This window comes from Ailuropoda melanoleuca, chromosome 10 (assembly GCF_002007445.2).
Source record: "Ailuropoda melanoleuca isolate Jingjing chromosome 10, ASM200744v2, whole genome shotgun sequence".
In the NCBI taxonomy this organism is placed as follows: Eukaryota; Metazoa; Chordata; class Mammalia; order Carnivora; family Ursidae; genus Ailuropoda; species Ailuropoda melanoleuca.
Window position 1 is genome coordinate 95,047,985 of NC_048227.1, and position 108,597 is coordinate 95,156,581.

General features: G+C 41.7%; 3 protein-coding genes across 22 annotated transcripts; 1 reads left to right on the top strand and 2 right to left on the bottom strand.

Moving 5' to 3' along the window:
* Positions 1–1,474: 1,474 nt before the first annotated feature.
* On the bottom strand, positions 1,475–23,859 carry ZBTB2 (zinc finger and BTB domain containing 2). 4 transcript variants are annotated; one of them, XM_019800768.2, is made up of 4 exons: positions 23,630–23,859; positions 12,940–13,015; positions 9,557–9,741; positions 1,475–4,250 (listed from the first exon to the last, which is right to left on the bottom strand). In XM_019800768.2, exons 3-4 carry the CDS (start codon positions 9,727–9,729, stop codon positions 2,879–2,881), a joined length of 1,545 nt encoding a protein of 514 aa, XP_019656327.1. In that variant the 5' UTR covers positions 9,730–9,741; positions 12,940–13,015; positions 23,630–23,859; the 3' UTR covers positions 1,475–2,878. The 4 variants fall into 4 exon arrangements, with proteins under 4 accessions (XP_019656327.1, XP_034525190.1, XP_002920317.1 ...); XM_034669299.1 differs by lacking the exon at positions 23,630–23,859 and adding an exon at positions 23,090–23,108; XM_002920271.4 differs by lacking the exon at positions 12,940–13,015 and having other exon boundaries at positions 23,630–23,857.
* An 11,333-nt stretch (positions 23,860–35,192) lies between these two features.
* On the bottom strand, positions 35,193–73,837 carry RMND1 (required for meiotic nuclear division 1 homolog). 14 transcript variants are annotated; one of them, XR_002142916.2, is made up of 14 exons: positions 73,665–73,837; positions 68,866–69,374; positions 62,520–62,628; positions 60,051–60,126; positions 56,048–56,087; positions 55,136–55,236; positions 52,858–52,964; positions 51,896–51,960; positions 51,099–51,175; positions 48,818–48,938; positions 39,582–40,329; positions 39,350–39,401; positions 35,892–36,008; positions 35,389–35,406 (listed from the first exon to the last, which is right to left on the bottom strand). XR_002142916.2 is itself a non-coding variant. In XM_019800762.2 (13 exons), the coding sequence occupies exons 3-13, from the start codon at positions 69,358–69,360 to the stop codon at positions 35,365–35,367; spliced, it is 1,350 nt and encodes a 449-aa protein (XP_019656321.1). In that variant the 5' UTR covers positions 69,361–69,374; positions 72,749–72,869; positions 73,665–73,837; the 3' UTR covers positions 35,193–35,364. The 14 variants fall into 14 exon arrangements, 6 of the variants coding, with proteins under 6 accessions (XP_019656321.1, XP_019656322.1, XP_019656324.1 ...); XM_019800762.2 differs by lacking the exons at positions 39,350–39,401; positions 39,582–40,329 and adding an exon at positions 72,749–72,869 and having other exon boundaries at positions 35,193–35,406; XM_019800763.2 differs by lacking the exons at positions 39,350–39,401; positions 39,582–40,329 and adding an exon at positions 72,735–72,869 and having other exon boundaries at positions 35,193–35,406.
* ARMT1 (acidic residue methyltransferase 1) lies at positions 73,461–87,888 on the top strand. Of its 4 annotated transcripts, none has more exons than XM_034669300.1 (6): positions 73,461–73,725; positions 74,117–74,231; positions 76,440–76,545; positions 76,945–77,189; positions 82,285–82,450; positions 85,753–87,511. In XM_034669300.1, the coding sequence occupies exons 2-6, from the start codon at positions 74,191–74,193 to the stop codon at positions 86,518–86,520; spliced, it is 1,326 nt and encodes a 441-aa protein (XP_034525191.1). In that variant the 5' UTR covers positions 73,461–73,725; positions 74,117–74,190; the 3' UTR covers positions 86,521–87,511. The 4 variants fall into 4 exon arrangements, with proteins under 4 accessions (XP_034525191.1, XP_002920315.2, XP_034525193.1 ...); XM_034669302.1 differs by lacking the exon at positions 73,461–73,725 and adding an exon at positions 87,534–87,888 and having other exon boundaries at positions 73,976–74,231; positions 85,753–85,821; XM_002920269.4 differs by lacking the exon at positions 73,461–73,725 and having other exon boundaries at positions 73,973–74,231.
* Positions 87,889–108,597: the final 20,709 nt, after the last annotated feature.

A 108,597-nucleotide genomic window follows, 5' to 3' on the forward strand; every position in this document is an offset into this window, starting at 1 on the left:
ATTAGGGAGCACTTTGCTTCAAAGAAAGCAGAATGCTAGAAATGTCACAGGTCCCTGTCTGGCCCTTTATTAGCTCCTCTGGTTATTGCAATCGTGAGAAGCAAGTAGAATCAGGGAAGGACAGTGATATAGCAGAAATGATAGAGTAATGCTGTGGTTCTCAAAATGTGGCTCCTGGGGGCATCTGGGTGGCTCAGTTGGTTAACCGTCTGCCTTTGGCTCAGGTCGTGATCCCACGGTCGTGGGATGATGTCCAGGGTCAGGCTCCCTGCTCTGCAGGGAGTCTGCTTCTTCCTCTCCCCCTGCTGTGCCATCTCTCTCTCTCTCAAATAAAAATCTTTTTTTTTTTTTTAAATGTGGCTCCCCGTATCATCATCATCATCATCTGGGAACCTATTAGACAAGCACATTCTTGGGCCTGACCCTAGAAGGCACGAATCAGATACTCTGCCAGGCTGAAAGTCTGTTTTATTAAGCCCTCCAGGAGATTCTGATGTGCTTGTTTTAGGACCACTGCAGTCATATAAGGCTTTAGAATGGATTTAAGTTAATTACCTCAATAGCAGAACAAATAGGTTAACAGGTGAAAAAGCTTTCCCTTCCCTGCACCTGGCACCTCTCCCCCAGCAATTGCTTCTAGCCCGTAGAAATGTTTGCACGTTTGGGAAAATATCTTTTTCCCCTCTTCTTAATATAATTTGGACAAACCTAGGTCTGAAACCAAATACAAAAAAGTAGGTCAGATGAGCAAGGAAAGCTATGCCTTGTACTTCTTGCTTTTGCTGAATCAAAGGCTTGTCAATTACAACAATACGGGACTTGTCGATTGCCAAGGGCTGGTCAAAGGTGCCTGCTAGGTGTGGAACATCCCTGGGGGAGTAGAAAGAGCATTGCTTTTTGAGGGAGCCACATGGGGTTTTAAATCCTGGCTGTCTCTATTTGGCTGAATAACCTCAGAGGTGTTGTTTAATTTCTTTGGGCCTCAATTTCCTCACACAAATGGGACAGATGCCTGCCAGGATGACTGGGAGTAAATGAAAGCACCTAGCACACAGACACCCAGTTGAGTTTTAAAAAAAGATGAAATCAGTGAAAACCTCTCACTGTTTAAGAGTCTAGGTTTATATAGCATGACTTTGTGTCATTTTTAGGTAAACACCTCTTGGAGTCTTTCTTTTTTCTTCCTTGTAAAAACAAAGTAGGGTAGGATGACCTTCAGATCCCTTCCCGGCCAAGCTTGGACTGTCCATAGCACCTTCATAGGGTTTACTCATTGATTCCCACAATCTGACAATCCAGCGGTTATCACTGTCTTCGTTTTACAGATGTGGAACATGCCACTCAAGTTAGGGGACCCATCCGCCCAATTTTCTGCAGACAGAAGGAGAGGTGCACCAAGGAGATCCCTCCTCAGGCCACATCCCCCTCCCTGCATCTTTCTGGGTAGACAAAGTAATACACAGATACAATAAAATACCCATTTAATTAAATGTTTATTCAATGAAAGTATGTATAAAAACTTACAAATCTGAGAACTCAACTATACATGAAACAGGATGATGGGATATTCAGTTTTAAACATATACGTACAGCACAGCTATGAACTGTTCTTCCCTTTTCCCTTCGGTCCTTATTTCTGGCTCCTGTTTTGTCCTGTCAGACCATTCTGTTATTGGCCCAAGGAAAGATTAATGGACACATTTTACTGCTTTCAGGCCAACGGAGGAAATTTCAGGTGTTCAAAGAAAAAAAAAGTGGAGACGAAACATCAAAATCAAGTTTTTTCCCAAACAGCAATTAGGTTTTTTCATCCTGATTTTTCTTTGCCATTTTTGATGCATCAATGAATGTTGCCAGTAAACTATTAGCATTAACGTTTAAAGTCATTAAAGTTCCTACATGCTTTGCTTACAACCTCCCCTCTGAGATACAATTTCCCGCATACATACACTGATTTAAAGCAGCTGGTCGGTGCTAAAACAGATTTAACACTGGCAGCTGTTGGAATGGCATGTCGTTTTCTATTCAGAAAGACAATCTACAGTACTTTCAAATCTGATTTTTAAAACAACCAACAGATTTATCAGAAACTAAAAGAGAATTTTGTTCTTGTTCAACTTTGAAAGAAGCTAGCAATTTGATAAGGCATGTGCATTAATACACCTGTTTATCGCAAATATCCACACATTTTCTCTTACAAACACACAAACTCACAGCTTTGTCATGTTTTATCCAAAAATTAAGATTGCCATCACATTATTACTTTTTCTCTTTTGTGTTTTGTTCAAGTAGATTTCTTAACGAATGATTTTTCTCGACTGGACATAATCTCAAAGGATGCATTCTGAAATAAGATCCCTGGAGGATAAACACTAAGAACATTTTCTTGGGTTTAAAGTTTCCCCACACCTTCTAGATTTTGCATAGTACAGAGCCCAGCGGTATCTCTAAGAAGCATGCTGTATTTTCTGCCATTTTTCCGAGAAGGAAGACTTATTACCCAGGGAAAGTCATAATTTGAGCTTACCAAATTGCATTCCAGTTGTTTGTTTTGTTTTGTTATATACCCTTCATTAGTTCCAAGTATGCTTTTAAATAATCTAAAACGTCTCAAAATCTATTTGAGTTTATAAGTACTACTGACCATTATCTTTCCAATATCCCTTGACTCGAAGTAAATATGTTCCAGGTTTATAATGCACAAAGCCTTTACGGAGGAAGGGGTGGGGACAGGGAGGGGGTGGGGAGGACAGAGGGACCGGGGACCTGTTTGTATCATGCCATGGAGAACTACAGTTCTGAACTGGGCGGGGGGAGAGGGGAAGAGAGAGGAGACAGTCTCTGTAAAAATGACAGTTTTTAAAAAGATAAGTAACATTCAGTCTAACAACACTGTTTCCTGTTCCTTTTTGATGGAAGCTAACACTGGGTGGTCAGGTTCTGTGACTTCTGAGTCCCCGCTGCCCAGGAGAATGGACCGCCCCTCGTCCAGGGCAAAAACGTCCGAGTTCTGGTTTTGGCACGAATGTTTAACCACCTCATTGGGAGTCGAGAATGTTTTGTCACACAAGTTGCATTTGTAGGGTTTGTTGGTCTGGACCAACATGTTGTCCATCTGACTGCCTTCCTCAAACGTGCAGAGCTCCAGAGTCTGTTTGTCCACCATGGTGTAGGTGTCAATGCTCTGATTGAGGCACACGTGCCGGGCAGCCTGGTTGGCCCTGCAAAAGCTCTTGTCACAAGTGCTGCACTTGAAAGGCTTGCCGGTGTGTATGTACATGTGCTCCCGCCAGTGGCTCTTCTGGATGAACTTGCGGCCGCATATCGTGCACTCGTACTTGCGCCTCTTGACCTCGCGCTCTTGGTCCGCCTGCTCCAGGTTGTCAATGTCCGCGATGTCCGAGGGCGGCGGCGTCTCCGAGTGCTGCTGCCCGTCGATGATGGGAGAGTCGGAGATGTGCTGCAGCTCACTGTCACTTATCATCCCAGCCTCCGGCACCTCCATGGTGTCTTTCCCCAGGTCGGCGGCGTTGCTACAGAGAGACAGGGGCACCCGGCTTTCTCCCGGCTGGCTGGACGTGAACGGCACTCCCGTGTGGATCTGCAGGTGTTCCCGCAAACTGCTCCGCAGGGTGAAGCGCCGGCCGCACAGGTGGCAGGCGTAGTACTTTGGGAAGCTCCCGTTCCTCTTCATGATGCTCGGCTTGACGTGGGCTATGGTGAGGGATGCCGGCTGTTCGTCTGAGGAAGAGGCCTCCAGATTGGTCTCCTCCCCGGGAGGAGGGGGAGGCACCGGAGTGGAAACGAGTTCTGGAGACAGCGAGGTCTGCAGTGGGTCCGAGGGAGTCAGATGCGTCCGATTCACCTGGGCCAGATTGGAAGTCAGCTGAGACAGCTGGGAGGCCTCAGGCACCTGTTCCTGGCTCATCCTGGACGTCGGCGGCCGGGGTTCCCGACCGAGTTTCTCCGGGGCAGAGGCAATCTTGGTGGCTTGTCTCAACTGGTGGTCTGCAATCTGAATGCCATACAGGGAAGAGGCCAGTGGGAAAACTTGGTCGGGATGAGAAAAGGCTCCTTGGCTGGCCAGGCTGGCTTCCTGGATCAGCGGGTAAGCGTGCAGAAACTTGATCCCCTGTTCTAATCGAACAGGGTCAATCAGCTGAGGCGCCATCTTTCCAGTGTACATCAAATGTAAGAGATAGCTGAAAATATCTGGCTGTATGTCAGTTGGTTTCAAACGGACACACTCACTGGAAGAAACAAGTGAACAATCTGTAAGTAAATGTCAACCCATGTCTCCAATGAGAGCATGATCTCTGAAGGAAAAAGGGGGGACTTTTAAAGGCAAATGAAACAAGAGCATTTCCCATTTCTTATTGTTAGTGTTTAATGAAATGGAATACTCAGGGGAGATAACTGGAACCTATGTAATTTAACTGTATTAAGAACAGAGAGATACAATAAATATATTTTCAAGGACCGAGAAAGAAAAAGTTCATGTTAAGCAAATATGACATCTTAACTCCTAGCCTCTTGAAGCAGTTTTTCTCCTCATACTCTGTGAAATTCTATCATATTGTATTTTTAGACAGAACTCCAAGAGTTTTATATAAAAAAAATTTGTGTTTTGTGCAGAGGAGCTGTTGCTTATCAGTCAGAAAGTGCCCTGTGACCCAGTCGTGGTTAAGAACCGCTGACCTGGCAGATCTTTGGCTAAAAGTCTATGATTTTCTATTGATCCAATATCATCCGGAGCTCCGCAGGACATCTCTGAAGGCAAATCAAACAATCTACCTGATGAGAAAGCTTCTTCATTTGTAAAATGACACAGGGGAGCTGGGCTAGTATGAACAAGCACTAAGAGCCACACGACAAAAGGGAGAGAAAAATAAAACCTAATTCTGTTGGTGCTCTGAACTCTCTGATCTCTCTCCCACAGGAAGGTATGGAGGAACATTCTAGCTCTAATGGGGTCAGATCAGCTTCCCAGTATGGCTAGATTGCATTAAAAAAAGTGGTTCCAGGGCACCTCCCTTCCTTAAGAAATGTAAATACCACCACCATCAACAGAACTACAGCTGGGCTTTAAAGTCACTATCTCATTAAACTGCCACTAATTCTCACTTTACAGATAAGGGATCAAGGCTCAAGGAGAGTCAAGCCTTGCTCAATATCAGAGCTGGTCAGAGGGACTTAAATCTCGGTCTCATTCCAAACCCATGACACCAGAATGGTTTAGAGCATGAAAACAATCCTGTGTAGTAGTTAAGGCCGATCTGATTATTCCCATTTGGCAGATCTCAACACTGAGACCCCAAAGAGTTACGTGATTTATCTGAGGCACCTAAAGCAGCTGATTTTCTAACTTTTAGATGCTAGTTTGCCTCATTCCAGAAACATCATTCTGGCCAAGCAGCTTTAATCAAGAAGTCCCAAAGAACTCTTCCTAAACCATGACTAATGGCAGAAATGCTAAAGCATCTTTAGAAAGCAATGATTATATCTATACAGTATGAGATATGTGCTATTGTGACTGAGTGAATATATTCTCAGACAATAAATTGTCAATTTCAAAGACAGCTTCCTTGAATGCCTTTAGAATGGATCATCATTTTTGATTACACCACTTCTTACTATTATAACTCTTTTTGTCTCCTTTAGCTGTTTATCTTATCAATAAATATTTTTTCCGATATGCTAAAATACTCTTCCAAATTTAACATTTTATTCTATTTTTTCAGAGTGACTTTAATAGCAATTTGTGACAGAACAGATTTGAATAATTCCTGTCTTGCTATCAATGTGTGTATATTTCAAGATGACTGCATTCAAATAATCATGTGAAAAATGTCTGCCTACCAAGTATGGAAGTCAAAGAATAAAGATTACTCATAAAAACTAGCAACACTTTGATGGCAGAAAGAACAGAACTTCTGTGACTCTGTTTTTTAAAAAGACAGATCACTCATCTTCCTTTGGAGTCTGTATAGTCCTCTAGTGATATTCCTTTAAACAGGAATGCAATTACAGGTGGTCTTCCCTTCAGCACAGGGTGAGTGCCAACAATACTCTGGACACTAGAATACATTTAAGGGGCTCTAGGGAAGTTCAACATTCAAAACAAAGCTTCAGAGATCATGTGTGGTGAAGAATACTTTAATCACGTAAACAATCATCTCGAGAGAACTGGGAAACCATAGGCCTTTAGAGATACAAAGTCCTCCCAGGAGATCACCTTTGTTCTGCTGGGAGGGAATGTTCCTCCAGGCAGAAGGGACAGCAACCCCGCCCCCCTGCCTCCCAGAAAGAGAAGGGCCGAAATCCCAAGGAGGGCTATGTTTTTTAGCATCCGTGAGCGGTAACCCCCAAGCAGGGCCCCTTTGCATCAAAATTTTGTCATCAGTTTTATGATTTTCCCTCATTTGTTATTGTATATAGGTTGTCCTCTGTCTACTGCCAATGACGGGTGGTGACTGAGCAGAGCTTGGGTTTTAAAGAACTGCGTGCAATCTCTGAAGGCAAAGAAGAAACGGGGTTGGGAGACCCCGCCAGGCTGTGGGGAGGATTCTGAAGGGGCCCATGGGGCTGGTGAGAAACCACCAGGGAGAGGGAGGCCGTGAGCGTCTGGGATTTAATGCCAGCGCCTAGGGCCCCAGGAGGTTCCCAGAAACCAATTATCTTGATTTCTTGATTTTAATTTTTTTTTCTTAAAGCAGAAGAACACATGCACACATATACACAGAGAAACACTTTAGAAAAAAGTTATTTTAAAAAGTTCTTTAGGTCACATTCCAGCAATTTCCATCCTTGACTGCTTTCCCTCTCAGGCAGCTAGACCTCTCCGCTCGCTATGGGACAGACTTTGGTCATGTCCAAGTCCTTCTGGAAGGACATAGCTCTCCACAAGATATTTAATTACACCCACATGGTTTGATTTGTAGGCGTCTGCTTGAGACAACACTTTAACAGGAAAAATACGGTTTTAGCACAGGCACAAGCCCTTCGTACAAACTTTCACAGTAATTTGCATTTTTAATCCTTCCTTCACTAGAACCTTAAAGTAAAAGATGGGCTTAAAGAGCCTGGGAAAGAATTTTTAAGTGATGTTCGACCTCAGCAGGAGGGTGTGCTTAAGAAAACCTGCCTCTCTCCAGTTTTGGGAGCCCCATGTTTGCAGTCCTACAAGATTTGAAACTTAACCACTTGGAGGGCTGCCCCAAGACAGAGACATCTAGTGGTACTACAGACAATAAAACATTCTTAAACCAAGTGTGAAAAAATGGTATTCTCAGTTCACCTTTTGCGTAGTCAGGTGGCAGCTCGCAGCGCCTTGCAAAAAAAAGGCGCCCGTTTAAAAGCCTGCCTCTGGCCTTTGGCCCACATTGGCTCTGTCTCAGAGAGACGGCATGAGCCGCCTTCGCCCAGGAACATTTGGGATTCCGGATCTACACAGATACCAGTTCTCCTTTTTACAAAGGCATTTAACTGCTCTCCACTTAAGTTTCTTGCATCTATTTAAAACTCATTAAAGTGTATTCTTTTCTTCCTCAAAATGAAAATCCTCCCCCTTTCAAGACAAGTTAATTCATTGTGTTGAAACTTCTAAGTAAGTCTCGGACAATGAGGTAAAAGGGAACATCCTTAGTGTGGCAAGACAAAGCAACCCCTGCTTGCCAGAATTCCTCTTCTTTACCCATTCTGCTCCTCCGGACACCGGGAAGTGGCTCTTCCATACAAGTACCTGACCTACACGCTGGGGTGCCCACAAAGCTCGGGCACCCACAAAGCTCGGACAAAGCCGGTCTCTGCCCTCAGGAAACTTACAAAGGAGGAGGGGAGAGAAGTCCATGGAGAACCACACAGGGAAAACATGCTGATCTTGTTAAGGGGCAGAAAGTGCTGTTAAACGTGAGAGAGGAAGAGACGGCTTTGGATCACTGTAGGGAGGGGTCACAGAAGAGGTGATGGGGGAGCTGGGCTCAGGAACTGGGCCAGTGGGAGGGGCTGCTGGCCCAAAGGGGCTCGGGGGCCAAGGAGGGTGGAGGTCAGGCTGCCAGCCTGTGGGACCCAGAAAGAGAAGCAGGAATCTGCGTGCTGTTTTGATGTTCAACGATACCCTCTAGGTTTCTGATCAGAGGAGTAATACCATGCAGTAGTTTCTGATCAAAGCTGTCCTACAATCAGAGCGCTGTTTAGGAATAGTAATCTGACAGGAATGATTAGGAAATGGGAGGAAGGAAGAAGGGGAAGGAAAGGGCTAATACAAAAGGCACTGTGAGGGAAACATGATTTGGGGACCGAGAGTATGGGGTTTTAGAGCGATTTTAAGTGCGGGTTACTTGGAGATAAACAGGGCAGTAAGGGAAGGACCCACGAAGGCCTGACTCAGCTTTAGACACACTGATACTCAATTCTACCCCTGGAGAAGCCAGCCTCGAAGCCTTGGGAAGCAGAGGTCTGGACGACACAGAGAAAGGTCAAGGCCAGAGCTGTACACTTGTGTTTCCAGGGGAAGCCAAATCCAGGAGAAAAAGCAGCTCCCCTCAGGAGAGCGCATGTGGAAGGAAGCGTGGAGAGCTCAAGACTAAAACTCTCCGAAGGCTCCTGCCCAGAGGGCAGGGAAACGGGGAACATTCTGCATTATCAAAGTGCAGAGGACGGCCTTTAAAGAGAGGAAGCAAGAGGTAGCAAGAGCTGCCAGGACAAGAAGGCTTCAGAAGAGCTGCGGTTTCGATGAAGAGGTGACCTTTGAGAAATGATTTTGGTAGAGATGGAGCACAGACCACGGTACCACCAGAGAGGAGGGGTGGGGGGGGCACCAGCAAGGCCGCAGCTCGCCCTCTGAACACCTTCACTGAACACCTTCACGGTGAGATAAAGGAGGAGCTGCCCAGGGTGTCAAGGGAGCGTGGAGCCTTCAGAGACTCAGGCGCAGGGGGAGTGCACAGTGAAAAGTACAGAAGGAAGAGTAAGAGGTAGGATCTGCAGCCCCCGAGTTGGAGTTGGAGGAAGATCACTTTTCCATAGACGTCGAGGATCCTTTTCTCCCAGATGGGAGACATGGGAAGGAAAGATGAAGCAAAGATACTGGGATTGAGATGTTTTAAGAGAGAAAAAGAAGGAAACTGGGGAATTCATGCCCTCAAGCTTCTCATTAGATCAGCAGATAAGGATAAAAATAGGGAAAGGGGTGGGAGGGAGTCTGGGCAGCCAGGGCTGGAGGAGTGGGAGAAAGGGATTCGGGAGGCCGCTGCCCACCCTACTGTGCAGGGGACACCGGGCCAGGGTACTGGGCGTGGCGGGGCTGCTGGGGGCTCAAAGGTCCGTGGAAGCGTGAGTAACCAATGGAAGCGTGAGTAACCAAGATAGGCAAGGGGGCAAGTGAGGTCACGAGGGAAAACTGGGAGCCCAGGGGCCTAGGATTCCAGGGAGAGGAGGTGAGCCCCCACGGTCTGGATGGGTAAGAGCCCCCACGGTCTGGATGGGTTCAGAGGGGAAGAGGGCCATGAAGTTCAGTGTCTGCAGTCATTCGATTATTATCAACCACGTTAGTTACCTGGTCTGATGGACAAACAACATCTTAAAGTAATTGGAGAATGAAGCAAGAACTGATTTGTGTGCCTTGAAGTACACATCGCCGATGGCAACCGTGCAGTCACACAGGAAACCAAACTCTCGCTGAGCGTTTAACTGTTGCAGGAGAATAAGTCCATGGTTGGCCAAATCCATTTTTTTAAAAATCTGCAAAGCAAACAATTTTTTTTTTAAGAAAGGTGGTTCACAAGGAAGTATGTGTCCGTTACAGTCACCGATACTAATGACCACAGCTAACATGTCATGCTAACAACGTGACACAATTCACTCATTTAATCTCCACAGCAGCCCTGTGAGGCAGCTGCTCTGTCTTCACTCCCATTTCACAGATGATGGCATTTACAGTGAACTGGGGGATCACATGGTCTGCCCAAGTTTACACAGATGGTGAGTGGAGGAGCCGAGCCGGGAAGTGAACTCGGTTGTCTTGTGCTCCAGACGGCAAACATCCCCAGATCAGTTAAGTCTTTCAGTTTATGATTCCAAATGCAAATTCTAATAATCCATCAACCAAAAGTTGTCAACTCTTACATATATAGCAGTAAATTGAGGTGCTGGGGTGGGGCCACAGCAAGGTAGGGCAAAGAGCTCACCAAACTGGGGCAGTGTTCCAGCTCCTGCTGTGTGGACAGGGCAGTCCCTGGCAGGGATATAACAACACGCCCATTATTCCCCCCGGACACCTGCACCCACGGAGGGAGGAAAGAGGATGATGCTCTTCTCCCTTTTTTGTGGAGGAGGAACTGGGCTTTGAGAGGTGTACATAATTTGCCCAGGCCATCTAGCTCGAAGGTAGGGGAGCCAAAATTTAAATCAGAATGTTCTGACTCCAAATTCTAAGGTCTTCATTCTCACACTTCACCCTAGCAAACCACTCGTTCTGAATCATCTACATAGTAGGGGAACTGCCCCTAAAGGAGATGTTTCATCACATCAGCAGACAGCTCCTCTCCCACAAAGAGCGTTTGTAACAGCCCTCTCCATATAAATCAGCATTATACATACAGATCAGCCCTGTACGTACAGGTCAGCATACTTAATGGCAGACTCAATGTCATCAAGAGCGAATGCTTTCTAAGCTTGTGAAGGCAAGGACGCCCACGCTCACTACTGGACATAGTACGGGGGTTTGAGTTAGTGCAATAAAGCAAGAGAGGAAATAAAAGTCATACAGACAGGAAAGAAAGAACTAAAACTGCCCCTATTTCCAGATGACATGCTTGTTACCACCTAGAAAATCCCAAGGAATCTACAAAAAACTCCTAGAACTAACAAATGAATTTGGCAACAACACAGAGAAGCTGTAAGATAAACATGTAAAAGTCAACTGGTATTCCGTATGCTAACTTCAAACTTGTGGACACTGGAATTAGAAATATAATACCATTTACAAGCACTCAAAATATGGAAATACATATGTTGTCAATCTAACAAAGCACGCATAGGACTTGTATGCTGAAGACTCTTAATAAAATGCTGAAGAAAGCAATCAAGGAATACCTAAAGAAATGGAAAGACATACTGTATTTATGGTTAGGAAAACTCAACAGAGTAAAAACATAAATTTTTCCCAAGTCAATATGTAGGTTTGACAAAATTCTTATCGAAATTCTTGCAAGATTTTTTTTTGTAAATTTAGATAGGAATATTCCAAAATGTATAATGTAAAGCCAAAGAAACCAGAATAGCTAAAATGATTTTTAAGAAGAATATTAGAGTGGGACGAATCTGTCTGATTTCAAGATGCATCAAATAGCTACAGTATGCAAGACAGTGGGGTCTTGTCAAAGGGACAAACATGCAGACCGGTGCAACAGAACAACAGCCCAGAAGTAAAGCCACATAAATGTGCACAACCGATGGTCGACAAGGGCACAAAAGCAATTCAGTGGAGGAAGAACCTTTCCAACAAATGATGCTAGATCAACTGGATTCCCCAGGCACAAAAGAAAAAAAGAAAAGAAAAGCGCTCACCAAAGTTTCATACCTTATATAAAAATTAACTCAAAAAGAATCATAGACTCAAAGGTAAACACCAAACTAAGTTTTGGGGAGAAAAATCTTAGGGATCTAGGGTTAGATATAGAGCTTTTACATTGAACATCGGAAAGTATAATCCATAAAAGGAGAAAGTGATTAAGTCGGATTTCATCAAAATTAAAAATTTTTGTTCTGTGAAAGAGCCTGTTAAGAGGATGAGAAGACAAGCTAAAGACCAGGAGAAAATATCTGCAAACCTTTGAACACCTTTGACAGAGGACAGGTATATAGAACATATAAAGAATTCTCAAAATTCAACAGGGAAAAAAAATATAATTTGACAACAGGCAATAGACTTGAAGACACATTTCACCAAAGGGGCTATGCAGATGGTGGATGAAGACTTGAAAAGACCTTCGACCTTGCTGGCGACTGGGAAAAAGCAAATTAAAACCCCCATGAGATTTCATTATATATTTATCAAGATTGCCAAAGTAAAAAATAATGGCAACAACAAATGCTTGCAAGGACGCCAAGGAACTGGATTGCTCGAACACGGCTGGGGAGAAGGTGAAGCGGTGTAGCCACTTCGGAAGATCAGGTTCTTAAAAAACTCAATATGCAATGACTGTACCACTCGGCAACAGCGCTTGTGGACATTCATCCCAGAGAATGAAAGCTTAAGTTCACACTGAGACCTACGCGTGGATATCCACAGCGGCTTTATTCCTAAGAGTCAAAACCCAGAAACAACCCGGATGTCCTTCAGGGGGTAAAGAACAGTTAAGCAGTGTGGTATGCCCACACCACAGGAAACCACACAACCGGTAAGGAGAAATGAACTACTGATACGTGTATACAGCAAGGTCGGTGCTTTATGCGCAGTGAAAAAAGCCAATCCCCAAAGGTCACGTCCTGTATGATTCTATGTCTGTAACAGTCTTGAAACTCAGAGGAGCAGAGAACAGATTAGTAGTACAGGGTGAGGGGAGCAGGAGGGAAATGGGTTTGGCGATAGAAAGGTAACACGAGGGATCCTTGTGATAGGAATGTTCTGTAACTCAACTGTATCAACGTCAGCACCCTGGTTGTGATATGAACTACAGTTCAGCGAGAAGTTTCCATCAGAGGAAACTCGGAAAAGGGCTTATGGGATCTCTAGTATTTCTTGCAACTGCATGTATATTTATAGTTATCTTAAAATAAAAAGTAAAAAAAAGACAATCCCACCACACATTAATTAGCCAGATTTAAAAAGAAATGGGTAACCATGCTGCTTAACTGCAGAACCGGGCAAGCTACCGTGGGGAACGCATTATCAATAAACTCCCAAAACAAAACAAAACAGACCCAAGGCAATCTTACTCAGCTGGTACTGAACTCCCCACTCTCCTTCCTCTTCTAGGCATGATCTGTCAGATTCAGATTTAACAAGTGTGACCTAAAAGAAAAGAATGAAACGGAGTAATACTTCGAGAGACCAGTCAGGTCACCGAGCAAGGATCGAGGATGTCCAGTCTCATGTTTTCCATCAAGAGCTATCTCCAAGTAGGAAAGGCAGGAGGGTCACCTAAGTTAGCAGTGACCTGGGTACAGAGACCTGGACCACAGGCTCATTTACAGGTCCACATCCATGGAACGGAGCAGGGCCTTAGTCCCCTCAGTATTTTCTGTGCAGGTCAGAAAGGTGAAAGCACTACGATTAGGAAGGGGAGACAGAAACAAGGCCTGGGGTTCATGAAGAAAACAGAGTGGTGCCAGGTAGCAGGGTAACAGGGATTACTACATGGAAACATCACTCTAAGTTGACCTCCCCAGAATATAACGTTGAAAGCTTGTTGGCTGAAAAATGCCAGAATACTTCCATTCCATCTTACTAACCTGCCTTTCTTTACACAACAGAGAGAGCGTCAGAGAGCACCCTGCTGTGAGCCGGGCGGGTCCCCCATAGGCCACCACAGCTCTGGGTGTCACTTCGCGGACAGCAGCTTCAAGTATGGTAACACATCACTATTTATTCCTTGATGATAATGACAAGAGTGGCTATTATTTACGGAGTGTTTACCACTGACCATTCATTTCCATATGGTATTCATTCAAGTGCACACTAACTTATCTGAGGGATCGTTATGCAGATTTCATAAATGAACAAAGGGCTGAGAGGTCAGCTCCGTTTGCCCAGGATGACAGAATCTGTAAGTGTAAGAAGTGAGATTTAAACAGTGTCGGGGCGCCTGGGTGGCATAGCGGTTAAGCGTCTGCCTTCGGCTCAGGGCGTGATCCCGGCGTTGTGGGATCGAGCCCCACATCAGGCTCCTCTGCTATGAGCCTGCTTCTTCCTCCCCCTGCTTGTGTTCCCTCTCTCGCTGGCTGTCTCTATCTCTGTCAAATAAATAAATAAAATCTTTAAAAAAAAAATAAACAGGGTCGTTTGATTTGTTGGAATGTGCTGTGCGTGTGTTTAAAATCAATCGGAAACATTATTTTTATTGCTGCTTTTAAGCATCTACACTTGTGATAAGAGATTCCACTATCAGGGACATGCAGTCGTGAGCTGTCCGTCCACCCCTGCCCCGGCCAGTTTCTCCACACTCTGCCCCCACTGGGTATTACTACTTCTTAAAGAATCTTTGCCAAATCCATTCTCATTTTCTTCCTTCTATGGATTTAGTGATGAGAGGAAGTATATTTTTATGTTTATTGATCATTTACATTTCCTCTTGTATCTCTTCATGAGCTCTGCCCGGTTTTCTATCAGGCTGTCTTTTTCTTATCGATCTGTAAAACCCTTGGTATATAATAAAAATGAGCCCTTTAATCACGTAAGTCGCTACCATTTTTCACACTTTCTTTTTGTTTAGAGATTTTTGAGATATAATTTTATGTTGCAATGTCATCAAACTTATCAAGATCTTATAGGATTTTGAAGTTTTTGGTCGTACAGTGAAAATCTCCTTCGATATAGCAAAAGGTAGAGCTCCTTCTCATTCCACAAACAGACCAAGGTAAGTATTTTTTTTCAGCCCATAGGAATGGAGCCATGAACAAAACTGAAGTGCTTCTTTTTTAAGGGGGTCTACCAGTTATTTTAGAATCTCGATTTAGAGATTTCCTATTCGATCTAGAATAGGAAACAAATTGAACATGTCTTTCACACAGAGAGGGAAGAACACATGCATAGGAGTCCCAAGGATGTGAAAAAAGCCAAACAAGAGGAGGAAACATGGAAAGAATGAGTCTACGTTCACAATTCACACAGGGAAGACAAAACTGTGCAGATAAATTTTTAAAAATTTTACTTTGGATACCCAAAAACCTTTCTCAGGGAGAAAAATCAGAACAACACCCCCTAGAGTCTGACACATGTGAATGAGTCTGAGAAAATGGGGTGGGGGGTCCCCAGCCTGGATTCCACGAGCAGGGAACTTAGGGGCAGTGCCCCCGGCCCCCACCAGCTGACAGCACCCCCTATTCCTAAATCTCTTTTCCTCATAGGGCCCCTTCAGAGCCGCTTCCACTCGGCCTGTGCTGCAAGGTTGAGGCAACAGCATCTTCACGGGGGGCTCTGCTCGAGGCCACCCCCCCCTCTGTTGTGGAAATGGAAGTCTGCTCTTTGCTTCTCACCTCCATCCACAGCTCCCAAGCCGCATCGCTCCTGCCCTGTTCACTGAGATGGCTCAGCCAAGGTCACCGAGGACCTCTGCTCCCTCAGCCCCCCAGACTGAGCTCACTCGACCTCTCGGCGGCATTTAATACCCTTCCTCCTGCTCCATAAATACTGTCTCGGGCTCGGAGGCCGCTGTGCTCTGGTTTTCTCTCACCTCTCCCTGTTCTGCTTTTATCTCCATCAAGGACTCCTCTTTTGCTGACGCTCCTCTCTGCCTTCGGTCCACAGCCTACTTCTCATTCTGCGGACTCGCTGTGGGGATCCAGTCCACTCCCACTGGGCCATCCCACGCGACCCCTCACTTCAGAATAGGCAAAACAACTCAAATCCCCCTTCCCCTCACCCCCATTTCCTCCAAAGGACACTAAAAGCCACGGACACAAACCCCTTCCTTCCGTATCCCCAGCTGAGTGCAGGGCGCCACCATCCATCTCTTGACCAAGCCAGGAATCTCAGTTCCTCCTTTCAGGGCCCCACTTCCCTCATTCCTCAGTCAGTCCCTCACCGCCCACCAACTCCACCTCCTTCTCCCAATGCCACACCTGAGCTCTGCCTCCCTACTCATCTCTCCAGTTTCCAGCCCCAGCTCTTGAATCCGTCCACACGGGAACAGCCAAAATGATCTTTCCAAAGGGCAAATCTGATGTTACTATCTTGCTTAAAATCCTCCTGTGATTCCCTACTTCCTTTAGTATGAAACCCCAATTTTTCAGCACAGCTTACCCAGTCCTGCACGACCCAACCCCTGCCTAACTCTGCACAACGTGCTCTCCTGCTGACTGAAACTAATGATTCCAGAATATCGGATTTCACAGACCTACTAAACACCAACCAACCAACCTTGAAACTAGGGGTCCAAAAGAGTATCAGTCCCTCTTTACTTTTCAAGAAAAGACAAAAAATATTCACATACCCAGTAGAGGTGGGGGACTTCTAAATGTAAATGGGCAGAAAGGACCAAATCAGAACTTTTCTAAAGGAAGGACTGTTGGCACTATATTCATTATATGGAAGAAAAATTTTATAATGCAAAAAATATTATAACATAAAATTTTACTTTATGACATTAAGTTGTACCTAATTTTTTTGATATAAGATTATCCATTCGACGATCTTCACGAAGTGATCAAGTAACCAACTTGTTCTGAAATCCAAGCATCACCAAAAACCCAGTTTCATCTGAGTATGTTGATGATAATGGAGACAAAATGATGTTATTTCACTCACTTTGGAAATGCTGGAGGAACTGAGATAAGCTGAAGAAGGGCATTTTTCTTTATAACTAGAAGGTCCTGAAGCCCAGACCACTCTTAGGCTCCTAGCCGTCTGCAACACTCACTGCTCAGGGGCCGCATTCTCAAAGCTGAGCCCAGAACCAGATTTCTACTCGCACTGTCAGGACTGGGGGCCTGTTTGAATGGGGCCTTAAAGCCTCTGTGCCAGACCTTCAAACATGCCACTACCAGAGTGACCCACCCCTTACTGTCTCCCCTTTCCCCCCAGCCCCAGCCCTACTTGTCCTCTGCAGAATTTCCCTGTCAAGATTAGGAGGCTCTCCTTGCAACTGGAGCATCTATGAATATTCCAGTTTCTACGCGTCTGCCTGACGCTTCCAGAAAGTCAGCACTGACTCTTACTTATCATGTATTACTTTGTTCCATGTACCTAGCATATTGTCTGGTGTTCAATATTTGTTAAAAAAAAAATTAAAAACTCTATGTTCAGAGAGAACGTTGAGTTCTTGGCACCTGACTAGCTGGGTGATATGGGGTAAGAGTTCAATTTCTCTTTATCCTAGATTAACCTAAAAAATTCAGATCAATTTAAAGGAAGCTGTATTTTGGAAAAAGCTGTTGATTTTTAAATGTCACTTTGTGTTTCTTCAGGCTAACAATTAAGTTCTGAATAGTGCTTTATATTTTACAGTAACGCTTTACACTCATCATTTAATCCTCAATAATACCATGGTATATCATTTTGTCACTCTTCAGCATTAATTATAATATTAATCACCACAGCATTAATAATAAATCACCACTTATTATGTGCCAAGGACCAACCACCCTCTTTCCAGAAGAAATCTACGAGACTTAGGAAGTAACTTGCCCACATGCAGTCCAGCTCTTAAGAAGCAGATCTGGGAAGTAGTCATGCATTTGTTGAGAGAATTCTGAGGTCCCAGGCACAGTGTTTACAATGGTATACAGAGTACAGAGTTCGAGGGTAGAATCAAACAAATACACAAATGTACAATGTGAAGAAAAATACAAGGAACTATGAGGTCATGAAGCTGGGGTCTAATTTTGGGGTTGGAAGTCAGGGAAGGGTTTTGTGAGGAAATGCCAGTTAAGCAGATATTTGAAGAATGAGAAGAGTTAACTGGGCAAGATGGACCGAGGGGACAGCATCTGCAAAGGCCCTAAGATAGGCGGGAGTAAGCAGCAGCTGAGGAACTGGGAGAAGGTCCATGTGACTGAAGGTCAAAGAGCCCGCAAAGAAACGAGGTGAGGCAAAGCCGGAGACTCAGGTCTTCTTAAGGATTTTGGTCCATATCTGAAAAGCAATGGGAGCCACTGGAGGGGATTTTGCAGGGTGAGCGATCCCATGGCTGTACTGCAGAGCTCATCGAATTTGATCAGGGAGTGAAGAGGAGGTGAGGGGAAACCTGCTGGAAGTCGTGAGAGGGGAGACCTTTCTGTGGTCTAGAAGAGAGATGACAAGAGTGGGTGGTGGCCATCAGAATGCAGCAAGAGGGATGGGATTTGAAAGGCAGTTAGGAGATAAAAACTCAACAGAGCTGGTTGGTGAATTAGATGGAGGAGGGTGGGGGAAATTGAGGTGTCCAAGATAACTCCTACTAGATTTCTTGCTTGTGTAACTAGAAAGATCATGGGGATTCCCGCCAGGAGAGGGAACACAGGCAAAAAGCCAGCTTTGTGGGGAAGATCATGAGGTTATGTTCGGACGTGCTGGGGTGGGGATACTTTTGAGAGAACCAAGTAGAGGTGTGCAATACATGTTGGTTATATTGGTCTGGAGCTCCTGAGTCCCCACTGGGATTTATGTCTGAGAGTCTTTGGAGAAGCCCGGTGTATCTAACTCCAACCTTAAATCACTACATGATAGTTCAGAGAAGTTACAACTGTAAACAGGAGTGAACTGAACTCTCGTCTCTGGGGTGTAAATTTCGCAGGCTTTCCTCTGCACTACCTAGCTCTTCAGCTCAGTCCCCAAAGTTCTTAGTAATCTTAGTCACGGGGCGGGGGGGCCAACATGAAATCTTCCCAGAAACTGAAGACCTATATAAAGCCCCCAACCATTTAAAACAATAAATGGAATTTAAGAAAAACCCAAAAAGCTGAACTAAATTTAAAAAAAATTTTTCTTAAATCAGAATAGTGAGCAGAAAGGAACTGAAGAAAAACAGAGATGGGAGAGGGGAGGCGATTCTTTTCTTTTTTATTTTTAAGTAACCTCTACTCCCAACATGGGGCTAGAATTCACAACCCCAAGATCAAGAGTCCAATGCTCTATGGAATGAGCCAGCCAGGTACCCCGAGGGGAGGCAATTCTTAAAAGTGGGTTTTCATAGAATACCTTCTTTATGCATGTATATGTGTACAAAGTTAGTTGTTTTTTTTTTTTAATTTAAGCAAATTCAGAGACTGTGAGACACATGTTGAAATACGTAAAAAAAAAACAAAAAACACTTTGCGGAGCTAAATATTTTAAATGACCGTTTGTATTATTTAACGCTGCACCACTGTTTCCCACACTGATAACGCGATGCTGCCTGGATGTCAAGTGCTTTCACTTCCAGCTTGCAGCACAGGTGGCGCTGATCCTTACGTGTAAGTTACTCATCTTTTGAAGGTGCAGCTGAATGGGACAAATATCATCACATTATATTTTGACAACCCACTTTCCTTCTACATTTTCAGTATAAGAAGAGGAGACCCAAACAGCTTTTGGAAATTGATGACTCACTTTTTAAAGACAATAGCTCTCCTAAGATACTAAATACCACTTAGATTACCCATTTCGAGGGCACTAAAAGGGTCCTCTAAAGTCCTTAATTTTATTTAAGTGAAGCATAAATGAATACTGTAATGCACAGGACACATCAGTAACAGAAAAAGCACTACCCACAAGTAAGATTGATCCTTTCAAGTAGTTCAGACCACTTACCAGGACGAAACAACTCTTTTTCAATTAGTATTATTAATAATTAATATTTAGGGCCTATAAAGTAAACCTGAATGAGGCTGGTCATTTGAATTTTAATGTTTTTAAATTGTATCTCAAAGCTAGGACATGTGTCTTAATTAGTTGTGGTGACAGGTTGGTGTACTGTTCTTAACATTAGTCAATCCTCTTCCATAGTAATTAGAAAAAGGTGGGGCATAAACTAATCAATAGCTCGTATTTTGACTTTGAAAACCATTGGATTTGTAAGAGATTGTCTTTTCAATTACAGGTTGCTGACATTAAGTTTGGAATTAGTTTTTAATTTCTAAGTGAAGGTCAGAAGGAGGCAGTTCCGGGACAGTTTGTGTCAAGAACCAAGTCAGAGATTTATGGCTAATGGAGTTGATATTAAAGTGATAATTCTAAAGGCATTATGCTGTAATCAACTTTAAGGAAACCTACATATGACCACACAGCAAAATTTAAAACCTAATCTAATTTGCTATTTTTACAAATCTCTTTAATAGAAGACAATGGGATTCTGCACTTACTCTTCTCCATTGAACTTTGTTGTGATAACTGTTTTGGTTGAGTATTGAAGAAAATCCAACCTCACCCACATATGTAGTTGGAAAAAGAAATATATTAATAGCTTTTCCGGGTAATTGTGGATATTTTTCTTTGATATTATACCAAAACTTGACAAGTCGTAGTTTCTTAAAGGCTAGCAGTATGATCTAAAAATACATAACGAATGAAATTTTCCTACTTACAGTAAAATTCATTGTTCTACCTTGCACTTTGAACGGATCTTTTACCCATGCATGGTTTTTTTGAACATCACCTATTGGTCACTGGAAAATGTCAGCTCAGTGAGTTACGCAGCAGATCTTTTCAATGTTGACACATTTTGTCAAGAGCTAAAAAGTCCAAGAACATCTCACTATTATTATGAAAATTGTTTTGACCTCATGGAACCCTGAGGGGGTCCTGGAGATTCAGAAGAGTCTGTAGACCACACTTAGACAAGCCCTGTTCAGAATCACTTTGGGGCTCAGAGAATCTAAGCAGATAGGCAGGAGGCAGAACACCAACACACTCTGAAACTGCTCTCAGATGCTTCTGACAGTTCATCCTTGCCTGATGCAGAACTCAGGTGGGTACACAATTTAAAGGATCTGTACCTCCTGTAAAGTAAAAAGAGCTGTTTTGTACGTACTTAATACCTAAAAATGCTTTACCAATTCCCATCTTTGCACACTGAGCTTTCCTGAAGTGAGAAAGTCATATGATGCGTACCTCAACGGTGAACTGGGAATTATGTGTTTGAGCATAAATACAGCCTCTAACTTGGCCTTCTAGCATAGAATAAAACAGTCCTAAACTGTCTTGGACTGCCAACTTCTGGTAAGTATTCTGTGGCTATGGACTTCATGTCTTAATGGTGTACTAGCATTGTAAAACACTGACTCTTATTTACTATTGACTCACAGTAATATTTTAATTATGTAAGTTTAATTTGCTGATAAAATTATGACTTCCTTGGGCACAAAAAAGATTTAGAGAATGTTCTAATGCTTAGAATGTTTACAATTTTTTTTCTTCAGGAAAATAAAAATTCTCAATTCCCTTTTAGATTTTTAGAGTCATGCTTTGCAACCATAAGGAAGTAGGAAAAGTGATAAATTCCCATTTCTACCATGTGCATTCTGAAATTTATGGTGGTCTACAGCAGACCAGCAGCTCTTCTTTTACTGTGACAGGCTGGAACCACACCACTTGCTCAGCGTTTCAAAGTTACTTCAGGGAAAGTGCAGTGGGTCTAGGGATGAAACACCAAGACAGTTCAGAAGAGATGGCTGAAGAGTCTCCAACTCCAAAGCCTTTCCCAACCCAATGCCACATATCAGCCTTGAAGGCTTCCTTCCCTTTCTACGTCCATGTCAGTTCTCACACTGGGGAAAGCGTATCCCCATACACAAGACGTGCAGTGTTGACAAGCAGCATCTTCTCAGAGGTTAAGGTGAATAAAATTTTATATTTTATATAATTTTTATAAGTGCAGATCTTTGAGGACAGTGCAAAGTTCATATTAATCATTACAATAAAAAAGAAAATGTCATCATGGTAGCTTTTATTCTGTGGCCTAAAACATGTTTCGTGTTTACTCTGCTGCTGGACTATTTGAATGGAAGTTTGCAGAGCACCATTTATTTACACCTTCTTTGAGAGAAGCTTTAAGACTGGCAAATGATTGGACTATACATTACAACAAAGCTTCAAGGGGGTTTATCTGCCACGCTTTAATGGATTCCTCCACTACTGTTTGTGGTACTACCACTGGTATAAATTATACCTTGAGATCTTACCATGGTGTCAATAACAGGTCAACTCTTTGGTTAGAAAATAAACTTCTATAAACCACCAATTTATTCAGTGAGAAAGGCCCAGCTTAAAGAAATGTGGAACTTTTTTTCTTAAAAACTGCCTTTTAACGGTGTGAAAACACCCTGGATATACATCAAGCTTATTTAGAATGCAAAATAAAATCTACTTCAACAGTTAATGTTGGTTTGTAATAAATCACAGAAATGAGCATTTAAAATGTCTTAATTCTGATTTTCTATTAAAGTTTCAGGCCTCTCCAACTAAAATGCTAGTGCAGGGTTCTGTCAGCAACTACACGAAGGTCTATCCTAAAAAGGACAGGGCAGACCATTTAAGGGAACCCTGAGCACCCCTAAGTTCTGGGTGAGCCCGTAATTCTGACCTTTTTTTATGCTCTATTTTACTGAAACAATAACCTGCGAAAATGAATAGACTTGAGACTCATACACTAAGTGGGCCCATTGTATTTGATGAAGAGCAAATGAACATTGCAGCCGGTGGGGGGGGGAGGGGTTAATTCCCTAAGGCATCATTAGTTCAGCAGTTGGAAGTTCTTGCGGTAAATGGCCTAGCAATAACTATCTGCATTTTCACCAGAGCCACTTTCTTGCCTGCTCAGCTACCCTTGCCTTCTTATCGCCCCCCTTCACCACCAGGTAAAAGGACAAAAACCCTCCTAAGCACGTCTGTATTATCAGTTCTCTTTGCAGCCTGTTTAAAAATCAATGGTTTGGGGAGGTCCGTTAAACCGGAAAAACGCCTCGGGCCCGGGAAGCAGCCTCCGCGCCCCCAGCCTCTCCTTCTTGGAGGCCTCCGGGGTGTGAGGGCCGCGCCGCCCCGGGGCGCGGCACGGACGCCGGCCCACGCCCCAAGGCAAAGCAGCCAGAAACCACAGCGCAGCTCCGAGCTAACCTCGGCCTCAGCGGAGGCGCAGATCGGCAGCGGAGCGGAAGCCGGAGGCTGCCGGCCCAGCGTGCCCACACCCACCGCCCGAGCCGCAGCGGTCCACCCGGGCGGCACCCAGGGAGGCCTACGTCTCCCCAGCCCGCAGGCGAGCGGCCCAACGGCCGCCCCATCCCGCCCCGCCCCGTCCCGTCCCGGAGGGCGTGGGCCCGGCCGGGGGTGGGGCCGACCAGACCGGCAGGGGCCCGGGGGGCCCGCGCCGCGCCGCCCGGCCCCGCCTCCATCCCCGNCAGCTCGCGGCCTTGCCGCCGAAGAAGCAGCAGCGGCAGCAGCAGGAGGCGGCGGCGAGGCGTCGGAAGGATTACGCACCTGACGGGCCCTCCTCTTAGGGCTCCAGCGCGGGACGCTCACCGGCCGCCGGCGCTCGGGACGCGCTTCGCGGTGGCGGCGAGAAGGGAGGGACCGGCAACGGGGAACGGAACGCGAATCGCCCCCCTCCCCTTCCTCCCTCCCTCCCTCCCTCCGATCCGCCGCCCGCCCTCTCGGCTTCCGTCCCCTCCCCCTCCCGCAAAGCCCCGGATGGAACCGCCGCCGACTCGCCGCCGCCTGGCTCCGGGGGATGGTTTTGTCAGGCGGCCAGAGCCCCGGCGCCAGGCGCAGCCGCCACCGCCCCCGCGGGGCGCCCCTGCCCTCGCTTCCCAGAACTGGGTCCCCGTGTGGTCCGGGCCCTCCGCCTGCCTTCACCCGGAGTCCCGGGACGGGGGTCATTCGTCTTCTTTGTTGCCACCGTTGGTGCCGGAACCGTTTGCGAGCTCCGGTGGCCCCCGCCCCCCCTCCGCCTTCCCGGAGCCCGGGTCGGGGGCGGCACGTGGGCACCGGCCCCGGGAGGTGGAGGCGTTGCGCGCTTACCTGTCGCCGGTGCTGCTGCGGCGGGGGGTGTGGAGGAGGCACCACTGGGCAGCCTTGGCCGTGCTCTCCCCGCCGCCGCCGCCTCTAACTCTCGCTGCTGCTGCTGCTGCCGCCGCGGTCGGTGTCTCCGGCGCGGCGGCGGCGGCGGCGGCGGGGCTTTTCCTGTCCGGTTACGTTAAGGTCACATGACCGAGAGAGCGGAGCGACTAGTGCAAAGAGGCTGAGAGCGGCTCCCGCCGGGGGGGAGAGGCGGCGAGAGAGCAGTGGCGGCAAGAGCCCCCTCCGCCCCCCCAGCCGCTTTCCCCTCCCCCCGCCCGCCTCCGCCTCCTGCTGCTCTGCCGCCGCCGCCGCCGCCTGCAGCACTAACTACACTGCCGCTCCCACCCAGGCTCCGCTCTGCTCCAGCCAAACTTCTGCAAACCATGTGCAGCCGAGGCAAGGAAACTTCTCTCCACCTATTGGGGCTGGAGGCTTGAGTCACAAGCCCCATGTTTACATAAAGTGTTTAGGTAGGACAATCCTGGAGATGCTCGGGGAAGGGATGCAGAACTGCTCGGATTCTTCTGCTAGCTTCTGCTTGACATCTCTTGGCCATTACCTTTGTCCCTTTATTTCCCGTGTGTCATATAAGTTTTCATCGTAAGACTTGAAATGAGTGGACTTGAGAGCCAGGGAGAAACTTGTAAATCACTGATAACCTTTCTATCACCAGTGGAGTTGAAAAGTCATACCGAAGTAATGTCAGTTTGTGCTGTGTATAAAGAGGTACAAGTGCTTCCTTACAGACTAGTGTGATGTCAGACGTTCGTTAGGATTGAATTTGATGCTTATTTCAGTAACTGTGTTTTACTTTATGAGGTGTTGGTCCAAAAAAAAAATTTGCAAAGTATGTTTGTTATTTAAGAACAATTTACTTTCCTGTTAAGTTTTGGTCTCTGAGGTACTGTTAGAGTGGATTTAGAGTGGCCATTCTGTTAAAATTGGAGGTCCTGAAACAGGTTACACGGCAGGCAGGGGAGTTAGATTCTCTGGTGGTCATTATTAACATTTTAAAGTTTATTTTGTGTTTCCATTTTGCTAGAATTTTTTATCTTTGGAAGTGCAACTTAATTTTTTGAGGACTGGATTTAGTGATTTCTGTATTTTACATATCTAGGATTTTGGAGACTTAAAAAGACTATGGCGTGGTTATTAAGGAAATGGAGGTCGCAGTTTCCAGGATTCTCTTTGGCTTTAAAGTATGCAGTTCAGTTATAAGTTCCCTAATTTGATGTTGAACTCATTTTGGTTTATAGGGCCAGACTTTTAGCACAGAGTGCTGGCACATATTTTCCAAAATATTTAAGGCAAGATTAATAAGACAGTTAATTTAACATACGTAAGTGTCCCCTCCTAAAAATCTGATTTTGATTTAGTAATCCAGTTATACCCAGGACTACTGATGACTAATTCCTTCTTCTTTGAAGACAAAATAAGCAGCTGTGTAACTTTAGTGGTCCAGAAGTGAATAATAGATTTCATACATACCTGCCTTGAACTTTCTTATTCTTTGATCAGCTAGATAAATGATTTGAGTGGTTAAATGTCTGCCTGCAAAACTAAATTCTGACCCTGATCTGTAAGTATTTCTAGTGAACTATTGCTAACACATCAAAGTTGGCCTTCAGATGCGCATGCCACGTTCCTAGGATTGGCTCTGCAGTTGAAGTCTGTTTCATCTTACTGGGAAGCTAAAGTGATTCTGATTGGTAGACAGTGGTAGTTAGAGATCTTTGGGTTCTTAATTCTTTTAGACCTTGACTGTGAACTTTCAAGTTTATGGTCCGGATGGAGTGCTTACCTGGAGAGTGAACTGACTTGAGGGAAACTAAAGGAACCGAAGATAAGGTTTTGGATTAGTCTTAGCCATTGTGTCTATAGAGTATTGGCCTTGAGTCGTCAAAGTAACTGCTTATCTTAAGACCAGTGAGTAGTTTCCCAGTACTATACTCTTATATAGTTGTACAGAAATAAACCAGTTTTATTCCTGAAACTCTGGATCTCATTCCTAGAGAAAGTGCTCTCAGGAGCGTCGTAGTTTTCTGTTCAGGAGCTGCTGCTCTCGACTTTAGAACTGGGCTGCTTTGCTGCCAGCTTTCTTAAGGCATAGGCATGGGTACTTGAATTTTGCCAAGTATGCTAATTATTTTGATTTTTAGTCACCATCATAAAGTAACAGCATTATAAGGAGTTCTGTACAAATTATATCTGCTTTCTACAATTTGCTGAATTGGAAATCTTTAGGTGGATGTATGCAAAGGTTGGGGAGAAAATAGTCATTGCAAAGAAAAACTAGTGGTATATCTCAGGATTTGGACAAGGAAAGCTGTCAGTCTGGTTGTGGGAGAGCCACAAATGCCCTGAGTTCAGTAATAAGAAAAATAAGAAGTTAAATCATCTGTTAGTGCTTATGTACTGATTTATTTTGGTATTTTGAAAATAAATTTGGTAAATTAGGAGTTCAAAAATAGTTTCACACATTTACTTTGAAGAAAATCACAGAGTAAGCAAATAATCTGAGTGGATTCATCAGAAGTTGAATTATGCATATTCTACAGTCACGTGCTGCTGAAAGTTTTGATGCATGTTATGCTGAAATACAGTTGGAAAAGTATGCACTTGCTTGTGTTCTGAAGAGAGTAATTTCAGCGAGACTTGGACAGTGGGCAGAAAGCAGTTTAGTAGTACTGTACTTAGCTTTTTTTTTTTTTTTGGTTAAAAATTTGTGCATGTGTGCTGAGGTGGAAGATGAAATTTCCTTTAACACTGATAAAAGTAATAGAGGAAATAATAGATGTGGGTAGATCTCAGAGCAGCTTTTTCACTACATAATTTTATAAGGATGTCCTCCTGGGTAACCTTGAATTAGGAAAATGACATGTTTTTACATGTGCAAGTCTACCATGCCTTCTGTGTTTTATATGAAGTTTAAAATACAAGCCAGAAAAGGTGTATTTTGAGAGTGTCTTATATTTCATTGGTTTGGTTATAAAGTTTATAGGAAATGCTTATTTTATAGTTGGTTGTTACTGAGTCCATATTCCCTCAAGGGTTCCTTATACTTTAGGGAACTTTTTGTTTTAATCCTATTAGTGTTGGCTTTTGGGTTTCATACCTTTTTGGTTATAATTGTAAGATATACGTTCTATTAAATGCTACCTGGTATACACATGTATGTAAAATTTAAACAGTTTTCAGGAACTCTAGTATTTGTTAGTTTGAGTTAATATTATTTTTTTCTAACTTAAAAACCTGATTGTGGTTGTTTAAATGGATTTCATTAGTCACAAATGAATCAAGATCCACTTTTTGAAAAACACTGGTAGATTAGTTTTCTTGCTATTACAAATTACCCCAAAGCTTAATAGCTTAAAATAATAAACCTTTGCTTATTTCATACAGTTTCTGTGGGTCAGGAATCTGGACTAGGTTAGCTTGGTGGTTCTGGGTCAGGGTCTTTCATGGGGTTACAGTCAAGATGTTGGCTAGAGGATTTGCTTCCAAAGGTGGGTCATACTCTGACAGGTTAATACTGACAGCCTGCTGGTCTCAGTTCTCCAACACACTGCTTGAGTGTTCTCACAACATGGTGGTAGTTTGTTTCCCTCAGGGCAAGTGATCCAAGCTAGAGGAAGGAGGAAGCCACACCACTGCCACATGCTGTTAGTTAAAAGAAAGTCACATAAGTCCAGCCTATAGCCAAGGGCATAGGAATTAAGCTCCATGTCTTGAAGGGTGAAGTATCAAAGAATTTATGACATATTTTAGTAACTGCCACAGTTCTGTATTTTTGCTGTTTATGGATGAATTAGGATTGAACCAGAAGCCTTGTTGAAGTCAATCTGTAAGTAATTATCTTAGTTAATTAAGTCAGTGTTTTCCTCTGAGGGCATCTAGTCTCACGCCCTCAATCTTAAATTTGAGAAGGGAGGCTCGAAGAAGTTAAGTAATTAACCAGCCCATGGCCATTCAGTCTAGAAAACTAAACTGAATTTTCCCTGATTTTTGTCATGAATAATCTACTGATTAAGATGAGAAAACTTGCTGGTGATTTTTAAAAATTGAAGAAGTTAGAGTTTAGAACTGTTGTTTCCTAATCTAGTTACCAAACTTCTACATGATAGTAATACTTTCAGCTTATTTGGCCTACAGGTAATGCCTTGATGTCTGTGAATTTGCAGACTCCTCATACCAGAACCCCCTCCTTATTGATTATAAGAGGAAACAAAATATACTTATGAAATTAATTCAAATTGCTTTACTGTTAGCTCCAGATGCTGCTTATATACAGACCTCGAGATTGTACTATGTAAATATTCCAAATAGCACATTTTTAGGACCTAAAAGAAGATGTTATAGCAAAGATAATCAGGGTTCGTGTATGAAAGAAAACAATACCACTTTCTGCTGTGAGATTGTCATGGAAATTTGGATCTAGTAAGATTTGTTCTAAGACTAGTTTTGGCTTTGTGCTAGAAGTAGGATGGGACCCTGACATGGGTACTATGAGTGGAGCTAGGATAAATTTCAAGGCTTTTCTTGATTTTTTTCTTTTAAATCCGGTAGACTTTCCTGAGTAATAGATTGGGGATACAGTGAATTATCTTACACCTTTGCTATTGCAGAATTGATAATGGCTGCTTTATTCTCAAACTGCTTTCCAGTTTTTCTGACCATCAGGACTCCTCTGACAGTTGCTGGTCTGCCCTAAAGCGCATACTTACGTGATTGCCCTTCTTGTTGTCTTCCTATATCTTGTATCTCCCATCCCCACTGTAAATTCTTTCCAGGGACTTTCCTTTTCTGTATATTGCTGGTACTCAAATGCTTGCAGAATTGAGTAAGTTGAAGGACCTAAGAAGGTAATTTTTCCCACTAGAACTGAATGAAAAAATGTTTATTGTTGTGGAAAGCCTCCGGATATAGGTGGGAGGTGCTGGTGCTGTATATGTTAATATCTGTTCTTAAGATGCTACAGTCCAGTGGGGGAGAACACAATCATATATTTAATATACATTTCTAAAACTACACATATTCAAAGTGTAGGGGTAGTATAAATGACGTTAGTATTTAAGCTGAATCTTGAAGGGTGAATAGATGTTTGAAAAATAGTTTTGTGACATGTTTGGTGGTTGTGCATTTCATTTCCTTTTTTTTTTTTTTTTTGAAGATTTTATTTATTTGAGAGAGAGAGAGAGAGCAAGAGTGAGCATAGGGAGGAGCAGAGGGAGAGGGACAAGCAGACTTTGGGCTGAGTACACAGCCCGACGTGGGGCTCCATCTTATGATCCTGAGATCATGACCTTAGTTGAAATCAAAGAGTCGGACACTTAACCAACTGAGCCACCCAGGTGCCCCAAGTGGTTCTGCATTTCTCAGCTTTACTCCTTCATTATACATCTGCCTTGAATTGTTTTATTGTTGAGTTGCCATTGTATTTTGGTAAGTTGCTTTTTTCCTGTGGCATGCACGCTCTTTTTATATTATTTCTCTAGAAGTGTCCTAATTCAGTAGCTACTAGCCACATGGGTATAGGTGGGGTATAGGCGACCATATTGGACAGCACAGATATAGAACATTTCTATCGTTGCAGAAGGTTCTGTTGGACCGTTCTGTTCTAGAATCATGTTTTGCTTATCTGACATTTTCACGTTAGGGTAATGTATTGAGTTAGGAGTATAATGAATAAACTTAATAGCTTTCTGAGATCATTGAAGAGTCTGAGTGGTTGGTATTTATGAACAGAGGGGAGAGAGTATAGGATATTTACATTGGTGAAGAATATAGGTGTTGGAGTCAAATATAGGTTGGAATCATGCTCTCTGTACCTTAAGTTGTTTGGCTTTGGGCATGTACTTCACTTCTGAGCCTCAGTTTTTCGTTTTACTTAAAGCTACTCTTAAGATGCCCACAGTCCACTGGGGGAGGACACAATCATATATATTATTTTATATAGTATATAAAGTATGTATTATATAAATATTTATCTCAGGTTTGTGTGCGTATAAAATAAGAATGTGTGTAAGGGAGCTTAGCACACTTAAGTACATGAGATCATTGATATATTTTTGAAATAATCACTGATTAAAGAAATTAGAAAAATATTTGCTTATAGAGTTGTGTTTGACTTGGGGTTTTTATGTTCGAAAGTTAAATCACTGATGAAATTTATAGGGAAAAACGACTTCCCCTTATAACTGTGTGTCTATGATATTGACTTGTTTTTCTTTATGAAAATGATTGATCATTGATAGGGGAGATTGCCATTTTTGGTAGTTTGTCCATTAAAGATCTGTGGAGTGGCAGGAGTGTCCTTCTTTGAAAAAGTTATCTGTTAAACATTACTTTCTAAAATGTGATCTGAAGATAGGATAACCAGCTGGCTTCTTTGCCCAGGCCTTTCCCAGCCTAGCATTGGAAGTCTGGCTGCTCCAGGAAACCCCTCAGTGCCAGGAAGTCCAGGATCTGAAAGGGCCACATAAAATTCAAGGATTCCAGTTTATCAGATTTCATTAGGGAACCACAGGACAAGTATTCAAACTAATCTTACTTGCCATCAGAGTGCTTAGAGTCAAAAATCTCTAAGGTAACCAGAACCCAAACCACATGAGGCTTTTTAGATTAAGATAATACTCTGCATTTAAAGACTAGTGTCTGGTGGTTTAGATTTGACTGGAATTACATCATTTTTGTTAGTTTGTTGCCTTCCGTAAGTCTTCATGTGATGAGTTCAAGAAGCAGTCTAGTACATATTTTTATATTAGCAGTATTTAAAAAAAATTGTTGTGGTAAGCAAGTTTCTACGACTCATGTATAGAAGCTAGGTTAAAAGTCAAGTTAATAACCAGAATCTCTCTTGTTTTGGGCTTTTCAATTTAAATAGTGTTGTCTAAATCTCACATAAATTTTAGGTTTTTTAGTTTATTGTGTTCACTTTTCTGATTTTTCATTCCACCCCTCTACCAGTTCTCTAGCTTTCTTTGTAGAGCATCTCTGTTTTTAAGCAGATTACTTAGTTGTTGTTTTCCTGCTGCCTTCATTTGATTGTAAGCTTCATGAAAGTAGGAGCCTTTTCTGTCACTGTGTCTTGGAGCCCAGAGTAGCACATCCTAACTTCTGAGTAAGTACTTGTTGTGTTACTTGAAAGAGTGAGTGTCTCTGTGAGTAGGTTTTACAGTTCTACATGCTTTCCAGCCTATTTTATCATAACAGTCTAGGACATGTTGAAACATTTTATTTTTAAATTTTTATATTTTTTTTATTTTTTAGGATTTTATTTATTTATTTGTCAGAGACAGAGAGAGGGCGTGCGAACATGTGAGCACAAGCCAGGGGGAGCAGCAGGCAGAAGGAGAGGGAGAGGGAGAAGCAGGCTCTCCGCTGAGCAGGAAGCCCAGTGTGGCACTCCATCGCAGGACCCTGGGAGCATGACCTGAGCTGAAGGCAGATGCTTAACCGACTGAGCCACCCAGGCGTCCCTATTTTTACATTTTTTTAAAAGAGTTACTTATTTGGGGGCGCCTGGGTGGTGCAGTCGTGAAGTCTGCCTTCGGTTCAGGGCGTGATCCTGGCGTTCTGGGATCGAGCCCTGCATCGGGCTCCTCTGCTGGGAGCCTGCTTCTTCCTTTCCCACTCCCCCTGCTTGTGTTCCCTCTCTCACTGGCTGTCTCAAATAAATAAAATCTCAAAAAAAAAAAAAAAAGTTACGTTTTTGAGAAAGAGCACACAAACACAAGCCAGGTAAAGGGCAGAGGGAGAGAATAAATATCCAAGCGGACTCCCGCTGAGCACGGAGTCTGACACAGGGCTCTGCTCCACAACCCATGAGGTTAGGTCCTGAGCAGAAACCAAAAGTTGGACGCTTAACCTACTTGAGCCACCCAGGTACCCTGAAACATTTTGTTTTTAAAAAAACATTTAAATCTTTGTTTCAAATTGTGCAGAAGGAGTTAAAAGATTTGGCCTTTAAAAAATCCTGTTTTGGGGCGCCTGGGTGGCACAGCGGTTAAGCGTCTGCCTTCAGCTCAGGGCGTGATCCTGGCGTTCCGGGATCGAGCCCCACATCGGGCTCCTCTGCTGTGAGCCTGCTTCTTCCTCTCCCACTACCCCTGCTTGTGTTCCCTCTCTCGCTGGCTGTCTCTATCTCTGTCCAATAAATAAAAAAATCTTTATAAAAAAAAAAAATAAATAAAAAATCCTGTTTTGTTAAACCCTTGAGGAAAGCTCCCATGAGGAAAGGGAATTTGGAATAGTGATCTTAAAATTTCCTTTAAAAAATGGCAATTCATAACCAGTGGAGAGAATTGGAAGTTAATAGATTTGGCATGGAAGTATTTGGAAAAACTTCCTCTGCTCATCTTCTTCACCTCACAGCACCGGCCCCACACATTCAGTTTGTAAAGGCAGGAAGGGGAGAGCATGAGGAGATTGGGTTGGGGAAAGAAAGAATTGAATCACCTGAGGTGATTTAGTACTTAGTACATTAAATGGAGCAAGAGGTTGCTAATAAATTTTATTGAAAATCTGTATCCATGAAGTGAGGACAAATCAGTAAATAGTTTCTTAGTTAGTGGTACTCAGAATTTAGTGAGCATGGGAATCTCTTGGAGAGTTGTAAAAAACATTCCTTAGTTGCAGCCTCAGAAATCCTGACTGCAAAACACAGGAATCTATATAAATTCATGGACACCCAGGTGTTTGCTGATGGAGTTGGTCTGAGCACCACACTTTGGAAAAACTGTTAAGTGATAGACCGGAGAATAATTAAAAATAGGTGAATATGATTAAGTTTTGGCAAAAAAAGTTTCTGATACTAGAAACATATTTATATTGATTTTGTATGTAAAAAACAGTCCTGCTTCTCACAGCTGTAGTGATGTGAGAAGGCACCCCAGAATGCGTATTGGCAGCTGCCTGGTACGTGCAAAATGTGTTGAATTTAAAAGTCTTTTTGGGGCTTGCACTGAATAGCCAACTCATTTCAAACAGTGGAAATATTGCTTTATATTTAAGTGAACTCCATCCATTTAGGTGCAGGATTCTCTGATGTCGGTCTTTAAGTCTCATGATGTTTCTCAATTGGATTCAAAGGTGGGGGGGCTCCTGGTGATTTGATTCAACCTCCATTTAATCTCAGAATCCTATGGATTTTTACTCAGAGGGATTGTAGTAACAGTAAACTCATAGCTTCACATGTTAATTCCATTAATCCTCACAGCCACTCTATGAGGTAGTGGTACTGTTAAACCCATTTTACAGATGAAGAAACTGAGACCCAGAGAGGTTCAATGATTGGCCCAAGGTGATAAAACTAAATAGGTGGTGGTGAGGAATTCAAATCCAGGTTGGTCTTAATCACTGTACTCTCATGAGTGATAGAAATTTGATACCACTTTGAGGAGTGCTTCCAAGGCCACTGGTGAATGTACTTAACTTTAGGCTCTCATCTGTCTTCTGGTAGGATTTCTTGGTCATTTTGATGTTACAGAAATTGTGATCATGAAAATCTTTCTTCTGTTACATAACCTAAAATAATTAAAAAAAAAAAAACCCTCTTTCCTATGACTTAAGTTGGAGCTTTTATCATAAATTTAAGTTGTTGGAAAAGATGAAATTTCTGATGAATCATAAGTATTGATACTTAAAAATAAAGGTATTATATCAGTCTTTAATATATCTAGTGGAATGTAATACTGTAATGATCTGGTGTCTGATTGCTTTAACATAAGTAAATTCAAATTTAATACTGTTCCTTTTTTCTTCTTGAAAAACTGTTACATTTCCCCCACAAAGTGTTTACCTAATAAATTTTTATGCTTGAAGGTCTTAGTGATTATCCTTTTGTTCTTTGCAGCATGTTTGTATATAAGTTGAAATGTTAGATTTTGCCATGACCATAAGACACCAAATGTTCATATTTTGTTGTTAAAATTGTTGTAATACATAGTTGACCCAAACAGCAAATTGTACATATTGATACTTGGAGTAAAACTTTATTGGAAATGCCCCTCTTAATAGGTGGGGGATTATATAATTCCCATTAAATTAGAAAGCTTTGTTGACCAATATTTCAAATTGTATTCTTGTTGGCTTCCCAAAGATTTCTAAATGTAGGTTAAATATGTTTATAGGTTTTTAAATACAGTGGACCAAACTAAAATTGAAGATGGGTGAGAAGGGAAGATGGGAAAGGTGAGTAGGCTTCCTACATTGGCTGCAGGTGTGTATACAGGCACAGCAGCTTTATGTAAGTGCTTCTGTGCAACTTCAGGATCTAGAAAGCATTCCTTGAACTCTCCATGCCCACATGTTCCTTAGGAAGTCTTGGGATATAGGTACCTTAGACTGCTACTAAGGAGAATTCTTGCAGTGTGCTGAAAATGGTACCAGGATAGGATGTTTACCTTTGCACTGTCAGAGCAAATAAGTACATAAAAATAGTAAGGGTATAGGTAGATGTGTATTCTCTAGGTGAAATACTGTGTAGTAGTTAAGTTGCAAAAGAAATGTCTCAATTTAGAATAGTAATACTGTATTCATGGATATAAGCCTTGAGTAACAGGTTTCATTGAACTTCACAGTTCCATTTATATGCAGGGGGATTTTTTCCATAAATATAGTACATACAGCATATAAGTGGATTTTCTCAACCCTTACCTTGCCTTACTGTTAGAGTGAAAAATGGAACAAATGTATTAATTGACTTATCGGTAAGGCTTCTGGTCAACAGGCTATTAATTAAGTTTTGGGGGAGTCAAAGATAAACAGATTTTCAACTGGGGGGTGGGTGCTCTAACCCCCCATTTAACGGTGAACTATAATGTATGAAAAAAACATTTAAAATCGTGGTGGGAAGCATATGGAGCAAGTGGGGGTTATGCATTAAAAAAAAAAAAGGAATTTACTTAGAGCATGGGGGGAAGGGGGAGAGGGAAAGAGTCTCAAGCAGGATCTGTGCTGAGGGCAGAGCCCAGCATGGGGCTCGATCTCAGGATCCTGAAACCACGACCTGAGCTGAAACCATGAGTTGGAAACTTAACCAACTGCTCCACCCAGGTGCCCCAAAAGGACTTTGCTTTTTAAAAATGTTTATCAGTTCAAGATGGTAACCATATAAATGTCAAGTTCTTTGTTCTTGGCATTTTTTCATTTCCCCAAAGTATGTGTGAAACTAAAAAAAGTCTGGGAAGAATATTTTGACTAGGTAGTAACAGCATGGGTAGTGCTGATTAATGAAGTGCCAGTGAGCAGCCATACTGAAATTATGCCATCCAAAGTAGGTACAGAAAATTCATTGCTGTCATCACAAACCTGTCTTACGTATTTATTTCAGCACTCCAGAGATTCCTGTATTGTTTTCTTAGAGCTGGGATTTCCTGGAGACAGGTGAGGGATAGTGTCCAAAATCTAAGCCTTTTGGCTTTAATAAGTATCTTTGCCTAGATTTCCTAGATGTTAAGCTTTCTATAGTTCTTTTCAAATATCTTCCTTTCAAATTCTCAGTGTTAAAGACCCGAACACCAGATTCTTCATAATTTTTATTTAAGCAATACATATAGGAGCTGAAGAAGGTCATCACAACCTCTTGATTAAAAAATATTAAATACCAATTAAATAAGAGATTTTCCCCAACAGTGAGCATTTACTTTTGATTGTAGAACTGGAATATCTCTTGCACTGATTCTTTTCTCTGGTTATCACTTGATCAGAAAAAATACTCGTCCCAGCTCAAACATTACCTTAGGGTGATAAAAAGTGAGGTTTATTAATTTCATAACAAATCACTGGTAAAAACAAATGATTTTTCCAAAATTGTGATTAATGAAAAATGCTCCTGAAGTCTTTCCCACATGGCAAGCTGTAGATAAAGGGGCAAAGGTACTTGCTGCTGGATTGTACATGATAAACCTGCAGCTAGAACTTTCTCTAAAAGCTATCTTCAAAAATGGAACTCCTCCAAAAATCTCACTTTGTGCATTTGCAGTATTTCCATAGTCACTTGAAACTTGCCTCACTTCCAAATAGACTTAGTAATTAGAACAAAAAGGGATGCTCTTTTCCACTGTCACTTTCTATGTCAAATCATTTTTTAAAGATTTTTAATTTTTTTTTTTTAGTTACACCCAGTGTGGGGCTTGAACTCACAGCCCCGAGACCACGAGTGGCATACTGCACTGACCGAGCCAGCCAGGTGCCCTTGTTTTCATTCTGAAAAGCTCTGTACCTCGATGGTGATAAGGATGACGATCATCCACTCCAGGCGCAGCGCCCTCTTCTCCGTCAGGTGATTCCGCATCAGAACTGTCAGCTCCATGCAGTGCTGAAGCTTTTCATTCATAACCTGCATTAGGAAAATCTTAGGGAGTACCCTGTTTTATATATGAACAAGTGTGAGAACTAGGTAACGTCACATTTCAAAATTCTAAAGGTCTGAAATAGGTAAACGGAATTTACCCTCCAATTCTTGCTCCATTCTCTCCCCAAGGCCACCTGCCAATGTTAACCTGCCTCTTGTGAGTCCATCTAGAGACACTTTCTAATGCACAGGCTGACCTGCAAGAAGTACTTTACCTACTGAAGCTCTCAGATTCTTAAGATTTTGATGGAAGATGTAGAAACTAAAGGTTTTGAGTCCTAGTTTTTGGTAGCTGCCCTTGGGAGTTCAGTAGTTAAGAAAGGCAAACTTGAAACGTGTTATGGCCGAAACGCCCAAAAGATGATATACACAGGGGCGCCTGGGTGGCGCAGTCGTTAAACGTCTGCCTTCAGCTCAGGGCGTGAGCCCAGCGTTCTGGGATCGAGCCCCACATCAGGTTTCTCCACTGGGAGGCTGCTTCTTCCTCTCCCACTCCCCCTGCTTGTGTTCCCTCTCGCTGGCTGTCTCTGTCAAATAAAATCTTTAAAAAAAAAAAAAAGATGATATACACAATGATTACCTTCCAGAATTGTTCAGGCTCTTCTGTGCAGACCCCCAAACGGTACCATGTGACCAGCTGCACACTTGCTGTTAGCTGGCACTGCCTTTAGTGCTGAGCTGCAGAGCTTCCGGGCTCTGATGCCCCGCCACATGCTAGGTGGGGCGGAGTCACAGAAAACAATCTTTGGGGGTTATTTTTTAAAAGATTTTAAAGTAACCTCTACACCGAATGTGGGGCTCGAACTCATGACCCCGGGATCAAGAGTCACATGCTCTACAGAAAGCCAGCCAGGCGCCCCCAGAAAACAACCTTTGAGCTTAAGACTTGGATGTGACCTCTGGTAGTGGTACCTACTTAATCTCTGTATCTCACTTTCTCTTGGAAATTGGAAAAAGTCTGGAAACATAACTGTTGGGGCATGCTGAGGGTGTGGGTTTGGTCTGGAAATTTGAGACAATTGTCACACGCATTTTTGGGGACTGACGGAAATGTGTTAGCATACTGTATGTACTATGGTTGTGCAGAGCATTAAACTGCCTTGGGGCGCCTGGGTGGCTCAGTTAAGCGTCTGCCTCCTGCTCGTCATGATCGCAGGGTCCTGGGGTCCAGCGCTGCGTCCTGCTCCCTGCTCGGCGGGGAGTTTGCGCCTCCTTCTCCCTCTGCACCCCACCCCTACTTGTGCTCTTTCTCTCCTCCCTCTCTCTCATCTTGAAAAAAAAAAAACAAACTGCCTCAATAATGAGAACACAAGGGACCACAGTCATAGCATATATTCGCCAGGTTTCCAGCCCTTATGGCCATCCTGTAGTTTCCACTCTGTGTCAAGGCTGAGAACAGTGCCTCCTCTCCTGCCTGCCTTCCCGTTTCTGTTGGCTGCTCCGTCTTGGTCTATAAACATGCTCACCCTCAGGCTGGCTTCTCTCTTCAGGGTGCTGGCCTGACCCTCTTCCATTTTCTTTCACCTCTGACTAGACACATTCTTCTCCACTTCCTCATCACCCAGTTTATTCTTTAACCCTTAGAAGTTCCATATTACAACTCTTCTGAAACTACTAAATGTTTCCGAATTAGTAAATCTAACAACTTTTCTTGGTTCGAAACTTCAATGAACTCAAGCGTTTGACACCACCTTGACATGCACGCTTCCTTTGGCGTTTTCTCCCCTGAGATCGAGGTTCTGCCTCTGGCCGTCATCTTTTCCTGGGTTTTCTCTACCTCCCCTTGCCTTTAGATGACATTTCCCAAAGTCCTGATCTTGTCCTTCTTGTCTTCTAGCTCTACACTCTGCTTGCAGTACCTCACCCACTTTGGTTTGTGTAGACGCTCCCCAAACTTTGGTCACTTTGCATCCCACCATCACTCTTTCTGTGATGTGTGTGCCACCTGTACTATTATGTAATTTCCAAAAGACTTTGCTTCATATGTTTAAAAGTAAACTGCCATCGCCATAAATGGACAACACTGTGATGTGAAAACAGTGTTGCTTACAGGAAGCTAAGCCTGACCCCTGGGAAAGTGGGAATAGCATACATTGGAGGGCCCATCAGGAGCCACTAAACCACTAAAACCAAAGTAGTTCAGGGTCCATGTGTCACCTAAATTCATCTCTTGAACAAGTGTATGTTTCCCACATTGTGGGAAAGGCTTGAACTACTCTTTTCTACTCCCAAATGTAACTGTTTCTCGTTTATTCTCTGACTGAATTTCTAACTGTCTATAAAACATCTTATGGATTTCCTGACCACACCTCAAATTTAATGTTTCTCAAACTAAAACTGACATTGTGTCCAAGTCTATCCCTTGTCTTGGGTTCCCTTTCTCCGATCAGGTCACACTGTCTTCCCAGTCACCTGGGATGATTTTTTAAAAAGATTATTTATTTGAGAGAGAGAAGAGAGAGCACACGCAGGGGGAGCAGCAGGCAGAGGGAGAGGGAGAAGCAGACTGTTCTTAAGAAATAATGACTATTTCATGAAGACCTCCTATGTAGTATTAAGGAATACTAAGAAGGGGATAGATTCAAGACTGTCCATCATGGGGCATAACTGTAGGTAATGGGAATTAGAGATCAAAGATCTCCACCCCAGAGGTGCCTGGGTGGCTCAGTCCGTTAAGTGTCTGCCTTCAGCTCAGGTCATGATCCCAGGGTCCTGTGAGCAAGTCCCATGTCGGGCTCCCTGCTTGGCAGGGATTCTGCTTCTCCCTCTGCCCTTCCCAACTCCCTGCCCTCCCACCCCCCCGCTTGTGCTCTCTCTCTGAAAGAAAGGAAGAAACAAAGAAATTAAGAAAGAAAAAAGAAAAGAAAGAGAAAGAAAGAAAGAAAAAGAAAAAAAGAAAAAGAAGAAAAGAAAGAAAGAAAAAAATCTTTAAAAAAAAAATAGGCAGGTGCCAGGAAGAAAGGGTAGGGAGCCACGGACAGGGGAGAGCATCTCAGACAGGAAACAGCATAGAGGCAAAGCATGCTAGATACTTAGAAGGAAGTACTTGAAAATGAGGTTGAAAAGGTAAGTTAGTGCCAAATTGTGAGAGGAACTATAGACCCTAATTCCTGGGACCTGTGAATAGGACATGACAAAGGAGAGTTATGACTGCATATGGAATTAATGCTGGAAATCAGCTGATAGCTTAAGACAGGGAGATAAACCTAGATTATGGGGGGGGGGAGGAGGAAGTCCAGTGGAATCATGGGGGTCCTTAAAAGTGGAACTGGCAAGTACAAGAGCCAGCCATTGAAGTGATGCCATGTGAGAAGCCCTCAACTCACCTCTGTTACTTGAAGAGGCTGCAAGCCAAGGAATGTGGGCAGCCTGTGGCAACTGCAAAAGGAAGGAAAGAGCCTTTTCCTACACAGAGCCTGCAGAAAGGAACGCAGCCTGCCAACACCTTGATTTTGGCTCAGTGACTCATGTCAGACCTCTGACCTACAAAGCTGTAATACAATACATTAGTGTTAAGCCAGTTTGGGGAAATTTGTCACAGCAGCAAGAGAAACTTACTACATGAGGCTGCAACGTTGGAATTTTATTCTGTAGGTAATGTGGAGTCCTTTGTTCAGTCTTCAAGTACTGGTTGTGTTGACTGTACTGTGTTGGGCAGAGGAGATGGAATGGTGAATAAGACAGACACATGTCTGCCTTCCAGCTAAAAGGTCCAGTGGAGAGGCTGGGGGCAGTCAGGAAGGTCTGAGAATGGTCTGGGGGAGAGAAGAAGGTGAGTGGCATAAGGACGTTATAGACGGGGGCCTGAACAGGGGTCAATATGGTATCCCCCCAGTTTCACCAGCCAAGGGCCTGTCATACAGACTTTCCATAAATATCTGTTAATGAACAAATGACACTGGGAAGAAAATGAAAGGACGGTGTGACTGCAGTGGAGGGTGAAGGAGAAAGAGGAAACCACCATGCCTTTCAGTTTTCTGGTTGACGGACAGATGGAGGAGGCTAGTGGTCCTGCCATGAGCTGAAATGGAGAACAGAGAAGGTTCAGTGTTTCCTGGGAGAATACATGGGTTTCGTTTTGAAATCTTAATCACTGATGAATTCTACAAATACTTACTGAGCATGTGCTCTGTGTGAGGCCTTGCCAAGAACTGGGAAGATAACAGGGAAGAAAATAATGCTAGTCTCTGATCTCAGGGAGCCGACATTCTAGTGTGGAGTGACACACAGAACTGACTTGCAAAGGGACCCTACAAGATACGTCTGTGTGGAAGACATGTGAAATTTAGTACGCAACGGGAAACACCTGGAAGGCAAGCAGAGAACTGAGGTTAGAGATACTTATTTGAAAATCATCAAGAAAACATGGGAGCAGAAATCATGGAACCGAAGAGGAGCGCTGTTGGAACAGGCAGCATGAGGAGAGAAGCCAGGACAGAACTCTGGAGGACACCCACGGAGAAGGGGTGGCGAGGGACCCACCTCCGCCTGGCTTTTCTGCTCCCACTGCACTGCTCTGCCTCCCCTCTGATCTTTTCCAGTCGTCTCTTAACTACCACATGAAAGGACTTGACCTCCATCCTCAACTTCTTGGACTCCTTTCAGCACATCTCATGCCTAATACTATTTTTTTCTCAAGATTCTTTTCTCTGGGGAAAAAAAGCCAACCAAACAGATGGAACAAAGAACAACCTTCTCCTGGCATTACCCCGAACTCTCTTCATCCTGGGCGTCGTCTTGTTAGACGGTCAAGCCAGTTGAAGGGCAGCACCAGCTCTTAATTCTCTTTTGTATCATGTGCAGCACCAGTGTCGTGTTGAGCACGTGAAGGAAGGCTAAATTCTTTCAACTTCTTCTAAATCATCTTCACATAACCCAACTGGTCTTAACTGCCCTTGGCGTGATAAGAAAAGAGTCTGAAAGGGGTGACTGGGTGGCTCAGTCGGTTAAGCGTCTGCCTTCGGCTCAGGTCATGATCCCGGAGTCCTGGGATCGAGCCCTGCATCGGGCTCCCTGCTCAGTGGGGAGTCTGCTTTTCTGTACCCCCTCCCCCTGCTCGAGCTTTCTCTTGCTCTCAAATAAATCAATAAAGTATTTTTTGTTTTAAAAAAGGAAAGTACTCCGAGAAACAAAATCTGGGAACTTTTAGGTATGCTTGGTAACTTGTGGAAGATTTAACACCAAAAAGATGGCTCACAGTGGGCCTGGGAAATGAACAATTAGTGTAATGACTCAATCAAGCCATGAAGGGGATGATGGTAATGATAATTGGTCACCTCTGCTACAGGGGAGACAAATTCAGTGGGACGTGAGAGTTCCATAAAAACTGTCAGTTACCAAAGGAATTCTGATGAGTGTTAAGTTTTAGTTGCTATGTAATGAGTTTTCAGAAACAGAATGTCCAAATCCATTAGATAAAGTGAAATGTAGTTCAAACCCATGTGGCCATCATGCCCAGCAGCCATTTACCTGCTAGAGATCCCAATCCACATACCTTGCCCTCTGGGCCCATGAGCCAAATAATCCCTCCGTCTCTGGTGTGCCCATCATATATTTAGATATTTAGGGGGAAAGTAGCTTCTATCCCTTTTGCTGCTGTGTTTTAAGGAAGGAGAGGGGGAATCCCACGAGTGTAGCTCCAATTTCCTGTAAGTCCCTTTCCCCCCTAATACATTGCTACTTCTACTTTTAGCTATCTTGCCCCAGTTCCTAACATAGAATCCAATAACGATGTGGTAGAAATATGTAATTTATAAAGATAATTAAAATGAATCTTGAATTTTAGCTCCTAAAGAAAAAATAAAGGGGAGTTTCAGGGGCTGTTGGTATTATGGAATTAATGTTTGTGTCCCCCTTAAATTCTTACAGTGAAACCCTAATCCCCAAAGTGACGGTACTTGGAGATGAGGCATTTAGGAGGTGATCAGGTATAGATGAAGTCATGAGGGCAGGGCCCCTATGATGGAATTCGTGTCCTTACAGTAAGAGAGGGGACACGACACAGCACTCTCTCCCCTGCCACGTGAGGACACAGTGAGAAGGTGGCGGTCTATGAACCCGAAGAAGGCCCCCAGCAGGAACCCGGTCTGCACACATAATCAGAACACCCAGAGGCAGTGTGTAAGCTGCACGCGAGGGATACCTACAGATACTCTAGAGGCACAGACCAGATGGGAAGCCTTTCCGAGGACGTGACATTTGGGCTCATCAGGCAAAATGCAACCAGGCATGGTCTTGGCCCAAAGGTATGAAAGGAATCAAATCACATTAACCTGAAAGAACATATGCCACAGATGTATCTATGATGATGTGAAATTCTAAAAGACCCTGATTTTTGTTCTGATTAACTGCAATGTACGCCGTCTCCCGATGTACTCAGCTGAGGACTGAGAAGCCAGTAGTACTGTCCTTATATCTCGTTCGTGTGAGGTTTTTTAAAAAGCTGCCACAGAGCTGACTTGTTCCAGGACTGTTCCCATTTGGGGACTGACTGGACCCCACCGCGCCTGCTCTCTGGGCTGCACAGTCAACTCTCCAATGGTGTCTCCACTGCAGGTGCCCATCCTGGTTTAGCAGAGTGATGACGCAGTGGTACTTTCTCCAGGTTTCCCCTTCCTTCTCAGTCGTTTGATTCTCGTCCCACTAGTTGATTATTTCATTGCATTTCCGTCTTCATTATTGATCCTGCTCTCACATTTCTCCTCTGCAACTCTGGCTTTCCTGTTGAACGCAGCACTCATGTGGAGTAAGTTCCTGAAAGACATCCTTATTTTTATATTCTCCTCTGAACCGTACCCTCAGACCACCTTCATAATTGGTGACCATGATCTTGTTTCTCCTGTCCTGTAGTCATGTGCACGAGGGACAGGTGAAGGACGCCCTGGGCATCAGTAATACAGACCCGTGACTTGAGGGCAGACAGGACGGGCTGGGGGGGCATGCAGCTCAAGCTCCAAGCCGCCGGTTGCCTTGGTTCTTGCTCACCACCTTCACTGACTCAGTTAAGCACAGCAGGCTGATCATCAGAAGAGGGAGAGAAGGTCTGCATCTGCTCGGCGGCGATGACTTTATAACTCACCACACTGATCCTGAGTCCATCGCACGTCTCCATTCCAAGAGAGAAAGGGACATCCACGAGCAGTAACTCTGAGTGCTCTCAAGATTTGTCCCCAGCGAATGTGTCCCAGCGACACTGATGTTTTTGTTTAGTCTGTTATTACAGAATTCTCACAAGATGCTGTATTTTCAAATTAACTATACTGAGGCATAATTTACATATGGTAAAATGCAGCCATTCTAAGTATACAGTTGGAAGACTTAACAAATGAATTCCCTTGTAACTGCCCACACATTTCCATCCCCCCAAAACGTTCCCTTGTGTTCGTCTGGAAACTACAGCCCCATCTACTCACCCCCTCCTCCAGCTCCAGGGAATCACTGATCTACTTTCTGTACCTACAGATTCGAACTGCCTTTCTAGATCCCATAAATACAATAGCACATGTTTTTGTGTCTAGATTTTTTTCACTCGGTGTGATTCTGATATCTGCCCATGTTGTGGCATGGATTCAGTAATTAACTTACTGTTGCTGAGTGGTATTCCACTGTATGGACACACTATGTGTTTATGCACTCACCTACTGATGGGCATCTGACTGCTGTTTTGGGCTGTTACGAGTTTTGGGCTATTATGAATAAAGCTGCTGTGAACATTTGTGTATGAAACAGTGTGAGGACATGTGTTTTTATTTCTCCTGGGTAAAATACTTAGAGATGTGGAATGGTTGGGTCTTATAATAAGACAATGGTTAAGTTTATGAGAAACTGCCAAGCTATTGTACCAATTTATATTCCCACAAGTCATGAAGTTCCAACTGCTCCACATCCTTTTCTAACACTTGGTATTAGTCTTTTAAATTTTAGCCATTCTAATGGGTGTGTAGTGAAATCACATTGTAGTTTTGATCGCACTTCCTCGGTAAACAAGGATGTTGAACATCTTTTCATGTTCATTTGGCCATTTGCATTATTTTCTTTTGTGAGGTATCTGTTCAAATCTTTTGCCCATTTATATATATTTATTTTTATTTTTTTGAAAAGATTTTTATTTATTTATTTGAGAGAGAGCCAATGAGAAAGAGCGTGAGCTTTGGCAGGTATGTCTGAGAACATTTCCTCCCAGCCTGTGGCTTGCCTTTTCATATTCTTAACAGTGTCCTTCAAAGAGCAGTTTTTAGTTTTGATGAAGTTCAACTCACGAAGCTTTCCCTCCAAGGTTCATGCTTTTCTTTTTAGTCCTAAGAAATCTTTGCCTGGCTGAAGGTCATGAGGCTTTTCTCCTATATTTTCTTCCTGAAGTTTTATGATTTTAGTTTTTATATTTAGGTCTCTGATTCATTTTAAAATGGTGTGAAATAAAGGGCAGAGTTCAGCTATTCAATTGTTCCAGCACCATTTATTGAAAATAATTGTCCCTTCGTTATTGAACTGATTCATATTTGTCAAAAATCAATTGCTTGGGGTGCCTGGGTGGCTCAGTTGGTTAAGCGTCTGCCTCGGGCTCAGGTCATGATCCCAGGGTCCTGGGATGGAGCCCCACATCAGGCTCCCTGCTGAGCCTGTTTCTCCCTCTCTCTCTGCCCCTCCCTCTCCTGGTGCTCACGCTCTCTCAAATAAATAAATACAATCTTTAAAAAAATTTATTCCTAAGTAATGTGAGGTTTTGATGCTATTGTAAATGGTATTTCAAAATTTTCATTTTCCAATTGTTGATTGGCAGTATAAAGAAGAACAATTATTTTTTGTAGTGACCTTGGATTTTGCAACCTGGGTAAATTCACTAATTAGTTCTAGTGGCTTTCCTGTAGATTCTTCAGGACGTTCTACATACAAGATCCTGCTGTCTGTGAATAACTTCAGTTCTACTTCTTACAGGATGTTAAATCTCGGGGCTATACATAAAGCCACCCAGAGGGATTCGTGCCTTGTCTAGCTGGCACTTCATGGGGCTTTTTCCACAGGCCTAGGGTGCCAGTGGCTGGGTTTGCGTCCGCTTCTCCCAACTGCAGATGTGTGACAGTGGTTCCATGTCAATCCTTTCATGGAGGGACTCAATCTCAAGCTGGCCTTGATAATGGAGACGGAGGATACTCAACATACTCCAAGTAGGGGGAAGGAGCCTACACAGCCCTTTTGTTCTCACTGGTGTTTTTCTTATGTTTGCACTTGATCTTAGCCATGAATGAGTTGACCGTTTGGTTGTTAAGGTCTTCTTCACTCAAGGTGTCCTCAGTTGTAGACCTGATGCCAATAATTCCATCTTGTATAGTGAGGATAGACACATAAAAACGGCCACCTTCCAGGAGAAAGATCAGACCATTTTGTTGGCATAACCCTCCTGCCTAAGCCTAGTGGCAGTGGCATTTGGCTTACGGATGATTCAGAACATGAGACCGGTGATGCTTGCTGCCAGTGCCGCTGGTGGTGTGAAGCAGGGAACCGTTAAAGTAACAGCACTGTGAGGATGATGTGGGTCACGGTGCTTACCCTGTAGGCTTCTAAAATTTTCTCCACCTTTTTCAAAATCTGAAGTCTGTGTTAGGCAGACTTCTGAGACGCCACCCAAAGGTCCTCGTCTCTGGGCATTCACACCCTTGTGCAATCCCCTCCCCTGGACCGTGGGCTGGCCCTAGTGACCAGTTTCTAACAAAAGAATACAACAAAAGTGATAGGCTGTAATCACTGTGATTAGGTTACAAGAGACTGTGAGTCTGTCTTGGTAGTGCTCTGGCCCCCCTCTCTCACTTGCTCACCCTGGTCAAACAAGCTGCCATGTTGGGAGATGCTTGCTCTCTGGAGAAGACTGTGGGAACTGAGGGAGGCCTCTGGCCAACAGCTCGTGCGGAACTGAGGCTTCAGCCCAACACCCTGAGAGGAACTGAATCTTGTCAACAACAAATGGGTGAATTAGGAAGTTCACCTTCCCAGCTGATCCCTGAGATTAGTGCAGCCTCGTGAGAGAGCTGGAGGCCCTGGCTGAGCTGGACCCGGGTTCCTGACCCATACACTGGAAGACAGTAAGTGCTGTTTTAAACCACTCAGTTTTGGAACAATTTGTTTCACAGTAATAGCTAACTAATACAATCACAGGAAATCCCTCAACTCAGTAAAGCTTTTAGCATCCCTTTTATAGCCTCTGAAACTTCATCCCAGTCCACAACCTTGCAAGTCCAGTGCTTTTCATGTCTGACCAGATATCTGGATTGTCAAATCGTATTTAGACATTTAGTACCTAAAACCATTTTGGAATCCACTGAAATTTGAATCTTATAGTATCACTGATCAATCTTCTTGCATCAGCTAAAAGCAACATAGTTTACGATGGGCCTCTTTCCCTGACCACAGGCAGTGACCTCTGCTCTTCTGTGCTGGAAGATGCCCATACAGGCAGAGGTGGTAACAAGGTCAGTGACAACTAAGGAAACTTCGATGTTGTTGTTCAAGGGGAAACATCTGGCCTGGAGAAAAATATACAGATACCGGAGCTGCCGTAACATTCAATGAGCCATGGTGGGCTGCTGAAATTGTGCGTCATTTTTTTTTAAGATTTTATTTTTTTGAGAGAGAGTGCGCATGTGCATAAGCTGAGGAAGGGAGAGAGCCCAATGCAAGGCACAACACTGAGGTCATGACCTGAGCCAAAATCAAGAGCTGGATGCTCAACCAACTGAGCCTTGCTGGTGCCCTATAAGTAATTTATTTTTGATGGGGCACAAGATGAATGTGGGGAAGTGGTAGGAAATAAGACTGAAAAGAGGAGAAAACATGAAGGCCCTTGTATATGAAGCAAAAAACTTGAACATAACACTTGAGGCAATGAGGGAAACTGGACGTACTTAGTGGGAAGGACTGAGAAAAGATAATCAGTAGATGTTAACATCAAGATAAATCAGATGCTGAAATTATCTGACAAGATTTTAAAGCAGTCATCACAAAACTGCTTCAATAAGCAATTATGAACATGCCTGAATAAATGGGGAAAAAAAAGTCCCAGCAAAGAGATAAAAAACATAAGAAGAAGAATAGGAAAATTTTAGAACTGAAAGATACAATAAGTAAAATAAAAAACCCAATGATAGGCTCAGCAGCAGAATGAGGGTGATGAAGAAAAGAATCCGTGAACTCGAAGACAGAATAATGGAAATTACCCCATATGAACAACACAGAGGAAACAGACTAGAAAACAAGTGAGCAGAGCCTCACGTATGTGTGGGAGTGTAAGAAAGGACCTGATGTTCATGTTATCCCAGCAGAAACCAAGCAGCCCAGAACTACATGCCACAGCATTTTTCAGGTGCTGGCAGAGAACGGTCAACCCAGAATCCTAGAGCTGGTGAAAATATCCTTCGGGAAGGAAGGGGAAATCAAGAAAGTCTCAGATAAAGTACAACTAGGAGAATCTGTTTCTATAGACTTATCCTAAAGGAATAACTAAAGAATGTTCTTGAAACAGGAAGGAATCAATACAAGAAATCATGGAACATCATGAAGGAAAAAAGAATGACAGAAAGAATAAAAATATAGATAAATACAATAGAATTTACTTCTCCTCTTGAGTTTTCTAAATTATATATGTTGGTTAAAGCAAAAATTGGTAACAGCAATGGAGTTCTCAATGTCTGCAGAAGAACAGTTCAGACAGTTATACTGTAAATGGTGGAGGGTAAAGGGATGTAAAGGATAGCAGATTTCTGTACTTGATTTAATCTGGTAAAATGTCAAAACCAGTAGACTGTGATAAGCTATGTCTGTATAATATATCTAGGGCAACCACTAAATATCTATGCAGAGATATACTAAAAATACACAGATAGATAAATCAAAATGGAATTCAAAAAAATGTTTAAGTAACACACAGGAGGGTGGGGTTTGACACAGACAACTTACATGGATGGCAAGGGCATTATGCTCAATGAAAAAAAGTCAGTTTTAAAAGTCACACCCTGTATGACTGTATTTTCAAAAGGACAAAATTATGGAGATGGAGAATAGATTACTCATTGCCAGGGGTTAGGGATGGTGGGGGAGGGAGGCAGTGTGACTAGAAAGGGGCAGCTCAAGGAGATCTTTGTGGTGACAGAACAGCTCTGCAATTTGACCGCATGGTTATGTGGACCTCAACGTAATAAAAGGTTATAGAACTATGTGCACACGTCATACAACATCCATTTTGTTTCCTACCCTCCTTCCCCGCATAGTTTATCTTCATCATGACCACCTCCAATGGTTCTCATTGAATGGCTTCTTGCCACTTATTCTCAACATATCTTAAAATTTGCTTCTCCACTCCCCCAGTCCCACCTGTCCGTGTTTTGCCATCTTCCTACCTGTAACTTACAGGCAAACGTCAGTCATCCTTGACTCTTCCCTGTCCCTGGCCTCCCACGAACCAACTGTTTGATATTAGAGGATTCTTTCTTGAATTCATTTCTATTCTCACTGCCACAAACACAGTTCTGGGACCCATGAACTCTTGGCCTCTTAACTCTTACTACTTTTACCTAGTTTGCAAAGCAAGTATCAGAATATTCTCTGATGTAATAAAGAAAAGTGTTTAAAACTGTCTGTATCCAGGAGATGTGGAAGGGGAAATCCAGAGATCTGAATAAAAGTCAAATAAGATATTTCTCCAAAACCAGTTAAATGCATTTACTTAATTTAAAATTTCTCTTCATGTAGTCATACAAATTAAAAGCAGAGTTGTGTCTTTCTCAATAAAAGTGCAAAATACATACCTTAACTCTACGAGTAATGCTAAGGAACTGACAAGTTTTATCATAAAGTTGTTCCAGGTTTTCTCTGTCCCAGTAGAAATCGGGAGTGATCAAGAAGTCTGAACTCAAGTTTATACGGTGCCTTAAAAAAAGCAAAAGTTATAACTTTTTTATCTTGAATTAAAAATCACAGTCTTTATTTCTTTTTACAAATTACTTTATGAAAACATTTGTTAATGCTGACCTTTGTAATACTTCTGAGAAATGTATAAATAAAAAGATTTACATAAGAATTTCAAAATTTGTAACCAAATTAACTCAACAGCTAGTTAATGTTATTTATGAAGTAGTCCAAAAAAAGAAACCCCTATCATTTTGCTCTCAATTTCTGAGCTTTTTTCTGTTTTCATTAACTTTTACAATATACACACATTTTTTGATGGATAGGTAATCATATGGCTTAAAAATAAAAAAGACAGAAAAGGTAAACTGACAAATCTCACTCCTATTCTTATTCCCATCTTTCCCTTTCTCCCACCCACAACAAGTAACCACTGTTAGCTTACTCTCCATTCTTCCAGTGTTGGTGTAAACACTGGGCAAGCACATACACACACACACACACACACACACACACACACACACACCCTTAATTTCTGCCTTTTTACGTAAGAGGCCTGTGCTTACTTTTAAATGAAAATTTAAGACACAGAAGTAACACATAAATAGTTGTTCACTATAACAAAGAAAACTCCAGAGAGGAACTCAGAAAACAGTAGTCGGCCTTCTTACCCTAAAACACAATTCAAATCCTTTAGGCCCTGTGAACACTTTACTGTGTCCTTCCAGACCTCTCTATGCATACATTCACACGTGTGTGCAGACAAACACGTATGTGTGGTATGCATACACTGTGAGATAAAGATGAATATTCATTTTTGTTTGTTTACACAAATTGGATCATACCATACATGATTTGGACTTAACTTTTCACCCAATGTTGTAACTTGCCATGTATCTATTCATAGATTTACCATGTTCCTTTTAATAACACACAAGCACTTCTATGGTAAAGAGAAGAAAACTTAGGATAAGAACAATAAAACTCTATAGAAACTGTTCACAAACCTACGTATATTTAGTTCTAACTTCTGAGTTTTGATATGATTACAATCGGCCACATCAAATTCTGCTGGCATTACTAAGAGAAGAGGATGAGACTGTCTTTACCCCATTTCTCAGAAGCTCAAGGCTTTAGATGTGCTGCAGGATGCCCCCAATGAGTGGGTTATTTGGTCGGCATCCTGAAGCAGGGCCCTGGGCTACGAGGAACACATAGGTGACAGAATCCTGGACCACTTCTCTCCAGGCCAATCTCTAAGGGGGATGTGGAACCACAACTCTCAAACTCGTTACAGCGATCCCTGGCCGCTCATGCCAGGTACTTGGATGGACAAGACACTGAACGAGGCTGCCTGGTGAGAAGCATGCCAAGATTCAGGATGTTTCATCCCATAAATCCTGGGAAAATTACAAAAAAGAAATAAACTGAACACCTTTTCAGAAACTTCTTTAAAATGATGCATTGATGTACCTCTTTGGTCTTATGACACTGTTCCCTCCCATCTCTGAAAGTGGATGGCATCTTTAAAATGGATGATGCCTTACAAGTGGCAGCTGTGACTTAGCTGTCATTGCCGTAACTTCCCTCTTGCTTTCCTTGTATGTATGCCCAAGAGGGAAGGTGATGGAATCCACACCCAATAAAGCTAAAGGAGTTATTTCAGTGTAAGACGTTAATTCTGTGATAAGAAAGCACTGTATCACAGCTTAACTGGCAGCGCTGATCTGCTGTGGCATCTGACGGCCTGTCTCAGAGTCGGTGACACATGGTATATAATGTGTATTTGTATAATGGTATATAAGGGTATTTGTCTTTCTCTGACTTATTTTGCTTAGCATTATATTCTCTAGATGCAATGAGATATTTTTACTGAGAATTCCCATTACCCAAATTCTACAACATATCTTTCTACCTACAAAGAACATCTACTGGGTTCCCTTATGTAGGTTTAATGCAGATTAATTATGATCTCCAGGCACATGCAGAATTTCTTGCAGTGCGGTCCCAGCACAGCCCAAGTGCCTCTAATGGGCAAGAGGTCCCCCTGCTTAGAATCTGTGAGATCAAAGTGGCTGCGCTTCCCATAAAGGCACATTTCTTTTTACTATACAAGTACAGGAATGTCTTCTTCAGACTGTTAAACACATATATTAATTTTATTTACAGAGAAAATTCTACCTGAGGGCAAAGAGTTCACCCATTTTCTGCATAACTTCTTCATGAGATAGTTTCACTTTCTTCCCAGCTTTTAAAGCCTATTTGAGAGGGAAAAAAATACGCACATACATACATACGTCCATACAAACATATCTCCAACAAGTAATAGGACCATAAAGCACATTCTAGAGCAGATGTACATGACATCTCTTGGATGATGTCTCTCAGTCATTTCTCTTTGAAATTTCAACATCTTAATAGGTAGAAATTTCATATTTCCTTGTTCCATTTCTCTTCTCAATAGCATTTTCTAGGATCTACATTCCTAATCTTTTATTGAGAAAGCAGAGCCTCTTTTCCCAAGTATAATTCCATTATTCTTTCACAGTAAAAACAAAATTACAGTAAACATGAGTTTTGGTGTATTCTGATATAACTGTATGTGTATTTTTCAAGCCACTATTTGTCTCATAATTCAGCAAAATACTTTTCAATCGAGAAAACTGGTCACTATCCTCTTCCTTAGAGAGGAAAGAGCTAGCTCACTTTTTAAAAAATTCAGTTATATTAAAAATATTACACCATCAGAAGAAAGTAATTAGAATTCTAAGTTTTCAAAAATAAAAAAACAATGTAAAAATTTTTATTTTAGATATGATGACTATTCTGTTTTTGCTTAAATTCAGTGTAGCTTTTCTAGCATTTATTACTACTTTATTGTACTCCTAAGTATATTTTTAGGGTGGGAAATTTGTATTTTTCCCAAATAGAAATCAATCCTTGAAAACAAGCATAAACAAAACAAGTGGTATAATTACCTCTGGAATTGACTGAATAGACTCAACAAATTTATCCAGTGATGCCTCCCAAATAGCCAGTTTCACTGGGAAAAATGAATAACAAAACGGATCATTTTTTATCATCGTACTCGTGTTGATACAGGATGAATAACTAATTGCCTGGTACCTCCGCCGCCGTTTCAACAGGAGTTTAGGAAGCAAATGTGCTAACAATGTGCAACTGAAACTTAAGAGTAGTTCATTATCATTATCAAGGATAGCACTGAGTGAACAAGAGGGAGCAAACAGGAGGTATCCAAGCTCTGCCGGCAGACAAAGTGATATTTGGTAGCATTCCCGATTTTCTGATGCTGCATCTCAGAAACCCAGACAGTATAAGCTACACCCCGAAGGGAAGCGTGGCTCTGTCGACAGGGCAGGAACCAGGCCTTTCCCGCCTTCCCTCCTACTCCTTACTCTCCTCGGGGCTGAGCTTAAGCTCCCAAGTCCACGAAGCCTCCTGGAGTGGTGTGGACAAGGCCATGTCAGCCGCAGCTGAGTGCAGCGGATGGCCACACCATTCTCAGAGAACTTCTGCAGTTTTACTCAGTGCATGGATCTCTGTCCCATCGCTGTGAGGCACCGGTGTGCGCTTTTCCCCAGAGGCCTGTGCCCAGTCACACTGGGCTTTCTCTGCCTGGATTACAGACAACCCGAGAGCCACCACCATGAAGAAGAAGACAGGAAAACAAAGGGAATAACGATACTACAAAAAATATTTTTGGAGAGGGTAAGTTTTATTGATACAGTTAATAAAGAATGAATAGCTTCAGCACAGACACTCGACTTTATTCTCTGGTGTTTCTTTTGGAAGGAGAAGAAATGTTACGGCTTTGCTGAGCGATCTGTGAAAACACGCCTAAATCTTTACTGAATGCTTAAAGTTCCCCGATGAAATGAAAACTATGTAACACTTTCTCTGATAAGTAGTATTAACCTACCTGAAAGGCAAAGAGCATTCGAGAAAGCAAATTTCTCTAGAACGGCGTCATCTATATCTAGCTCCGAATTTAATCTGATTTCCCCTCTGTGAAGTTTCGACTGTCCCCTGTGAAAAGGAAAAAAAAAATATCTTCTAAATCTTAAAAAGCACTTTATTTTTTCTTTAAAACAATTTTTTTTTTCTTTTGAAGTAGTCACCTTATACTCTTTCTTTCTAGAGGTCATTTTGGCAATTTGTACCTAGAGTCTTATAAATGTTCTTACACAGTTTGATCCGAGTAATCCCACTTCTAGGAATTTATCCTAAGGAAATAATCAAAGATGCAAAGAAAGATCTGTGTAGGAAAACTATTTTATGGTCAAATGCTTAACAGTAAAAAATAAGGAAAGAAACTAAATGTTCAATAGGAGAATGGCTCATTTACAGGAAATCCACACAGCAAAAATTAACAAGCGTGTTTTGATTTTTTGTAGAAAGGGAAAATGATCACAAAAACTTGCTAACTGATCAGATGCTGAAAATAAAGCTATCTACACAGTGTAATCTAAAGTCACACCGGCATGGTGAGAACGGGGAGGGACATGGGGAAGTGGTGGAATGGTGAGGTGCGCTGTGAGGACTTTGGGAGGACTGGGAGATAGGGAACAGGAGGGAACTTGGGAACATACATGTCACAAGCAAATAGGAAACACACAGGGTAAACCGTCACAGAAGATGTGAGGCAAGATATGGGCAAAGCGGTGGACAAGAAGGGCAATGGGAGGCAGCAAGGCAAAAATGTGCCGACAACCTCAGATGGGAGGAAAACGAAAAGACAAGACGGAGCGGAGTGGACAAGTTGCTTTAAGGAAGGAGCCCGGCCAACACCACAGAACCGCCTGAGGCAGAAAACAGCTAGAATCCCTGGCAGGACTCACCTAACAGCCAGGGCGGTGGCAGTGGTGATGACACCAAACATGGGATCTGAGATTCAAAGAGACCCCAGTTGGGGACTTTACTCTTCCATGGACTGTAAGGTATTGAGTGAGTGTGAGTGTGTGCACGTGTGAGTGTGTGTGTGTGTCTGTGGGTACCTAGTAACAGTTTGATCTAGAAATAGAGCACAGAAGGGAAGTTCCTGGGAAGCACAACCAAAAGGCCAGGTGTTTAATAAGAAAATGAATAAAATTCTATTAGCTCTTCCTCTGTTGTGCCTCTCAGGTTCATATCCTCACTTTCAAGTGCATCCACTTGGGGCCCAGGCCCTCACTCACTGGTCAGGTGCCCTTAGGTAGGATGAAACATCTCTCAACCTTGTCCAAAAGCTGGTAAAGGCCATTTGTAGGGTTTTTTGTCTGGACTAAATGAAAGGATGCCTGGGAAGCACCTAGAACAGTTCCTGGCACAGGGCAAGTAGTTCATCTTTGTTAGCTCTGATTCCATCTTGTCTTTCTACAGCTGGTGTCTCTTCCAAATTTTCCTAAAGCTCTGCTTTCACCACTTCCTTTAAAACATATTTTTTTAAAAGATTTTATTTATTTATTCGACAGAGATAGAGACAGCCAGCGAGAGAGGGAACACAAGCAGGGGGAGTGGGAGAGGAAGAAGCAGGCTCACAGCAGAGGAGCCTGATGTGGGACTCGATCCCATAACGCCGGGATCACACCCTGAGCCGAAGGCAGACGCTTAACCGCCGTGCCACCCAGGCGCCCCTCACCACTTCCTTTAATATAAAGAATTCTTCTTCCGTATTCCACTAGACAGGTAACTCCCTGAGGAAAAAGGCCTTTCGATCCTGTTCGCACTGCCATCTCTCTTCATCTTTCCCTGCTTGCTGAGACAAGAAAATCAGCCAGGATGCTGCTCGCCCACACATCTTCCCTGGGAATCCTATGTCAGGCCCCCCCCCACTTCCTGCAGGCACCCCCATTTATACCAGTGGTTCTCTCAGATCACATCCTCATCCATACACAAACTCAACATGGGAAAAATGGACTTACTTACGAGAAACCTTTACTAGAATAATTTGATAGGTTCATTCTGATGAAGGCAGAACATTCTGCTGATTCAGGCTGCTTAGGACACTTACCATTTCAGGGCTATACTATCTATTTCTTTTAATTTATAAGTAGCCTGACAAGTTCAAGCGATTATGTTTATCTATTAATATTTATTATATTGTTTAGGCTTTAGATTTGTACCAATAACTTTTGTCTTAAAATGAGTCTCCAGGTGCATAAGCTGTTTATCGCCTCCATTGCTTGATATCCTTTTTGTAAACTTGATAAAATGCTTACTCTGTTTTTATGTAGTTAAGCTCTTCATTTTCCCAGTGCACCAGGGCGATTTCGTAGGGCTGGATTTCATGCTTTTCCAAGACTTGCATCACATGCTTCATCTAGAAGAGACAGAAGATAACCCAAAATCAGACAGACTCTCTCAGTACAGAACTATGGTACAGGGTTAACGCTTCTAACATTTTTCATTACATCTGATGGCATTTCTTCTGCTTAGTTTTTAATTAGCAATACTCGTGCTTCAAAGAAACCTCACTGGCTATGATACTGCCACCGTGCAAAGCTCTTCTGTCTAGTTTTTAAAGAAAAGGCAAATTCTTTGTGATACTAAACTCATCAGGATAATACATTGTTTTTATATTTAGAAAACACAGATTAGCATAAAGAAGAAAAATAAAATTATCCCATTCCACAACCCAAAGAAAACCAACTAGTAACATGGTTTGTAGCCTTTAAATCTTTTAAAAAATATGTAAGTTACAAACCTATAAAAATTTAAACAATATCAAGGTATAGAAAGTGAAAACCTCTCTCTGCTCTCCTGAGTTCTTTTTTTTTTTTTTTTGGTAAGATTTTATTTATCTGGGAGAGAGTGCACACATGGGAGCACACAAGTGGGGGGAGGGGCAGAGGGAGAGGGAGAAGCAGACACCCTGCTGAGCATGGATCTGCTCTCAGGACTCCAGGATCATGACCTGAGCAGACACTCAATGGACCGAGCCATGCAGGTGCCCCATAATATATCATTTTAGAAGACAAAAGTGCTAGGATAAATATCACATAATGCAGAGCAAGCAAGTTGTGGATTATCTGTTAATTTATCTTCCAGTGGCTCAGATTATTGAGTGATAATGAACACTTCCTTTCTCAGAAAACCAAAGTTTTACACTTTTGTACTTTATATATACTTACAGTTTTGTCTTTCACATTCCAGAACACAGCAGCTCCTTCTCTGATTTAAAAGAATAAAAGAACCAACTAAGTTAATGCTGGAATATATTCTTTAGGGCTATACATAAAGTCATGCTTAGGTAACTTCTAGGATATATCCCGAAGGCAATTTTTAAAAATGTGATTTATTACTTATTTGACATTATGGTCCCTACATGGAGTTGCTAAACCAAGAGCCCTTCCTAAACCCTTGATAAAACCTGAGCTCCCCCAAATCCATGATTACTCACATGGCTTGCAGAATCAATATTATTGTAATACTATATAACTTCAGGTATCTAGACTGTTTCATACCTGGTTCAATTCTGATGTACGCAATAAGGAAAATTTTGGGACCCGTCTTAGCTCTCATTAGGCAGATTCTGCTATAGGAAAAGAATAAAGGATCATGCTTTTAATGGTTGTGGAATAAAGAGACGGAGATAAAGCCAAAGATGGCTAAAAGCACCCATGGAATAATGCCACCCATCCTTACAGTGCTTGGAGCAGTGCGATGAAGCCATTAGGAGGCCTATGAATCTAGTTTTGGCTTTAAAGAATTTGAGGTCTAAAAACTATAAATGAACTTGTTTTGATTACCTGAAGTTTGACATGCTGAGCAGTTTTTGGTGGTAAATAAAAAACGAGGGAGAGAGAGAGACAGAGAGAGAAGTTATGACTCTGGGTTATTGCACTGGAAGAAGGAAAGGTGAAAATGAAGGAAAGGTAAAAATTCGGTGGGCCCGATCATTCTTCAAACGTTTCTTAAGCACCATGCTTATTAGCATATGTGTGGGTCAGCGCTCTGCACTGGATACAAAGATGAGTTCGGTCTAGTTCTCTTGAGGAACTGCCTATTTAGAAAAGACTGACCTCCAACTGCGGGTACAGAGTGGAGAGTGCTCGGAGGGTTACGCAGAATGTACTCTGGGATGTCTGCAGGGTGCCCGTTCCCACAGCACCAGTAGGGCTTAGCCAAAGGAGAGAACGGGAGGTGGCAATAGGGTAGAGGGAACGACCTGGGCTCAGGGAGAAGGTGTGACGGAGCCCGGCTGCATCTTGGAATAAACAGCTAGTTGTCTGCAAGGCTGCGGATGTGAGCAGGCAGTGGGCAATCAGGCCAGAGAGGCAGTGACAAAGTGTCTGGTCAAGTTCCACGGAATTTTAAACGGGAGAGTGTAGTGATCAGAAGCGCCCACTGAAAACTGCTCCTGTCTGTGACAGGCAGTCAGACAGGCAGGGGGACCAGGCAGCCAGCTGCGGCACCCCGCTGCTGTACGGTCCAGGAGGTGGATGGGATTGGTATCTACAGCTACAGCGAGAGGAGTATTAGTTCAGAGTATCACTTGTGGGTTCATGAGAGGTCTTGGGATCATGCCCCTCTCCGTTCAGGAAGCTGTGGCGTTTGGTGTGGCACTCGGAGGCCACAGGGGCCACAGAGCCCTTGAAATGTGCCTGATCCATGCTGAGTGACGCTGGCAACGTAAACCACACAGCGAGTTTCAAAGACTCAGTGTGAAAAGAACAGTATACAAATCTCATTAATTATTGACTGATTGCATGTTGAAATGACAGCATTGTAGATATGCTGGGTTAAATAAAATACATTGCTCAAATTCATTTCAGGCAACATATATTATTATTGGTGTTCAAATTTAAATCTTTTTTTTTTTTTTAACTTTTAAAAATGTGTCTACTAGAAAATGTATCATTACATACGAGGCTTGCGTTGTATTTCTACTAGACAGTGCTCACCTAGAGGCCCTCGGAAATCCAAATCCCTCACTCGAGTCAAAGGAGACGCTATTCTCCGTGGGCCACGTGTTGAACTCTTGATAATCCCCAAAGTTATGTCAAAGGGAGGTAAGGCTTTCAGAGGAACCAAGCTGGAACTTCCAGTTATCCTCAACTCTAAGTACTGATACCACAAACATTTTATTGAAGTTTGGGTTCTTACAGACACTGTATGTGTTTCTGTTCTTTCATAGAACAATCCCAACACTGTGGGAAATTCCCTTAATCTCTCTCACCCTGAATTTCCCCAGCTGCAGAATGGGAATAATAGGCCTCCTCAAGAGCTGGGAGGACAATATGAAATTATTTTAAGTGGTTTCTATTATCATAACCATTCTCACTCAGCTACTTGGGAGTATTTGGTGTTAAAACAACCTTTAACTAAAAGGAATAAGCATATGTAACTCAGGGTTCCAGTCTGAGTCTCTGGAGAGGTAAGGGGGTCCAAAACTAAAGCAAAAAAGCTACAGAAGGAGGAAAAAAAAAAAAAGGAAGAAAAGACAGCAGGGTGGTAGCATGAGTCTGGTAGGAAGCCCTGAAGATGAATGGAAAATAGGATGCTTTACATACTCTCAGGAAACAAAAATCCAGATTTATAAATGAAGGCAAGCCATGGAAAAATTATTTGTTTTAAAAATTATGTTTTATCAGGATTTACCAGAAAATTCCTAAAAATGACAAAGTCTCCTAGATCAAATAAGAATCAAAGGAAAATTTTAAATCCCGAGTAAATTTTGAACACATTTACTACTAAGGGAGGAGGCACACCGTCAGGTTTAAGGACCGTGTTATCTGGACGGCAACATGCAGAAGAATGAAACTGGACCACTTTCTTAAACCATACACAAAAATAAATTCAAGATGGATGAAAGACCTAAATGTGAGACAGGAAATCATCAAAATCCTAGAGGAGAACACAGGCAGCAACCTCTTTGACCCACGCCGCTATAGCAACTTCTTACTAGACATGTCACCGGAGGCAAGGGCAACAAAAGCAAAAATGAACCACTGGGACTTTATCAAGATAAAAAGCTTCTGCACAGTGAAGGAAACAATCAACAAAACTAAAAGGCAGCCTATGGAATGGGGAGAAGATACTTGCAAATGACAGATCAGATAAAGGGTCAGTATCCAAAATCTATAATGAACTTATCAAACTCAACATGCAAAAAACAAATAATCCCGTTAAGAAATGGGCAGAAGACATGAAAAGACATTTCTCCAAAGAATACACACAGATGGCTAACAGGCATGTGAAAGGATGCTCAACGTCACTCAGCATCAGAGGAATACAAATCAAAATTGTGATGAGATACCACCTCACACCTGTCGGAGTGGATAAAATCAGCAACACAGATACAACAGATGTTGGCGAAGACGCGGAGAAAGGGGAGCCCTCTTGTTGGTGGGAATGCAAAACTCTAGAAAACAGTATGAAGTTTCCTCAAAAAGTTGAAAACGGAACCACACTATGACCCAGTAACTATTTACCCAAAGGACACAAAAATACAGACCCGAAGGGGCACACGCACTGCGATATATATAGCAGCAATGTCCACAACAGCCAAACTATGGAAAGAGCCCAGATGTCCATCAACAGATGAATGGATAAAGAAGTGGTACATACTCAGCCATCAAAGAATGAAATCTTGACATTTGGATTGATGTGGACGGAGCTAGGGTGTATTACACTAAGTGACATAAGTCAGTCAGAGAAAGACAAATACTGTATGATCTCACTCGTGTGTGAAATTTAAGAAACCAAACAGATGAACATATGGAAAAAAAAGAGAAAGAGAGATGGAAACAAACCATAAGAGACTTTCAACAATATAGAACAAACAGAGGGTTGATGGCAGGTGGGTGGGGGGATGGGCTAGATGGGTGATGGTTATTAAGGAGGGCACTTGTTATGATGAGCACTGGGTGTTATATATATATATAAGTGAGGAATCACCAAATTCTACTCCTAAAACCAATATTACACTATATGTGACTAACTAGAATTTAAATAAAAATTTGAAAAATTAAAAAAAAATTACAGTATAGTAAAGGTGTAAAATGCAGAAAGATAAAAATAAACAAAACATCTGTGGTTCTACCACTTGGAGGAAAAACAAACAAACAAGCAAAAGACCCACAATATCTGACCACAGGCCCATTTCCCAGTAAGGTCGCTCACTTGTCTTACCTGAAGAAGAATATTGTTCCAGGATCACCTTCTTTAGCAGAGTGTTCCACACCTATCACCAAAATATTCGCAGCATCTGTGATTTTAAATAAAGGCATAAAAGCTACCATTATAAAGTGACACAAGGTTTATGAGTCACCTTTGAACTTTTAATAAAGTCCTGATAGATCATTCCTTCATATACCATTAAGTGCCCTGTAACATTCTGTCCATTTTTAGGTTTCTGAAAGTATTTAACATGAAAATGAAAAGACTATAAGAAATTACTTCCACAAAACATTGAAACACCTGTGACACTGTTATTAATACTACTTAAAACCACTCACTGACACCCATTTTCATTCAGTAATTACTTCAGTTAATAATTATTAAAGTCTTAGTTTTAATACAACTAAGATTCAAGAATTAAATTTTCTACAAAATTCTCTTCCTTTAAATACCATTTTGTTAATAGAATTTTAATATTCTCAAACTACTCATTTGATGAATTTTAAATTATATAAAGTGTGAGACAATAGAAATGTACAGAAAAAAATATACTGACCATTTCAAAACATATCTGAGTTCAAAGTTATTCATGAGAACCAACACTGTAGTCACCTGTAACTAAATATTTCAACCTTTTAAATATTAAATGTATATTAATATACATATATTCACCAATAAGTAGTTGCTTTATATATTAGTAAAGTTAATCTTCGTTATAAGCATAAAATATTCTATAACAAATTATAAATATACGTGAATATATCAATTAATAAATATACTAATGTTAATTTGCAAAAAATTGTATGTAATTTCTTAACGTAACATTAGGATGAACAAAACTTCAGAGTTCCTAGTAGAGGTTGGGGAATGGGGCATTCAGATAAAGACCAAAGCCTACACTACCTTTTTTGGGTGAGCTCTAACTTCCCTGAACGTAGCCAAGAGCAACATGAATGAAATGGAAAAGACCCAGGGCAGCGGGACTGGTACTAGAAGCTAGCCAGGGTGTAGTGTACAGCGTCACCCTGCTGACAGCCCTTAGAATCAGTCAAGAATACACCTGGAAAATTTTTTATCTTCAGGGTTCTGGACATAGCTCTGTTTTTCTCAGTCAATTATGTTTGTTTCTGCCATCAAACAGCACAAAGAGTCTGTCCTGATCACCAAGGCTGAAAGAGCACTTCTTATGGGGTCAATGACTCTTTGAAGAATTTTCTATGTAACAGGGAAGTTTTCAATCTGCTACTTTTGCTACTTTGTGCTAAATTCATGAATTTCCATCAGAGTGTTTCAAGTTACTTATTTTTAAATATAAAATAGGCTATTTTCTTCAAGAATCCTCCCTGATACTATCCTAAAAATCCTGTTAAGTTTAATTCTCTTTTTAAATACTCCTTCTATTTCTCTTTTTATTAACTTTTTTATTTAAGATTTTTTTTTTTTAAGATTTTATTTATTTATTCGACAGAGACAGAGACAGCCAGCGAGAGAGGGAACACAAGCAGGGGGAGTGGGAGAGGAAGAAGCAGGCTCATAGCAGAGGAGCCTGATGTGGGGCTCGATCCCATAATGCCGGGATCACGCCCTGAGCCGAAGGCAGATGCTTAACCGCTGTGCCACCCAGGCGCCCNAAACGACTGAGCCACCCAGGCGCCCCTTTTAACTTTGTTAAAGTATTGAATTGTACTGGTAAATTTTTCTTTAAAGGCTCTCCCCCACATTTCTATTAATTGCATGGTTCTTCTGTAACACTAAAACAACTTTTTTTTTTTTTAAGATTTTATTTTTATTTATTTATTCGACAGAGATAGAGACAGCCAACGAGAGAGGGAACACAAGCAGGGGGAGTGGGAGAGGAAGAAGCAGGCTCATAGCAGAGGAGCCTGATGTGGGGCTCGATCCCATAATGCCGGGATCACGCCCTGAGCCGAAGGCAGATGCTTAACCGCTGTGCCACCCAGGCGCCCTACTAAAACAACTTTTTAATGCAACAGAAATGAAGTGTCACAGTCTTTGATCATCCCAAGTCACAGTGATCCTACAAATAAAGCTTAACAAACCATAATGATTTTAATCTGAGAACTAAGTTATCTGTAAATACATTTCCTTATCTTTGCCATTTGTATAAAGAGACTCGACATCATTTTTGTGATACAATCCTTTTTTTTTTTTTTTTAAAGATTTGTTTTAGAGAAGGGGAGAGAGCGGTGGGGGGAGTCAGAGGGAAAGGGAGAGGGCCCCAAGCAGACTCCCCACTGAGCTCAGAGGAGCCAAACTCAGGGCTCGATCCCACAACCCTGATCGTGACCTGAGCAGAAACCAAGAGCTGGATGCTTAACCAAAGGTGCCACCCAGGCACCCCTGATGTAATCTTTTAAATAGAAAATGGAATGTAAACAAATGCATATTTAAGACGTATCACAGGAAAATTATTTTCTAATACGTTTTAATATACTTGGCCCCAGGTCCAAGAAGATGTACCTCTAGGCAAGCTTGTTACTTCAACATATCCATGGGAGGCCAGATCTTGAGAGAGAGTCCCGAGATGATATTCGTCTGCAGTGGCAAACGCTGTGCAGTGCATCAGGTCCTGTTTTGGCGAGATAGGCATGACACGGGTTACCAAGGGGTTGACATGTCTGTGATGGCTATCACATTCCAGGACCCCATTTTGCAAAGCAAGCACTTGAGAGTTTTCATTAAAGGTCTCAAAGGTTCATCCAAGGGATATGATAAGGGTGAAGAGATAGAAGGTATAGGGAGATGGATTTCAGTCCAAACTGTGAAAGAACTTTCTCCTGCCAGCCACCAAAAAGATGTAATGGGCTATCCAGAAAGAGAGCTGCTCCCCCAGTGGTGATGCTGCAAATGCAGATTGAGCAAAAGATACGGAGAGGATTAAGGCATCACAGGGCTGTGGGTGGAAGGATATTTACAGTCTCTCCAAACCTGCGTTTCCATGACTTCTTCACAGCCACATGAGTATTTGAGGCCATTTGATAATTTGTCACTTGCCTTGTACAGCAGAGATTACTTTAAATCTACTAAGGAAGTACAGCACTTTTACTCTGGTTACTATTCAACAAAAAGTTATGTTTATCTGAGGATGTGTCCGGGTTTCGTTAGTGCGTGGAATCTCATCTGTGCACACACGTGTACATCTCTGCTGCGTGTGTGTGTGTGTGTGTGTGCAGGACACAGATGGTAAGGGACATGGCACAGCAGTGCTTTTGTCACACTGTGAGTCACAACCCATCACTGAGGGCCGCTACTGAATTAGTTGGCCCAAATCAGCTTTTGAAAAGAATTAATTACAACAAAATAGAAAATATTACAATACATCATTCAGAGTACAGGCAAATATTATTTTATGAAGGTTTTTTGGGTCACTTATGCATGTCTAGTATGTATAATGTAAAATGTATTTCTCGCTAGGGGATGAAGTCAATTAAGCTCAAAAGCTATTGGCAAAGACTTCATGAGTTCAGCACAGAATCGGAATAGTTTTTAAAAAAAAACCAGAATGACAAAATACCTACTTATAGGATTGTTGTGAAGTTTAAACAAGCTGATAAATGTCCAATGCTCAGAATCATGGTTAGCACAAATGATCAATATTTGTGAGATTATAGTTATTACTATTGCATGTACGGGCATATTTAAACCATCAAAATTTATGGGAGTTGAAAAAGTTTATCAAGTAATTTACATCTGAATGTTCATATGTTCATACTTTTATATTTTCAATCAGAACATGAGTGATTCTATTATGCTGCTTTGGCCCACCACTGGTTAAAAGAGATTTATGAGTCACTGAATCAAAATTTACTCCTAGGAGTTACTCATCTCAACAAGAAAACTCTTTCCCTTTCTGTTACATTCCTAGTACAAAGTTTCAGAAAAGTAGTATATTAATTCCTTCCCCTCTTCCACGTTTGTTACCTAATTCCTCGCCCTGTCTCAAGAAATGGCCTAACTCTGCTTTGCCTTTTCCTTAATCCGTTATGCTGTTCTAATGTGTGGTTTAAAAAGGAGCACAGGAATAAACAGAGGACCTGAGGATACACACAAACTGAAAAACCTAAAATCAATCCAATATCCAGTCATCAGCAAAATGATTTTACCTCAATTAGAAAAAAAATAAAAAAGGAAAGTCAGACAAGCAGAAATTGCTGGTGAATGTGAGGATAAATGAATGCAGGACACCCTCCTTTTGCAGGTAGGCATCTGATAAGCTGATTCCCAGAGTCACTATCAAGTAAGAACATGCTGATACAGGAATCACATGGACCCATACAGCCAGAGTCAGCTAATACAGATAGTTACAGAGGAATCAATTACGTGCTTAAGGTTTAGAACTGTTAACACTATCTGTTCGTTTTAAGGCTCCGTGGAGTTAGAAAGAGCTGACAGGACATGTGATTAAGCTGGATGAAAGAGAGGAAGCCTGGTAACAGGCATCAGGTAAGGCCACAGTGGGCAGGCTCCGCTCTGCAGGAGACCCAACAAATTTATTGACGCTTGTCAAGCAAAATCACAGTTTATTAGGTTGGATGTGAGAATTACTTCTGTGACTACTATAGTTGACACGCTTAGTCTGGGCCGGAAGGAGAAAGGCGGGAGGCACGAAAAAGATAAGAGATGAGGAGAGGGGTGCCCAGCAGGCTTAGTCGGTTAAGTGTCTGACTCTTTTTTTTCTTTTTTAATTTATATGGCAGAGAGAGAGAGACAGCCAGCGAGAGAGGGAACACAAGCAGGGGGAGTGGGAGAGGGAGAAGCAGGATTCCTGCTGAGCAGGGAGCCCGATGTGGGACTCGATCCCAGGACCCTGGGATCATGACCTGAGTCGAAGGTAGATGCTTAACGACTGAGCCACCCAGGCGCCCCTAAGTGTCTGACTCTTGATCTCAGCTCAGGTCTTGATCTCACGGTCGTGAGTTCAAGCCCCTTTAAAAAATAAAATAAAATTTAAAAAAAGAGTTGAGGAGATAAGGGGGTCCCAGTCCAAGAACTATCCCAGTGGAGGATCTTTCCAAACTGAAAGTGGCAGAGGCCAGCTGTCTCTAGAATTAGAATTGTAAACTGGCAGCTCAGAGAACTATCAAACTCCAAAGGTGACCCATCTAGGGTTTTTAAGATCTGAATTCATTGTCAACAACAAATTGAGATTTCACACAAAACCCAGATTTCCACCAACTTTTTATCAAGTGGACGATCTGGCAATGACCAACTAAGGTTGAGGAGGGGGTCGCAGTTCTCCAGGGCACCCAGGCCTTGCCACTCCCTGCTGTCTCCTGCCTGCTTCACCGTCATTTGTTACTGACCAGACTCACCCATGCTAAGAAGGTATAGTACTCTGCATTCTCAAGGATGGGGCAAGGCAAGGCATTCAGCCACTACTTCCATGAGAAAATGCATTCTGAGTTCCAAAGAGATTAAAAATAAATCTTGAAACACAGTCTGTTTTTACTTAGCCATTCCAAGGATTTTTGCAGACTTTCTGAAGATTGTCACCTTTCCTTCTGTCTCCTGTTTGGTTTGGCTCACAGTCCTGGCCAGCGTCACACAGCTTATCTGGCTTGCCACACCACTATCTGTATCCTCCTTAAGCATCTCGGATCTCAGTCTCTCTTTAACTTATGGCTTCTTCTATTAATAAAGGATTCACAAAGCTCTTCAGTTTGATTTGTTAGATCTTTTTTTAAGTCTTAAATCCTTTAAGTTTCAAGATTATACTCAAATCCATTAGGTAAAAGGAAAGAGAGGCCCATGGAGTGTGTTGTCTTCACATTTTTTTCCCTGTTAATGATATTGTTATGTTGTGAGAAGCTTTTGTTTTCATACATGTCTTTTTCTGGATTTTTATAATGAATCACATATCTATATGTAGAGAGAGCAAATTTCAGGGTTTAGGATAGGGATCAACAACTTGTTCTAAAATAAATGTGCCAAATAAACCTAAAATAGTTACTGGATTTAACACCTAAGTTTAGGCCTTTCTATTTTAAAATGTTAAAAAAACAAAAACAAAACCCTAAAACCCAAAGCCAAGAAAGCCACCGTGTTTCAGTGTGTATTTCATTTTTCTGGCCACAGAAAACATGTTCCAGCAGATGGGGCTAGAAATCTATATATGATTCTTGTTTCAGCACATAACACACTCTGATGGAACCCTTTTCTTGAAAGAGAAAGTTTATTTTTATTCATATTCTAGTACTGAAGAAAATTAACGCCATACCTCAATATTGCTTCTGTACTGCGGAAAGAAAAATGCATGCTTTTCCTGTTATGTATAGATTGCAGATAAAGTTAGAAAACACAAATATGTTTTACACTACCAGTAGAATGCTTTGGCTTTCAAGTGTTTTGACGACTCCCCACGGTGAGAAAGCTTTTTGTATACACAGTACACGTAGGCGTATGTGCACACATACCAGTAACTGACACAGAAAATCCACAAAATAGTATTAGCTCTATCACGAGTAATACATTCTGATGCTTTCTATTCTATTTCACTAAAAAAAAACCCCTAACAACAAACAGACAACTATTAACAACCCACGAGTTAACTTTGCAGTACACAGGGGTCTTCCTCTGAAGACCACGAGCAGGCACCTGGCACCTGCCCTCTCGTGCCCATCTCCATGCTGCTCAGAGCAGTGGCTGTCATCCTCCAGCAGGCTCCTCCCGAGAGACAGGACACACTAACAGGAAGCACTGTTGTTTGCTCTGATCAACTCTGAGCCAATGGCACATGGGCTGAACATCTTAGTAGGTTAATCTCTGCAAATGACACCAGGTTAAGATTTGATTCCAGCAGAGAGGGTGATTAACCTCATTCAGCACGCTGTGTGGCAGAAGAAGAGGGCGAGCTCAGGAGTGTGTGTGGGGGTCCAGACAAAGCACACCTGCCATCTGGTACAAAGCAGAGTCCTTCCTGTCTCAGTCCAGAGGGGTAGAAAGGGCTATACTGCCACAAAGGATTTGCCAGCCCCATGACGCCCACGTGGAAATGGAGTGGCCCTCCATCTGGGGCAGATAAAAGCCAGTTGTTGGCCCTGCGGATAGAGTACCTCGTCACACTTCAAGACTGTGTTCGCCTAGGAAAAGTAAGATCATCAGGAAGAATGTTCCAAGGGACGCCTGGCTGGCTAGTGGGAAGAGCATACGACTCTTGATCTCATCAGGGTCATGAGGTCGAGCCCCACACTGGCTGTAGAGATTACTTAAAAAAAAATAAATAAATGAATCAACTCCTAACTTCATAACCCGAGGATCAATAATCAAGGTGTATAGACCTTTCTGAAGGAAGTCAAGCATGCAGTAAGAAAAGACAGCAGCAACACAAATTAAACATGCTCAGGGTCTTCTCAGAATCAAGATTTTAAGACAGACATTCTAACCTGTTTTCTGATAGATTCAGAAGGCCTGATCAAGTTTTAAATATTCTACATTCCCATTTTTAATGTTGATGACCATGGACATCAAAGATCCCTTTGCCTCTCTTCTCTCCTTTCCAATTTAATAAACATTTATTAAGTATAAAGCACAGTTCTGGGTATCATGTCAGATACAAAAGCTAGCAAAGGGCTTGCTCTTGACCTTAAATAGTATTGATCATTTAGAAGGGAAATGGAACTGTAGCTGAGAAACCCATAAACCTCTTAACAGTGAATAAAAAAGTCCCCATCAACCCTAAAAAAACCAAAAAATTTTCTCTTTTCTGACTGTACCTTGACATATTTCACTACCTGAACCCATACAGTTACCACAGGCTAATGAGTGCTTACCAGTCTGCTTAGCTACTAAAAAAGGATTTTTTTAATTTGATGAAGAATTTACAGTTTGAATTTTTTTAAATGGGTGTTTTTTACAGTACCGTTCCAACACTGGACTTAATACTAGTCTCCTGGGGCGCCTGGGTGGCTCAGTCATTAAGCGTCTGCCTTCGGCTCAGGGCGTGATCCCAGGGTCCTGGGATCGAGCCCTGCTTTGGGCTCCCTGCTCTGCTGGGAGCCTGCTTCTTCCTCTTTCACTCCCTTGCTTGTGTTCCCTCTCTTGATGGCTGTCTCTCTCTCTGTCAAATAAATAAATAAAATCTTAAAAAAAAAAAATACTAGTCTTCTTCCTCAAAGTTTCCATAAGTCAATAACTAATCTTTTCATAAACTATACATATATATTTTTAAAAGATTTTATTTATTTATTCGACAGAGATAGAGACAGCCAGCGAGAGAGGGAACACAAGCAGGGGGAGTGGGAGAGGAAGAAGCAGGCTCCCAGCGGAGGAGCCTGATGTGGGGCTCAATCCCAGAATGCCGGGACCACACCCTGAGCCGAAGGCAGACGCTTAACCGTTGTGCCACCCAGGCGCCCTCATAAACTATATTTTTATATGTAATTGCCTATACTTTGTCTTTATATGTACTAATAATTCTTAATGAATTCTTAATCAACTAAGATGTTGATTCCCTGGGGCACCGGGGTGGCTCAGTCAGTTAAGCGTCTGACTCTTGGTTTCGGCTCAGGTCATGATCTCAGGGTTGTGAAATTGAGCCCTACTTTGGGCTCTGTGCTCAGCGGGGGTCTGCTGGAGATTCTCTCTCTCTCTCTCTCTCTCTGCCCCTCCCACTTGCGTGCACTCTCAAATAAATCTTAAAAAAAAAAAAAAGATGTTGATTGCCTTTGGGTGTCATAGATTTTACTATTAGGCTTCAGAGATCTCATTGCCAGCTCTCTTATGTTCACAGTAAGGCTGTGTTCCATGGACACTAGTTACAGTGCAAGCGATGATTACAAAACAGAATGCCACCACCACACATTTTTACCTCACTCACAGACAGAACTGGAAGGTTGGTCCTGGATGGCTGCCTGGTCCTCGATGCTTTCAGTGGTCTCTTGATTTGCGGAAAGTCTTGTTTAGGAACAAATGTTTCCGTTGATGGAGATGAGTAATGCCGCTCTAATATTTTTATAAACCACTTAGAACCTAATAGATTGGGTTTGTGAGTCACTTTCCTGTGAGTACCAAAAGACTTCCTGGTTGGAAGGTGCACTTTTTCATCTTGGCAATGCACGGCATTTAATGGAGAGAGTATGCTTGTATTTGAGATTTTCTGATTCATTTCCAGGACCGGGGACTTACTCAAACCACCAGCTGCCGTATGAGGATCCAGGTTTTGACTTCTCATCATGGTGCTGCATGTTGTAGTCTCCAATTCTTTGGGTGGTTTTAACGTTCCATGAACAAGTCTTCGGCACTGACATACTTTTGATAAAATACAGTGAGATCCGGCCAAGGCTCTGAACAGTCTGGCTGACATTACCACATCCCAAGCTAAAAGAAGAAGAAGGAGAAGTTCAAGGTGTTTTTGTTTTTACATGTTTTCAAATACATACAATATTTTCCCAGGTAATAAGCATACTTCTGTAAAAACATTTGCAGGACAAATACACCTTAACCTAAGTTTAGTAAAAGAATGAGGTTAAAAAAAATAAATACAAAGTGTAGTTACAACCTAGGCTGTTCCAATTCCAAAGACGACACAGTAACCAGTGTGCTATATTACCTACCTCTAAATGGAAGAGGACCAGGGCGCGTCAAGGCAATGTTTAGAAGCTACTCCTTTCAAAGTACCTCAAAAGCTGGAATTCTCTGTTTAGTTCTAGTCCAACTAGCTATTATAGTTCACCTTTAATTAGTACTATTCCTTGCCAGCTGAACCAGTGGGTTTTGAAGAAACTAATTATAAAAAATTTTAGAAATCTGTATACACTGGTTCTCCTATTCTCTTCTAGGAAATTCTTACCTTGAAACTAAAGACTGCCTTCATAGTGAGGTTACGCAAAGCACTAGGACAAAGAACACAAAAGCTACAGGACAAACAAGAAGTGTGTTTTCTCTCTGTCTTTGCAGAGAAAGACAGACGTAGCACTTAAGGTGTCTAACACACACACAAAATTAAGGTTTTGTTAAAAACTGGGGCACATATCAGGAAAGTTAAATTTTAATTGCACAAACTAAATTTAAAGGTTAAAAGTATATTAGATTGTTAATTATTCTAAAAGCTCTGCATAAGCTTTGTGCATTATCAGCAACTGCAACTGCATATGCTTGGTTTCCAGCATTCTACTCCAAACTCCACGTCTGGTCTTTCAAGCTCACACCTCTTACTCAATTTCAACAATTCTTCAACCCCAATAGGACCTAACAATTCAATGATCCAAACACCCTTTCAGCACCCCTCATTCCCCACACGTCACTTCCGCCACACTCAGTATATATTCTGTGGTCTACTTTCTCTCCCTCATATACCTCAAACCCCTTGCATCCCTCTCTCTTCCACATCCCCGTGTGACATCACATCCACCGAAATTAAATATAATTCACCTAATATGTGCCTGCGCTCCTGCCTCTGAACATGGCTACGGACAAACAACCAACCACGCCAACTGGTCTCACTTTAAAATCATGACCGCTTCCTTCAGGAGCGCCCTTCACGCTGCCCAACAACCATAACCTATTTCCCTACCAGAGTCGACTCTGTGCTCTCTCCTCATACCTCCAAAGCCTTCTCTTCCTTTCTCATTCTTAATAATGATCTTTCTTCCTCCTTTGTTGACAGAACAGAAACAACCAGAAGAGAATTTCCATAAGCTCTCACCTGATCCACCTGCCCACCCACTACTTCTGTGTCCATGTAGTTTGTCTTCCCATCTGCTGCCACGGATGAGCTGCCTGTGGTTCCATCTGGAACCAGGTCCTCCATGTGCACACCAAGTCTCATCCCTTCCTGCCTCTAGCAGGAATGGCTAAGCCCTTCTTTTCTCTTTCATGCTATTTATTTTTCCTTCTTTTCAGCATATCCCCCCCCCCTTTTTTTTTTTAAGATTTTATTTATCGGGTCGCCTGGGTGGCTCAGTCGTTAAGTGTCTGCCTTAGGCTCAGGTCATGATTCCAGCGTTCTGGGATCGAGCCCTGCATCGGGCTCCCTGCTCAGCAGGAAGTCTGCTTCTCCCTCTCCCAATCCCCCTGCTTGTGTTCCCTCTCTTGCTGCCAATCTCTCTGTCAAATAAATAAGTAAAATCTAACAACAACAACAAAAAAGATTTTATTTATTTATCCCACAGCGAAAGAGAAAGCAGGAGGAAGAGCAGAGGGAGAGAGACAAGCAGACTCTGCGCTGAGCATAGAGCCTGATGCGGGGCTCGATTTCAGGACCCTGAGATCAGGAACTGAGCCAAAACCAAGAGTCGGGTGCTTAAGTGACTGAGCCACTCAGGCATCGCTTTCCAGCATATTCTAATTAGCATATGGCTATGCTTTAATTTCTATCTTATAAAAACAATTCTCCCCTGACCCCATCTTTCTTTCCATACACTTTAGCTTTTCTCTCAGTTCCTTTCCTTGAAAAGTTTTATTAACTGTCTCTAACTCCTCTTCTCTGATTTTCTTGAATCCACTTCAAACAGGCTTTTATCCCTACCACTTTGCCAAATCCCATTTGTCAAGGCCACCAATGACCTCCATATTTCTAAATCCAGTGGTCACTTCTCATCTTCATTTTACCTGACTTATCAGCAACATCAGATTAGTTGATCACTCCACCCTCTTGGAAGCAGCTTCTTCACTTGGCTTCTGGTATACAACACTGGCCATTTTCCTCCTACCTCATTGGTTGTACCTTCCATCTCTTTTGTGTTTTCCTATCCCCTCAACAATCAAAAGCACCACGGTTCAGTATTTGGGCCACTTTTCTTCTCTATTCTCAGCTCCGTATATGCAAGTCCAATTTGCAGCTCCAAATATGCATTGATGAACAGCAAATATTTATTCCTAAACCACTTGGATAAGCACGAAAAACATAACATGCTAAAAACTAAGCTTCTGAAATCTTCCCACAAATTCTATTCTTCCCACAGTCTTCCCCATTCACAAAATAGCAATTATATTCTTATCTTTGCTAAAGGCAAAAACCTACAATCCACCTTGCCTCTTTATTCTCCATACCCAGTATGTCAGCAAATCCCACTGGCTTTATGCGCACCAGGTCTCAACCGATACTGCTACCACTCTGGTCCAAGTTGCTGTCTTTCCATTATTGTTAAGAGCCGCCTAAGCGGTCTCCCGCTTCTGTTCTTCGCCTCCTACAGATTCTTCTCAACACAGCAACCAAAGCAATCCTCTGAAGACCTACGTCGGATCACATCTTTCCCCTTGCACCAAATTTGATGCTGGCCTCTCATCTTACTTGAAATAAAAGCCAAAGACCTTAAAACGGATGCATGGTCCTACATTCTCTGGCCCTTTCTCTCCACCTTAAATCTCCTACAGCTCTATGCCTTGCTTATTTTACTCCAGTCACTCTGGATCTTGGTACTTTTTGTACTGACTGTTCCTTATGCTCTTCTCCTAAGAATCTGTAAGGCTCATTCCCTCACCTCCTTCAGATCTTTGCTCCAACAGACTCCTACCCAGTGAAGTCTTCCCCAACCACTTCATTTAAAATGCACAACCATCTTCCTCCATCGTTTAAAAATTAATTAATTTTTCCATTGCACTGAACATCACTTGAATGCCTTCTATTTCTAATTTGTCAATTCATATAACAAAGATGAAATGAGTTCCTACCATGTGCCAGACTTTGTCCTAACTGCTGATAATACACATGAAAACAAAACAGACGAAAATCCCTACCTTTTGAAACTTACATCACATTGGAGATGCCAGAACATAAACTGGGTAAGTCAGAAAAATATATGTTAAGTAGTGACAAAGCCAGGGGCGCCTGGCTGGCTCAGTCGGTAGAACCTGGCGCTCTTGATCTCCGGGCTGTGAGTTTGAGCCCCACGTTGGGTGTAGAGATTATTAAAAAAAAAAAAAAAAAGATAAATTCTTTAACAAAATAGTGACAAAGCTAAAGGAGAGAACAGAAGAGGAAAGAATAGATTTCCCTCTCTCCCTTCCGTAGAATGTAAGCTTCTTGAGGATAAGATTTGTCTTCCATTCATGCTGTGTCTTCTGTGATCACAGTGCCCACTATACAGTAGGTATTCCACTGATATTTTCTGAATGAAACACAAGGCAGCTACTCAGTTCCTGGGCACATTTCCTACTTTTTTTTTTTTTTTTTTTTTTTTTAAAATTTTTTTTTTTTTTTTTANGAGAGGAAGAAGCAGGCTCATAGTGGAGGAGCCTGATGTGGGGACTCGATCCCAGAACGCCGGGATCACGCCCTGAGCTGAAGGCAGACGCTTAACCGCTGTGCCACCCAGGCGCCCCACATTTCCTACTTCTTAAGAACCAAATAAGGAAGTATCAGCCAGGTTACGATTCAAAGGAAGAGCGGCGCTAATCTTTGGGAGCATGCCTTACAATTCCTTAAGCTCAATTTAAAAAAAAAAAAATCGTTGCGGTAAGCGCTATGCACTACCTTAAAAAAAAAAAAAAAGGTTCAGTAAGTGTTTATGGATTGCGTGCTTTTTTACTCCCAGCTAAGTCAACCAAAGGTCACCGCATAGGTTCTGGTGAAACCTGGTGACCCGAGCGGTTCAGAGCGGCCGGGATCAAAGGTGAGGACCGCTGGGAGGGCCCATACAAGCTGCGAAAGAAAGGCAGTGCACTAACCTCTCCGCCGGAAAAGAAGAGGGACGTGCCAAGCGCGCAAGCTTCCGCGACCCGGCTGCAGGTAAGACACAAAAGCGGCACCCCAACCTCCCGCTTCCCGCAGCCTGCACTGCCGCGCGGGCGACCGTCCCAGTGCCCGCACTGCGCAGGCGCGCAGAACTGTCGGCCCGGCAGAACGTGAGCCACCGGGTGCACGTGACTGCCGGACCACGTGATCCGCGTCGCCGCGACCTTTTCCGCTCTCTAGTGCCTGGGACCTCCCGGTCCCTCCTTGCTTCCGCCTTCTCCTGCTTCCTTATTCCGCTGAGCTCTTCGCCCTTAGTTGTCCCCGCCCTCGTCCCCGGAAGATCTCCTCGTCCTCCAGGCGGCCGTTGTTTGTCTCTTCCGCGGGCACCAAATAAAGTTTCTTCATTCAAACGCAATTTTTTAACCCATGCCCCTCCCTTTCTCAGCTCCTCCTTGGCGCCGGCACCGCCTCTCGTGCAGCGGGTGCGACGCGAGTGTTGGCGCTGGCACGGCGGAGGTGATGGCCAGGACTCCGGCGTCCCTCTCGGGACAGGACGAAGGGTTCGTGTCGCTTTCCTCGCCCAGTCCCTCTGCTGCTCTTCCCCCTCCCTGCTTCTCCGGAAAGCCGGGCCTCGTCGGGAACCTCTGGGTAACCATCAGGGATGCTGCGGCGGGCCGGGGACGCCTGGTCCAGCAGTCCGGTCCCGCTCCCCGGCGCGTGGGCTCGGCTTCCTCGGGGAGCGAGGCGGCCAGGGGCAGGGGGGCGAGCCTACTGGCTGCGGCTGCCCGCCGGGCTCCAGGCACCGGACTCGGATCGGTTTCCAGCCTTCTCCCTGACTGCTGGGAGCGGACTACGCACCCCGCCGAATTCCTCCGGTCACCCCGCTTCTCTCTGTTGTCCTTGTTCAGGTCTTTTAGTAGGCTTATGTTATAATTTATGTCGATCAGATAACTTGTCTTTCAAGTGATCCGATGCTGCTGTTTTGACTCATGAGAGTTTATGTTCCTCTATCCCCTTTCGGGGTGTTAACAGCGGCATGGCTCTACTCATCTTTAATAAACGCACTTTTGGAGGGCTAAATTTTTCTGCAAAAGTTAGGAATCTCAGATTTATCGAGAAATGTTTCTTCCTATTGCCGTTGAGATTAATTCGTGATCTCACTATCAATGCCTGCAGCTTTTCGCTTTTTACGCGACATGTCACAGATTTCTGGATAAAGTTGTGTACGACTATAAAAAATATATTTATTTGTATAAATTGAATAGCCAAATTTATCTTTGAGCTATGTCTTGCAAAATACTGCCCCCCCCCCCAAAGGAGCACGTAGAGGAAATTGAGCTTAACGGGAATACAATAAGGCTGGAGAGGCACCAATGGCCCAGAATTTGAGCAGGCACTTGTTCAGTTACGCAAAATATAAGGGAGTGTGTGGAACCTTAAATTTTGAGCCCTAGGTTCCTCTGGCTCTACTTTAGTCCTGACCTGGGACTTTACCCTCACAGATGCAGACCTTTGAGGAAACTCTGAGGAAATTTAGGACTGTTGACCCATACACAGGTGGGGGTGGGTTGAGGTTAGGGGCCCTGACACCCCTCCTTTCCTTTTCTTTGGAAAATCTGCATATAACTTCTGACTCCCCCAAAACTTAACTCCCTTACTTTGGTGATGTGAAGATAAAATGAACTGATCAGCTAAGTTTTGTGCTCTAGAAATGCACAGAATTTCATCACTTAAGTCTTTTTTTTTTTTTTTTTTAAGATTTTATCTATTTATTTAACAGAGAGAACAAGCAGGGGGAGCAACAGACAGAGGGAGAGGGAGAAGCAGGCTCCCGCTGAGCAAGGAAGCTGATGCGTGGGCTGGATCCCAGGACCCTGGGATTATGACCCGGCTGAAGGCAGCAGCTTAACCAACTGAGTCACCCAGGCGCCCCTGAAGTCTTTTTTTTCCAACTGAGTCATATGCATTTGCTTAAAAATTAATTATGTATAAAATAATAATCTGTAAATCTTGATTTTTGTATGCCTAAAATCAAGGGTATCTTATTTTTTTTGATGCAAGTATGCTCAAGTTTTTCCTCCAGCTTTTTTCATTCTTTAACACTTCTAGAAAGTCTCCTAATTTTTTGGTTGGGAAAGTGTGATGGTAACATGCCTTAATTTTGTTTGAGGGCAGAGTAAGATGGATGGAGTTATTGTGCAGGTAGAGAAGGCAGGAGAGAAAACCTTTGAAGAGAATTAAAATTGTCTAAGAATATAAACTAAGAGAAAAGGGAAAAGCAGGTTAATAAAGTATCTTTCATTCTTGATCTTCTAGCCCAGTAGAGGCTTTCACACAGTTTTACAGCTGTTGCCTCATTCGTCTTTCTAAGTATGTGAAGTCACTTAGTAAGTAATAAACCCAAAACAAGAGTCTGAATTTTAGTATAAATTCTTTTATCCTAATTTCTTTTTTAGGACAAATCCTTTTTCCTATCACATTGTTAAGTTTCTGATTCAAGAAAATAAAAGGAAGAGAATGGGAAAGATAATCATGGGACAATCTCGAGGGGAGATTCTGGGATTAGAAGCACGAAGAATGTTTAGCTTCATGACCTGTAACACCAGAGAAGTTTTCGGATTTTCTTGTCTTACTATCATGGTCAGACAACGGTGGCTTACTTTATAATGCTTGTATGAAAAGGAATTTTAATTCAAATGAAACTGGAAGATGGCCAATCTGCTGGTATTTTAACTCTAATATACTGTGTATGTGGCTCTCTTTTCTAGATCATTTGCGTATCTTACAATTAAAGACAGAATACCACAGATCTTAACCAGGGCTATTGATACATTGCATCGACATAAAAGTGAATTTTTTGAGAAACATGGAGAGGTAATACTGTGTTTTCACTTTAATTTTTTGTTAACTCTTTAACAGAAACACAATAGCAGTCTGTGGTAAGGATCATTCCTCCTCTAGAGAAGAACAATGGTTCCTTAGAAGAAACTTAAACAAAAAAGGCAGAATAGCTAAGATATGTGTGTGTGTCCTTTGATTTTCAACTTAAGAATTCTGAATTTCAATGTTTATAATAGTTTATAAAAGACATAATAAAAGGTAGCTTTGAAATCTAGTATTTTTTTCCTTCTTTAGTTTAGGACCTTAAAAATGTGTTATCCTAGAGGACTTATTCCTATGTAAATTAATTGTTTACATATGTAAATTATATATTTAAATATAGATTTTTCACATATTTTTTAAATATTTAAATACTTTTTCATGTTTCTGCAGAAAGGCACTGAAGCTGAAAAGAAAGCAATTTCTCTTCTTTCTAAATTACGAAATGAATTGCAAACAGATAAACCAATAATCCCCTTTGTTGAGAAGTTTGTTGATACTGACATATGGAATCAGTACCTAGAATATCAACAGAGTCTTTTAAATGAAAATGATGGAAAACCCAGATGGTTTTACTCACCTTGGTTATTTGTAGAATGCTACATGTATCGTAGAATTCATGAAGCAATTATCCAGAGGTAAGTATATAACATCAAATAATAAATGTTTAGATGACTTAATGCTTTTTCGATATTATAAAATGATAAGTTTAAAAATAAAAGCCAATGGGAGCCAGAATTCAGTTCAACAGATATTAATGGCAGTATTGGATGTTTCTGCAAGTGTTACCGATATAATAGATTCTTGGCAATTACAACCCAGTTGCCCAGAATAGATGTAAGATATAATATCTGAGGGTGCCTGGCTGGCTTGGTCAGTAGAGCATGCGACTCTTGATCTCAGTGTTCTAAGTTCCAGCCTCACGTTTGGTATAGAGATTATTAAAAATGAAATACTTAAAAAAAGGATATATTAGAAGTGGGAACTAATTAAAAATTCTTACAAAGACTTACTTTTAGAGAAAAACAAATTGTATTTATTGAACAAAAAATGTTAATTTGAAAAAATTATTTCAGTAGAACAAGACAGAACAAAGGAAGCATGTTTTGCTTCTTAAAATAGGTAATATGTCAGTTAACTTGGGGCAAGGAGTCAACAGAACAGTGAATCACTACGGTGTTTTTTGCACCATCTTAATTAATTTTTAGCCTTTTTTTTAATGGGCTAAATAGATTAGAGACAGACTTTAAAAGTTAAACACATATAAAATCACTTTTTATAGGCTTGTTTCTACTAATTTATTTTTTTCCTAGGAAAATTCTGATATAGAACTGATTTAGAGAGCAGAAGAAAGTGTAGGGGCGCCTGGGTGGCTCAGTCGTTAAGCGACTGCCTTCTGCTCAGGGCATGATCCCGGAGTCCTGGGATCGAGCCCCACATCAGGCTGCTCTGCTGGGAGCCTGCTTCTTCCTCTCCCACTCCCCCTGCTTGTGTTCCCTCTCTTGCTGGCTGTCTCTCTGTGAAATAAATAAATAAAATGTTTAAAAAAAAAAAAAGAAAGTGTAATGTGGATCATCCTTTTAGGGCACTGGTTACAAAAATACAGGTTTGCTAAATAAGAGGAATTCTTTGGTATCTGTTCCTAAACATAGGAAAGAATAATTAAAAGCAATTGATCAAACTAGCACTAATAGTAAAATAAAAAATTATTTGGGGAAACAATTTGAGTCTATTCATTAGCTTTTCTGTCTTAATCTTTAGAAATTATTTTTTTAATTAAATAAGTGTTTTTAAGATTTTGTTTATTTAATTTTAGAGAGAGACAGCACGAGTGTGAGGGGCAGAGGGAGAGAGCAAGAATCTCAAGCAGACTCCATGCTCAGCATGGAGCCCGAAGTGGGGCTTGATCCCAGGGTCCTGGGATCATGACCTGAGCTGAAACCAAGAGTCAGATGCTCAACTGACTGCACCACCCAGGTGCCCCTAGAAATTACTTTTTAAAGTCACAACTTGTTTTTGCTGAGTAAGTGTGTTAAATTAAATTTAATTAATTAATGGTTTCTCACCCCGCACCCACTGTATTTTAGAACTTTTGCTCTCAAAGCAAAATACACTGTTAGATATCTAGCACATTGCCTGGCACATGGGAGGCAACTGAGCAAGACTATTGCCAATACTAGGGGCTGTCATGTATCGAACACCAGCTCTGTTCCAGTTACTTTGCAGCCCAGTGAAGTGTAGGTGGTATTATGGTTTCCGTTGAGGAAATCAAGGTCCAATGTTAACAAGTTGCCCAGGGTTACATGGCTAGTAAATGGTATAGCCAGTACTTGACCCTGGTCTATTTAAATCAGCTTAGAGCCCTCATTAAACCATCTTTTTCCAAGTAGTAAATTTAGATGTCTGTCAAGGACTAACATGAGTCTGAAATTCTGGGTGAGAGTTTCATAATTCTGGAAAACATCCGTGATATGAGCCAATGTTACAGAAGTGTTGAAACACAGGGTGGCTCCCTGCACGGGGTTGGGGGAGTTTGGAAGTTAGAAAGGTAAAAGGAATGTGTTTCTGAGTCTGATTTTAGAGGTAGATCGGGTTCAGAATTAAATCTAGGGTAGAAGTTTACAAACCTGGCTACACATTTATAACCCAGTTAGGTGAGGAATCTTTTTTTTTTTTTTTTAAACATGCAGGGTTTGAAATCATTATATTAAAATAAACACTAATGGTTTAATTTGTCTGCGGTGGGGCCTGGGCATCAGTTTTTCTTTTCACACCTCAGGGAGATTCCTCACATCCTGGATTGATACCCACTGGTTCAGGAACAGCTTGTTAAAAGGGGTTGAGGCAAAATTTAGCTTTAAGTTGCAAGAACAAGAATGTTAGTCAGTCGTGGATGTAGAACTCTCATGAGGTCATCTCTGTGGCAGGCACTCAGAAGTCAGGGAATTTATATCAGAACTCCGGTTTTAGGTCAGTGTAAGGAAGAAATATCCTGTAGCAGGACCAGTACTGAAAGTTTATAAATGTCCAGTTCGTAGGAGGAATTCCTATCCAGGGGCAGTGATACAGCTCCAGTGACCAAAGAAGGGTCTTTACTTTTCCAGGATCCCAAAGCACACATTATCTTTAAGACATGTTTATGTTGATTTTTGTCCCTTATACTGAAACATACTTATAATTTTCTTTGTCAAGATGTGTGTTTTAGTTTTTATCAGAGTTAAATAGTTGAGTAGTCTAAATTAAGACTCAAAATGTCAGCCATATGCAAAATTTAAATATTAAGAAAATATACTTCAGATATTGAAAAATGAAAGTATGGAGAAAATAGGCATTTTAAAGCTTTTATTAAAGTATAATATACATCCAGAACATATTTAAGTGTTCAACAATCTTTACCGGAATATGCTCACATTCCAAGCACCCAGATCAAGAGGCAGAACCTTATTGGACTCAAAGAAGCCTCGCATATGGCGCTTTCGGTCCTGCCATTCCTGCCCTTCAAGGATAACACTATCCTGACCTGCGTTAGTTTTGCCTGTTTTTAAATTGCATTTATTTTTTATTTATTTTTTTCCCAAATGACAAGCTTTATTTAAAAAAGTTTTTTTATTATGTTATGTTAGTCACCATACAGTACATCGTAAACTTCATTTAAATGAAATTATATTGGATATAATTTTGTGTCTGGTTTTTTTCATTCAGCATTATGTTGGTGAGATTCATCCATATTGTTGCATATAAATGTAAATCATTTTCATTGCTATATTGTATTGTGTTATATGAATATATCACAAACTGTTTATTCTATTATTGATGGATATTTGAGTAGTTCCCAATTTGGGGGTATTATGAAGAATGCTGCTACAAGCCTTCGAACACATGTTTTTGGTGAGCAGACGCATGTATTCCTTTTGGGTGTGTATCTAGGAGTGAACCACAGGGTCATAGTGGGTGCACATACACAGCTTTAGTAGATTCTAAAATAGCAAACATTTTTAAAATCAGAAATCGTATGTAAGTATATGAGTTTACTCTTAAATACAAGGAATAAGGCTCATTCTTAATAAGAGGTGTGGGTTTAATGATTTATTAATAAAACATTAGAACAAGGATTGGCAAACTTTTCCCGTAAAGGGCGGGATAGTAAACGTTTTAGGCTGTGGGGGCCATATGGTCTTTGTTGCAGCTACTCAGCTCTGTCCTTGCCTGCAAAGCAGCTACAAGCAGTACGTAAATGAACAAGTGTGGCTGTGCTCCGATAACACGTTATTTATGGACACTGAAATTTGAATTTCGTGTTTCGTAAAATACCCTTTTTTTCAACCACTCGGAAGTATAAAGATCATTCTTCGCTTACAGGTTGTACAAAACAGGTGGTGGGCTACACTGGGTCTGCGAGCTGCAGTTCGCTGACCCCTACACTTGAATCTGTGCATCCAAGTAATTTTTATCTCTTTAAGTCACCTTGAGAGACTGATTTATTTTGGCAATGCTGTCATTGCTAAAAACATCTTTTAATTCTTTGGAACCTCTTTCAGAACCTAAAAAAAATTAGTCTCACTATTTTTTAGTTATTCTTCATTTTTGATAACATAAATCAAACTATTACTCCGTTTGATTTACACACATCATTCTACTGAAATTTCTCTGAGTGACTTTTGGCTCCAAATAAACCCCAAAGGATAAAGATGTGCTCTCACTGATAGGACGTTCAATAATGTGCCACAAGTTCTAAAGAAAATTCCAGAAGTGGAATTTGAGTAATGGCAGCATCCTTGGAATAGGGTGTAGCTTCCCAGGGAGCAATGGCAGCATCCATTGAGCAATGGAATAGGGTGTAGCTTCCCAGGGAGACTTGAAGGAGACAGCAATCGTGTGGATGTATAAATTCCGGTATGTGTTTGTTTTTGAAGTCAGTCCCACATCAGTTACATTGTTTTTATCCTGAGGTAGAGGACCCCTGGAAAAAGTTGCCAATTTAGAAGATCAGATGATCTGAATGTCTTTTGTGTTTGGTTCTGTAAAGTCTATGATGTTCTTATTTTATACCGGGCTAGTTATGTTCTTAGGCCAGTATTAATATTATTTGATCTCTCATTGGACAGCATAAAGCCCTGACACATATATCGCCATTGGTTAAAACCCAAAAACTACATATATGTAGTCAAAATTTGTTACTATAGTAAAATTTACTTAATATTTTCTGATTCCTCTCGAGTAGTTTTTGGGTTCCCATAGTCCTGTATGTTTGACTCTATTGGTAATTACCATATTGTGTTCACATATTGATATCCATATGTTTGTTTCATGGAACCCTGCCAAATCTAGAACCCCCAAAAATACTTGTTAAACTAAAGCAGTTATCTTGAAATGTTGTTGCTTTCTACTTTTGCTCTGGAACCCCTAACTGGGTAAATAATTATGGATATATCACTATAATTACTTCAAATTCCAGTAAAATATTTGAGTAGGGAACTTGTGACAGTTAACTAAAATGAGTTCGGGGATTTATTTTTGTGTAATTTGATCAAATTGATTTATTTTGTGTAATTTGATAACTATTCATTTTTCTGTAACTTGATTTATGTTTGATACAGTATCTATTACCAGTCATTTTTGAGATTAGATACTTCTACTCACTTTACTTTAAACAACTGCAATTATCCAAATGTTAAAAAAAAAAGGTACAGAGTTACAGAAATGTTTCACCTATATGTTTTTCTCCTCCTATAGTCCACCGATTGATGACTTTGATGTGTTTAAAGAATCCAAAGACCAAAATTTCTTTGAGTCACAGGAATCTGTCATTGCTCTGTGTACTCACCTGCAAGAGGTGGTAAGAGCCATCGAAGACCTAGATGAAAATCAGCTGAGAGAAGAATTTTTCAGACTTCTTCAGGTAAATGTGATAATTAACCTTCTGAGTATATTTTGTGTATTTAAATAGTTAAAAAAATAAAGTGGCATTGTTTTAACAACAAAGCACGTGTATATATTATCATTTAACTTTTAATTGATCATTTTTTATCATTTTAGTAATAGTGTTATTCAAGAGCTGAAAATCCACTTAATCTCTGAAAACGAGTCTTGAAATCTCTTCAGCTGGAGGTGATTTTAGTGGCACAGGAGTCCTCTGGCTTCATAGCCTCTGTCAGTCTTGAGAGAATACTGCACAGTCACTTGGTCGGCCTAGCCTGACTTGGACTTCAGTGCTGGTCCTGTCACTTGTTGTTGGGCCTGAGGCAAGTTACTTAGCCTCTCTGAGCTACAGTTTCCTCCTGTGTTAAATGAAGATGGCAGTATGTACCTTGTGAGAATGAAAGTGGATTCAGTCGTGTCAGTGTGGAACACAGAGCCTAGAACAGCCAGCCTGCCCTTACCATCAGGTGGAAACACTCAGGGGGTCTGTGGCCTGTTTAATAGGATTTTATTCCATTTCTTCATCTGTCTTGCATTAAGTTTAGTTTTTAATTCTCATTCGAACACATCCTTAAGATGTGTTATTAGAATCAGAACTATTTGAAAATGCGGGGTTTTACACAACAGTATCCCCAGCCCTCATCTCCCAAAGTTAGAAACATTTCCAGAAAAAGATGCTATTAGGAAATGCCACGAAGTGAGATAGAGCAGGGCAGGAGAATGGGGATGTTGGAGGAGATGCAGGGGTACCGTTTAAAGTGGGGCTGCCAGGGAAGGGCCTCAGAAAGTGATGGGGAAAGATGCAAAGCCAGTGAGGGAGTGGGTCACATGCAGGTCTGGGGGAGTGTTTCTGCCAGGGTACCTGATGTGGGAAACTGGCAAGTATGTGAGAGAAGCTGCCAGGGGATTCTGCAGGAAATGAGTGAGGTGAGGGGCCTGGAAGGGCCTCGTAAGCAAAGGTAAGATTTCGGTTTTTACTCACGTTGCCATCACGGGGGAGTTATTAGAGCGTTTTCATCAGAGGAGTAACGAGGATTGACTTGTTTCAAGGATGACTTCTCAGGACACACTGAAGGGGTACAAGGCTAGACATGGGGAAGTCTGTTACTAATGTGACTCCCGGGGGGATGACTGGACCAAGAAGAGGTGTTAAATGTCACCAGTATTCTGGAAATACTTTGAAAGTAGAGACTGCAGAATCCTGATAAAACTTTGAGGGCAAGCAGAGTAAGCTGTATGATTAAGAGGGAAAGGCTTATTTTGAGTTTGGAAGATAAGTTGGCAGGGTATTATTAAATAATAAGCCTAGTTATTTCCCCCAGTTGAAACTATCCTTTATGCTTAGTTTAGAATTAAAAAAGAAAAGAAGAAAAAAACAGTAACATGTCAGTCCTTACCCGTAGCTGGCCCATTGTTTCAAGGGACGGTCTTTGAGTATGTCTTTGTCCCGTGAGTATAGTAAGTTGTGAAGAAGAAGGAATACCTCTCTGTTTTCTGTCATTGAATGTGGCCAAGTGAAGGAGGCCAAAGTTGCCTTCCGTTAGTACTCATGATGACCAGCAGGTTAACTTCCTACAAGAAACCTAAGGGCATTTTAATTTGCAGGGAATGTTGATCTGTTTTTGTCTTTGTTTTTTTAAAGATTTTATTTATTTATTTGACAGAGAGAGAGACAGCCAGCGAGAGAGGGAACACAAGCAGGGGGAGTGGGAGAGGGAGAAGCAGGCTCCCAGCAGAGGAGCCTGATGTGGGGCTCAATCCCAGGACTCTGGGATCACGCCCTGAGCTGAAGGCAGACACTTGACGACTGGGCCACCCAGGCACCCCTGTTGATCTGTTTTTAAAAGCCCACTGTCCACACAAACATTTCAGTGCCTGCTCTGTCACACTGGATGCAGGGCCTGTGATCTTGAGGAAAACAGACAGTCCTTGCTATCGTAGAACTTGTAATCTCAAGAGAATATAGACAGTCAAGTAATGGCATAACCCAATGCGGAATTACAAACTGGAAGATGGTGTGAGGGAAACTGTGGGCGGTGGACAGAGACCCTGATATCAACTGAGGGGTGCTGTCGCCTACACCAATGTGTTTCTGCATCAGATGGACACTTAATATTTAAGCCTTGCACTTAAAAACATCCATTCATCTGTCTTATTTTAAACATAATATTCTTAGAATGTGCATTTTCCTCTTTGAATCACACAAGAGTAGAGTCTGTTTTGGCTAATATTTATGGAGTATTGGGTGTGTTAAACGTATTATGTCACCTCTCACAGTAACTACAAGGTGAGTGCTGTTATGTCATTTTTCCATTGTGGGACTTGAGCCTTAGGGAGCATATATACTTTACCAATGGCTGTTAACTGGAAATGCTGGGATTTGAACCCACGTCTCTCTGATTCTAGAGCCTGGACTCCTAAACACATAATTTAATTACAGCTTTAAAAAGGGGCTACGTACCATTTTCTATAAAATAAACTTGAGTATTATTTCAATTTAAAATGGAATAATAGATGATTGGAGTTGGAGGGATCTTTAGACATCACCATGCCCAATTTCTTTATTTTTCAAGTAAGAGACCTAAATCCCAGAGAGTTTGCCTGGTCCTAAGGTTATACAAGTAGTAAAAGAAACAGCATTTGGGGAGGAATATGAGGAGGGAAGAGAGAACTTATTTTTCTTTTGACTTTAGATTTTTAAATAAACTTTGTAACTTCTTTTTACAGTGTGATCGTATTCTAATATCTGCAAGATGCAAAGTCATTCTGGTTTAAGCCATACAGATCGTTAACATCATTCAAACCAGTTTTTTAAAAAAAATTATTACATAGTGACCAATTAAATGTTTCATTGTCTTAACCTTGTTTATACATCATGATGGAAACACAGTCTTTGCATTATTAGAGAAGGTGTAGATCAGATGAGTATTTTATTTTATTTATTTATTTTTTAAAAGATTTTATTTATTTATTTGACAGAGAGACAGCCAGCGAGAGAGGGAACACAACCAGGGGGAGTGGGAGAGGAAGAAGCAGGCTCCCAGCAGAGGAGCCTGATGTGGGGCTTGATCCCAGAACACCGGGATCACGGCCTGAGCCGAAGGCAGACGCTTAATGGCTGCGCCACCCAGGCGCCCCGGATAGGTATTTTAAATTAAGCGTGTTGTAGATATGAATTTTATGAATAGTTTTAGCAACCTCTCCCCCCCCACATTTTACACAATAGAGTTTTTGTTGGTTATTCAAAAGAAGGGTAAAAGTTTTGTACTTTTTCTTTTTCAGATTTCACTGTGGGGGAATAAGTGTGATCTGTCTCTATCAAGCGGGGAAACCAGGTCTCAGAAAACCAATGTAATTAATTCTTTGGAGGAACTAAAACCTTTGATTTTAGTGAATGACATGGAACGTCTTTGGTTGCTGCTTAACAACTGCAAGAAAACAAGAGAAAAAGCATCTATTACCAGAGTAGTAATTGTTCTGGATAATTCTGGGTTTGAACTTGTTACAGATTTAGTTTTAGCTGACTTTTTGTTGTCCTCTCAACTGGCTACTGAGATCCATTTTTATGGAAAAACTATTCCGTGGTTTGTGTCCGATACTACTATCCGTGATTTTAACTGGTTAATTGAACAAATGAAAATGTCTAATCATAAGTGGATGTCCAAGTGTGGGGCTGACTGGGAAGCCTATGTAAAGACGGGCAGATGGGTTTACCGTGATCATATATTTTGGACCCTGCCTCATGAATTCTGCGTAATGTCTCAGGTTGCTCCTGACTTGTATGCTGAACTGCAGAAGGCACATTTAATTTTATTCAAGGGTGATTTGAACTATAGGAAGTTGACAGGCGATAGGAAGTGGGAATTTACCGTTCCGTTTCATCAGGCTTTGAACGGCTTCCATCCTGCCCCTCTCTGCAGCATACGGACATTAAAAGCAGAGCTTCAGGTTGGGCTGAAGCCAGGGCAGGCTGAGCAATATGTAGCCTCCGAGCCCAACTGGCTGACCACTGGCAAGTATGGGATATTTCAGTTTGATGGTCCACTCTGACTTGCTTTAGGAACTCTTAAGTTGTGTAGGGAGATATGAGAGACACTTCGTGTCCGCAAAAGGAGCACGTGAATTTAGTCCCATGGCTGCTCTGCATCCGCTCTGGGGAGCATGGCTTCTCAGTGCTCGTTTCCATACGCTCTCGATGCTTTTCTCTTTGGGCATTTTGCCCTACTACATTGTTTGGGCGATAGATGGATTGAGCTAGTTACAGTTATTTATGTTTATGTTGGAATTTTAGTCACTTATTTCAAGTTAAATGCATAATTTCAAGTGGTTTTAATGAACTTATTTTTAATTGGTCAGAAAGTAAAATATAAGAGAATTCTGCTTTTAAAGTTAGTTAACATTCTTTTAATGCTATGCTGCATGGTATTTAATATTCTAGGAAGCATGGGATTTTATTTACCTTGTTTTGGGGCTCTAGAAATAAGGGCTCCGTGAAGGCAAACATCTTAAATGAAATAGGTTTTGAAAAGAGAGGCATTTCTTAGAACTGTGATACTTGAACGATGAAAGTAAAGATTACCTCATAAGTTAATTCTAAATTTTGTTCTCCTTGAACTTTATTTCATTTTAAATAACTTGTTTAATTTGCACGCATTTGTATTTTGATTGACCTGTGGAATGGATAGCAGGAAACCCAAAATTGAACAGAATGAAACAAATGGTATTTGAAGAACTGATACCTTTTACATTCTATTTGTGATATCCATAACCAATTGAAATATATTATTTTAATACATAAATGCTTTAAATGAACAGATTTTTAGATTGTTCTGCAGTTTTTTTAAAAAAAATGCTTTAGCTAGAAAAGATTCTTATGCATTGAATTTGGAGTACTAAGTTAATTGTTTATATGCTTACCCATTTTTGATGACCACTAGATGTTAAAGAATATAAGTTTCCATCAGTTTGTTTTGAAACTGATATCGGTAATAAACCTGGAAATGTTTTCTTGTTGGTATAATAAAATGAAGTGTACTGAAAATCTTTTTGGTTTTATTTTCCAGTGGGAGAAAGTCAAGAAGGGAAGATTAAATATGGCGTCTATGTGATAAAGAAACTGATAATGTGTATCATACATGTTGCCAAAGCAGTTCATAAATTATGTCACTTATAAGTGAGGTTATGAGGCTATGTTCTTGCTAAGTGTTTTTAAAAAGTTTTGTAAAATGTTTATATAAAGCTGCACATTTTGAATTTACTCATCTACATGTGTTCCTGTTTTAAACATTAAGTTACTAAAATACTGAGCATATTAGAATTGTTTGTAGCTACTTGACATAAGTCAGAACATGACTGTGTATATATATTGACTCCAGAGCCACAGTGTGGGCTATGGTGTAATACATTACATTTTTCAGAGCAATGGATTTTTTTTTCTGTTTTTATCGTGTTTTGTTTTTTTTAAAGATTTTATTTATTTATTTGACAGAGAGACAGCCAGCGAGAGAGGGAACACAAACAGGGAGAGGAAGAAGCAGGCTCATAGCGGAGGAGCCTGATGTGGGGCTCGATCCCATAATGCTAGGATAATGCCCTGAGCCGAAGGCAGACGCTTAACCGCTGTGCCACCCAGGTGCCCCTATCGTGTTTTATTAAGAACATGAAATTAGGATTTGTGAAGAAATAGTTCACCCCCTCCTATAAGAAAAGGAAGCAAACGAGCAAGCAAGAAAAGGGGCGCTATGGGAGAAGAAGTTGGTTCAAGATGGAATTTTAAAAAATGCTTAGCAGGGGTAGGACCCACCTGTAGTTTAACCGATTGACTTTTTTTAAATTGAAGTGTAGTTGGCCCGCAATGTTACGTTAGGTTCAAGCGTACGACATAGCGACTGGCCAAGTCCATAGGTCATGCTGTGCTCCGCACAGGTGTAGCTGCTGTCTGTCACCAGACATGGCTGTCGCAATGCCATTGAGTATCTTCCCTATGCTGTACCTTTCATCCCGGTGACTTGTTCATTCCCTAACTGGAAGCCTGGATCTCCCACTCCCCTTCACCCATTTTACCCATCCCCGCCCCCCCACGCAACCACCAGTTCCTTCTCTGTATTTGAGTCTGTTTCTGCCTTTTCTGTTGTTTGTTTTTAGATTCCATATATAAGTGAAATCCTATCATATTTGTCTTTCTCTGACTTTCACTTAGCATAATACCACTTAGGTCCATCCATGTTGCTGCAAATGGCAAGATCTTATTTATTTTTTTCGTTTTTTTATGGCTAATACTGTGTGTGTGTGTATCACATCCTTGTCCAGTCATCCATTCAGTGGACACTCAGGTTGTTTCCATGTCTTGGCTATTGTAAATAATGCTGCAGTGAACATAGGGGTGCATGTACCTTTTTGAATTTACGTTTTCTTATTCTTTTGGTAAATACCCAGTAGTGGGATTACTGGATGTATTCTATTTTTAATTGTTTGAGGAACCTCCATACTAAGTTGGCTATACCAGTTCACATTCCCACCCACAGTACACGAGAGTTCCTTTTTCTTATTTTTGAATTTTTTAAAAACCAGCTTTCTTGAGATAAAATTCACATATAATTCATCCATTTATTTTTTTTAAGATTTTATTTATTAGAGAGAGAGCACAGAGCGAGAGTGAAAGGGAGAAGCCAACTCCCCATTGACCAGAGAGTCTGACATGGGGCTCGATCCCTGGACCCTGAGATCATGACCTGAGCTGAAGGTAGATGCCTAACTGAGCCACCCAGGCGCCCCTGATTCATCCATTTAAAGTGTGCAGTACTTTAGTACATTGGCAGTTATGCGACCATCACGACAATTCAATTTCAAAATGTTTGTCACCCTTAAAATCAACCCCGTGCCCCTTAGCAGTGATTCCTCCTTCCCCTCTTCTCAACACTTGGCAACCAGTGGTTTACTTTCTGTCTATGGATTTGCTTGTTCTCAATATTTCATATATAAAGAAAAATAATCAAATATGTGGGCTTTGTGGGTGGCTTCTTTTCAAGGCCATCAGTTATAGCGGGCAGCATCTCATTCTTTTTTTGTATGCTTGCTGTATGGATAGAACATGTGGAAATGCCCTGTTTATCCATTCATCAGTGATGGACATTTGGGGTGTTTCCACTTTTTGACTATCATGAGTAATGTTGCTCTGAACATTCATTGACAAGTGTTTGTGTGGCTGTGTGTTTCCAGTCCTCTTGCGTATACCTGGGAGTGCAGTGCAAGATCCCATGGCAACTATGCTTAACATTCGGAGGAACTGCCAAATTTTTCCAAAGCGTTTGTGGTGTTTTATGTTCCCACCAGCAAAGCATGAGGGCTCCAGTTTCTCCATATCCTTGTCAGCACTTCTTATTTGTGTTTTTTATTACAGTGTGCTACTGGGTATGAAGTCGTATCTCATTGTGGTTTGGATTTATATTTCCCTAAAGACTAATGGTGAGCGTTTTGGAGCATATTTGCATGTGTTGCTTGGCCATTTGTATATCTTTTTTGGAGAAATGCCTTTAATTCCTTTGCCCATTTAAAAATTAGATTCTCTTTTTATTATTAAGTGGTAAAAGTGTCTATGCCATACATCTCATCAGATACATAATTTGCAAATATTTTCTCCCATCCTGTGACTTGTCTTTTCACTTTCTCCTCCCTCCCTCTTCCTTTTTCTTTTCTTTTCTTTTCTTTTCTTTTCTTTTCTTTTCTTTTCTTTTCTTTTCTTTTCTCTTTTTTCTTTTCTTTCTTTCTTTCTTTCTTTCTTTCTTTCTTTCTTTCTTTCTCTCTTTCCACTTTTTTGATGGCATTGTTTACAGCACAAGTTTTCTCTTTTGATGAAGTCCTTTTACCCATTTTTTCTTTCGTTGCAAAGCCTTGGTTTTTGAACTACTCCCTAACATCCCCTTCAGGGCCACTGAAGTGAGAGGTAGCAACACCCAACAACTGCTCTGCCTACAGTCTTCTGCTCTCCCACGTATTTCAACCCAGCAGGTTTGGCCCTTCTTTGTTTGGCATAGCTCCAGAGTAGGATAAGGGGGAAAGCTGAGGCTCTGGGGTCCATTGGGCGTGGGCTTGAGTGATCTCGGGAAACCTTCCCAAAACGGTGCCTGCAATTGTTTCAACTGCTGATAGCACGCTTGGTTAAGTGTGAAGTAGCTCCTGGATAAAGCAGCCATCACATTTCACACAATACATTTTTATCAAGACGTAGATCCAGTACCTTATATATATTATGATGGAAATATGGATGAAGGGCAGGTAAAATATTAGGGGAGGACAGTGGTTTATGCTCTATGGGTTTATGTTACGTTCTGATTAAGCAGCAAACGGACAAGATTTGTTGGGGTGATCCAGCTTTTATTCTTATAATTTGAAGCAGTATTTTGTGTTGGATAAAATGCAGTAATGTTTTTGAATCTTTATCCAAGCCCAAACCCATGTTGTTCAACCTCAAGGTCATGTTTCTTTCTTTTTTTTTTTTTTTAAAGATTTTATTTATTTATTTATTTATTGGGCAGAGAGAGACATGGTGAGAGAGGGAACACCAGCGGGGGAGTGGGAGAGGGAGAAGCAGGCTTCCCACTGAGCAGGAAGCCCGATGCGGGGCTTGATCCTAGGACCCTGGGATCATGACCTGAGGTGAAGGCAGATGCTTAACCACTGAGCCACCCAGGTGCCCCTCAAGGTCATGTTTCTATAAAAGAAATACCCACCACAAAAGGCAATCTCAACATAGTTCAAACTCTTTACTTATATTTTAAGAAAACTCCAGAGTCGATCAAAAACATAATTCAGAGTTATAATTAAAATTCCTTCTCCCACCCATTTTTCTAACAGCTCTTTCTGCCCAAACCCCTACGAGACTGAGTCTCGTTTTGGAGCCTCTCCCTCCATAAAACTTTTCTTCTCCTCTCTACTTTTTTTTTCTTTCTGTTCTGATCGGAGGGTAGGGGGTGGGGAGACTGAATTCTACACATGCATGTCTTACTACCTGAAAAGTGTTAATGTCACGTCTGCCATGGTAAGCAATCAGTGGTCTCTTGAAAGTATAGAAAATGAATAAAGCAGGGGAAAAACATTGGGAAAAACAAGAACATAATCCCAGCAACTTCAAATACCCTTATTGATTTTTATGGATGTATTTCTCAGTTTTCCTCCATGTGTAGACATTTTTTACATATCTAAGATAAAAAAAGGATCGTACTGTCTGAAAAAAAACTTTTAAAAAAAATTCTGAAGTACTTTTTCCAACTCCTGAAGTTTTTGTCTGGTGATTGGTTTCGTTGTTATTGTTGTTGTCATTTTAATTTTTTCTAATTTGCTAATTAGTTCCTGTTGGGAGGATAGAAGTTTGTTGAAGTTTTGGTTTTTTTCCCTTGGGTAGCAGTGTGGCCTGGGACTCATAAATACTGGATTTCTAATCCCTGGTCTCCTATGAATCATGTGACCTGTCACATTCTCACCATTTTACTGGAAAAAGAAAAGTTATTTCTGGTCAACTTGAACTATATTCAATCTCAAATCTGGAGTCCCCTAGGAAAAGGAGTCAGGCAGGGCTAGTAGCATTCTAGCACCCCCTAGTGGCCACCTGATATTCCATAAAACCTGATCTTTTCCCTTCCTTGGTAATCTGCAGCAGACCGGGAGATGCTGTTGTGAGTAGAGCATCAGGTTAAGCTGAACCATCCCTTAGAGACCACCATTCACATTGTTCTTCCTTTCTGATTTTCTTTGGTGGGTCACATTCCCCCTTCCAGTTTCTTTAATATCCACTCCATTTTCAGACCTTTCAGAAAATAAGAGGGGAAATCATTCATACAGAAGACATTTCTAAAGTGTTGAATCCCATTAATTGTACATTTCTTGGGGCAGCTACCCACTGTAGCTTCTGCGTATTGTCCCACACACAGCTGGGGCAATGAATGACTGATAGGTGATGGATTTTAGCATTTGAAATAATTTTGTAAACCTCTGAGGTGATGCTACTTACATTGAAGTCTAAAGGATGAAATGGGTCTGTTAGCCTGATTAGACCAAATAGTACTTGCTGAATGAATAAAGAAGTATATATTATATAACTGGTGGTTTTCCATAAATATATGCATCTTTGAATACTACCTTATTCCTTCAATATTATATTGTGGTCAATTTCCCATTGTTAAAAATTCTTCAAAAATGTGATTTTTAAAAAATTTTTATTTTCGTTTAAATTCATTGTAGTTAACATACAGTGTATTATTAGTGTCAGGGGTAGAATTTAGTGTTTCATCGGTTGCATATAACATCCAGTGCTCATTCCATCAAGTGCCTCCTTAATGCCCGTCACACAATTGTCCCATTGCCCCACTCACCCTCCAGCAACCTCAGTTTGTTTCCTAGAGTTCAGCATCTCTTATGATTTGCCTCCCTCTGTTTTCATCTTATTTTATTTTTCCTTTCCTTCCCCTATGTTCATCTGTTTTGTTTCTTAAATTCCATATATAAGTGAAATCATATGGTATTTGTCTTTCTTTGACTTATTTGGCTTAGTATAATACCCTCTAGTTCCATCCACGTCATTGCAAATGGCTGATTTCATTCTTTTTGATGGCTGAGTAATATTCCATTGTATATATATATATACCACCTCTTCTCTATCTGTTCATCTGTCAATGGACATCTGGCCTGTTTGCATACTTTGGCTATTGTGGACATTGCAGCTATAAACATTGGGGTGCAGGTGCCCCTTTGGATCACTGTTTGTATCCTTTGGATTAATGTCTAGTAGTTCAATTGCTGGGTCATTGGGTAGCTCTATTTCTAAATTTTTGAGGAAGCTCCATACTGTTTTCCAGAGTAGCTGCACCAGCTTGCATTCCCACCAACAGTGTAAAGAGGGTTCCTCTTTCTCCACATCCTTGCCAACATCTGTCGTTTCCTGAATTGTTAATTTTAGCCATTCTGACTGGTGTTAGGTGCTATCTCATTGTAGTTTTGATTTGTATTTCCCTATTGCTGACTGATGTTGAGTATTTTGTTCATGTGTCTGTTGGCCATTTGTATGTCTTGTCTTCTGCCCATTTCTTGACTTATGTGTTTTTTGGGTATTGAGTTTGACAAGTTCATTATAGCTTTTGGATACTAGCCCTTCATCTGATGCGTCATTTGCAAATATCTTCTCCCATTCCATAGGTTACCTTTTAGTTTTGTTGACTGTTTCCTTGGCTCTGCAAAAGCTTTTTATCCTAATGAAGTCCCAGTAGTTCATTTTTGCTTTTGTTCCCTTTGCCTCAAAAATGTGATTTTTAGTGACTACAAACATTTCATCATAGAGCTAGATCATATTCTCTTTTGCTGTGTAGATTGTTCAAAACTTTTACTATTATAAAAGAGGCTGCATGAATATCTTCGGACGACTAACTTCCATTAAGATTTGCAAGTGTTCAGTTACTGCAAATTATTTGAAGCTAGCCAATCATTCTGGTCCTGCTAGAATGGTGTTTGTATTAGACTTATAGCCCTAAACCCTCAATATTGAGAAACTGCTTGATAGGAGAAGGGAAGTCTCCCTTTTCCTTCCTTCCTTCCTTTTTTTTTTTTTTTTTTTTAATTTATGCCATATATCATGACTTTCAATCCTTTTGAGTTCAGTACAAAGTTTAGGCACAAGGGGGAGATCCTTTAGCATAGTAAAGTGGCTGTACTATTTAGCACTGAGATTTCAGCAAGAAAAACTGGCAGAGTGTAATTTTCATTGTTGACTGCAGACATTCTTGTGGTTTCAACTTTAAAATCATTACAGTAGAGCTAGGATTCTGGTGTCTGCCACGGTAAAATGCAGTAAGGTCAATGACAAAAAAATGATGTCCTCATTCCTTTCTTGGCTGAAATTTTATGTATATCTGTAATATTTACAACAAAATATAGTGGTTTATCATGGAAGTATATCAAAATAGATGAGAAAATAAAAACTCAGGAAAAGTAAAAAAAAGTAAAATTTTGTTAACAACATGGAAAAGTCACACTAGAAAAAACTTTGTAAGAAAATAAAAATAATTGCTTTCCATTCATTTAACCTTTACTTGAAGAGAAAAAGCACTACTACGTTTGTTTACTTATTTGGTTAATTTTAATATAGCAAATTTATTTTTACTGTGATTCAGAAATTTTAAAGGACCTAGTATTCCAGTTGTACCTTACATTTAAGAAGATACAAAGTGGGGGGCGCCTGGGTGGCTCAGTCAGTTAAGTGACCAACTCTTTTATTTTTTTTAAAGATTTTATTTATTTATTCGACAGAGATAGAGACAGCCAGCGAGAGAGGGAACACAAGCAGGGGGAGTGGGAGAGGAAGAAGCAGGCTCATAGCGGATGAGCCTGATGTGGGGCTCGATCCCATAATGCCGGGATCACGTCCTGAGCCGAAGGCAGACGCTTAACCGCTGTGCCACCCAGGTGCCCCTTTATTATTTTTTTTAAGATTTTATTTATTTGACAGAGATAGAGACAGCCAGCGAGAGAGGGAACACAAGCAGGGGGAATGGGAGAGGAAGAAGCAGGCTCATAGCGGATGAGCCTGATGTGGGGCTCGATCCCATAACGCCGGGATCACGCCCTGAGCTGAAGGCAGATGCTTAACCGCTGTGCCACCTAGGCGCCCCTAAGTGACCAACTCTTGATCTCAGCTCAGGTCATGATCTCCGGGGTGTGAGATCAAGCCCTGGGTCAGGCTCTGTGCTCAGTTGGGAGTCTGCTGGAGATTCTCTCTCTCCATCCATCACCACCACCCCCTGTCCCCAGCTCCACCCCTTGCACACACTCTCTCTCAGATAAAGAAATCTTAAAAAAAAAAATAAAAAGATACAAATTGGGCATGGTATGCCTTCAATGCAGAAATTTTTCAAGTGGTGTCCAAGGGGTTCAATGAGACATATCCAGGCAGTCTGTAAACTTGTCTAGGAGAAAGTTTCATCTTCATTTTCTTTAATCCTGAATTGAAATTTAGTTTTTCCTTCAGTGTTTTATGTCAATTGTAAATTTTTCAATGGTTTGACGATTTTTAATGATTGTAATTGCAGCAATATTGGCAAAAAAGTTTTAAAAGATCCATAATTCAGTCTCAGTTTTTCAGTTTATTCCCTTTCATGTTATTCTGTATTTATACAGTTGCAATTATAATGAACTCATTTTTAGGTTTTTACATGGCTTCCTAAAGTATTTCCTTCAATTTTGTATATGAGCCATAAACTTCAGCAATATTAGCGGTACCTGTCCCTTTGTCACCTGTGGAAATCAGATCTTTTTGTATTACGTAACAGTTGTTTCAGCCATCTTGAATTATTGTTTTGTCATTATGTCAAAAATTAAGACACTTTATTTGGGGAAGTTGATGGCACAAAAACAGTTAAGAACTCCTGCTCTTATTTTCCTCCTTTCTCTCCAATTTTTCTCCTTTCCCTTTCACAAAGCTGGTGGAAGACATGACTGGATTTATTTTTGTAGGTTTTGATTTTTTTTGTTTGTTTTATGTTGTTATTATTATTTTTTTGAGGCAAAGAGGAAACAAATTATACTGTAGTTTTTTTCTTCCCATCTCAACCTTCATTTAATGCTAATCATCTATTATCCAGCTTGGTACCTTCCAGGGGTCCTTAAAAAAAAAGAAGTGGAAAAATCTGACACATGCACATAGGTTGAGTCATCCTTAACTTTATCATTAGGAGATTTTTTTAAGAGATGAAAAAGTGCTTTGGAATTTTTTTTCTTATTTAGAACTCTTATCTTAAAAATATTTTAAAGATCCTAAAAATTGGAAACCAGAAAGCTATTAAAATGTAAAGCAAGAAGTAAAATTCAACAAAATTTCTTTCACATATATTTTCAATTTTATGATAATTGTTGACAATCAGTGACTATCAAGCATATAGAAATGTGTTATAATGAGAATAGATACCATTTATGGAGCACTATGTTCCAGGCATGGTAGTAAGTGCTTTACTCCTAATGTGGCATGATATCTTCATAGAGACCCTGGGGGCAAATATCCATTATACATACAGGAGCACTGAGGCGCCATGATTTCAAGTAACAAGGCACAAGGCCACTCAGGTAATGACAAAGCCAAAATTTAAACTCCAATCTGCTAGATTCCAAAACTCAACTTATGGCTTTTATTGAAGTTATTATGCCATAGGCATAATTTTAACCATTAAATTTTTAAAAAATGAGTAAATATACTATCATTGGAAATTGAGTCATGAGATGATGTGGATCATTAGCCATATCATCCATCATTAACATGTTGAAGTCTTAGTAGAAGCAGAAGAAAAACTCAGCTCTAAATATCACTGATACATTTTAGAATAATGATCTAGAATGGGTGGGGCAGAAATACGGATTGTTTTTCTGTATCATTCCATTTTGTATCTTTGGGCACACACGATTCATGGAATTTTACAACAGGCTGAACACCAGACTGAGAAAGGGAGTCTTCTCTAAGATCTTTGGTTCACAGGGCTGAACATCAGCAAATCCAGTAATGAAATGGGAGCCTCTCATGTTTCAGGCCACCAACCAGCTGAAAACAAGTGGGTAGTTATTTTGAAGGGAAATTATTTTTGTGAACAGATGGAAGTGATTTGACAAGAATGAACTGGCTCGTTCTTCCAACCAGAGGGATGATATAAAAGTTGTTTTGCTAGCTTGGTGGAAATCCAAAATCTGTTCATGTAAATTATCTCAATTCTTGCCTGGTTTTTTGATAGCAGTAGTGATAAGTTGTTTCAAATTAAATGAGGCACAGTTTTATACTAATCTGTGAAAGTATGCCTTAATTCTATATTTCTGTTTCCTTCCTCATCAATTCCCAAATAGAATGTGATGTGGATTTCTGAAGCCCCAATAACGGTGATCTTAGAGAAGACCTATCAGCCACCTTCCATTCCTGAGGTGGGTTCTTGTTCAAAGAGTTGTTAACTGGGGCAAGGAATTGGAATTCCCGTCCCAACTCTGTTACTAATTAACTATGTGATTTTCAGTTAGGTGTTCAATTGTTCTGCTACTTAATGTTACAGATAGGTTGCTAGAGATATAAAGGACTACAATTTATTTTCAGTTAAAATAATTGATTGAAAATATTCCACATTGTAGACTTAGGCACTGTAGACAGAAATTCTTCATGGAATGGAGGAATATTTTATTACATTGAGGAGCCTGTCTTAGCAACAGGACTCCAAGGGTAATACCTAGAGGGTATTAGGCTAAATGAAATAAGTCAGACTGAGAAAGACAAATACCATACAGATCACTCACATGTGGAATCTAAAAGACAAAACAAATGAACAAGCAAACAAACAGAAAGCAGAACCAGACCTATAAATGTGGAGAACAAATGGATGGTTGCCAGAGGGAAGGGGGGGATGGGCAAAGTGGGTGAAGGGGAGCGGGAGGTATAGGCTTCCAGTGATGGAATGAATAAGCCATGGGAATAAAAGGCACAGGATAGAGAAAAAAGGCTTATGGAAGGAGAGACCTCTCTTCTTTCTCTGGCGGTTTCCGTTCCTCTCCTCCCCTCTCCTCCCCCCTTTCCCCTCCCCTTCTTCTTAAAGATTTTATTTATTTGAGAGATAGTGAGCAAGGGAGCATGGGCAGGGGGAAGGGAAGAGGCAGAGGGAGAAGCAGACTCCCCACTGATCAGAGTCCCACACAAGACTCAATCCCAGGACCCCGGAGATCATGACCTGAGCCAAAGTCAGATGCTTAGCTGACTGAACGACCCTGGTGCCCCCTGAAGGTCTTCATGTCCTAATGTGATAGTATATTTTCTCCATTTTATACAAGCAATAACAAACTGAGAGAATAAGAAACTCCGATAGTAGCAAGCGACAGAACCTGTATTTAAACAAGGTCAAAAGGGCCCAAACCCAAAGTTTTTGCCACCACTTAACATTGCCTCCCATAATAATAAGACTCTATCACACATTTTGCAAAACAGAAGAATAACATACTATGTCATGTCGTCACAAGAGCACCGAAGACAGGTTGTTACTACCTTAACTTGGTCTATGGGGCAACAGAGGCTCAACGAGATCCACACAGCTAGTCAGTGGCTGGACTGGGGCTTGAACCCAAAAGCTTCCAAGTCCTCTGCCCTTTCCATGGTCCCATAAATTCTTTAGGACAAGTAGTAAGATCTCAGAGACCAGAAACACAGCTCTAAAAAGTTATGCTTTGTCCTATTGACTACTGGTTCTCAACCTGTGCTTCTAGGAGTTCCTGGGATTCTGTGGAGGTTCTTTGGGGGTTTGGGGTGGTGTGTAAGATGGGGGTCATGGGGAGACCCTTTAGTGGGGCTCTAGCACCCCACCCCTAGTCAACTAGGTGAACTAGGGAAATCTCCAAATTGGTCTATTCTGCCTGCTGGGCTCCTGAGGAAGACGCCAGCTGAACAAAGATTCATTGGCTTTAAAAGGAAAAAGGCTTAGAAACCACTGCTGTAGGTGATAGGGAGCCACTGAAAGTTTCTGAGGAGAGAAATGGTAAAAGTCGTGTTCTAGAAAGATCAGTCTGGCAGTTCTGTTGTAAAAGACTTTCAATGTGAAGAGTCCAGTATGGAGAGACTTAGCAAAGAGGGGACAGAAGCAGGAGAGTTTGGGGAAGGGGCAGGAAAATCATAGCAAGAGGTGGGGGACAGCAAAAACTCAAATTTTCTGGATCTTAGGATCCATAGGACTAAAAAGTATTTTTTCTTTCATATTTATTTTTATTTTATTTTTTTAATTATCACATGGTAAACTTGACTATTTTCTTTTGGAGCACAATTCTATGAATTTCAACACACGTATAGATTCTTGGTAAACACCATAATCAGAATACAGATTGGTTCTATCATCCCCCCAAATCCACCCCCCATTGCTATTCTTTTATAAAGTCACCTCTATCCCCACCCATAACTGCACCACCGATCTTGTTCTCTGTCCTTATAGTTTTGTCCTTTTAAGAACGTCATATAAATGGAAACATACAATATGGACATTTCGAGATTAGTATCTTTAACTCAGCACAATGCCTTTAAATGTCATCCATGTTGCTGTATCAACATCCATGGGACTCTGAGATGGGAAAGAAGGCTGCAAAAGGGAAGCATAGCTTGATCATGTTGGGGTCTGAATGTTTTTGAGCAGAAAAAAGTAATAATCGGGTGCTACACACTCTCCAGGGGTGTTCATTTATTCGTTTATAGAATTATTTACTGAGCAACAAATACATGCTACATACTGTTCCAGGTGTTGGGGATACAGTAATGAGCAAAATAAAAATTCCATCCTCAAGGAGGTTATATCCCGTGAGGGGAAACGAACCAGTCCACGTATGATTTAATGTCAGGAAGTGATATGCTCTGGGTAGCAGGGTAGAAGAAGAGACTAGTTAAGACAGAATAGAATGGTCAGGGAAAATAGCCCTGTGAGCAGGGCAGATCTGACCACAGACCTGAATGAAATACATCAGTGAACCACGTGGCCACCTGGGAAGTGAGAGGTGCCAGCACAGGGACAGTGGAGTGTAAGGGCCCCCGGGATGGGACCACACTTGCCATGTATGAGCACAAACAAGGAGGTATAGATGGAGTAGCAGGGGAGTGGAGACAAGGCCAGGTCATTTAGAGTCTTGGCTACTGAGAAGCCTTTGGATTTTTTTTTTAAAGATTTATTTATTCATTTGACAGAGAGAGAGAGCACAAGCAGGGGGAGAAGCAGAGGGAGGAGGAGAAGCAGGCTCCCTGCTGAGCAGGGGGCCCGATGTGTGGCTCCATCCCAGGACCCTGGGTTTATGACCTGAGCCGAAGGCAGACGCTTAACCGACTGAGCCACCCAGGCGCTCCGTAGCCTTTGGATTTTTATTCAAAATATGATGCAGCCAATGGAATGTTTTCAGCAAGAGTGACCTGCTCAGACTTATAGTTCATGAAGTCCACTTTTGCTGCTGGATAGAGAATAGACTCAAGAGAATGTGTGCAGGGGCGCCTGGGGGGTGCAGTCAGTTAATCATCTAGCATTTGGGTTCCACTCAGGTTGTGATCTCAGGGTCATGAGTGAGATCGAGCCTCACGTCAAGCCCCACGCTTAGCATTGAGTCTGCTTGTTTCTCTCTCCCTCTCCCTCTGCCCCTGCCCCCTGCTCTTGCTCCCTCTCTCTCAAATAAATAAAGCCTTTAAAAAAGAGAGAGAGAATGTGTGTAGGATGGATTGCGGGATTGGGGAGAAATTCAGGTAAAGGAGTCATGTAATCTGGGCCTGCACTAGGCCGATGGTAGTAAAAAATGAAAGAAAGATGAATGTGAAAAAATATTTTAAAGGAAAATGGAGTTTATTATGTAAGATGTTACACAGGTTGAAAATTTAAATAATTCCAAAAATGCAAATTAAACTGGTAGATGACAAGGCAATCATTTTAAGTTATGAGAAACTAAGGTTGTTTAGCCTGACTGTACCTGCATCTCGTGATGGAATTAATATAAATTGTGGCTTTTAAACTATGCTCCTAAGTGCCCCTGGGGTTTTGTTAAGTTGTTTCCAGGGATGCCTGGAACAGTTTGGGGCTGGAGCCACATTTTCAACCCCACTTCAACCAGAGCAGTGCCAAGATGATCTGTTTTATATATTTGCTTCCCTGTGAAATTTCGCTGGAGTGAAGTGTTACACAGAAAAAAGGGAGGGAGGGTGACTGTGGGAAACCATACACTGAAAACCTTCTTATTTGATGAATGAAGAGCCTTTCCTCTCTTTGGGCGCACAGCATGGGGGCAGGGCAGGGGACGGAGGCCTGTCTCTATCTCTGTCGAATAAATAAATAAAATCTTTAAAAAAAATAAATAAATAAAAAAATAAAAATAAAAAAATATTTCCCTTCAATAATTTTCTCTCTCCGTGTTTTCTTCTAATGATATCTATACTTACAGGTTTTGTTTTACTCACTATTCAAATGCTTTATTTTTTTACTTTAAAGAAATGAAAAGGCCCTGGGTGACTCAGTCCTCTGCCTTTGACTCAGGTCATGATCTCAGGGTTGTGGGATCCAGCCCAAATCGGGAATGGGCTCCCTGCTCACCTGGGAGTCTCCTTCTTCCTCTCCCTCTGCCCCTCCCCCTGCTCATGCTCTCTCTCTGTCTCTCTCTCTCTCTCTGTCTTTCTCTCAAATAAATAAGTAAAATCTTAAAAAAAAAAAAAAAGAAAATGAAGTCATACTACATCTCCTTTCATAAATATCTAAAATTCTCCAACAAAATTCAGCAGGGTGACTCGTCTTTTTGCTTTAGTTTTCTGTGTTTTAAAAATGGCACGTTGTATCGTTAGGGTTATGCTAGTTGTTAGAACAGGTAAACACCCAGAGCCCAGGGGTTTAACAGAGCAGAACGTAGTCTTGGACGTGCAGGTGGCCAGTATAGCTGTGTGGGAGGCAATGGTGTTACCTGCTCTGGGCAGACACTCAGGGATCCAGACTGTTGGGGCCTGTACCACCTCCGACATGTGGAGGTCATTCTGGAATCAGGATCTCACCAGAAGACAGAAAAAGAGAGGGCACACAGAATCCCACAAGAGGTTTTTAGGGGCCAAACCTGGAAACTGTGCCCTTTACTTCCACCGACATACCAAAGGCCAGAATTCAAGGTCACCCCTAACCAGGCTTAGTGAACCGCTAACCAGTCTCTGCCACATAGATGGTTGTGATGTCAAAACAGGAACACAAGCCTGGGCCCTGGATTTGGTTTTGCAGTGGGGCAAGCCAGGCTGCATTGTTTGAGTTTTTGTGACTATGTGGATTCAGAGCGTTTTTTGTTTGTTTTTTTCACATACCTGTTATAAAATGGCAGCCCCTGCAGCACCATGTGTTGAGTCAGAGAAGTTCTTGCTTTTTTTTCATTTTATCTTTGCAGTTACGGTAAGAGTCAGTGCCTCGAGGGCTATCATCAGGTACTTTCACTCCAGCTAGGACTTACCATGTTTGCAGTATTGCCCGGTGACGGCCTTTGTTTGTCATTATGTTATATGGTTTTCCTCTTTTCCGTGTCTCACGGCTCCTCATGAATCTGAAAGTCCTGGAGCTTAGACTAAAATACCTTTTCCTCTCTTTTTAACTCACTGTGCTTTCCGATCGCTGCTCTGTATGGAGCAGGTATTAAGTAATTGTGGCTGGCTTATCCAAAGAAATAAAGGCAGTTTCCCTGCCTAAGTTCGTGTTTTGTATCAATGATGAAACTTAGAGGAACGACCTCAAGCGATATCTGTCCCTGGGAAGGCTAAGGCGTTCATTTAAAAAAATTGATTAGCTGAATGCTCAGCTTTTTGTATTTTGCTTCCTTCTCTTTCTCTTTTATTAGAGGAAGCTTTATAGACCTTTATGACTAGCAATGTGAGCTTATAAAGAGGTTATTTTAATTGACGCCAAATCTCTGAATCAGGAGAAGATAAAAATCTCTTTTCAAAAATTAGGCCAATTTATTTTTATGATATTGTTGAGAGGAGTAGATGAGGATTGGTTTATTTATATATTACAGCTTTAATATATATTACATGAACTCTAGTTGGTTAAACCTCAGTTGGTAATAAAATCTAGCCTGGTCTGAATCAGAAAAATCATAAAAATGTTTTTGATTACTTTTGTGAAAACCTCAGCTGGAAGCCAGGACCAATCCTGAGAAGCCAGAGCAGTGCATATGAGAAACCCTTCACCCTCGACTTTTATGAACGTTTTATTAACAAGAATTATTTTTTGCTTTTTGAAAGAAAGTTGGCATTATTTTAAAAGAAATTTAAAGCGTGTCTAAAATGAGGTCAGGAAAATCCCACACTCCCCCACCCAAAGCCATAAGATTTTCCAAAATAATAAAGACATTTTAAAGATCCAGAAGAGGCTGGGATTTTGCTTAATTTAGAAACCACATTTGCTTTTGAAGGTTGATTTAATGGAATGTTTGGCAAATTATCATATTTTCTGGTGGAATTTTTAACATTGGTCCTTTAAGACCAATTGGTCCAACTTGTGGGAGCAAAAAGAACCCGAAGAATTGCATTCATTTTTTTTTCATTGCTGTTTCAGAGCATGCTGTGACATTAGGGTCCTGTTCCTGGAACATTCCTAACACGTCCTGTGAATGGATGGGGAGACTGCAGCCACAGGTTTGCAGGCTTTGAGGGTGGAATCTGGATCTTCTAAAATCTCCAAAGCCTATTTATTAATTTTGATGGGAAATAAAGTATCAGGTGGACAAGACATTAACATTTGAGGTCTGGGGCCTTTCCCCTGAGTTCCCTTTGTACAATAACCTCTATTGTGATAACCACATTCCCTCTTCATGTGTGTTAATGTATTCAATTAAGTTACAGTCTTTTATAAAGTGTCTTGCATCTCTCTGTTTCGGTTGAATCGAATGAGGCCAATTGATTTCTAAGTTCTTGGAGATAAGGCACTTTGTTGCTGCCAGTTGCTACCTGCAGACCCTTTCTACCTGATTTTTCACAGTAAAGAAAGTGCTTTAAGAATTTGTTCATAGGGGTGCCTGGGTGGCTCAGTGGTAAGCGTCTGCCTTCAGCTCAGGTCACAATCCCAGCATCCTGGGATCGAGCCCTGCATTGGGCTCCCTGATCAGCTGGTAGCCTGCTTCTCCCTCTCCAACTCCCCCCTGCTTGTGTTCCCTCTCTCACTGTCTCTCGCTGTCAAAAAAAAAAAAAAACAAAAACTTATTCGTATATACTGAGTAGTTAAAAAAATATATTTTTTAAGGCTATGATCTTCCAAGGTGTCTCAAGTGGGTTAAGCATCCCAACTCTTGATTTTGGCTCAGGTCATGATCTCAGGTCGTGAGATCAACGCCGGCAGCAGGCTCCGCACTAAGTGTGAAGTCTGCTTGAGATTCTCTCTCTTCCTCTCCCTCTGTCCCTCTCCCAACTTAAAAAAAAAAAAAATATGATCTTACAAAGTTCTAAGCAATTTAGAATAAGAGTAAACAATTTTGCTTTCCTAGTCCTTTTTTGCAGTGTTTTGTGAGGGAATTTCCTACTCTTGTGTTTTAAAAGAACGGTGCTAACAGCCAACACTCTGTTCTTCGTCCCAGGTTCTGTACTGGGTACTTTACATGCATTAACTCATGTAATTCTTACAAAAAGGCCATGGGTTAAGTACTATTCTTACCTCTATTGAAGGTAAGAATAGTAAGACCAGGTAAGAGGCCTAAAGAGGTGGAGAAATTTACGCAAGATCACAAGGCCAGGCAATGGCAAAGCCCCGATTTCATCCCAGGCAGCCTGGCTCCAGAGTCTGTCCACTTAACCTCTCTTTGAGGGCCGTAAAGTCCAGGGATAAATCCAAGGACTTTTACTATTTTTAAAAAGGAAAAGCTCTCTCACATAAGCTTATACTTTACTGGCGCTCCCCCCCCCCCAATATATATGAAAAGAACTAGATCTCATTTACAATCTGATTTCAGTTAAGGGGGAAATCCACTGATTGCCAGTTTTGTTACAGCAAGGGAAATGCTTGACGCGACAACACTATCCCTTGGTGGTCATTATTCCAGCTCCCAAGGAGGGCTGACTTCTGTCTGGGAAAAATCTGCCATCTCTATAGATCAGTTCTAATTTTTCAGTAACACATCTACTGAAGTAATACAGCAGTGATATTCTTTCAATATTGTAAACTTCTCTTTTAAAGATTTTTATTGCTGTACAACAGCCAAAATATTTTTCTAAGCATTATTGCTTCATTTTTCTTCAGAGAAGTTCACAATTTCACAATCTGATGCTTTCAACTACACTAGTTGTTTGCAGCCTTTGGCCATGTTTCATTCCATTGTTTAGAGAAATATTTAAGTCTAATATGGTTTTTTAAAACAATCCTCAGACAACTAAAATGTCATAGGAGTGGTTTCAGCAACAGGTTTCGAAATAGAAGTCAAAAGCCCCCAAAGTTATTATCATATTACAAATTTTCCTGAGAGAAACATGTTTATTTGCAGATGAACAAGCAAACTAACAAAAGGAAAAACCAGAGCAATACACTTGTGACATTACAAAAAAACCCCAAAATAAAACCCCAAGTGCCAGAAGAGAGAGAGAGCTTTTCATTGCCTCCCAGAGCTACTTATGAGGCATTTTTATCTCATCTCTGAGAGCCTGTTTATTTAACATATACCTCAGCAGGGCCAGGTTTATAAACACATTTCAGGATAAAATTTAACATTATAGCAGAATGAGCTGGAAATTCTGGTTTAAGCTGTCTGTGCCCAGGACTTCCTGTTCCCAAACTGCAAAATGTTTGCCTTCCCCTATCAGCACCTCACACTAAATTTGTCCCAAGCTGAACTCTCTCTCCTCCTCCCTCCTCGGCTTTATCTCCTTGCTGGCTCTCAGACCTCACCCCACTTCCAGCCTGGCTGGAAGCTCAGACTCCAGACCTTTCCTCTCCTCCCCTTTTGCACCCCCGTGGCACGAGTGCCAGCTCCCAGCTGGTCCGTGACAGCCCCTCTGGAAGAGCTCCTCGCTCCGCCGCCATCTCCTCCAACAGATCCTGCCTCTTGTTGCCCCGTTGTCTTCCTCTGGGCGCGAGCTTCCTGAAGTTGTTGTTCCGCTCCGGGGAGCGGAAGAGTTCCTACACACCATGGCCCAAACTCAGTCTGGCATCTAATCTGGAAGAAGCAGTTATATGAGATGTACCAGGTCACACAGCTGGTGGCTTTCTGTCTTTCTTGATGTTACAAAGAAAACTAGAAGTCTGTACTGAGGCAGGATGGATCATAATATATTGTCCAGGCCTGCAGTTTGGTAAGGAATCTGGGCTGGAACTTGCTTTGTGCATTTGGACCTCCGTCCCTTGCTTAAACCATCATCACGCCCAGGCCCTCCTCCCCCACCAGCCTACATGTTCTATCACCATCATGCCAGCTCGTCCCTTCCAGGCTCCAGCTCAGACCTACATCCAGACTCCATCCTCCCTCTCAACCCTCAAAGACACATCATCAGGTGCCGCCTTGAAGACTCACTTGGCTCATGTCTTGACATCCCAGAAGGTTCAAAGGCATCTAGGCAGGGGCCAGCCAAGCACTTTGTCTGCTCCCACTTACACAAAAGTGCATTGCTGTCACTTAGAGAAAATCTGCTTAACACTGAGGAAAAATTTTTTATTGTGCATATTTGGTTTTTCTCAGCTTTATTGAGGTATATTGACAAGTAAAATGGTAAGACATATAAAGTGTGCACAGTGATGATCTATGTATGCATTGTGGAAGGATTCCTCCCGTCTAGTTAATTAATGCATCCATCACCAACGCTAACTTTTTTTTTTTTTAAGTTGGCTCCATGCCTAGTGTGGAGCCCAACGCAGGGCTCGAACTCATGATCCTGAGGTCAAGACCTGAACTGAAATCAAGAGTCGGATGCCTAACCAACTGAGCCACTCAGGTGCCCCTGACTTTTAAATTTTTTTCTTTTTAAAGATTTTTATTTTTGAGTAACCTCTACACCCAACATGGGGCTCAAACCCACAATCCCGAGAGATCAAGAGTCACTCGCTCTACCAACTGAGCCAGCCAGGCACCCCAACCAATGCTGACTTTTAAAAAGACTGTGGGAATTCATATCTTGTGTTGTAAAGAAGAAGAATTACAAAATTGACCACAGTGACCAGAATTAGACTTCATAAAATTGAATTCTGAAACAACTGGAGGCAGAGTTAATAGAGAAGGGACTTTCTCAGCTTGGTTCTCTGCCAGGTGCCTCGGGGTTTCATCACATTATGTGTTTCCCCAGACAGTGTCTTTTTACTGAAAAATTTGAAAGTGTGTAGTAATTCCACTGCAAGGAAAAACTGCAGCTTGAAAACATGATTACTACAGATGATACTATGTTTTAATAGATTTCTGAAAGCCTTAGTTTCCCTTAAGGATTTTTTTTTAATAGTACTCCAAGTGAAAGCCTTTGAGGTGATGATTATGGATTGGATATGTGGCAATGTGAACTGTAAAAACCGTAAAAACCGAAACCATTGTCAAGGCCAAGAAGTTCTCAGCCAATAATGGATGCATGTGGGATAACTGGATGGAATCCAAGGATTGCTGCTATCTTTCCTATTTTGTTTAATTTTAGAACACCACACAGGTCCACCAAGGGCCTTCAAGTGAGATAAATGGGGCTCAACAAGTTTCTGCTGTGAAGAGTGGGAGCTTAGGCAGGATACTCACCTTCTCTGTGCTTGAGTCTTATGGTCTGGCGTCTGATCCTGGTTCTGCCCCTGACCAGCTGTATACTTGTGAACAATTTATTTCATTTCCTTGTGATTGTTTCCTCATCTTAAAAATGGATTATTCTAATATCTACTTGATAATCTTGTTTTATTCAATGAGATCACACCTGGAAAGCACTTAGAATAGTTCTTAAAAGAACACACAAGTATTTCATAACTGGAAGCTATGGTTGCTACTAACACTAGTATTACTCTTACTTATATTTTCCTGCCGGTTGTTGAGAAGGTCAAATGCAGGAACGCTCACTAGGACAGGCTACTTAATTTGCAGAGCCCAGTACAAAATGAAAATGTAGGGTTCCGTGTCCAAAAGTCATTAAGAATGTCAAAGCTGGAACAGCTGAACATTAAACCAAGCGCACAGGCTGCACTCGCTCAAAGCCGGCGCTGAAGCCTGAAGGAGCGTAGCGTTTGCACACAGTAGGTGCTAAATAAATGCTCTTCACCTTTGTGTCAGCGAGCCCCTACAGCTCACGCGCGCCAGCACGGTAACGTTGACCATAACACTGACCACCCGTTGTCACTTGTGCCTGCCTGGCAGAAGGACAAGACCTGGAATCGCGCTCGCGGGGGAGTCCCACGGCGAAGACCGGCCTCTCCCACCGGGACCCCCAGCCTTCCGGCGAGCGTCTGCCGCTCAACCAAGCCTAGGCCTGGCCAGACCCAGCCGCCAGGGCCGCCGAAGCCGCGGCTCAGCGCCGCCCGCGCGTCGGAGGACACCATCGGGCGGATCGGGGTCTGTCCGCGGCCCGGGCGCATCTCAGAGGGCCAAGGCTGCGGGGCCCCCCGCTAGTGCGCAGCCAGCCAGGTCCCGCGAGCGCCGCCAGCGTCTGCGCTGCGC

What these genes read in the sequence shown, in the direction of transcription:
- ZBTB2 (XM_011226281.3), bottom strand. Translation starts at nt 23,488, where the DNA reads ATGACCCCCGTCCCGGGACTCCGGGTGAAGGCAGGCGGAGGGCCCGGA. An exon ending in CTAAGAGGAGGGCCCGTCAG is followed by an intron (nt 9,742 to 23,089) that starts GTGCGTAATCCT and finishes TTTGCTTTGCAG; the next exon opens with ATTTTTAAAAAAATGGATTT. An exon ending in TTGTTTGTCCATCAGACCAG is followed by an intron (nt 4,251 to 9,556) that starts GTAACTAACGTG and finishes TGTTTCTTCCAG; the next exon opens with TGAGTGTGTCCGTTTGAAAC.
- RMND1 (XM_002920270.4), bottom strand. Translation starts at nt 69,360, where the DNA reads ATGTCAGCCAGACTGTTCAGAGCCTTGGCCGGATCTCACTGTATTTTA. An exon ending in AGTAACAAGCTTGCCTAGAG is followed by an intron (nt 60,127 to 62,519) that starts GTACATCTTCTT and finishes TTAAAATCACAG; the next exon opens with ATGCTGCGAATATTTTGGTG. An exon ending in GCATTACTCGTAGAGTTAAG is followed by an intron (nt 36,009 to 48,817) that starts GTATGTATTTTG and finishes TTCCTAATGCAG; the next exon opens with GTTATGAATGAAAAGCTTCA.
- ARMT1 (XM_002920269.4), top strand. Translation starts at nt 74,098, where the DNA reads ATGCCCCTCCCTTTCTCAGCTCCTCCTTGGCGCCGGCACCGCCTCTCG. An exon ending in TTTTTGAGAAACATGGAGAG is followed by an intron (nt 76,546 to 76,944) that starts GTAATACTGTGT and finishes ATGTTTCTGCAG; the next exon opens with AAAGGCACTGAAGCTGAAAA. An exon ending in CATGAAGCAATTATCCAGAG is followed by an intron (nt 77,190 to 82,284) that starts GTAAGTATATAA and finishes CTCCTCCTATAG; the next exon opens with TCCACCGATTGATGACTTTG.